The sequence below is a fragment of the Geotrypetes seraphini genome, chromosome 8, assembly GCF_902459505.1.
Source record: "Geotrypetes seraphini chromosome 8, aGeoSer1.1, whole genome shotgun sequence".
NCBI lineage: Eukaryota > Metazoa > Chordata > Amphibia > Gymnophiona > Dermophiidae > Geotrypetes > Geotrypetes seraphini.
This window is the reverse complement of record NC_047091.1, coordinates 131763957-131908135: the sequence shown is the minus strand read 5'-3', so window position 1 is coordinate 131908135 and position 144179 is coordinate 131763957. Positions and strand designations below refer to the sequence as shown.

Genomic DNA, 144179 nt, shown 5'->3' with positions numbered 1-144179 from the left:
AAAATGTACAATTAACGGTTATTATTTGCCATAATTACAGTACAAGTTTAAGATACAAGTTTTATCGCAACATGCTTGTAAACCAAAGTACTCGCATATCAAAGCACATTTCCCCATAGAAAACAATGGAAGCTCGGACGATTCATTCCACATCACAAATAGATCCCCCCCCGAGGCCACTGGCGCGCTTACATCCCACCCCACCACATCCCAAACAGACCCCCCCCAACAGGCCACTGGCATGCTTCCAACCCACCCCCAAGAACCTGCATCGCCACCCCACCCACCTGCCCAAACTCTTACCGCAATCGTGCACCGGCACGCAGCACCAACCCACAGGACGTGCTGGTGCCGAAGGAACTTGCTGCTTGCTGCCTGCCGGTGATCTCTGCTGGGTCTTGAGCATCTGCGCATGCTCAAGGCTTTCTGGCTCTCTCTGAGATTCTAATGAGATTCTCGGAGAAACCCAGAGAAATTCTCAGAGAAATCTCAGAATCTCGGAGAAATCCCAGCAGAGATCACTGGTAGGTAGCAAGTGGCAGACTCCTTTGGTACCGGCATGTCCTGTGGGTTGGTGCTGTGTGCCGGTGCCCGATCGCGGTAAGGGTTTGGGCGGGCGGGTGGGGGGGGCAATGCCGGTTCTCGGGGGTGGGGACTCGCAAATTGAGTCAACACTTGCAAGAGTGTTTTGCTCATCATGCAAAACACTTGCAAACTGCGTTACTCGCAAACTGAGGTTTAACTGTATACAGTTTACAGGTTGCAATTTGCCATAGTTATCCTTATAGTACAAGTTTTTCCAATACATGTTTTATCCTAACTTGACACACACTAGGAATCTAATACCAATATACGTGGAGGGGCATAATAAAAAAAAAAACGTCTAAGTCCCCTTTTGGCCTAAGTCCTTAAACGTTCAAAGAAGAAGCAGGGAAAGTGTCTATAACCAAAACAAACGTCCTTGTTTTGATTATGGCCTCTACTAAATGCCCAGATCACCACTACGTCTAAAAGTACACCCCCAGGACGTCTACACTTTTTGGCCATAATGAACCAAAAAAACGCCTAAGCCCCAAACGTCCAACAGAAGGGCTTTTAGGCGAAGGAGGAGCCAGTCCTTCGCCTAAAAGCTGGATTCTGTAACCGGTGTCTGTCAAAAACAACACCGGTTACAGAACCCCCCCACAACGATCCAGGCAGGAGGGTGCCCAAGCCCTCCTGCCATGTCGAACCGCAACCCCCCCACCCCGACAACATCGAGGCAAGAGGGAGCTCAAGCCCTCTTGTCCCATCCAACCGCGACCCCTCCCCCGACAACATCGGGGCAAGAGGGAGCTCAAGCACTCTTGCCCCGCCGACTCCCCAACGATATCGGGGCAAGAGGGAGCCCAAGCTGACTCCCCAACTTCTGACGATATCGGGGCAAGAGGGAGCCCAAGCCTTCTTGCCTCGGCGATCGTGCTCCCCCCTGATTCGATCTGGCCAGGAGGGAGCCCAAGCCCTCCTGGCCCCGGCGACCCCCCCCCCCTCTGATTGAACAGGCCAGGAGAGAGCCCAAGTTCTCCTGGCCCCGGCGACCCCCCTACTGGATCGGGCCAGGAGGGAGCCCAAGCCCCCCTGGCCCCGGTGACCCCCCACCCCCCACTACATACGGGCAGGAGGGATCCCAGGCCCTCCTGCCCTCGACACCACCCCCCTCCCCCCAATGACTGCCCCCCCAGAACCCCCGATCGGACGCGCCTGCTGACCCACGACCCCCCAGCTGACTCCACGACCCCCCCCACCCCTTCCCCGTACCTGAACGTTGGCCAAACGGACGGGTGCCAAGCCCGCCCGTCTGGCAGGCCAGCCGGGTCCTGAATGGGGCCGGATTGGCCCATGCGGAAGAAACCCCGCCCACAGGTGGGGCCTGAGGCGCCTGGGCCAATCAGAATAGGCCCGGGAGCCTTAGGTCTTAGCTTCTTCAATACCTCAACTTTCTGTACTATTGACAGAGGTAAATGTTTCCTTTTCTGTCCCTTACTGACACCCTGAGTAGAATCTGCATCTTTCTTTGCCATTTTCTAGCCCTCCAACCTTTTCTGCTTCTTACTTTCACCCTGAGTGGTATCTGCAGCACTTCTTTGCCACGTTCCAGCTCTCCAGAGCTCTCTTTGCCATGTTCCAGATCTCTGACCATTGGTTTCAGCCCATATCACATCACAAAAGTCAGGACACCCCTGCGGAAGGGGACCATCTGGGTCTTTGGTTCCCCCCTCCTGGATCTGCAGCTTGGACATGCAGCTCTGACTTCATTTGGACTTCTAAGTCCAGCGCCCTCTGATAGCCATGGGCAGCATCACGCCTGCCAGAACCGGCCAAGAGGCAGATTTTCAACCCAGCTTCCTGAAACTGTGGCTCAGATGCAGGCAGCGGACCCAACCCCATAGGAACTCCAAAGCCCATCAGAAGAAACATCTCTCTGCCTCATCTACGAAGAAAGCGGGGACCACCCAGGTCTTCAGTTCAGCCTCCTGGAACTGCAGCTTGGATGCAGGGAGCACCTATAATATTCAGACTTCCATGGCCAGCATCATGCCTGACAGCTCCACATGAAACGTTAAGAGCCATCTGAGACACTGGGCAAGGGCACTCCCCAGTCAGGTCTGATGTGCCAAATTGATTGGTGGTGGGTAGGCAGGAAGGAAGGAGCCTAGTTTTCTCCCCTCTGGAGGGGATGCAGTATGGGGCACAGAATCAAGCTCTGAGTCAGAGGAGACAAGTAGGCAGGCAGGCCCTTCACCCTCCCTCCCTCACAACCCAGGCATCCCCTGTGCGGGAGATTGCTGGCCCCTCACTTTCTCTCTCTCCCCACCAAGGCATCCTGATCCTGCCCGCCTTATGCGAGAAGGGCTGAGCTCCTCCAGCCTGTCTAATAAGCTACCAAGGAAGGGCCCACACCTTTCTGACTATTGCCCCCACATGAGGGAAGAGAGAGTGCCCACACTGCTGCTCCAACTGTTAAGCCCCCATTTGATTACCCTGCCAGTCCGGCCCTGCCTCATCTCCAGTCATCTGGTCCCCTCCCTGTTGACGATGAGGTGGGACTTTGTCTCCATAGCACCCAGCGATTCCTCCCCTCAGGCTGGAAGGGAATGAGACCTGTGGCAGTGGTGGGAGCCACTTCTTCAGTGGAGGGCTCGCCATTCTGCTGGGCCTTCTCCCCTCTTTACTTTAGCAGCGAAGGAGAGAGTGCGAGATAAAAGCTTGGCTCAAGGAATGACTTTCAATAGATGGCAGTGAGGTAGCTGCTCTGCTACATATGAAACCCTGACCCAGAATCAGATAATCTACGAATGATTTAACACTGGGTTCCCCACGAATGTGCGCTATGCTACGGGAGAGAGACAGCCTCCTTCTGTCCATATAATAATAATAATTTTATTTTTATATACCGCCAAAGCCATAGTAGTTCAAGGCGGTTTACAATGAGAAGAGCTGGACAGTCAGTGAAAATTTACAATGAAGTCTTCAAATACATGAATGTTTGGCTCCATGATAAGTGTATAGACCATTCAGTCAATGATCCCAAATCGTGCAGCTCTGCCGGCTGCTATCCCTGGCCAACTGAGGATCCTCAGCGCTGCGGTATCATTCCGTTTAGAGGGAAATTCTGACTTAGAGGTATTCAGTCATAATCTCAACCTCAGCCAAGCACATACACCAAATGTCTGAACAGTATAAAGCTGGACCTGTTCTTGGGTCTATTCTTTTTAACATTTTTATAAGCGATATTGCTGAAGGGCTGTCAGGTAAGATTTGCCTCTTTGCGGATGATACCAAAATCTGCAATAGAGTAGACACCCTGGATGGTGTGAATAACATGAAGAAAGACCTGGCAAAGCTTGAAGAATGGTCTGAAATTTGGCAACTAAAAAATACAAGGTCATGCATTTGAGCTGCAAAAACCCAAAGGAATGGTATAGTTTAGGGGATGAAGAACTTAAGTGCACGAAAGAAGAGCAGGACTTGGGTGTAATTGTATGTGATGATGGTAAAGTGGCCAAAGGGGTTGTAGGATACTAGGGTGCAAACGAAGAGGTATGGCCAGTAGGAAAAAGGAGATATTGATGCCCCTATATAAGATTTTGGTGAGACCTCATTTAGAATCCGCTATAATACCCTTAGCGCCCATGCGCACTTCAATCCCCATGTTCCTGTGCCTCCATGGTGCTGTGTCCCCGCATGCACAGTAGGAGTCCGCATGTTTCCCTCCCCCCCTCCCCCGTTCATGCTCTGAGAGGAAAGGTGGCTGCGGAAACAAAGCCTCAGCAGCCAGCCGGCCTCTCCCCCTCCGGCTTAATCTTTGCTGCCATACGGACCTGTTTCCTCGCTGGGGAGCCTGACCTTGGTAAATGAAGGCCCCTGCTGCTGAGACAGCCGTGGAATATAGAGAGCATAGTGTTGGATCTTTAGTACTTCTTGCCCTCCTCCTCCGTCGCTGACGTCTGGCCCCACTCTGTCACTCCCATGGAGCTGTGCGGCCGCGGGACATTTGCTAGGCCGGCCCACTTCAATAATGTGAGGCGGGCCATCATAGCAAAAGTCCCGAGGCAGCCCGGCTTAGTGGATACTGGACAGGGAGCAGGTAAAAGGAAGGGAGAAGGGCTACTACTGCACAGGGGGAGCAGGGAAGGGGTACTACTGGACAGGGGGGAGCAGGGAAGGGGTGCTGATGGACATGGGAAAGCAGGGAAGGTGTACTGCTGGACAGGGGGCAGTTAAAAGGAAAGGAGAAGGCCTACTGCTGTATAGGGGGAGCAGGGAAGGGGTGCTGCTGGATAGGGAGGAGTGAAAAGGAAAGGAGAAGGGCTACTGCTGGACAGGGGGAGCAGGGAAGGAGTGCTGCTGGACAGGGGGGAGGCAAAAGGAAGGGAGAAGGGCTACTGCTGGACAGAGGGAGCAGGGAAGGGGTGCTGCTGGACAGGGGGAAGTTAAAAGTAAGGGAGAAGGGAAGACAGACAGGGGGAGAGAGACAGAAAGAAAAAAAAATACAGCCTAACAGGGGGCAGAGAGAGAGACAAAAAGAAAGAAAGAAAGGGGGCAGGGAGAGATTAAGAAAGACACATACAGAAAGAAAGAAATGCCTAAGTCTACACACGGGCTATAAAACTAGTATTGTATACAATTCTGGAGACTGACCTTCAAAAATATATAAAAAGGATGGATTCAGTGCAGAGGAAGGCTACTAAAATGGTGCATGATTTTCATCATAAGGCGTATGGGGACAGATTTAAAGATCTCAATATGTATACTTTGGAGGAAAGGTGGGAGAGGGGAGATATGATAGAGATATTTAAATACCTACATGGCATAAATGCACATGAGTCGGGTCTCTTTCATTTGAAAGGAAGCTCTAGAATGAGAGGGCATAGAATGAAGTTAAGAGGTGATAGGCTCAGGAGTAATCTACGGAAATACTTTTTTACAGAAAGGGTGGTAGATACGTGGAACAGTCTCTTGGAAGAGGTGATGGCGATAGAGACTGTGTCTGAATTCAAGAAAAGCTGGGATAGGCATGTGGGATCTCTTAGAGAGAGGAAGAGAGAATGGTTACTGTGGATGGGCAGAGTGGATGAGCCATTTGGCCTTAATCTGTAATCATGTTTCTGTGTTTCTATCTGGACACCAAGGGCTCCTTTTACTAAGCCTCGCTAGCGGGGTTAACGTGCATGACTTTTCATCACACGCTAACCCCTGCGTTGGCCAAAAACTACCGCCTGCTCAAGAGGAGGCAGTAGCGGCTAGCGTGTCCGGCAGTTTAGCGTGCACTATTACGCGCGGCTTAGTAAAAGGAGCCCCAAATGATTTGACAAATTAAAAAAAAAGTCTTGAATGTTGTTTTCAAGATAGGCCATGCACATTCTGAGCATAGAGAAAGTGGAAGTAAATTCTATAAAGCCCTGTGGCAAGAGGACTCTACTCTCACTCAAGAGGAAGAAGGAATAGTAAGGCAACAGTCATTAATATTGCCAGATGAACAACAGGGAGTATGTAATGTACAATGAAACAAGGTAAGACAGGGAAGTTAGAAAGATAATTTTGAAATCCACTCCTAAAAGTTTAAACTTTACTCTAAAATAGACTGATAGTTGTCATTGCTATCAGTTTTTTTTAGCGCACAGTTTAACATTTTAGGAGTGGCTTTCGAAATTATAGTCAGTGCTGTTGAATTAAAATGGGAATTATATGATCTGAATGCTTAGCAGAGGAAAGAGGATGAATTGTAGTATTTTGTATAGTTTGAAAACACTGAAGAGCAGACTGAATAATAATTGCATAAACAATATTGCAGTAATCTAATTTTGAAAGCAGAAGGACATGAAAGAGATATCCAAATAATATTTGATGGATGTGAATTGACACAAAGTAAAAAAACCAAACAAACCATAATCATAATAAAAAAGAAAATTGTTTCTCAAATATACGCTAATAGTCTAGTATAATCCCAAGATATTTAAAACTTTCTACAGAAGTTTGGTTTGGTTTATTTATTTATATCCTGCCCTTATCCAGGGCGGGTTACAAACTACATACAAAAATATAAAATTACATCTAAAAATACATAACAGACAAAATACCAAACAATAAAACATCGGTGACCAGCACCTTCCTATCAGCAATCTCTATTCTTCCTTATTCATTGAATCTCATACCCTATATTTCATCAGGCAAAAGAGGTGCCGTTTAAGCAATCTCTTAAAATTTTATATATTTTGTTGTTGACGAATATACCCAGGGAGGTTATTCCATTCTCTGGGCCCAATACAGTGGAAATTACTATCCCTAGATGATGTAAGCCTCAGTTCTCTTACTGGGTAACTATATATAATTGGTGTCAATGAAGGGTAAGATGGATGACCCATTAGCCAACATGCTTTTATTTTTGAAGCATTTAGAATCAACCGATTAGAATCAAGTCAAGCTGATATAGCAGATAGACATCTGTCTAGTTGAGACAGATTAGGATCTTCAGAACATGTATAATGAATTAAAAGAATATCATCTGCATAGTAGTGTGTACTTATACAAAAGGTTTGAACCAGAAAAGCAACAGGGCTTAAAAAATATTAAACAAAAGAGCTGCAAGTATTGACTTGCAGAACACCTTAGGGCAGTGGTTCCCAACCCTGTCCTGAAGGACCACCAGGCCAGTGGCGTACCTAGCATATGTGACACCCGGGGCCCATCATTTTTTTGGCACCCCCCCATCTGTACGAAAAACATGATTTTTAGTAACAAGCCACACGTCACACATGAGTACCTAGGAAAAGGCAGCATCTTACATACTGCAGTGAGCAGTACATCAATACACCCATTGTAAAACTATACAAGCCAGACTAGTACAGATCAATCCTACACCGTCAATCCTAACAGAAAACCATGTCTTTTGAACACATAGACCACAGAAAAAACCTTTGCCTAGTATGGAATATGTCATCACAAACTAACCCCTCCCCCTTTTACAAAACTGTAGTGTGGATTTTAGCCACGGTGGTAACTGCTCTGACACTCATAGAATTCTGGGCATCAGAGCTGCTACCACCACGGCTGGCTCTAAAAAATGCTCCACAGTTTTGTAAAAGGGGGGATATAATAGAAATACATAGACAAAGGTTAAATTGAACCAGCAAGAAGCTGGACTCTGCATACAATGCAACACCATAGAAACAGTGACACATGTCTCCTAAAGCAATAAATAAATAGAAAATTTTTGTTCTACCATTGTCTTCTCTGGTTTCTGCTTTCCTCATCTGCTTATTACTCTCTTCCTTCCATCCACTGTCTGTCATCTCTCTGCCCCTTCCAGAAACTGTATGTCTCCCCTTTCCATCTCTCCTTTCACTCCATTGGTCTGGCATCTCTCTCCTCTCCTTCCCTCTCTCACACCTCTCTTCTGCAATCCTTTTCTTCCCTCATTTTTCTTTTCAATTTATTTTCTGCATCCATCTAGATTACGTTCTTACTACCCTCTCATCAATTTCCTTTTTTACTGTCTACCTACAGCTCGCCACCTCTTTCCCTCACCCCCTCCAGTATTTCCCTAACTCAATCCTTTTCCCCATTATGTGCCTTCCTTTTATTTATCCTCTCCTTCCATCATGTGCCCTCTTTCTCTACCCCTTCCATCTAGTACCTTCTCCTCTCTCTGTCCACTTCCATCGTCTGCTCCCCTCTTTCTCTCCTCCCATTTCCTTCCTGCATTTCTTACCTTATCTCTCCCATCTGCACTTCCATCCAGCATAGGCTCCCCCTCTACCCGCCACATTACCATCCAATGTCTGCCCTTTCTCTCTCCATCCACCTCTCTTCAAACAGCATCTGCCCCCTTTCTTTCCCTCCAATCTAATTCCATCCAGTATCCTTCCCCCTTATGTCTCTGTTCCCTTTCCCTGTACATCAATTCCATCAGCACCACCCTTCCATACCACCCTGCCCCCTTTCTCTCCCTGTACCACTCTTTCATTCCAGCAGTCCTGCTTCTTTCTCGCGATGACTGTAGCTGCTGGCTGCCGATCTACTCTGACATACTAGCTCTGGAGCAGAGTCAGCAGCTGCGTGCTGGAAGGTCCCGCGTTAACTCCAGGCTTTGCTCCGGAAGAAGTAAGTTACGTCGGAGGGAGTTGACCCGGCAGACACAGGGAATTGCGGCAAGGACCCGCGATGACTGCATCTGCCGGGTCTACCCCTTCCGACATAAGTTACTTCTTCCGGAACAAAGCCGGCAGACGAGTCATCGGGGGACCTTCCTACACCTCAGTGCAGCTGCCGACTCTGCTCTAGAGCAGTGTTTTTCAATTTTTTTACACCCATGGACCCGCAGAAATAAAAGAATTATTTTGTGGACCGGCAAACTACTAAGACTGAAATTTTAAAAAACACATTTCCGCCCCGTCTCCGCAAGCTCAGTCTCCGCAAACCATCTGATCCCATCCGCACAAGTCTCAGTTATGATTTTATATAGAACATATTTTATTAAAGTTTAAAAAGAAACAATATTCTGTACAATTGTCATTTTATAAATATAAATATACAGAGCAAGGACCAACAAAACTCCTGTCTCCCCTCCCTTTCACATATATCCCCTCTACTATCAAGAAAACTGAACAAGCCAAATTATTATAGAATGCTACACAGAAATATCATGCTAACAGAATACTACAGTCACACATGACAGGAATAGTGTTAGGGGAGTGCCCCCTGGTTCGAGAGAGCCCTAAGCCAGCTGGAAACTAAAGAAGCACTGCCTGGGCTTTGCAGTCCCCAGTTATGTCTCTAGCAGGATACATATTTCAAATCTGATATATTCCAATGACAAAATAAAAAATAAAATGATTTTTTTCTACCTTTTGTTGTCTCTGGTTTCTGCTTTTATCTTCTTTTCACTCTTTTCCTTCCAGCGTCTGCCCTGTCTCTTCAATCTAGCATCTGCCTGATCCATCCACTGTCTTCCCCTTCCAGAAACTGTCTGTCTCTCCCTGCCATCTCTCCTCTAGACACCTCCTTTGGTCTGGCATCTATCATCTTCCCTCTGTTCCCTCATACCATCGACTGGCAAACTTTTAGCAAATACTACAACAAATATACTAACTCCTACTGCAGACTGGACTCCTGCTCCCCAAACATCATGAAAACTGCACCGATAAACTTCAAAGCCAATATGTTAGCATGGGTAAGCCACCTAATATCCACAGGAAATTTCCCGACAGAACAAGGCCATATTATGATAACTCCTATAATAAAAACACGAAAGAACCATCCAATGCCCCTTCTAATTACAGACCTATCGCGAGCATCCCACTAATCACCAAAATAGCAGAAGAGGTGGTAAATGCCGAACTCACTACATACCTGGAAAAATTCAATATCTTAAATGACAATCAATCGGGCTTCCGTTCGGACCACAGCACCGAAACCATTATAGCCTCCCTACTCGATCACCTACACTTACTCTTTAGCCAAGGCTCTAGCACCCTGATCTTGCAACTTGACCTGAGCAGTGCATTCGACCTAGTCGACCACTCTATTCTCCTAGACTGCCTCGCATACATCGGCATCTCTGGCCAGGTCCTCAACTGGTTCCACGGGTTCCTGAGAAATAGATCATATAGGGTGCTCAAAAACGACTCTTTCTCTTACAGCTGGGACAACTCCTGTGAGGTTCCACAGGCTCCCCCCTGTCCCCCACACTGTTTAACGTCTATCTCGCCTCCCTGGGAAACCTCCTGCAAAGCCTCAAGCTCAAATTCTTCATCTACGCAGATGACATTACAATTGTCATCCCGCTAACCAGTTTCACTCCAGAGCTGCTCAACTCCCTGTCAAGCTTGCTTAATCAGATAGAACTCTGGATGTTATCCTATAGATTTAAACTAAACCCTGACAAAACTAAATTCTTCCTAGCTACCCCCAACGATAAAATCAAAGATACCACAATACAAGTGAAGGGATCGATTTTCCCCCTCGAGCAAACCTTAAAAGTACTGTCAGAAAAAGCATCTCGGTGCTCTGGAAACTCCGCACCATAAAAAAATACTTTGATGACACCTCTTTCCGCCTGGTTGTACAATCCTCCATCCTCAGCATCCTGGACTACTGCAACATCATTTACCTGGGCTCCAACGAAAAAAACCACCTGGAGACTAAAACTGATTCAGAACACCGCCATCCGGCTTAAATTTGGCCTGAACAAATGGGAACACATCACCCCCTTCTACCACAAACTACATTGGTTACCATTTGAATCCAGAGTCCTATTCAAATTCGCTTGCTTCTGCTACAAAACAGTTTTTGGTATATCTCCAAACTACCTCAACCCTCACTTCTATTTAAATTGCAACAATAAGAACTCCCACAGAATTCATCTGTTCGCCTTCCCCTCCCTAAAACTATGTGACACATCTCAAAAGGTTCTTCGACAAAACCTTCGCCTTCCAGGCAGCCAAACTGAACCCATGGCTAGCCCCAATTGCACTCGATGCCCCCACCTACCTCCACTTCAGAAAACAGCTCAAAACCCACCTATTCCCCGAACAGAACCCTTAATACCCCTCACCCCATCCACCATTGATCTGAACTCCATCCTCTCCTTCTTATTGTACATTCCTAACCTATTAACTTAAATGACCTGTACATTCCTTTCCTGATAATTTCAACGACTTCATTGTTTGTAACTTTGATTAATTGATGTGAACCGCCTAGAACTCCCTGGGTATGGCGGTATACAAAATAAAGTTATTATTATTATTATTATAGTCTGGCATCTTTCTCCTTTCATCTCTCTTTCCCTCCCCCCTGTGGTTTTAGCATCTCTCTCTTCTCATTTCTTCTGCTCAGGTCTGATATCTGTCTCCTTCCCCATTCTCTGGCATCTCTCTCTTCCCTTTCCTTCTCTGGTCTTCCTTCTTTATTTTCTGCCTCCATCTAAATTAAATTTATTCTTACTATGCAGTCCTCAAATTCCCTCTTTTCACTATGTCTACCCACAGCATGCCACTGCTTTCCTTCACCCCTCCACTATCTCACTAACTCTATCTTCTTCCCCATCCAGCATGTCCATTCAGCATTTGCTCTCCCTTCTCCCCACTTCCATCATCTGCCCCTTCTCCCCACTTCCATCATCTGTCCTCTTCTCTCCACTTCCATCATATGCCTCTTCTCTCTCTTTCCCCCCACTTCTATCATCTTCCCCTTCTCTCAATCTCTCCATCCACCATAGACCCATCGTTCTTGCTTCCTCAACTTTCCAATTTTGACAACAAGATCAGCAAGGCCCCCCCCCTCCGCGATGACACTTAAGATCGGCAACGGGCCTCCTTCTACCCCCAGCATCAACAGAACTTCAGATCGACAACAGATGCTCAGTCAAAAGCTTCCCTCTGACTGAACTACCTGGGCGGAAACAGGAAGCTGAGTCAGAGGGAAGCTTTTTACTAAGCACCTGTTGCTGTTCTGAAGTTCTGTTGATGCCGGGAGGAGGCCGAACTTAAGTGCCATTGCGGGGGGGGGGGGGGGCGCCAATGCTGCTGAGTGCCATCGCGGAGGGGGCGCCGATGCCACTGAGTGCCATCATGGAGGGAGGGCACTGATGCCGCTGAGTACCGTCGCGGGGGAGGGAGGGCGCCGATGCCACTGAGTGCTGTTGCACCCCAGGAATTTTCCGGACCTGGCCAGCTGTGCACCCCCCCTAAGGCTGCATCCAGGGTGGACCACCCCCCTTGCCCCTCCCCTTGGTACGCCACTGCACCAGGCCAGTCGGGGTTTCAGGATAGTCCTAATGAATATGCATAGAGCAGATTTGCATGCCTGGCACCTCCATTATATGCAGTTCTCTCTCATGCATATTCATTAGGGCTAGCCTGAAAACCCGACTGGCCTGGTGGTCCTCCAGGACAGGGTTGGGGACCACTGCCTTAGGGTACAGGAAGAAAAGTAGAAGTGGTACCTTGAAGCGAAACTGCAAATCGCCGATTATCATGAAAAGAAATGAACCAGTGTCCCTCAAGCCAATATCTTTGAGTCTAGAAAGTAACAAAGAATGATCAATTAGATCAAAAGCTGTTGTGAAGTTTAAGGAAACAGCTAAAGCAATTATTTGGTGGGATGTACAGTGCAAGGTCAAGATGGCATTATGGGTAGAGAAGCAAGAGGGCATCCCTCCTGCCTCCCAAATTTTAAAAGTATGTGGGGAGATCCAGGAGAGGAGGCCCCCTTGAGCCTCCAGGGATGTTTGGGTGGGGGGTCAGAGGAATTCTCTGTTTCAATGCTGCATCTTTACACCAAGAGTCTTTGGGGTGAAGGAACAGCCTCTGGACTGCATGCCATAAGAGGTTCAGCCCCTTTAAGAGAAGCTCCCCAGAAACAGAATGATGCAGCTTACAAGGTTGATTATAAATTGCATTTTACTTCAGGAATCATTAACTGCAGTACTGTCATAACACTGTTTAATGACTCTAGCAACAAACTTAGCTGAAGTGAAATACCATATTTTAGTAACTTCCTCCCTTAGTATGTTGGTATAGAGCGAGGTGAGGTGTTGCTACCACCTTAGCAGTATACTGGAAAAAATTATATTAGAAGCATTTTTATGCATACTATGACTCAAGCAGGTAGGACTTGGCACAATACAGAGAACAGACAGGTGTCACCTGCAGAATGATGTACCAGTGGGACCCTAATGAATATACTGATAGATATTCACTATTTTGAAATGCTGACGGTCACCAGCTAAATTAGCCCCATATTTTCAATGTTGGAGATCAGAATGCAAACGATGAGGGCGGGAGTGTTCTCCTGCGTTGGTTCTGAGGCATGGAACAAGCTTCTGCAGTATATACAACAACCAGGGGATCTAACAAAATTTTTAAAATTGTTAAAACGTCATCTTTTCTGCAGCGCTGGACCCAGGAGCAGGCAGGGAGGCTTGCCGGCGTGGGAGCGCACTCTGCCCCTCCTCCCCACCCGACGGGACTACGCTGAACCAATAAAAGATTCAGCGCCTAACAGCACGCTGTCTAAGACGCTCATAGCACCTTTGTGAAGCGACCAAGAAGTGATCCACCCCCACAACACTACCAAACGTAAAACAAACCGAGAAACATCAGCCAAACCACCAAAGACCCTTCTACCACCTTTCACCAACCACCAAACAAAAACAAACAAACCACATAACAAACCCAAAATGAAGCTAACCTCACGAGCCCAGCACTTCATACTGTTAATCCTTCTTTTAACCAGCGGGAAGACAGCAGCAAATAACCTCCTCCCTACACCCGCTACAGATATAAATAAATCTCTCTTCCAAAATAGGAGAACATCAAGTGACAGAAACTCAAACCTACAATCTAATACTCTACACTCCATTACCACAGCATGGGGAAGAAGACCAACACACACTAAGACTAAACCACACTGGCACACCAAATCACTTATATATCCAAACACAACCCACAACTATCACACAGAGATATCCACACTCAAATGCGCCTACTTAAATATCAGAGCGCTAGGTCCAAAAACAGAGCTTATATAACACAAGAAAACCTGGACTGTCTTTTCCTCACAGAAACCTGGCTAACCTCCGACTCAGACCCCAGTATAACTGAAGTCTGCCCACAAGGATACATAATTACAGTGGTCTGCAGAGAAAAAAAAAGAGGCGGAGGCCTAGCAATATTAATCAAACAAGATCTAACCCTTAATATAATTGAGAAAACATCTAACCCGTACATAGACCTTTTAGCTTGCCAACTCTCAAGCACCACACTAAAAGACACACTAAACTGCATGCTCTGCTACATAGTGCCGGGAAACTGGTCTTTAGCAAGAACCGAAGTAGAAGACTTCATAAACCAAAACTCACTAATAGCAACCTACAACCTACTCCTAGGAGACCTAAATCTACACCTAGATGATCAAACATGTTGAAGTTTATTAGGTGTGTAAATCTGTGCTTCGTTTTGTAAAAGGCAAAAAATAAATAAACAATACAGTCCAGTGCTTGGTTAACTTCCTGCATAAAGTTAGAACAACCTTTTTTGTTATCCTGACTTCATGCAATTGTTCAGCCAGTTAGTAGAATGAAAATCAACACTGACCATGCTTCTACTCTGCTCTAACTGCATCCCGAGACTGCCCACACACTATGTGGCTTCAGCAGCCCTGTCTGGCTAAGTACCACTGAACATCCCTACATAGCTCTGGAGTCTGCACAAGTGATTTAAATGGCCTGAAGCTTCTGGCCATTTAAATCGCTTTGAATATCTACTCCATAGTTTACATTCTTTCCCCTGCTTTTGTGAAATATTTTGGTAGCCAACAAAACAATATTTTGAAATATTTTGGTAGGCCAAAGACACCAAATTGCCTTTTTCTTCATTGAATTTTATTTGGATCTGTGATATTTTTTTGAAAGGCTTCCATGAGGAGCAGATGTAGGTACAAGCACAAAGGGCTCTGTGCTGCAGCTGGTAGTGAATGTAGAACCATGATGAGGCCTGACCAAGGTTTGGAATGAGGAGAATTGGGACAGCATTAGTACGAACTGCCCTGCAAGGTGTGTTTGGCTGAGCTGTTTTCCCGAGGAGGGGCAGCTATAAGGCACAGGTGGCAAGGTTAAGTGACTAATTGGGCCATTGTCCTTATGCATGCCCAGCACTTCTTCTTGCAAAGTAGGGGGGCATTCTCAGAGCACACGTCAAATGAAGATATACAGACCATTGGCATCAGGTGGGGCTAATCTTAATCTAATTCGTTTTTATTGACCACCTATTCCAGTAAGGTCCTAAGACATATACAAGTAAAAAAACAATATTAAAACATTGTAATCTAATTTACTCCCCTTTTACAAAACCGTAGCGCTGGCTGTGGCAGTAACAGCTTCAATGCTCATAGGAAATCTATGAGCATCGGAGCTGTTACTGCCATGGCTAGTGCTAAAAACCGTGTTATGGTTTTGTAAAAAGTGTGTGTGTGTGTGTGTGTGTGTGAGGGGGGGGGGTGTTAATGTCTAAAAGAAAACATATAATTTATCTATAAACAGCCAAAACGTTAATAAGGAGAAATCTTTCTTATCAAAAACTTGTTAAAAATAGCTTCAATTTTCTTCTAAACAAATAGGAAGGTTCATTCTTAACATCATGGAGATTGTTTCAAATAGTAGTTGATTGAAAAGAAGTGGAACTATGACAGTGAATCAAAAAGTAAAGGCAAAATACATTTAATGGCTTTAATAGAAGTGATTGAGTAACTGAACATATCACTTTTCCACATACTCTCCATGAAAGATGATGCATTTGTTGTATCATTCAACTAGTTTCTGCATTCCTGCAGAGAAGTTTTTTTGGCCGCTCCTGAAGCCATTTGAGCACTGCTTCCTTTACTGCATCATGATTTGTCTTTGGCTCTCCAAGTCACATGATGCACCGATGTCTTGTGGCCAGTGACAATTCTCTCCAGGATACTTGGATCTTCTTCATACTGTCTCAGGAACTGGGTCGTAACCTCCACACTTTATTGCTTGTGCAGATCAGTAAGCTGTTTGGGAACCCATCATGCGCATACTTTCCTGTATCCCAAGTCATCATGCATTATGGCAAATGCAGATCCATAACCGATATCTAGATTTGCAGCCATTTAAGAACATAAGAAGTTGCCACCACTGGGTCAGACCAGAAGTCCATCGCGCCCAGCGGTCCGCTCCTGCGGCGGCCCATCAGGTCTGTGACCTGTGAAGTGGTTCCTAACCATTTCTGTAACCTACCTCTACATCTATCTGAAACCCTCAATCCCCTCATCCTTTAGGAACCTATCTAAACCTTCCTTGAAACCCTGTAGTGTGTTCTGGCCTATCACAACCTCCAGAAGCTGTTATCTGTTGGTCTTCTCTAATCAAGGCATCCGCTCTGTCAATGTGGTCTTCTGTGTGTGAAGTTGATAGGTGATCAGAACGACCTTCATTGGTTACACCTGTTCTTCCTGCTTTAAACCTTTTTACCCACTCATAAACCTTTCATTGATTCATGGTGCTATGTCCATACTGAGTCAATATCTGACAGTGAATTTCCACAGGTTTCATTCCTTCTGCCCAAAGAAATTGCACTACTGCACGTTGTTCTTCGATGGTGTAATCTTGCAACAGAGCATCCATGTTTCTGACCTTGTGGCTGCCACACAACTAAAGGTTGAGCACTGTACTGTGCGTGGACAAACGTTTCCTGGTTGTCCCACCACCACTTAAACCTGAATATGGCCAAGACTGAGCTACTTATTCTTCTGCCTAAACCCACTTTTCCTTTCTTCTCCTCCCACTCTCTATTTCAGTGGATGACACTCTCATCTTCCCTGTCTCGTCAGCTCGCAACCTTGGGGGTCAGCTTTGACTCCTCTCTTTCCTTCTTTGCACAAATCCTACAGACTGCCATAACCTGTCACTTCTTTCTCTAAATCACCAAAATATGAACCTTCCTCTCGGAGCACACCACTTAGTAATGTGTTGCCAGATCCTGTGCTGGGGAAGGGAGGGGGGTGTCTAGAAGTTTTCTGATGGTGGGATGCTGTGAGATTTTTTAGGGTGTTATATAGGACCACTGTATTAGGGGCCTTTTCCATCCTAGTTGAATAGTATGCTTTTTGGGGGTCTTTATTAGTGCTTGCTTGTATGAATTAGAGGTTACTCTATAAGCAATTAAGGATGAGCATTAGAGGATACACAGCCGCTTACATTGGGTCTGGTGTACCTGCCATTTCAAGGGAAGGAGTTCTTTTGTGTACCATGGATTTCTTAAACAGGTGATGCGTGATTGTTTTACAGGAAGGGAGCTAGCTGGTCGAGCACCTTTTTTAGCTTGGTGAACTGGCAGTAATACAAAAATGTCATTAGCATATGAAGCAAGGTATGATCTAGGTGATAAAGAAAGTAAACCTATATAGCTCATAAACAAATTGAACAGTGGTAGAAAAACTGGAGAACCCCCAAGGGACCCAGTAGGATATATCCAAACAAAAGATTCAACAACATTCTTCAAAACACAATAATTGTGACTAACCAAAAAAAAAACCAAAAACCCAAACAAACTTTGAACCAATTAAACATAGTACTAGTTATTCCAAATTTGTGTAGTTTATGATCAACAGTATCAAATGCCTTAGAAATATCAAACTGAAGGAGAACCATTTGTTTACCTTGGCTTAATGTTTCCCTTATTTTAGTAAGTAGAAATAAGGAGTAAAGATTCTGTACTATGTTGACTATGAAAGCAAAAACTGAGATACATGCAGGCAAGAGAAACTGTCAATATAGTGACACAATCTAATGCCTACTAATGTTTCAACCAACTTTGAGAACAGTGAGATACTAGTAATTGGTCTAAAATGTGAAGGTTAGGAAAGATCTAAGCCTTTGGCTTTAGAAATAGGAGTCAACACTATTACACCCATATTTGATGGAAAAAGACCTGCTTGAAGTATACTGTTTGTCAAGGAGGTAATTCAGAGTAGTATAGAAATAGGTGGACATTTATAAAAGAAAAGGACAACTATCCACAACACAATAGGATTGAGATAGAGTAGATAATAAAGATTGTACTTCAGTATAAAGTATTAGCATCAAAAGAAGACCAAATCCAATCTGCTGGTATATTGTTATCCAAAGGTGAGGAAATACAAGCACTTGGAGTCAAGCTCACTTCTGGCTGAAGTAACTCATTCCTGATACTCCAAAAACCTTAGGGAAAAAAAAAAAAGCCAAGTCTCAGCCATCAGGTTGATTTGCAAGATTCTGAACATCCATTGAGGAGGTTGAGTTAATTTTTTATTGTTTGGAACAGTGGTTCCCAAACCTGTCCTGGGGGACCTCCAGCCAATCAGGTTTTCAAGATATCCCTAATGAATATGCATGAGAGAGATTTACATACCTGTCACTTCCATTATATGCAAATCTCTCTCATGCATATTCATTAGGGAAATCTTGAAAACCTGACTGTCTGGGGGTCCCCCAGGACAGGTTTGGGAACCACTGGTTTGGAATAACATTTTAGAATCTGAAGGAGAATCATTTATAAATTATGCACATAATTATTATTATTATTATTTTTTTTTTTTTTTTGCAAGATCAGCTTTATACAATTGATGTTGGTGTTTCCAAGATAATTTTATAGTAATAGCATTTGATTTTCAGCAAATTCTCTCAAGTCAGCAACAATCTTGCTTGGATTTCTACAAAACTGCATCTACCAAGGTGTAGACTTCCTAGTTATAGAGGGTTTTCTCACAACAGGGCTATTGTATTTAGAAAAGCAAACAGTGAAGTATCCCCATGACAAACTGCTATTAACATGCGACCAAAATACCTTCATCTATCTTACCTCTTGAAGAGAAGACCTTAGTTTTTGTACGTGATTGAGGTCTAGATAGAAAAATGTTTAAATTAAAAATGAACTTAAAATGATCAGACCATAGAATGAGTTATTAGTTCTCTATTGAGACAGGATTAGAAGGATAAAAAGAAATATCTAAAGCATGACTCTTTTCATGGGTAGATAAAACAGCAGGAATAAAAAAATTGTGGCATAAACAACTAAAGGCAAAGAGGAATCCACATGGCAGGGATGTCTTCCTTTGTACAATGATGCCACTTGGAGCAACTCCAATTATCAGTAGAGGAAGATATGGAGTGCTGCCTCTAGTCCTTTCAGATAATCAGTCTATGGCATTGACCAGTGTACCTCAGATACAGAGGCTTGGTGGTGGCCAATGCAATGGTGACTAAGAACATCTTCACAGACAACAGTGCACACCCCCTAGGCAGCACAGAGGTCCTGGAACTAAAGGAGCAGCACCCAAGTGAAAGCCAGAGCACAATAGTCAACCATTACCATTATTGAGCCTTTAGAGATGTTCTGTACTAAGATTTGTAGTGATGTGCCGATTGCCTGTTTCTTGCTGAAGCTGATGGTGCTAAAGGATCAGCAGCAACAGTGCTGTAGGAGTCTTGCATGTGCTACTGGCACAGGGATGGAGGTAGTCTTTTGACTACAATCCTTATTACACTGTGCTGCTGAGATTAAGGTCATTTGGATGATTGCCACCAGCATAGGAGCCAACTTTTCAAAATGATTGAGGGTGCTAGACCCAGTAGAAATTATCACTGCCTAGACACAGTTGAGTTTGCTCAATATTGGGAGTGTTCAAATATGCACAGGCCTGCCATGAGCAGACTGTGCCTATGTTCTACTGCAGAGAGTCCATAATGCAGGAATCTCAGTCCTGCACCAGCAGCTCTGTAACAAAGTCAGGGCTGAATTCCCCTCTGACCATGCAATTTCTGGTATAGGGCTGCACGAAGCATGTTGATGCCCAGCTATACATGTGAAACAAGGTGTATATGTTGTCAGTAGCCAGGTCCCAACATACTGAAAAAATGCATGTTGTCAGGTTAGGTACAAATTGGAGGGAGCAGTGCTTCTGGACAGTGTCTGTGCACAACTCAGAGGGGCAAAAGAGTCTTGATGAATCATGGGGTTTCCTTTGATTTCAAAGCAAGGTTGCAACCATGAGAGGAAGAAACAAAATAACTTTAACCAGGAGATAACCAAAATAGAAGAGGAAAAGGGAGATAGAGAATGAGAGAAAGATCCATCTGGTTTGGGTTGTCTAGAAGGAATGGGATGGGCACAGTGGTGTAGAGTAATCACACAAGCTCAGAAAGATTTCATTCATAACACCATCAGATGAGTCATCAATGTGTGGTAAGCCAGAAGGGATCTGGGTCCTCAATCACAAGCCCCTATTTCCATTCAAAAGGAGATGGAGGTCCTGCTAGTGGGTGAACTAAATCTGCATATCAGGGTGATAAAGCCAGCCAGAGCCACTAGGAGCATGAGAAACAGATGTTTGGCTGCATTCAAGTGGACCCCGATAATCAAAGACCAGGATAGAAACATGTAGAAAGGCTCCTGCTGTGGTCAGGGCCGCATTAATTCCCTCCGAGCTGAATTCCTTCCTGTGAATGAAAAATAGAGAATACTTTGTCTTTGTATTGCTCCATGGTGTGGCCACACCTCACTGCATTTCAAAGAAGGTATAGCGGAATTAGAAAAGGTAAAGAGAAAGGCAGCCAAACTGATAAAGGTTACAGGATGACTCCCCTATGAGGAAAGGCTAGTGCAGCTAGATCTTCAGTTTGGAGAAGACTGCTCAAGGGAGCTATGAGAGTGGTTTATAAAATATTACTTTACTCCTCTCTCAAAAAAGAAAAAAAATATTGAGTGGATTGGAATGGAATCGCTCGTTTATTCTTTGTAAAGGAGTTAAAATCTTCAGTCAATCTCTAGCTTTTAAACTTTCTCAACTATGGAATGAACTCCCCGTAATTCTGAGGAGCCCCAGTTCTTTCCAATCTTTCTGCAAACTTCTAAGAACTTTTCTTTTTGCCAAAAATTTTGAAAACTAATCTCTTTGAAACTTTTGCTATTACTTTCTTTAGTTTTTATCTAATTGTTGTAAACCGAGTCGGGTTTCCTTAGGTTGACGACCCGGTATACAAAAGTTAAGCTTTAATTTAGTTTAGTATCAATAGTATTGTACTTCATTGTTAAAACCACAAAATTTATCAAAAATATGCTACTGAACTGTATATCTGTAAAATTACTCATTATTAGCCAAGTATTATATGAAATTAGCATTGCTACAATAATTCCAAAAAGCAATTACTTTTTATTGTAAAAACCTTCAATATCTTTTTATAGTTGTCTTATAGTGTGATACAAATATGCAAATTCCAGGATATAAAATAAATATTCTTCTTTAAAGGAATGCTTTCCAATCAATAAAATTATTTAATCCATCATGTTCCATTGTATTCAGCTTTTATAGTAAATCCAGAGCATTTAATTCTAAAAGTGGCTCACTCCATTTGAGCATTATGCTATAGTTAAATTTGTTGATGTAACAGAGGGTTTGAGTCGCAAATTAAACTTTATGGAATTTAAATATATATTTTTCCATTTCAATTTAACACCAATAAGTAATTTTACAGATGTACAGTTCAGTAATGTATCTTTGATAAATTTTGAGGTTTTAACAACGAAGTATGATACCATTGATACAATGTGCATATGCTGGCGTTCACAATATTAAGTGCCATTTTGACACTGGTGTAGGAGACTAAATAGGGTACCATTTGGCATAAGGTAAACAATTTCACCTTAATAGCTTTTTTATACTGTGTTGATTTTACAAATTCTTGAATGAGGTTACTTTGTTTTGTAGATTTTTTGTACTTGATAAATTGGAACCCCTGATGAAGCCTCTTGTGGTGAAATGGACCGTTGGGCTTTAGAAAAATATTAAAGATAAGTGTAAGTTTATTAATGATTAATATTAAATGTTTATCAATGTGAATTGCATTCAATAGGAGTTTTTTTAGACCAATGAATGAGAATTTGACTCCTATGTATGGACAAGGTGAAATGGTTGAATTACTTGCCCTGGAGTTTCCAAGTCATTTTTCCTCCTCTATACTGTACAAGTGTTTAAGCCCGTTACATTAACAGGTGCTTGAGTAGATGTGTCTGTCTATCTTTCTTTCTCTCTCTCTCCTTTTCCACTGTCTCTTTCTTTCTTTTTGTCTCTCTCTCTCCTTGGCCGCTTTCTACACTCAGGCCCAACAATTGCCCCTTTCTATTTCCTCTCTCCTTCCTAGGTCCTTAGTGCCCCCAGTGCCTACTTCCTTTGTCCTTAGTGCCACTTCCCATGTCCTTAGTGCCCCCAGTGCTCCTTCCTTTGTCCTTAGTGCCCCTTCCCATGTCCTCAGTGCCCGTGCCTCCTTCCTATGTCCTTAGTGCCCCAGTGCCTCCTTTCCATGTCCTTAGTGCCCCAGTGCCTCCTTCCCATGTCATTCATGCCCCCAGTGCCTCCTGCCTATGTCCTTAGTGCCCCTTCCCATGTCCTTAGTGCCCCCAGTGTCTCCTTCCTAGGTCCTTAGTGCCCTTCCCATGTCCTTAGTGCCTCCTTCCCATGTCCTTAGTGACTCTTCCTATGTCCTTAGTGTTCCCAATGCTCCTTCCTAGGTCCCCTCTCACTGCCTTCCAGCCTTTGTCCCTCCCCCCTCCCTCGGAAGCTAGTCAGCCTATCTCCCTCCCTATCTGCCACGCTAAAGCCAGCCAGCCTGCCTGCCTCCCTCCAGCGTTGAAGCCTTCCTCCCATACCGGCCCCCGCTGCTGCTATCTACCATCTGGCCTACCACCGCTTCAAACACCCCCCCCCCCCCAGTCCACTGCCGCTACCGCCCGCCGCAACTAAAGCAAAGGGAAACAGGTCCGTGGCACTCAAACCACTGCAGGCTCAAGCTGAATGTGTCAAACACTGCCATGGAGCTACAGATCATGGAGACAGGGATCACGAAGTTGTAAGTGTGCATGTGCGCTTAGGGTTTTATTATGATAGATAAAGCACTATTAATTGAATTGAAGTTCCAGACTTCAGTAGATTTCAGAGTTTGTATTGCATTCTTTGTGTCTGTCCTATGCATTTTTTGCCTCTACCACCTTTCCAGGGAGGACATTCTGTGTTTCTTTTCTTGCGTTCTTTTTGCATTTCTTGAATGTCTCTTTTGCCTTTATTTTTTCAGCCACTTGTTTTGAGAACCCTAAGTTTTCTTTTCCTCTTGCTTTTATTAATTTTCCTTACATAGGAGTTCAGTTGTCATTTTTATAGCTTTCACCTTAGACCAGTCTTTTCAGTCTCCCAACCCATCATTTGTTTCTTTAGTAACACACTAATTTCACTGAAATCAGCTTGCTTGAAATCTAGGACTGAGTGTTATGTGTCCATGGTCCATTTTAGCTCTTATATCAAACCATACCATATGATCACTGTTTCCAAGGTGGGTATCCATTTGGACATTAGACACACTTTCTTCATTTGTGAGCACCAGATCCAGTGTTGCCCCTTCCCTCATGGGTTCCATCACCACTTGCTTAGCTTCTTTCCAATACTACATCTTCCAGGGCATACTCTTGTTGCACCACATCCAAGATATATTGGTTGAAGTGGTGAGGACTCACTCATGGTAAAATAGGCAGTCTGCCATCCACCTGTAGCGATGAAGGGCTATGCTGATCCTCACTGTAGACCTTTGCCATCTATGAATGAGAACAGAGCTTTGGCATTCCTTCCCCTTCAATTCCTTTGAAAAAGTAACCCTCTCTGCCCTATACCAGATGAAGAGACACCCAAGGACCCTTTACCCAGTCCCCAGAACAAGATCTGTCACCCAGAGCTCAGAATGACCATTGGCAGTCCTTTGGGAGCATCTGAAGTCTGGTTCTCCCAGGTCCTTCATGTGCTTTTTACAAATACGTACTGACAGGAACTGGCCCTAAATGGCAGCTTACTTAAGCACACCTTAGAGGCTTCATTAGCTGCCCAATGCCACCACCAAATCCACTGAATCTAGGCAAATACAGAGGAGATCATGGAGCAATCTGCTAGAAAGGTTGCTCCTGACACCAAGTGCACCACCTCTGTGGGTTCTGGCAACTGCTGAGCCCATTGCAAGAGGGTGCAAACCGAAGAGCCCCCACACCTGGAGGTCTGCACTCCCATTGTTGAGGAAGCTATCACCTGTTTGAGAAGCTGCTCCACCTTTCTGTTTTGGCCTTCACTCAGGGTAGAGCCCCCTTGGTGTGCATAATCATCTTTTTGGTTACCCCTGTGACCAGAGCATTCACCTTTAGAAGACAAAACAATCTGTCCTACTCTTTGCTCAGCAAGGAATAGAGCCTGCCCAAGAAAATCATACCTAAAATTCCCTCTGACATCACTTGACTAAGACTATCTCCAACAGAGCCCTATGCAATAGGAAGGCCTTGCATGGCTTCCAAAGGTCTTTCAGAATGGAGTCTGCATTCAAGGTCTTTGGGCTGTGTTTGGGTTGTTGACATGCTAAGGCCAAGGTCTCCAAAACAATAAACTGATGGAATTCCTCCATCCTGAACAAGTGAACCACTGGGCAGTTCTCCTCCTTATCCAAAGAGAGGACCCTATCCCCAGGGAGGCAGTCTCTCATCATGAGTCCTCAAGCTCCTACATTTCCTTTTGAAGGGACATAGATGGGATTAAGGTTTGTTACAGGTCTGATCCAACGTTCTGGTGCCTTAGGGACTTGACATATTCCATGATGACCTGAGTGAAATAGGCCCCCAGGAGCAGCCCACCAATTCAACCTCCATTGGGTAGGAAAGGGCACTATGCTCCTTGGGCTAAGCTGAACTTGGTGTGCCAGCTGCAAACTGGCTGCTGTTCCCACCAAAGCTGAAAGTACCTCAGTTGGTGCTGTTTGGCTGGGAGATAGCTCAATACTACATCAATCCCCCTCTGAGAGCTCCCCAAGCCCAAATGGGGATGAATGTGACCGCTGCCCATCACATACAGGGCAGAAGAAATCAGTGGCACTGTTTACCTGCAGGCTCCTGCATCTCCTCAATTTGATATATTAACTTAATATGCCACTTAATACAAATGAGGCTTTTAAATCTTTAAATAATTAACAAAAGAAATGTCACCCACCAGCAATGGACTCAATTTCTTAGATCTAACATTCAGACAAAATAGGTGGAGAAAAAGCCTCAAGTATTATAGCACGTAGCAATCATTGATGATTTTAAAGCTCACGTTGTTTTTGTCATTGGCAAAAAACTCACACACCGTGTTTTGAATATTGCTGAAAAGGAGTGTTACAGCTGAGAGTTCCGGCGCCAGAGCTAAGTTTTTTCTATCTTTCATCTGATTTTGGATGCCTTTAATTTTGGGCTTTTTTTTAAATAATTATGTGATTAAAAGTTATAAAATTGAAAAAATAGGTTTTTCTACTGTGCACCGTAGTGGGTTCTATATTTTTCTGAGATCCTAACATTCTTTTGTGGTGTGAGAATTTTGCCAATGACAAAAACAATGTGAGATTTAAAATCATCAATGATTGCTATGTGCTATAATACTTAAGGCTTTTTCTCCACCTGTTTTGTCTGAATGTTAGATCTAAGAAATTGAGTCCACTGCTGGTGGGTGACATTTCTTTTATTAATTATTTATTCTACTGTCACTATGATTTATTGATTGCTTTTAAATCTTTACAATATTAAAGTGAACAGTTACTAATTCAGGAGAAAACTATTACATATACAATTTAAGATCTTACTAAGAAAAATTATGAAGTCTGAGAAAGCTATGAACCAAATTTACATTAAACAGTCAAGTTTTCAAGGTTGTCTGTAACAGTAAGTAGTTAGAAATATTACTTACCAACTCAGGTGTTTATGGGTTCTGTAATGATGGTCCAGCATAACAGAATGCTCTGTTTCTGGTATTTACTAATTTAACAAACTCAAAGAAGCTAGCTAAATTAAACTACAGAACTAAATACCTCAAATGTATATCTGACAGATAAGCAGGAATTTCCATATAAAAGCCTTGTAAACCAGACATAATTTAAATGAAATTTGTGCAGCAAATACAGGTAATACATGATCTGACTTTTTGCAGGAACTAGGTAAAGCACAGTTACTTACCGTAACAGGTGTTATCCAGGGACAGCAGGCAGATATTCTTGACTGATGGGTGACGGCACCGACGGAGCCCCGGTACGGACAATTTTAGAGTGATTGCACTCTAAGAACTTTGAAAGTTCTAGTAGGCCGTACCGCGCACGCGCGAGTGCCTTCCCGCCCGACAGAGGCGCGCGGTCTCCAGTTAGGATAAGCCAGCTAAGAAGCCAACCCGGGGAGGTGGGAGGGACGCAAGAATATCTGCCTGCTGTCCCTGGATAACACCTGTTACGGTAAGTAACTGTGCTTTATCCCAGGACATGCAGGCAGCATATTCTTGACTGATGGGTGACCTCCAAGCTAACAAAAAGAGGGATGGAGGGAAGGTTGGCCATTAGGAAAATAAATTTTGTAAAACAGATTGGCCGAAGTGTCCATCCCGTCTGGAGAATGCATCCAGACAATAATGTGATGTAAAAGTGTGAACTGAAGACCAAGTAGCAGCCTTGCAGATTTCCTCAATGGAAGTAGATTGGAGGAAAGCTACAGACGCTGCCATAGCTCTAACTTTGTGGCCCGTGACAGAACCTTCCAGTGTCAGGCCCGACTGAGCATAACAGAAAGAAACGCAAGCAGCAAGCCAATTGGAGAGAGTGCGTTTAGATACAGGATGACCCAACTTATTAGGATCAAAGGACAAAAATAGTTGAGGAGATGATCTGTGGGGCTTAGTACGTTCAAGATAGTAAGCCAGAGCACGTTTACAATCCAAGGTATGCAAAGCCTGTTCACCTGGATGAGAATGAGGCTTTGGAAAAAATACAGGTAGGACTATGGACTGGTTAAGATGAAAGTCAGACACAACCTTAGGAAGAAATTTGGGGTGTGTACGGAGAACCACCTTATCATGGTGAAAAACAGTGAAAGGTGGATCGGCCACTAGTGCATGCAGTTCACTGACCCTCCTGGCAGAAGTGAGAGCTATAAGGAAGACCACTTTCCAGGTAAGAAATTTGAAATGCGCTGTGGCCAAAGGTTCAAAAGGAGGCTTCATTAAAGCGGAAAGAACCACATTGAGATCCCAGATCACAGGAGGAGGCTTGAGAGGTGTTTTCACATTGAAAAGGCCCCTCATGAACCGAGAAACCAAAGGATGAGCCGAGAGGGGTTTTCCATGAATTGGCTCATGAAAGGCAGCAATTGCACTAAGGTGAACTCTGATAGAAGTAGATTTAAGACCAGAGTCAGACAAGGAAAGAAGATAGTCCAACACTAGTCCCACTGCTAGAGACATGGGATCATGGTGATGTAAGAGGCACCAGGAAGAAAACCGAAACCACTTCTGTTGATAACACTGGAGCGTGGCCGGTTTCCTGGAAGCATCAATGATAGAGCGGACAGGCTGAGAAAGGAGTGAGTGAGCCGAAGTCAGCCCGAGAGATACCAAGCTGTCAGGTGCAGAGACTGTAGGTTGGGATGCAGTAGGGTCTGTTGATGCTGAGAAAGCAGAGAAGGAAACAGTGGAAGAGGTATGGGTTCCCTGGAACTGAGTTGAAGTAGAAGGGAGAACCAATGTTGCCTGGGCCACCGTGGAGCGATGAGAATCATGGTGGCTTGTTCTCTCTTGAGCTTGAACAGTGTTCGCAGCATGAGCGGTAGAGGGGGAAAAGCATATAGGAAGAGACTGGTCCAATCCAGGAGAAATGCATCGGGCGCCAGATGGTGAGGAGAGTAGAGTCTGGAGCAAAACAGGGGCAGCTGATGGTTGTGGGGAGCTGCAAAAAGGTCCACTTGAGGAGTGCCCCATTGAGCGAAAATGGTCTGAAGAGTCGAGGGATCGAGAGTCCATTCGTGAGGTTGGAGAATTCTGCTGAGATTGTCCGCTAAGGAATTCTGTTCCCCTTGAATGTAGATAGCCTTCAGGAATAAGTGACGAGCTGTCGCCCAAGACCAAATCCGTTAGGCTTCCTGACACAACAGGCGAGAGCCCGTTCCTCCCTGTTTGTTGATGTAGTACATTGCAACTTGATTGTCTGTGCAAATGAGTAGTACTTGAGGAAAGAGAAGATGTTGAAACGCCTTGAGGGCATAGAACATCGCTCGGAGTTCCAGGAAATTGATGTGGTGTTTCTTTTCCTGGGCAGTCCAAAATCCCTGAGTTTGGAATTCATTCAAGTGAGCTCCCCAGGCGTAGGGGGAGGAATCTGTGGTGATGACTAGTTGATGAGGAGGTAGATGGAACAGCAGACCTCTGGATAGATTTGAAGATGTCAACCACCAAAGAAGCGACTGTCGAAGAGACGAGGTCACAGATATGTGTTGTGAACAAGGATCCGTCGCTTGGGACCATTGGTTCGCTAAGGTCCATTGAGGAGTACGCAGGTGGAGACGTGCGAAGGGTGTGACATGTACTGTCGAAGCCATGTGCCCCAATAGCACCATCATGTGATTCGCAGAAATGGTAATCTGTTGAAACACCTGCTGACAGAGATGGAGGATGGCGTGAAGGCGGTTGGATGGAAGAAACGCCCTCATCAGAACAGTGTCCAGAATGGCTCCAATAAATTGAAGTCGCTGGGTCGGAATGAGGTGAGACTTGGGTAGATTGATTTCGAACCCTAATAGTCGAAGGAAGTGAATGGTCTGATTGGTGGCAAGCAGAACCGCCTGAGGGGAATGAGCTTTGATCAACCAGTCGTCCAGATAAAGGAAGACTTGAAAGTTGTGAGAGCGGAGATAGGCCGCTACCACAATCAGACATTTGGTGAATACCCTGGGAGAGGAGGCCAGGCCGAAGGGTAGCACTTTGTACTGATAATGATGTTGATTGATGAGAAAGCGCAGATATTGCCTGGACGTCAGATGGATAGGAATATGTGTGTAAGCCTCTTTGAGATCGAGGGAGCATAGCCAGTCGCCCTGAGCGAGAAGAGGGTAGAGGGTGGCAAGAGAGAGCATTTTGAACTTCTCTTTGACCAAACATTTGTTAAGATCTCTGAGATCTAAGATGGGTCTGAGGTCTCCGGTCTTTTTGGGAACTAGAAAGTACCGGGAGTAAAAACCCTGACCTCACTGATCTTGAGGAACTTCTTCGATGGCATTGAGAAGAAGGAGGGATTGAACCTCTTGAGCGAGGAGGGACTGAGACTTGTTGGAAGCAGACTCTTTTGGCAGGCCTAACGGCGGAGGAGTCTGAAAATTGAGGGAGTAGCCATGGGCTATGATCGAGAGCACCCACTGGTCGGTGGTGATTACCTCCCATCGAGAGTGAAAAATGGTTAATCGACCTCCTATGGGCTGTGGAAGAGGACAGGAGGGAGGGAGACTGGCAATGCCCAGGAGAAGGGAGTCAAAAGGGCTGAGTCGGCTTAGTCTGAGTGACAGGCTTTATGGTAGGCAGCTGTTGCTGACGTGCTTGTTGGTGCTGTTGCCGCTGCCTCCGAGGTTGTGGAGGTTGAGGCTGAACTGGCCGAGCAGAAAACCGCCTCTGATATGATGGCTGCTGTCTAAATGGACGAGGAGGAGGAGGCTTCTTTTTATTTTTCAGCAAAGTATCCCACCTTGTCTCATGGGCAGAGAGCTTTTGAGTGGTGGTACCCATAGATTCTCCAAAGAGCTCATCACCCAGGCAGGGAGCATTGGCAAGGCGGTCCTGGTGGTTCACATCAAGGTCGGAGACTCGGAGCCATGCCAATCGTCTCATCGCTACAGACATAGCCGTGGCTCGGGATGTGAGTTCAAAAGTATCATAGATGGACCGGACCATGAACTTCCTGAGTTGTAGGAGACTGGAAGTGCATTGTTGGAATGCAGGAAGCTTACGGTCAGGAAGATACTTTTGAAAAGAAGAGACTTGCTGAATCAAATGTTTCAGGTAAAAAGAGAAGTGAAATGCATAGTTACCTGAACGGTTGGCCAGCATTGCATTTTGGTAAAGTCTTTTACCAAATTTATCCATGGCCTTGCCCTCTCTGCCACGAGGGACAGAGGCATATACACTAGAGCCTGCCGATTTTTTGAGGGTGGACTCCACCAGCAGAGATTCATGGGGCAGCTGGGGTTTGTCAAACCCTGGAATAGGAATCACCTTGTAAAGCGATTCCAGCTTCCTAGGGGCTCCTGGAACGGTGAGAGGAGTTTCTAAATTTTTGTAAAAAGTTTCCCTCAAGATGTCATGGGGGGTAACTTTAAAAATTATTTCGGAGGCTGGTCAAAATCCAAAGCATCAAGAAATGCTTTGGATTTTTTAGAGTCAGACTCTAGAGGGATGGAAAGGGTGTCCGACATCTCCTTAAGAAACTTGGTGAAGGACGAGTGCTCTGGCTTACCAGCAGGATCCTGCACCGATGTAACATCCTCCTCCGAGGAATAATCTGCCTCGGTACCGAGGGGGTCATCAGAATCATCTCACAAATCAGGGTCCCGTACCGATGACAGACGGCCCTGAGAAAGTGGGGTAGAAGGTTCGGTATGCTTGGTTTTGCGTACCGATTTACCAGACCTCATGGACACCGTACCGGGTGACTGTAGCCGGCTTACCTACAGGGTGCGACACCGAGGATGGATCTTGCGGTGTCAAAGTCACCGGTGCCGATTTGGAGGAAGATGACGGTGTCGATGCCGGGGGAACTTCCATGGTGGCACCGAAAAGAATTCGCTGTTGAATTTGGCGATTCTTTAGAGTTCTCTTTTGGAGAGAACTGCAGCGGGTGCACGTTTCTGCCCTATGGTCCGGACCCAGACACTGAAGGCACCACTTGTGCGGGTCGGAAAGAGAAATAGGACGTGCACACCGCTGACACTTCTTAAAACCCGGTGAAGGGGGCATGAAGGGAAAAACGGCCGTAGCAAAATCGAAGCCGATGGTGCCAACAGGCCCCGCCGGGGCTGACCGGAAAAAAGTCGAAAAAAAAAATGGACTTTTTTTTTTAAAAATAAAAGAAAGAAACGATAAGGTGAATAAATCACGACAAGAAAATAACGCGCGAGCGGGAAGGCAAGAAAAATTTGAAAAAATTTTCCAACAGCAGTTGGAACACGCGTCTTCTTAGCTCCGCGGAAACTAAGAAACTGGAGACCGCGCGCCTCTGTCGGGCGGGAAGGCACTCGCATGTGCGCGGTGCGGCCTACTAGAACTTTCAAAGTTCTTAGAGTGCAATCATTCTAAAATTGTCCGTACCGGGGCTCCGTCGGTGCCGTCACCCATCAGTCAAGAATATGCTGCCTGCTTGTCCTGGGATAATGAGCCATATTTTGGATTAACTATAACCTTTTCAGACTTCCTCCTAACATCCACACACTGCCACCACAGAGAAGATTGCTATCTACCCCCTTTGAGCCCAAACTCCTCTATTCATCCTGCTGGGGAAGGAGTTCTGGGCCTGCCCAATCCTAGCCTTGCCTGAACCAGCAAAAACCCTGGCCAATCCTCCTTACTTTTTAAAAAATTAACATTATTCCTCCAGCCATAGGAAATCAAGGTTGCTTACCTGTAACAGGTGTTCTCCGTGGACAGCAGGGAAATGCAGCCACACTTGATTGGTGAAGTCTCTGACTGAGCCAATGACATTGGCACTCTCTCCCATAGCTATAGTAAGTTTATGAGCTTACTGAGCATGTGCAGGATTGCCTACTCCTCGAGCCCCCTCCCCTCCTTCTGTAAGTTTATTCTCTAGCAAAAGAGATGAGGTGATGGCGGGCGGGAGGGCAAGTGTGGCTGCAATCCCTTGCTGTCCACAGAGAACACTTGTTATAGGTAAGGAACCTTGCTTTCTCCGGAGACAGGCATGGGATATGCAGCCCCACTTAATTGGTGAGTCCCAAGCTGAAGAAGCATATGGGAGGTGGAAACAGTTTATAATGCAAAGAGGTTACGTAAAATTGATTGTCCAAAAGCGAACATCTTGAGCCAAACCTTGGTCTAAGCCAGGGGTAGGGAACTCCGGTCCTCGAGAGCCGTATTCCAATCGGGTTTTTAGGATTTCCCCAATGAATATGCATGAGATCTATTTTCATGCACTGCTTTCAATGCATATTCATTGGGGAAATCCTGAAAACCCTACTGGAATATGGCTCTCGAGGACCGGAGTTCCTTAACCCTGGTCTAAGCAGTAGTGTTTGGTAAAAGTATGTACAGACAACCAGGTAGCTGCTTTGCAAATGTCCTGGATTGGTATGGACCTCAAGTTTGCAATTGAAGCCACTGCAGCTCGTAATCTATTGGCCCCAATTGAACCAGAGGGCTGCAGATGAGCTCTTGTGTAGCAAAAACGGATGCAATGGGAGATCCAAGCTTAGTTGCAGTTGGCCACAGGTAGGTGGATTGTAGGACACGAATAACTGAGAGGATTTCCTGAGATCAGAATTTGCTTTGAGGTAAAAAAGCAGTGCTCTTCTGCAATCCAAGGAATGAAGTGTTTCCTCTGCCTCAGAGGCGTGTGGAGATGGAAAAAAAGCAAGGCAAAGTGATGATTTGGTTGAGATGGAAATCCGAAACCACTTTAGGTAAGAACTTTGGATGAGTTTGTAGGTGTACCTTGTTAGGAAAAAATTGTAAGTACAGATAGTATGTAACTAAAGCTTGAAGATCACTTACTCTTCTGGCTGACATGAGCGTTATCAGGAAGACTGTCTTCCAAGAAAGGAAAATGAGAGAGGCAGAACCCAGTGGTTCAAAGGGCTCTGACATTAATTAATCTAGCACTACATTGAGGTCCCAAGATGGAGTAGGGTTTTTCAATGGAGGTCTAAGATTGTTGAGACCCCTCAGGAACCGTGCCATGAAAGGTGTTGTGAGATTGGTTTACTGTTGACCAACGAATGGTATGCTGAAATTGTTGATAAATGAAGTCTGACAGAATTCATTTTGAGTCTTGAATCAGATAAATGCAGGATATATGTGAAGAAATGGTCCAGCGGGCAATGGAACAGTTGTAAGCCATGATCCTGAGCCCATATTGAAAAATGTTTCCAGTTTGCTGCATATGATTTCTGCGTAGAAGGTTGTCGTGCTGCAAGAAGGACTGTATTCACAGATTGGGAAAGTGGAAGATCAGTTAGGAGTGAGCTCTCAATTTCCATACCATGAGAATCAGACTGCAGAGATTAGGATGTAGCAGCTGGCCATCGTGTTGAGATAGAAGAGATGGATGGTTGCCCAAGGGTACCGGGGGTGCATCTAGTAGATCCAGAAGCAGTGGAAACTAGACTTGTCTGGGCCACCTGAGTGCAATGAGAATGAGATGTGCATTGTCTGCTGAAACTATGAGCAGGCTTGAGTGTCTGGAGTTGAGAGATGGCCTGCTGATTACCGCCCTGAGGACGCTATCTAGGTGCATACTGAGATGTCTGCGCACGTTGCAAAGGAGCTCTGGCATAAGGTGAAAACTTCTCCTTGCTGAAAGAACTGTTGTGGTTGATATGTTCTTCTGTAGGGATAATTAGAAGAAGGGCGACAAAATTGGTTAGACTGATCTGAGGGAGTAGCCGAAAGTTCTTGGCTGGCTGAGGAATCCTCCTTCAGTTGAGAAATGGTGTCTTTCACCTTTGCGCAAAAACGGCTGTCTCCAAAACAAGGAGCATCCGCCAGCCTATCATGAAGATCTTCCCTAAGATTTGATGCCATCAGCCATGTAGTGCATCTGGCAGCTATGGCCACAGCTGTTGCCTGGTGATCATGTCATAGGCGTCGTAGTTTATTTTAATTAAATGGCAAGTGGATTCCTGAAGAGCCACCTGTAAATTGGGAATGGACTCAGGTGAAGCTGATTCCAGCTGTTGTAAGATTGAGTGCTGAAAAAGTAAAATCTGGAGCTGATGGGCCATAATTCTGGCAGAGAGCATAGCACCCTGGTAGACCTTGCCTTCTGTAGATTCTAAGAGATGACAATCCTTACCCGGAGGAGCATTAGTTATGGATCTGGAAACCTTACCCTTTTTAATGGCCGACTCTGAAACCATAGAATGGTGAGGCAGTTGAAGGGAATCATGCCCAGGGGTTTTTGCACCTTGTATTTGATCTCCAGGCGCTTGGAAGCCATGGATATTGACCATGGTTTTTGCCAATTACTAAATTGTAGATCTGGTGCACTGGTAAGGCTATGAGCTCCTTTACTGGGGACTTACAGGATTGAAGAATAGTTTGAAAATCATTGCCACCTGAAGGAGTTGCATCTGGATGGAGACTTAGAAGAGAAGATACCTTTTGTAAAAACTTAGGGTAGGAGTGCTCTTCTGTGACTGCCTGGCAGGTCAGGTTCATCAGAGTCTATAATGACAGGTTCCTGTTGGTCAATCCAGTCCCTGGGAGACGAAGGACTTTGAGATGGAGAGGAACATAGAGGAGTTTGAGGACCCCAATCCGCTACTAGGACCATGTCAACTACAGCTGATGAGGGAGGAAGCTTTACACAGCCCTGACATTGCTGAGGCTTTAACATTGGAATAGGAGGCAAAGGGGCTGAAGCTTGAAAAAGCCCTGCACTATACTGCATAAATTGCTGAAAGAGATTGAAAAGAGACTGAAAAGCAGGAGAGCCTGAGACTGAAGGAGACAAAGCAAGTTGTTTAGGAAGTACCTGTGGTATTTCTTCTTGCAGCTGAGAAGCAACTCTCTTACTTTTAGATGAACTCTTTCTCTGCTAAGATCCCAGGGTCAATTGCAGATCACTGAGAGCAGGGGAGAAGAATGTGGGGCCATCCCTTGGCCCCACACTCTGCAATGAAACCGGCAGTGAAGGCCTGGCCCCTGCTAACTGTTTTGAGGGATACGCCCGTGAAGCCACCGGCAGTGGAGAGGGAGTGTTTAACCTCTGTACCGCCGGGGCTTTCTTCTGTTCTGATTTCTTTTTTGGTACCACCTATGCTGAGTCTTTCAGATTTATCAGCGTAGGCAGGTTAATGCTGCCCTCCCCCGCCGGAACCAAAGCAGGGCCCCGAGGGGAGGGAGCCATAGAGTGCAGCTTTCATAGTTTTCCGTGCTGGCTTTCACAGCCAGGGGCGCAGACATGGTAAGCAATGGTTCCTGGTCCTAGTACCAATCTGTGACAGATGTGGCTGATAAGTCTGTGAGGAGAAACAGACCCATGCTAATAAGAAAACGGCTGCTGGCAGTTCTTGGATTTTTCTATTTTTTTTTTTTCTTTTGAATTAAAGTGAAAAACTGACTTGTGCTAGCTGGCACCATAAAAAAGTGGCTGTTTGAAGAGGCAGTGCTCCTGTCATGGAATGCCCGTTATGATAGGTGGAGAATTCACTCTGTTTAATTAATTTTTTTTTTTTTTACGATTGATTGTAAAGTCAAAATACTTGCAGTTAACTGTCATAGGTAAATTTTGATGGTTTGAAGAATCAGTTTTCCTGTCAGTGAAGAGTTGTTAATACAGGTCAGGAATTTACTCTATTGATACTTTGTTTGTTGGTTTTTTTTAAACTGCCCTAAGGGCAAGAAAGCTAACAATTTCTAACTAAAAAGTCTTTAATTTTTGATATGTTTTTCTCTGAAGAGGGAGGGAGAGAGTGAGAGCCGCGACTGTTAAGGAGCGGGTCAGAAAAAAACTGACAGAAGGAGGGGAGGGGGCTCGAGGAGTAGGCGACCCTGCACATGCTCAGTAAGCTCAAAAGCTTACTATAGCTATGGGAGAGAGTACTGACATCATTGGCTCAGTCAGAGACTTAACCAATCAAATGGGGCTGCATATCCCTTGCCTGTCTCCGGAGAATAAAGCAATTTGAAATACTGCAGAGGTGCACTGGAAGGAGGAGAGACCTACCCTCATTTCTCCCTATTGGCAAGGGCTCCATGGAGATCCTTGTCTGCAAGTCTTGCCGAGAACCTATGGGCTACGGTTAGAGCTGTAGGTCAGACTCTTGTGGACTCAAATGGGGTAAGGACTGTTGTCCCAATCCCAGGAGCTGCATTGGTCATAAAGACTCAACCACAAGGGACACAGGTTATGAGTGTCAGGCCTACCTGTAAAAATCCTGCTGCACCAGTCCAAACTGAATTATCTGTTTGAGGGATTCCAGACTGCACCAGCATATATACTGATATGTTACTAGAAGAGTTCAGTATCTCTATCATCTACTGATAGGGGGACACAAACCACTGGTTTGGAGTGGTCTAGCGTGATGAAAAGGAAATACATTTAAGCTAATGTAATAAGAGACATCATCTGAAGTTCTGTGTAACCTTAACCCATTACTGCTGGAAACACAGTCTGACAGAAGATGGACCAAGTCACCCTTCTATACATGGCCTTCTTCTCATATAATTCCTCTGAGCACCTGCTGTTTGCCACCACTGAAAAGAGACTGTTGGGGAAAATGGAGCTTTGAATAATTTAATTTGATAATGGAGATTCCCCCTTCCCCAACCTTCCTTACCAGGTCTCAGCAAGCAATCTCCCTTGCCCCCTTACTGGATCTTGGTGGCAGTAGGTCTCTCCCTCTCCCTTCCCTCTTTACTAGGCCTCTTGTAGTGGCAGCAGTCTCACCCCTCCCATCACAGGGTCTCCGTGGCAGCAGTTCTCCCTTCCCCTGCAAGTCTTGCTGGCATGGTCTTCCTATTCCACTTCTGCTTTTACCGGGTTTTGCCAGCAGCAGAGCTCTTGCCCCTTTTACTGGGTCTCGGCTGCAGGGTTCTTCCCCACCCGTTACTGGCTCAGGGTGCTCCAGGCCCTAGCTGAGAAAGAAATAATGGCAAGAGAATCTGGACTCACTCATCGTTGCTATGGGAACTGGAACGTACCATGGTACAGCGGAAATCACACTTACATCACAGAACTCGCACACAGCTGAAAGGTCCTCTCCATCATGGTACTGTCCTTCAAAAAGTGGCATCTCTGCTGAGGTTTTGTCACCTAAATCCTGTATATTGCAGACTTGGTACAACAGCTCCGAGCGCTGCTACTCCATTTCAAAATCATAGAGTTAAACACATAGGAAAATAACTGCTTCCCCATCCCCAGAAATCTATCTTACAAAACCAGTCAGATTGGTAATTATTCCTTTAGATACTTTTGTACATTAGCAGCACAAAGTCAAGCAAGAGTCATTCAATTTATATATATAACCAGATATTAAAAAGAGGAGACAGGATGTTCTGAGCTTTACAAAAGGCCTGAAGAGCAAGAACCCCCTCCCCCACCCCAAAACCCAAACATTGACTTCACATCAGCCAGTCCTAAAAAAAATCTGAATCTATGTAAGAAAAATCTCATCAGTGTTGTTCTCATAACATATTTAAGAATCGGTATCCTCCATTATTATGTATGATGTACAAAATTAAATCTCCATTTTTACATAAAGGATTAATTAATGAATTCTTTAAAGGAACAGCTGGAACCTTTTCATCTTAAAATAATACAAAACTATTTCCTTTGCCCATGAATGTACAGTGCATTTTATAAAAAGTGATCAGTGTTGATGGGGCCTCCATTTCTCAGTGAACAGAGTCATTATTACAGAATAAGAAAGGTAGCCAAAGAGAATGCAGAACGTGCAGCTCACAGGTCCAACAGAGAACAAGGACATAACGAAGAAGATGAGAAACAAAGACAGCAGTGTCCGATAGCTGGCCAGAAATCGAAGGTGGATCCTGGGTTTCTGAATTACTGTCAAATTCTGGCACACCACTGGACTCTGCCTGCTCTTTTCTGTCAAGAAGGGGCTGACCAAATGATACCGACAAAAGCTGCCAAGAAAGTCTTGCCTGGAGCAGAGAGCTTGCATCTTACCTGCAAACTATAAAAAGAAAAGCCCAATATTAGAGAACACACAATTGGAAGCGCAAACATGCTTTCAAGCCAGTATGTTACTAGCTCTAGAGTTTCTCTCACTGAATTCCAAGGAGCCTTAAAATTATCTCACACAAAAGGAATGATTAAAGTGCTGAAACACTGAAAGAGCAAAAATAACTAATTTGCTAGAGCTTTTTGAAAAAAAAAAAACTAGAACAAAGCTTTGAGAGATGAGACCACATTTATCACTGAATCATGTGTTAGGATCTCAAGATTTCAGAATTGAAAAGCCCTTTTTATTGAAAAGAGTTAAATATTTTTTTAAATTTCAAAGAGATACTTTATTAGAACTATAAAAACAAGACACCATACAAATAATGGTAAACTGCTCCTAATCAAAAATACATAGGGGCTCATAATTAAAAAAAAAAAAAAGTCTAAAAAGTGGCCTAAATGGCTACTTGGATGATCAAAAAGCCTGATCATCCAAGTACCCATAATCAAAGCTGGTTTTCGACGTATCTAAAACCAGCTTAGGCCTTTCCCCTGCCTCTAAACGCACAGAGAGAAAAGAGGCGTTTTTAGAGGAGGGGAAAGGGCGGGAGGTGGGCCGACCTAGACCTAGGCGTGCAGCAGGTACAACCAAAACTTTAGGCAGGTTGCCTAGTCGGCACTTATACGTTTTGACTTAGACAAGTCAAAACAGGTATAAGTGCCGAAAAGGGGCCGCTGAGCTGATCGTGGCTGCTGCGATCAGCTCAGCGGCCCCAGCAACCTGCCTACCCCCCTACAGCAATGATCGCGGTAGGAGAGATGGCTCATCTCCCCTGCCGTGATCCACCCTTCCCCCCTCAATGATCAGGGCAGGAGGGAGCCCAAGCCCTCCTGGCCTGGCGATCTCCCCCCTCCTCCCAACCACAAGATCCGGCCAGGAGGGAACCCAAGCCCTCCTGGCCCGTGAACCCCTCTAACCCCCACCACCCACTAAAATATGGGCAGGAGGGATCCCAGGCCCTCCTGCCCTCGATGCAACCCCCCCAACGACCGCCCCCCCGAACCCCTGATCCGCCTCCCCCGCTGACCTGTGACCCCCCCACCAACCCCCCCAACCCTGTATCTCAAAAAATGTTGGCTGGACGGATGGGTGCCAAGCCCGCCTGTCCGGCAGGCCAGCCAGCACAGGAATAGGGCCAGATTGGGGCCTGAGGCGCCTGGGCCAACCAGAATAGAATTGACCTGGATTGGCCACTATGGGAAACAGGATACTGAGCTAGATAGACTATTGATCTGACCCAGAATGGCATGTTCTCATCACCTTTCACCATATCTAATATAATAAAATGCTAGGCCGCGCATGTGCACTCAAAAGTCGTGTTCCCTGATCCGTTGCAGAAACACGAGTGCGCATGCGCGGCCCCCTCTGCGGCTTTCAAATAAAAAAAAAAAGTTACACAACTGTGGCGGCCTTCCTCACCCCCGCCTCTCACTCTGCATGGTACCAGCTCCTCTCTCGAACTGCACCAGACTCTGCTGTTCTCCTTGCCTTACTATATTTTTAAGTTGAAAGACGAGGCAGTGGCTCCTCTCAGGATCCCCACCTGCGTCGGAAGTCCAATGCAGTCTGGGATCTTGAGAGGAGCCGCCGCCACCGTGTCTTTCAACTTAAAAATATACTAAGGCAAGGAGCAGGGCAGAACGATCTTCAAAATGGCGGCAACTCGATCTCCGTTCCTCCGGGGGGGGGGGGGGTTCTGGAAGGAGAGGGATCGCGGCCACTCAGCGCCCCCACTGAGGAACCCAGCAACTTTTCGCTGCCCGAGACATTTGCCGCCCCCCCTCTTCCCTTACTGCGGGCCCAACTGGCAATTTAAGCAGCGTGTGCAGCAGTCTTCACACGCTGCTTCGGGCCCTTCTACTGCCCTGATTTGCTCTGGACGTGCCAGAGTAAATCAGGGCAGTAGAAGGAACCGGAGCAGCGTGTGAAGACTGCTGCACACGCTGCTTGAATCGCCATGTGTAGTTGGGCCCGCGGGAAGGGAAGGGGGGGGGCGGCAAAGGACTCGGCCCGCATTTGTAGTTGCAACTGTGGGAAGGGAAAGGGGGTAGAGGAAACGCTAATGCTGCTCCACAGGGAACTGGTGTGGGGGAGGGAAATGGAAGGGGGAGGGAATGCTGCTTTGTACAGACAGACAGAGGGAGGAAGGGAGACAGAAAGACAAGAAGAAAGACACAGGGGCAGGTGCACAGGGAACTGGTGTGGGGGGAGGGAAATGGAGGGAAACGCTAATGCTGCTCCACAGGGAACTGGTGTGGGGGGAGGGAAATGGAGGGGGAGGGAATGCTGCTTCGGACAGACAGACAGAGGGAGGAAGGGAGACAGAAAGAAAAGAATAAAGACACAGGGGCAGGGAGATATACAGAAAGACAAACAGACAAAGGGGGACAGAGACAGACAGAAAGAAAGACAGCGGGAGTCGCATCAGGAGGGGTGCGGGATGCCGCAGAGGGAACTTTTCCAATGGGTGTAACTGGGCGGCTGTCGGGAGCCTCTGATCAGGGGCAGAGCAAGGTAAGTGTATCATAGGGATAAGAAGGAGGAGGGGGGGGGGGAGAAAAAGGAAGGGACGCTTACTGCTGGACAGGGGGAGAAGGAAAGAGGTGCTGATGGACAGGGGGGGTGAAGAAAAAGGAACAGAGGCCTAATGTTGGACAGGGGGAGAAGGAAGGTGCTGCTAGACAGGGGGGAGGTAAAACAAAGGGAGAAGGGCTGCTGCTGCATAAGGAGAACTGTGAAGGGGTGGTGGTGGACACAGGGGAGGTAAAAGAAAGGGAGAATGGACAGGGGGAGCAGGCAAGGGGTGGTGATGGACAGCCAAGGAAAAAGAAAGAAAGAAAGCGGCTAAGGAGAGAGAGAGAGAGAAAGAAATAAAGAGAGACACATACACATATATTCTAGCACCCGTTAATGTAACGGGCTATAAGACTAGTTTCATTATAGTGTACTTATTTATTGAAGTATAAATCTGTGTGTGTTTTTTTAGAGCAATGGTATTCCTATCATCGACTATCCTGAAAGTATTGCTCCTCTGCTCCCCTCCCACCCAACCCAGGTTCAGAACAATTTAACTGAACCTGCACTGACTTGTGTGAGGGCTCACAGCCTCTGAAGGCATGAGTCCTCTCCACAGTGAAGACATAGTAGAGGTGCAGTTAGTATAGTGCCTTGCCTCCTGAACTCACCCATTACCAGAACAGAGAAATATTACGCCTTCAACAATTCACTCCCACCTGCTTTTATCTTTGTTCACTTCCACACTTTCCACTTCATTGCTCCAAAAACCCTGAACAGTCTTCCTGAGTCAGTGTGTCATGCTGCCCTCTGGCCATATTCAAATGCTGCCTAAAAACCCCCTTTGACATTGTTTTTACATTTTAAACCTTGTTCTCTATTATTTTAGCCTGCTTGAATTTAATTGTTTGCCCTGTAATGCATTGAAGGGTGGTATATTAAGACTCAGGACTATATTTCCTGAAATTAATTTTGTATCTGCATCTTGACTAGACAGTAGGATCTTCAGAAAAGGGATGGGATCTTACCCTTTCATTGATTGCTGATGAGAAACGGAAGAGCCAGCGCACCAGCATGGCATTCTCATAGCTTCGGATTGGCTGAAGCTCAGGGTCACCTTGATATTCAATCTCAAACCTGCGCAAGCCATTGATGATCTGCATTCAGAAGAGAATTGTGTGTTAATGGTTTGAAGAGTGAACTGACTCTGATCCTGATGAATACGTTTGATAGGAACATCAGATGTGCATACTAGAATAGGAAGCAATGCAGTCTTGTGGATTGAGATAAAGAAAACAGAGTGAAGTTAAATAGACAGATTTTGCATTGGAGAAAGTGAATAATGGAGAGCCACATAAATCTATAGCATGACTGGTGCTTTTTTAACATTTATGATGATGGGTATTTATAGCCTGCTCTATCCCTAAATTTAAGTTCAGAGCAGGTTAACAGCATAAGAAAAGAACTCAAACAAAAAAATTACTCTTAATTTTGAGAACATATATGACTTCAACAATTTAAGAATATGAATATAAGAACATCACCTAACTTCTACTGGGAGTATAGTTCAAAGCTTTGCTATTTGAAATATAACAGGTTTCTCATAAAAACTTTATGAAAGATCTAGACATGGAAACAATTGAAATGGTCAGATCTGCAGATGACAAAATTATTCAACATTGTTAAATCAAATGCAGATCATCAGAAATCTACCAAACTTTTCTGATTCACTAGTGTCGTGAAAACTCTTCCAATAATTAAACAGTCAGAAAATTATTTTGCTATATGGGAGTTCAGATTCCACTATTTGAAACGAAAATGGTAGCAGTGGTACTCTTCATTATTCCCTTCACAGTTAAGAACATAAGAACATAAGAAGTTGCCTCCACTGGGTCAGACCAGAGGTCCATCCTGCCCAGCGGTCCGCTCCCGCGGCGGCCCATCAGGTCCGCGACCTGTGAAGTGGTTTCTGACCATTTCTTTAACCTACCTCAAGTTCTATCTGTACCCCTCTATCCCCTTTTCCTTCAGGAACCTATCCAAACCCTCCTTGAACCTCTGTACAGATTTCTGGCCTATCACATCCTCCGGAAGCGCGTTCCATGTGTCCACCACCCTCTGGGTAAAAAAGAACTTCCTAGCATTTGTTCTAAACCTATCCCCCTTCAATTTCTCCGAGTGGCCCCTAGTGTTTGTGGCTCCCCTCAGTTTGAAGAATCTGTCCCTATTCACTTTCTCTATGCCCTTTAGGATTTTGAAGGTTTCTATCATGTCCCCTCTAAGTCTCCTTTTCTCCAGGGAGAACAGCCCCAGCATTTTTAACCTGTCAGCGTATGAAAAATTTTCCATACCTTTTATCAGTTTAGTCGCTCTCCTCTGCACTCCCTCTAGTACCGCCATGTCCTTCTTTAGGTACGGCGACCAGTATTGAACACAGTACTCCAGGTGCGGGCGCACCATTGCGCGATACAGCGGCATGATGACTTCCTTCGTCCTGGTTGTGATACCTTTTTTGATGATGCCCAGCATTCTGTTTGCCTTCTTTGAAGCTGTCGCACACTGCACCGATGGTTTCAGTGATGTGTCGACCATCACCCCCAGGTCCCTCTCAAGGTTACTCACCCCTAGAAGTGTTCCCCCCATTTTGTAGCTGAACATCGGGTTCTTTTTCCCTACATGCATGACCTTGCATTTCTCCACGTTAAAACTCATTTGCCACTTTTTTGCCCAGTCTTCCAATCTCGTTAGGTCCCTTTGCAGGTCTTCACAGTCTTCCGTGTTTCTAACCCTGCTGCAGAGTTTGGTGTCATCAGCAAATTTGATAACCTCACATTTTGTCCCCGTCTCCAGATCGTTAATAAATATATTGAATAGTAGAGGTCCCAGCACCGACCCCTGTGGAACTCCGCTCGTGACCCATTGCCAGTCTGAGTATTGGCCCTTTACTCCAACCCTCTGTTTCCTGCCTGCCAACCAGTGTTTGATCCATCGGTGGATATCCCCTTGCACCCCGTGGTTCCACAGCTTTTTAAGTAGCCGTTCGTGAGGTACCTTGTCGAAGGCTTTTTGGAAGTCAAGGTAAATGATGTCTATGGATTCCCCCTTATCCATCTGGCTGTTTATTCCCTCAAAGAAGTACAGCAAGTTCGTGAGGCATGACCTTCCCTGGCAGAAGCCATGCTGGCTCGACTTCAGTTGTCCATTGTTTTCTATGTGTTCGCAGATTGTGTCCTTTACCATTGCTTCCATCATCTTTCCCGGAACCGAGGTCAAGCTCACAGGCCTGTAGTTTCCCGGGTCACCCCTTGATCCCTTTTTAAAGATGGGCGTGACATTTGCTATTTTCCAGTCCTCTGGAATCTCCCCAGTTTTTAGGGAGAGGTTACATATTTGGCGAAGTGTCTCTGCTATTTCGTTTCTCAGTTCTTTTAGTACCCTTGGGTGGATGCCGTCCGGGCCCGGTGATTTGTCACTCTTTAGTTCTTATAACTTGTAACTTTATTTTATAACTTGTTTATTTTATTTCATTTAGTTCATTTATTTAATCTTGTTAAATCTTTTAAAACATAATAACTTATCTTTTAATCCTTATAGGTTCCCCTTCCCGATGCGTTTCGTCTGTCTTTATCAAGGTCGGGGGAACAAAGGATAAGCATAAACCTTTCCCATTTCCTACTGCCGCCGGCCCTAATCTGTTTTGCCTCTCTTTATACAGGAGGTGCTCTATCCATCCCCTTTATCAATATCATTGTCCTTCTTTGAATTTTTCTAGTTTTTCTACATCCTTCCTGATATGAGCTAACAAGAACTACACGTGGTATTCAAATTGTGTTCAAACCTGTAACCAATACATTGCAAAATAATATTCTCCATTCCTTTCCAAATACTTCCAACATAATGAATACAGAGATGAAAAGAAAGAGAATACAGATAGATACAAAAAGACAGAAGTTTAGTCTAAGAAGTTTACAATAAAATAAGGGGAGGGGAGGTGAAGTGGTTATATAAAATAACTAATGTTTAAGCCTGTTACATTAACGGGTGCTAGAATAGATTTGTCTGATCCAGTATAGCTATTCTTCTTATGTCTTATGTCAGGCTCCCATTTCCCCTTTTACCTTCCCTATTTCCACCAACTTAAAAATCTGTCCCCTTTCTCTGTCCTTCACCTCCATAGAACTCCCTCTCCATTCCCCCCTTTCCCCATCAACCTTTGCTTCTGCATCTTCACTTATTCTTCCAGCTCCTATCTTCAGCCCTTTTCTCTCACATGCCCCCTTTTTAGCCCCCAGCTTTAGTCCCAGTCCTTTTATCTCACATGACCCCTTTTGTAGCCCCCTTCTCCACCTCCCTTCTCTCACATATTCCCTTTTTATAGCCCCCAACCCTAACCCCTTAACGATCTGGACATTAGTATGACGAGTGAGGTGATTAAATTTGCAGACGATACGACGTTATTCAGAGTAGTGAAGACACAGGGGGATTGCGAAGATCCGCAATGTGACATAATCAAGCTCGAGAAATGGGCATCGACATGGCAAATGAGGTTCAACGTAGATAAGTGTAAAGTGATGTATGTCGGGAACAAAAATCTCATGCACGAATTAAGGATGATCGGGGCGGTACTTGGAGAGACCTCCCAGGAAAGAGACTTTGGAGTTCTGATCGACAAGTTGATGAAGCTGTCCGCGCAATGTGCGGTGGCGGAGAAAAGGGCAAATAGAATGCCTTCTCCGATCTAGATCGGAGAAGGTTATCATGCTGCTGTACTGGGCCATGGTACGCCCTCACCTGGAGTACTGCGTCCAGCACTGGTCACCATACATGAAGAAGGACACGTACTACTCGAAAGGGTCCAGAGAAGAGCGACTAAAATGGTTAAGGGGCTGGAGGAGTTGCCGTACAGTGAGAGATTGGAGAAACTGGATCTCTTCTCCCTTGAAAAGAGAAAACTGAGAGGGGACATGATAGAAACATTCAAAATACTGAAGGGGATAGACTTAGCAGATAAAGACAGATTGTTCACCCTCTCTAAGGTAGGGAGAACGAGAGGGCACTCTCAGTTGAAAGGGGATAGATTCCGTACAAACGTAAGGAAGTTCTTCTTCACCAAGAGAGTGGTAGAAAACTGGAATGCTCTTCCAGAGTCTCTTATAGGGGAAAACACCCTCCAGGGATTCAAGACAAGTTCCTGCTAAACTGAACGTATGCAGGTGAGGCTGAACTCATTTAGAGCGCTGGTCTTTGACCTGGGAGGCCACCGCATGAGCGGACTATTTGGCACGATGGACCACTGGTCTGACCCAGCAGCGGCAATTCTTATGTTCCTTCTCACCTGCTCTTCCAGCCCTCAGTTCTAGCCTCAGTCTCCTTATCATACCTGTCTTCCTTTTCAGCCCCCAAATCCAGACCCAGGCCCCTTCTCTCACAACTCACATTTTGCAGTCCCAAGCTCCAGCCCTTTTCTCCGAACTGTCTTCTTTTAACAGCCTCCTATATCAGGTCTCTTTTCCCAAGAACCCCCCTTTAAAGCTTCCTTCCCTCACATGTCCCCTTTTTTCAGCCCCAGCTCCAAACCCTTTAGCCCCTCCAGCCCCCTTCTCCCATCTTTTCTCTTTCAGCCTCCAGCCCCAGTCCCTTTTCTCACATGTCCCTTTTGCAGCCTCCTTCTCACACACATCCCCATTGTGGGAGAAAGGGGCTAGAGCTGGGGTCGGTATTGTAAAAAGGGAACATGTTAGAGAAACATGTTCTCTAACATGTTCCCTTTTTACAATACCGACCCCAGCTCTAGCCCCTTTCTCCCACCTATCCTTTTTTTCAGTCTCTAGAATACCGACACCATATCGTGCGCTGAGATGCTTCCCTGCTCAGCAGTTCTATTGTACTACGTAAGTGTTTTAATGTGGCATGGAGTTTCAATCGTAGTGCGCATGCGCTACTTAAGGTATTATTATTATTATTATAGATAGATAAAAGCAAGTACAAAACAAAAGACACAGCATGACCAACAAAATGCAAAAGGGGTGAAAGATCTGGAATCTACTATAATAAAATGCTAAGCATGCATGCGCAATCCTACCTGTGTGTTCCGTATGTCCATGGCAGGTAGGAGTGCGCATGTGCACCTAGGGTTCTGTTTTCCTGTAACGTAATTCATCGTCATCGCCAGCCCCACCCCCCCAGAACTCCCGTTGACCCTCCAACCTAACCGTCCCACCGCAAGATGACCACAAACCTCCCACCTCCAGCAGCATCCGTAGCACTACAAACATGCTGCCTCACGGCCCTCCACCGCCCCGATTTCCTCTGCCGTGTCCCTGATGACATCATCAGAGATGCGGCAGAGGAAATCAGGGCAGCAGAATGCCGAAAAGCAGCGCGCCCAGAGCGCTGCAGACACTGCCGGAGGCAGGAGGCCCGTCGGTCGACTCGCATTGGGAGGGTTGGCTGCACGGTGGCGGTAGTGGCGGGGGGGGGGGGGGGGGGGGGGGAGATGGAAACATGCTTCTCAAGGATTATACTGCAAAGGGGGATGGGAGAGAGGCAGGCAGGCTGGCTTCGGAGGGTGGGATGAGACAAAGTCTGGAAGGCAGTGAGGGGGACATAGGAAGGAGGCACTAGGGGGCACTAAGGACATAGGAAGGGGCACTAAGGACATAGGAGGCACTGAGGGCACTAAGGACACAGGACAGAGGCACTGGGGCACTAAGGACACGGGAAGGAGACACTGGGGGGCACTAAGGACACGGGATGGAGGCACTGGGGGCACTAAGGACACAGGACGGAGACAATGAGGCACTAAGGACACAGGATGGAGGCACTAGGGGCAATAAGGACATGGGAAAGAGGCACTGGGGGCACTATGGACACAGGACGGAGACACTGAGAGGCACTAAGGACATGGGAAGGAGGCACTGGGGCTACTAAGGATATAGGAAGGTGTACTAAGGACATGGGAAGGGGCACTAAGTATATAGGAAGGGGGCAATAAGGACATAGAAGGTACTGAGGGCACTAAGGACATAGGAAGGGGCATAAAGAGAAAGGAAGGAGGCACTGAGGGCACTAAGGACATAGGAAGGGGGCACTAAGGACATAGGAAGGAGGCACTAAGGACATAGGAAGGATGAACTGAGGGCCGGACATAGGAAGGAGGCGCTGAGGGCACTAAGGACATAGGATGGGACACTATGGACATAGGAAGGGGGCCACGGAGAGACAGGCAGGCAGGGGCCAGGGAGACAGAGACAGAAAGACAGACAGAAAGGGGGGCCAGAGAGAGACAGACAGAAAGAATGATAGACAGACAGCGTCCAAGAAGAGAGAGAGACAAAGAAAAAAAACAAACCAGACAGACATCTACTCTAGCACCCGTTAATGTAATGGGCTTAAACACTAGTGATTACAATACAAGTATTTATCAAAGGAAAAAAAGGGAAGGAAAAACACAACTATCAAGGCCTTTTCCCTATTTCTAAATTTTCCTTTTCCTGCTATCTTCCATTGCAGAACTGCACTTTGCTCAGAACACACCACAGCTTTCCTCTTACCTGATACCTGCCCAGTGGAGTGAGAACCATGCCACTCTCACTCATCATGCAGTCTGGAAGTTGCTTCTTGCCATTCTTATCCTGAGCTGCAGAGACACTTGCCATCAGCTGAGTTAGCTGCGTTGCGTTTAACTGCCATAGACCAACAAGGAAAAGAAATCCATTCGACATTTGTTAGAAGTTTGGCAAACTCTTTAGGTGTAATTTGATTTTTATCAAGCTAAGCAGAACATCTTAGTAACCCAAGGAGTTGCAAAATATCACAGGCATATATTGTGGGAGGAAATATGGTACAGAATGAGGCTGGATGACTGAAGTATCTAATACTATGTTACCCTAGTAACTTCCAATTCAAAACCAATGTGTTTTCCCTTGGAAAATTCTGAAGCAAGAATTTCAGTTCCAGTAGAAATAATGAGGCTATAATCTCTGTACTACAGCTTTATCACATTTTGTACGTGGCATTCTCTGAGGAGAGAAAGGTAATTACTGGAGTCTGTCAAGTGGAATTAATCCTGATCAATATATTTGTGAGCAATATTGCAGAGGGGCTTTTCTGCACAGGACAAAGACCTGAAGAACTGGACAACTTCAAGGGTGCAAAGAGAAGAAGAAATGATGTACCACAGTTTCAGGAGGGGTTGAGTATTTGGTGTTTAGGATTTAGTCTCATGTATTTGGAATGCATTATACACTGGCAGGTAAGGAACTGATATATATTAAGCAGGACAGATCTTGGGGTAATGATATCTGATGATCTTGAAGCAGTGAAACAGTTTATTAAGGTGGCAGCTGGAATGTTCATAGAAGAGACATTTCAATATTAATAATGAATGACAAGAAAGCACAGTTACTTACTGTAACAGGTGTTATCCAGGGACAGCAGGCATATATTCTCACAGATGGGTGACGTCACTACAGAGCCCTCGGTACGGACCACTTTAAGAACTTAAAAAGTTCTTGAATCCCTACCGCACATGCACGAGTGCCTTCCCGCCCGCTGGAGGTCCGACAGTTAAGGTAAGCCAGCCAAGAAGCCAACCCGGGGAGGAGGGAGGGATGTGAGAATATATGCCTGCTGTCCCTGGATAACACCTGTTACGGTAAGTAACTGTGGTTTATCCCAGGACAAGCAGGCCTATATTCTCACAGATGGGTGACCTCCAAGCTAACAAAATAGGACGGTGGGGAGGTTGGCCATTAAGAAAATAAATTTTGCAAAACAGATTGGCCAAAGTGCCCATCCTGTCTGGAAAAAACATCCAGACAATAGTGAGAAGTGAAGGTATGAACTGAGGACCAAGTGGCAGCCTTGCAGATTTCCTCAATTGAAGTAGATCTGAGGAAAGCAACAGACACCGCCATAGCTCGAATCTTATGGGCTGTGACCCGACTCTCCAGTGCCAGTCCGGTCTGAGCATAGCAGAATGAAATACAGGCAGCAAGCCAATTAGAAATCATCCTCTTGGAATCAGGACGACTCAACTTATTCGGATCAAAAGAAAGAAAAAGTTGAGGAGATACTCTGCGAGGCTTTGTGCGCTCCAGATAGTAAGCCAAAGCCCGCTTACAGTCTAAAGTATGCAAAGCTCGTTCCCCAGGTAGAGAATGAGGTTTTGGAAGAAACACTGGAGGAACAATAGACTGGTTAAGATGAAAGTCAGAGACAACTTTAGGAAGAAACTTAGGATGAGTAAGGAGAACCACCTTATCATGATGAAAAACAGTAAAAGATGGATCCGCTACCAGTGCATGTAGCTCACTGACCCTCCTGGCAGAGGTGAGAGCAATAAGAAAAACTACTTTCCAGGTAAGAAATTTAAGATGAGCCGTGTCCATTGGTTCAAATGGAGGCTTCATCAAACTGGACAAAACTACATTAAGATCCCAGCCCACAGGTGGAGGCTTGAGAGGTGGTTTCACATTAAAAAGCCCCTTCATAAATCTGGATACCAGAGGATGAGCAGTAAGAGGTTTACCCTGTACTGGAGCATGATAAGCAGTAATAGCACTGAGATGAACTCTAATGGATGTGGATTTAAGACCAGAATCCGACAGAAAAAGAAGATAATCCAACACTGATTCCACTGCCAATGAAGTAGGATCATGTTGATGATGAAGTAAACACCAGGAAGAAAACCGAGTCCACTTTTGTTGATAACATTGTAGAGTGGTCGGTTTCCTAGACGCATCAATAATATCACGAAAGGTTGAAACAGAGGTAATTCAGAAGATCTCAAGCTGAGAGAAACCAAGCTGTCAGGTGCAGAGATTGCAGATTGGGATGTAGAAGGGACTGCTGATTCTGCGTGAGTAGAGAAGGAAACACTGAAAGTGGTATGGGTTCCCTGGAACTGAGTTGTAGAAGGGAAAACCAATTTTGTCTGGGCCAGCGTAGAGCAATGAGAATCATGGTGGCTGATTCTTGCTTGAGTTTGAACAGTGTTCTCAGCATGAGAGGAAAAGGGGGAAGGCATACAGAAACCGACCTGTCCAATCCAGAAGAAATGCATCTGCCACCAGACGGAGAGGAGAGTAAAGTCTGGAGCAAAACTGGGGCAGCTGATGATTGTGAGGGGCTGCAAACAAGTCCACCTGTGGAGTGCCCCACTGAGTGAAAATTGACTGAAGAGCGACAGCTTCGAGAATCCATTCGTGAGGCTGAAGGATTCTGCTGAGATTGTCTGCTAGAGAATTCTTCTCCCCCTGAATATAAACCGCTTTGAGGAACAGATTGCGAGCTGTCGCCCAAGTCCAAATCCTTTGAGCTTCTTGACACAACAAGAGAGACCCCGTGCCTCCCTGTTTGTTGATGTAATACATCGCTACTTGATTGTCTGTGCAAAGGAGTAATACCTGAGGGAAAAGAAGATGCTGAAAAGATTTGAGAGCATAAAACATCGCTCTGAGTTCCAGAAAATTGATGTGAAATTTTCTCTCGTAAGCAGTCCAGAAACCTTGAGTTTGAAGATTGTCCATATGTGCCCACCAGGCATAAGGGGAGGCATCTGTGGTGATGATTTTCTGATGAGGTGAATGAAAAAGAAGACCTCTGGAAAGATTGGAGGATTTCATCCACCAATGAAGAGATTGCAGAAGAGACGATGGAACTAATATGCGCTTCAAAAGACAATCCCTTGCTTGAGACCATTGAGACACTAGAGTCCATTGAGGAGTACGCAGATGAAGCCTGGCCAGAGGTGTGACCTGGACCGTAGAAGCCATATGCCCCAGAAGAACCATCATGTGCCTGGCTGAGATGTTCTGTAGAAGAAACAACTGTTGACATAGACGGATGAGGGTCTGAAGTCGATCTGGCGGAAGAAAAGCTCTCATCAACATAGTGTCCAGAATTGCTCCAATGAATTGAAGACACTGTGTTGGGATTAGATGAGATTTGAGAAAATTGTCCTCGAATTCCAGAAGCTGAAGAAAAGAGACGGTTTGAGCTGTCGCCTTGGCCGCTCTTGGAGCTGAAGTCTCCTTGATCAACCAATCGTCTAGATAAGGAAAAACCTGGAGATCGTGCAACTGGAGACAAGCTGCTACCACAATCAGGTATTTTGTGAAGACTCGGGGAGAGGAAGCCAACCCGAATGAAAGAACCTTGTACTGGTAATGCTGTTGACAAATCTGAAACCGCAAGTACCTTCAGGAGGCTGGATGCATAGGAATATGTGTGTAGGCCTCCTTGAGGTCTAGGGAGCATAGCCAATCGTTGAGATTGAGATGAGGGTACAGGAGAGCTAACGACAACATCCAGAATTTTTCTTTGACCAGAAAATTGTTGAGAGCTCTGAGATCCAGTATGGGTCTGAGTCCTCCCGTCTTCTTGGGAACCAAGAAGTAACGGGAATAAAATCCCTTCCCCTGTTGGTCGAAAGGAACTTCTTCGATGGCATTTAATTGAAGAAGAGATTGAACTTCCTGAAGAAGAACGAAGGACTGTACAGGGTCCAAAACAGACTTTTTTGGAGGGCAGTCTGGAGGAAGAGACTTGAAATGAAGGTTGTAACCCTGACGAATGATGGTGAGAACCCAATGATCTGTAGTGATGAGTTCCCAACGATTGATGAACCACTGAAGACGACCCCCTATGGGCTGAGGCAACGGATGAGAAATGGGAAGATTGGCTATGCTCCTCAAAAACAGGTCAAAATGGCTGTTGAGATTTAGGTGGAGCAGCTGGTTGTTTTTGCTGCTGCTGACGAGGTTGTTGCTGCTGAGACTGTCTAGGCCTCCTAGGTTGAGATTGAGCCTGTTGAAGAGGTCTTGCAGCAAATCTACGTTGATAGGTATTCTGAGGTCTATAAGGACATGAAGGTCAAGGCTTTTTCTTGTTCTTAAGCAATGTGTCTCACCTGGTCTCTTGTGCTGAAAGCTTCTGAGTTGTTGAATCCAAGGACTCCCCAAAAAGCTCATCTCCCCGGTAGTGTGCTTAGGTTCCATCTACTGGAGTCTCCATCACTCCAGCCTGCCTTAACCATCCCAGCCATCGAAACCCTCCCCAGTCCGTCCTCAACTGAATGTCCATTTAAGGGACAGAGACCATTCAAGCCTGCCCAGTACTGGTCTTAGTTCTTCAATATATGCCATTATTGAAGAAGCCAAGCCAACCTTCTCATAGCAACAGACATGGCAGTAGCTCTGGAAGTAAGTTCAAATGTGTCATAAACAGAGCGGACCAAGAATTTTCTTAATTGCAATAAAGAAGCAATATGTTGTTGAAAAATGGCAAGTTTTCTGTCACGTAAATACTTTTGGAAAGCAGATACCTGCTGAATTAAATGCTTTAGATAAAAGGAAAAATGAAAAGCATAGTTGCCAGATCTATTAGCAAGCATAGAATTTTGGAATAAACGCTTGCCAAAGCGATCCATAGTCTTGCCCTCTCTGCCAGGAGGGACAGAAGCATACACACTGGCCCCTGAAGATTTTTTAAGGGTAGATTCCACCAATAAGGACTCATGAGGCAATTGTGGTTTATCAAAGCCAGGAACAGCAACTACTCTATAAAGTGCTCCTGGGACAGTTAAAGGAGTTTCCAAATTTTTATAATAAGTTTCCCTAAGAATGTCATGTAGGGGAAGCTTGAGAAACTCCTTTGCAGGCTGATCAAAATCCAAAGCGTCTAAAAACGCTTTAGATTTCTTAGAGTCAGATTCAAGAGGAATAGTAAGTGCCTCTGACAGCTCTCTCAAAAATTTAGTAAAAGAGGTCTGCTCAGGTTTTGAAGCAGGACCCTTAGAGGAATCATCCTCAACCGAGGAACCCTCTTCTCCAGACAAAATAGGTTCCTCAGAATCCTCCCACAAATCAGAATCCTTCAACAGATGAAACTGGTGTCGAGGGTTCAACATGTTTAGTCTTTCTAACAGACTTGCCTGACTTAAGCGACATCGACACTGACTCTGGTGACACCGCTGATCGATGTCGAGCCGAATCCGACACCGCACCAGAAGAAAGTCTACTCGGTACCGAGGAATCCTTCTTCATCAGCGTCGGAGTATGAAACCCTGCTCGCATCGATGCCGATCGAGACGATGACAAAGTCGATGCCGTTACCATGGGCTTAGACCGGACCGGCACCAGAGGAGCCAGTGTCGACATAACAGGAAGCAGCAATTGTAACTGCTCCCTTAACTGCTCTCTTAATTGCTCTTTAACCACTGAAGCAATTGTGTCTTCAAAAGACTGCACCGGTACCGCTTGTTTCTTCACTGGTACCTTTGGTGCCGCTCGACGCTCCGGAGATGAGGAAGCCGATGACGAGGCACTCACCTCTATTGGAGAGGAGCGTTTCTTGGGACGTCTCGAGGTCAGCAGGACTTGACTCACTGCACTAGTGACCTGAGACCCTGAAAAGGAAGGGGAAGGCTTCTTAGCCAGCCTACTCACTGACACCAACGGAGAATCCTGCGATGTCGAGTGCTGGGATGAAGACTTTGGCGTAGCCTCTGCTACCCGGGTCGATGCCGAATCACCCTCCATGCCGGTACCAAATAATAATTGTTGTTGAAGCCGACGATTTTTTAATGTCCTTTTCTGTAAAGTGAACAGCATGTGTAAGTCTCCACCCGATGATCCAGCCCGAGGCACTGAAGACACCAACAATGAGGGTCCATAATAGAAATTGGATGAGTGCAGCGTTCACACTTTTTAAAACCTGTCGATGGACGTGACATCGAGGAAAAAACAGCCTCAGCCAAATTAAAAGCCGAAGGCTGAGTCTGATAAAAGCCCCACTGGGCCGAGTTCGCGAAAGCGAAAACGTAAAAAAAATTTTTGTTTTTACTAACAACAACTAAATAAAATAAAATATAACAAAAAACAACAAAGTACGATCAAAAAAGATTTAAAAAAATGAAACCGCGCGAGCAAGAAGGCAGTTGAAAACGCACAAGCAAAAAGAACCAACTGACAAATGTCAGGAAGTTCTGTTTCACACAGTGAGTGGTGGGTGCTTGGAATACTCTCCCAGAGGAGGTTGTGGCAGAGACTACTGTTCTGGGTTTCAAGCACAAGTTGGATGCACACCTTCATGCAAATCATATCGGGGGATACGGGAAATCCGGGTCTCCAATAAGGAGCACCTAACTGGGCCTCCGCGTGTGCGGATCGCCGGACTAGATGGACCTAGGTCTGATCCGGCGAAGGCGTTTCTTATGTTCTTATGACTAGCTCCGCGGAAACTAAATAACTGTCGGACCGTGCGTCTCCGGCAGGCGGGAAGGCACTCGCGCATGCATGGTAGGGATTCAAGAACTTTTTAAGTTCTTAAAGTGGTCCGTACCGAGGGCTCCGTGGTGACGTCACCCATCTGTGAGAATATAGGCCTGCTTGTCCTGGGATAAAATGCTTTTCAGTGGAAAGGAAGAAGCAGAACTAGAGGCCATCATATGAAGCTCCAAAAGGTTAGATGGTGGATGCTTGAAATGCAATCTATAAAAGGTTACAGAGCAACTTTAAAAGGATTGTGAAAGCATGAAGTTGTAGTGCCTTGGAGGCAGCCTCTGGGCACATTGTTCAAAGTGGTAGTTACAACACTAACAGCCTATCCTTACCAGAATGCCCTGGGTAACCAGCAGAGAGCAGTGTGGACTCTCTGTAGTACGACTGCATCAGGCTTCCAAGGCTTCAAGGAATGACTGTGACTAATTCAAAATACAAAGATTCAAAATATCACTCCAAAACAAAAGCACCACACAAGCCAAGAAAGCTAGCTTATTACTTAAGCGAAAGAAAAGCCTCAGACAAACGGAGAGGTGTACCCACACTCTTCCAACCAAGCATCATAGGCAAAAAACTTTCGCACAAATTTAAAGTTAGCAGGTGGGAGCAAAAAATAGACAAGAATGATTAATGGTAAAAATCACTGAACACAAACAGGCCAGGCCGACGATTGTTTCATGGCTGGTAACCATTGCTTCAAGGCCTTAGCGCCAAATCCAGGCTATCAGTACGCAGAAAGCAGCAGTTAGGATCTGCGTACTGATAGCCTGGATTTGGCGCTAAGGCCCTGAAGCAGTGGTTACCGGCCACGAAATGATCGTCAGCCTGGCTTGTTAGTGTTCAGTGGTTTTTACCATTAATCATTCTCGGCTATTTTTTGCTCCCACCTGCTAACTTTAAACTTGTGCGAAAGTTTTTTTGCCTATGATGCTTGGGTGGAAGAGTGTGGGTACTCCTCTCCGTTTGTCTGAGGCTTTTCTTTCACTTAAGTAATAAGCTAGCTTTCTTGGCTTGTGTGGTGCTTTTGTTTTGGAGTGATATTTTGAATCTTTGTACTATATTTCCTTCCATTCCTCCCTGTTTTTTGAATTCAAAATACAGTCACAAAGGGAATAACAGATATTTTAGACAATTGATTTGCTAATTTTGGTGGCTATATAGATTAGAAAACTTGGTAATAAGACATGGATGGGCATCTGGATTTAGAGTTTGCACTGGCCTATCAGTGGAGGTGGTGGTGTCCATTACTTCGGAGGACTCTGAGCATGCTTTAGAAGTTGATAAATGGTAAAAGGGCTGAGAGGACAAGTAAAAAAAAAACCCAAGACTTGGTAATAGAGGTGGGGGGAAAGGCATTGGCATTGTTTGATTCCATAATGGGAATCTGTATGTTTATCTATCCCAAGTGGAAGAATCTCAACTGGGCAGATTGGGTGTGTCATTTGGATTTTTGCTGCTCTCATTTAGTATGTGAATTCAGAAAACAATTCAAACTTTTGATTGAAGTTTGAGATAGATTTTCTGAAATAAAATTGCTGCCGAAGAACCTATGAAACATTGGCTATGAATCAGCCTCTGGATTTGGACCAATAGGCTTTGAGTCGGTCTCTTGTCTGCTCTATGTAAATTTTTGTGGGTTGGTTTTTTTTTGCTTTCTTTCTTTATATCCTGTCCTATCTGATCATTGACATTCTTTTTCTTTTTTGATTCAGTATGTATACTGCCTGTATGTCCCTTTGTTAGGAGGTATATCAAGCGACTACTAAACCATAAACATTAAAATAGCCTGCACTATACCCTGCTATAGGAATCTAGGTGGAAAACAATAAATTACAGGTGCAAATTACATACTATAATCAATACAGATCAGCAACCTTGGAAAATCACGGTCAGGTCAACTAGTTTAGAAACTGAGCTCACAAAAAACGCCACCATCTAACAATAATCCTTCACTGTCTACACCAGTGTCTCTCAAACTGTGTGCCATGGCACAATGGGGTGCCATGAAAGATTCCAGAATTTAACCTTTTTAAAAAAAAATTCTCTTCATAATAGATGACATGTACATCACATATGCAAGAGTCTGTCAATGTTATGAGCGTCTGCATGTGTAAGGATACAACCACCCAGACAAGCCGTGATTGGTCCTTGAAAACTAACAGCAAGTAATTTTGGTTTTATTTAGTTATCCTAACTTGAGCAACAAAGCAATCAAGGCTTTGTTACTGTTTGGGTTTGGATCTTCTTATCTTTGCAAACCTGGATTTTCAGCTCTGACAGAAATTAAATTTTTAAAAAAAGAGAATGCCTGCAGATGGTGGATGATGAAATGCGTGTTTGCTTGTCGACTATCAAGCCATTTTGAGTTCATTTGCACTCAGAAACAAACTCATCCATCGCATTTGATTAGCAATTCTATTCTATCTACTTTAGTTTCACCATTGTTACGATTACCCATACATAGCTTAAAGAAATTTAAATAAACTCTCAAATGTAATTTTTTTGTTGGTTTTGCAATTTTATAAATTTCAATTATAATGTGCTGCGATAAACATTTGCTCCATTTAGTGTGCCAGAGTTAAAAACGTTTGAGAGACATTGGTCTACACTCACCATTGAGCAACCACCACAACAAAAAAAAAGCTAGCATAGACATCAGGTTATTTACAATATCCAGTAACAATTAGTTCATAAAAAACTTTTACCTCTGTACAGTTTTAATTTTAGACATAGACTCATGGAAAATAAAGATAGTAAGGAACTGGTTTTGTACCCTAAAGATCTGACATAAGTACTCCAGGGCCTTCTCCAAGTATTCATCCGTCTTGCGAATGGTGTCATGCCCCACCTCATCCAGGTCATTGCCTGTGTAGGAGCTGTTCAGGTCAGGAGAGCCAAACCCAAGCCAGGAGAAGAAGGACTGGTTAGCAACAGGCTCAAAGGAGTGGTCCGATATAGTTTTCGCCATCTGCTTAGCCTGGGCTATTAACTGTGCTAATCTTAAGACCTGAGAATAAAAGTGGAAGCGGCTGAGCAATGTGTACAGGATGCAATGGAAAGATACAGCTAGAAATGTACTGGTTTGTCATAGATTAAGCCATCTGTAGGAATCACATCAAGTCTTTATTGGTCACCAAACCTGACAAAGAGACAAGACGGACTTCTGCACTTCACCCTACAGTTTCCCAATCCTCTGATGCACCACTAACATAGAAACATAGAAACAGACGGCAGATAAGGGCCATGGCCCATCTAGTCTGCCCACCCTAATGACCCTCCCCTACCTTTGCCTTGTGAATAGATCCCATGTGCTGATCCCATTTGGGCATTTCAATGGGGAAAATAGCAAATTCTTGGGGCAACTCCCAGAGCGTCACCCTCAGGGCATCTGACTAGAATGTGAGCATCATGTGACCCAATCACCCCATTCTCTGTTAACACCTGGTAAATGAATCTATAACCACCTGCAGCCCATGTGTTAAAGCGATTTCCCATACTACCAGACATACGCAGAGCTGTACATTAAACATGTAAGAGATTCAACTTAAATCACCCCAAATCACCAAATTCAGTGAAACTCTACAACAGCATCGAGAGAGACTGCCAAGGCTTCACCAGATGAACCAAAATATCATCTGCAAATGTGGCTATCTTTTAAATTTGTGGTCACTCAGGTGAATCTCAGGTTATTCAAAACCTCCCGAATCAATGGATCCATAACCAGAATAAACAAAAACGGTGACAGGGGGCACCCTTCTTAGAGTTTAGGCAGCATACAAAATTTTTTAATAAATAAAATAATATAAGCGACGAGGTTCTGATATAAAGTTCTAATCGCATCATGAAACAAACCCGTGATCCCATAACTATCAAGTACCCCAAACAAAAAATTCCTATCCACCTGGCCAAACACCCTCTCTACATCAAAACTGAGAAGCAAAGGCTGCGCAGACCAGGTCCTGGCCATTTCCATAGACAAAAGCAGATGCCTTAAAAAGGTATACCATAACCAGCACCTACAGATTGATACTGGGTAATTCTATATCAACTTACCAAAGCACGGACCTCAGGGCCAAACATCTGCTTATACTGGCAGTCTTGCCCCTCCAGGCTGTAAACATGGCTCTTTACTTTAAAGGAGACATCTGTGATAGCTGGTGGCCAAGTGGATAAAAAGGAGCCTCCAAGACAGGGGCTCAGGAAAACACGGTGCTGCCTATGAGGGATTATGTGCTCGGGTTCCAGGAACAACTGCTCACCTGAGGAGGGAGGAGACATTTTTAATGTGTTTGGATTTTACACTCTGTCCTTGCAACCTCAGTCACTGCTTCATACTTCTTCTTTTTTTTAAACTCTTTAGTCTTCCAGCTCAAAACTAAGGCCTGATTCTGGTTTCAAACGCTTTCATTTGCAATTACCTGAGGATTTTTTTCTCCTATTTTATCTGCCCTCCCAACTACCTTGGTTTAATCATCACAACAGTAGTCTTTGGTCAGGGACCAGGCATGAGGGCGCTGTCCAAAGTTTTACAATCACAACACTAAATCCAGCAACAAGGTGACACCAGTAGACAATGGAAATTGCTCTTCCTCTCAGGACTGTGACTACTACTGTTTGGTACCCCCAGCCTAGCTGACAAAGGGAATCAAAGCCTGGTCTTGCCACATGATAGTATAGAGTACTAGCACTAAGTTGCCCTCCCCCCCCCTTTACTCTTAATTCCATTTTCATGAATAGAAATGCACTGTCACAATTCCCCCACTAAAGGGAATCTAGGCAGAGTGTTTTACCTTTCTGGATTATTTCGGCCAAGTTGGGCTGTGCAAACACCTTGGCTACGCGGAAAACCATCAAGGCATTCTTAGCGCTAACCAAATCTGTGCGAAGGGCTCGGTTTAAGTAGCCTTGGAAAAGTTTTGTGTACATCAGTAGATTCTCCTGCACAAAGGGAACCCTGTAGAGAGATCAAGTGTCTCAGATCACAAGCTCACAGAGTTGGTAATCAACAGCACAAAGAAAGAACAGATACTCTCTAACTCATCATTTCCACTTTAATCAGTATCAGATGGAAAGTCTTCCCATCCATGGTCTTCAAACTAAGAAAAATGAGAGCCAGGTGCCATCCTCTTTTCAATTTACATATGTAGGAGAAAATCCATCAGAAGAGGGATTCTCAACCTTACACCCAGCCAGCCTGATTATCAGCGTTTTGACATGGAATATGCAGAAGATGGATTTAATTGCACTCTCTCCATTGTGTGCAAATCCATTTCATGCATATTCTTTCGTTCATGATATCCTGAAAAACTAAGGGTGTCTTGAGGACTGGGCTGAGCAGCACTGCTTTAGAGGCAGACCAAAATATAACAAGAGATCACAAGTAGAGCATGACATGGGGACAAAGTTTGTCCCTATCCCATCCCATGAGCTGTCCCTGTTCCCGCAGACTCTGTCCTCATTTTCACAAGCCTTGAAAACTTACGATTTTATATTTAAATCTTTTGATTAAAGTATAAAAAGGGACAATATTCTATACAACCTTTTATAAATCAAATAGAGCCTTCCATTTCTATTTGATTTTGGTACAACCTTCCCAAAGATTATGTTGCCTATGATTTTACATCATCTGGGAAAGTAACTGGATTTTCTTTCAGACATGGGTGTAAAAGAGAACCAAACTGTGCAGTAGATGAACAGGAAAATAAGTGTCTATTAAATGTTAACAATTAGAAATCAAATGGTATAAATTAAAGAACTAAGGCCAGTAATGGACAGACTTGTACGGTTTGTGTCCATATATGGTGATTCATTATTTATTTATTTATATTTCTATCCTGTTCTCCCAGGTTACAATTAACATTCACAATAAAATTATAAGACTAAGTTTATAGGCAGTTGTAGAAAGACAGGAGGGAGATTTAGGGGAGGAGGGGGAGCGGGAGTTAGGAGCAAGGAGAAGGCGGCTGTTCAATTGAAGAGGTGAGTCTTCAGTGTTTTTCGGAAGGTCATCAGCGAGTCTTGTGATCTTATCTGGGTGGGTAATTGGTTCCAAAGATGGGAGACGAAGTGGCTGTATGAGTGTCTGCGCGCTGTTTCCTTTTGAAGGGATCTTCCTGCAGGGATGCATAGTTGTTTCTCGGTCTCAGAGTGGAGTAGGCAGGCAGGAGTGTATTGAGGTAGTTTTGATGTGGTGGAATCTCTTGTAGGCTATCACGAGGACTTTGAAAACATAGCGTTTGTTAACTGGTAGCCAGTGTTCTGCATGGAAAGCTGGGGAGATGAAGTCCTGGTAATCCAGGTCATGTAGGAGGCAGATCGCAGAGTTCTGGAAATGCTGGAGGCATTTGAGTTCTTTGGCGGTGATTCCACTGAAGATGGAGTTACAATAGTCCATTCTGGAGGGAACATAGGCTGGGGGCTGGGTAGGGCATCAATGGGAACTCCACTAACTTGAAACATGAGGACGTTACTGGCCAGACTTTACAGTAGATATCCTGCAAACAATGGGATGGATGGATAGACTAGAGTGAGCTTAGATGGCAATTCCAACAGTTGGAACCTAGGACAATACCAGGTGGACTTTAGTCTATGGACTAAAAATATCAAGGAAGAGACAAGTTAATTCAACATGCATTCTTAATGAGAATAACTAATGAGCAGACTGGATGGACCGTTCAGGTCTTTATCTGCCGTTATTTACTATGTTATGAAGTAAAAGGCTGCTAACTTTTCTTCATTGGGAGTGTCCGATGTGATGGAGAGAAAAAAACCAAATATAAAAATAAAAAACAAAAATATTACATTGTATATTCCAATTAGTATTTTAGCAGCATTTGTCAAATCAGAAATAAATCAGTTTGGACATTTACAATGGAGAGAAAATACCTCATATCAACAGTGCCGGCATCTTTCTGTAAGCATGGCGCAGTTTTTCTAAAGAGACTGCCAGAGCACGGGGATTTTATACAAAAAGTATCTCTTTTCTCAGATTCTTCCCCTGGCTGGGAATATGTATCACCCTATTGGATAAACCAAATGCCTATCTAATGCCCTCTCCTAGTCCACACTTCCCCGGGGGTCCCTGGAGAGGCATAGCATCTAGAACTTTCTTCTTCTTGAAGTTTCCATTCTTCACACGGGTACAGCATCACGTTATCAGTTCTTAGGTTCCCGGATGGAGTGTTTTTGCTGACTTGCATTTTCCTTTCAGCACTGTTCATTGTCTTTTCCAGCACTGGTTAGTGTCCTTGAGAAACTCTTCACAGCAAGAAATCTACACACTCACATGCCACAAATTAGCATCTGAACTGAAACCAGTTTGCACAAGCCCGTGACTAACAACTTCAGAAAAATATAGGAATAGGTCTCACAACCTGTAAAAGTCTTCCATAGGCTCCTGTCATCCATCTCCTGTCATCCATCTCAGTTACTATGATGCCAACAATGATAAATGAATTTGTTGCAATAACAGTTAGACGCTTGAGCAGCTGAGCACATGATGGAAGGATGTTGCAAATGGCAGACAAGACACAAATGATGTCATTTAATGGTAGTTCATTGAAATCCAAAAGCAGCTTCTGCAGTTTTTTTTAAATCATTGAATTAAGTTACCAATTGTCTAAGATGTGTTAAAAGTTTTTACATATTGATAATAGTCTCAAGATTTTGGAGAATGATACGGGAACAAAGTTTGTCCCTGTCCCCACAGGTTGTCCCCATTTCTGTCCCCGCGCCATTCTCTAATCGCAAGCTGATCTGGTCTGGCCTGCTGGCTCATGTGAAGTATTGTGCACTGCACATGGAAGCTCCCTACTTTGATTCCCAGAGGGGGTTTTGCACACCCAATGTGAGTTGGAGCAGGGATACTGTAGATGCAAATTCATAAGAGTGAATCATAGTCACTGTTAATGGTGAAACTTGGTGGTCAGATTTAGAATCAATGATTCAGGAGTTTTAGCCTAAGAATCATGATTGCAATAATCAAATTAGAACAGTGGGAAGTTGTGAGTAACCATGACACCAGGATCCCCATTATGATACCAAATAAGCTGAGAGAAAAAAAAAGAAAGGTGGATCAACTGGATCTAAAAAAAAAATTCCACACAACTATTTCCAGAGTACTGTTCAAGTTCGCATGCCTCAGCTTCAAATCGGTATTTGGTCTATCCCAAGCTACCTCACCCCCCACTTTAAATTAAATCACAACAATAAGAACTCTCGCAGAATTCATTTGTTCGCCTTCCCCTCCCTAAAACTATGTCCTCTCAAACGATTCGTTGACAAAAACTTCTCCTTCCAGGCGGCCAAACTAAACTCATGGCTTGCCCAAATTATACTTGACGTCCCCACTTACCTGGACTTCAGAAAAAAACTCAAAACTCACTTATTCCACGGACAGAATCACTAACTCTCCCTCTCGCGGCTTCTTCTCCCTTCAATCACTCTTGAACCTCCACCTTCCCCCCCCCCCAAGGTACCCTCCAAACCAATTAACTTCCCTGACCGGTATGTTTTTTTCCCTATAACAAACAAACAAAAAAAACAAAAAAACAACTATTGTACAATCTTGTATATTCCATGTACTATATTCCTTGTATATTACTCGCATATTCCTTGTATTATATTCCTTATATATTCCTTGTATACTCCTGTATATTCCTTGTATCTCCCTGTGAACTTCAACGACATGTACATTCCAAAAAATTGTTAATTCCAATGTTATCTCGTGTGTAATCTTATTAACTGCTGTGAACCGCCTAGAACTCTCTGGGTATGGCGGTATACAAAATAAAGTTATTATTATTATTTTTTCAGGTATTTTTTTTCTTTATAACATGGCACACAATATGAAATTTGGTCTTACCTGTTAATTTTATTTCCTTGAGTCCTGCCAGACTAGTTCAAATGAGTGGGTTATGTTCTCTTGCCAGCAGATGAAACCAGAGAAAAATAGCATATTCATCATTAGTTTTATGAATTTGTCAGACTGAGCAACCTTGATCACCAAGGCTTCGGTGGGTAAGTTCTGAACTGGTCTGGCAGGACTCAAGGGAAGGAAATTAACAGACGTCCTAATTTTGCTTTCCTTATCATGCATGTCAAACTAGTGCAGAAGAATGGGATGGTCCCAAGCTCTACTTAGTTTGGACCAAAGGAAGCCACAATATCAATCAGAACTCCTACAAATAAGGTGTTGAACCTTCAGACCTGCATACTCGTACTCATGCAGGGACACTTAGAAAATGAGTGCAATAAGGGCAGGAGCACTGCCCTACCAGTATTCTCCAGAAGATAGTATTTCTACCTATGAGAACATCTGCACTCTGAGTGGCTCATCAACTAATACTACAGCAGTTTAGCCTTATTTTGATTTCGCCACTAAGAATTTGTGGCCCGGGGATGTTTCATTATTACCCTTATGGGTTTGTTAGAGCGACAACTCTTCTCGGAGGGCGGTTTATTCTGGGTATTCCCCCGGTTATGAATTGTGAAGACCGAGGACCCTCCCTTTACTAATTATTTAATTCCAGTATTGTTTGATACGATAGGCTTTCCAGCTGCTGATCTATTTAGGACAAGAAAAAAAAAAAGAAAAAGATTGTTTTTCTGATTAAATACTACTGTGCCATATTAGGACATGTCAATAGACCAAAGACCTACTCAAAATTTATAAGGAACTGGGCACCTAAAAACTTCTCAAAGGCAACTGACTTGAGAATGGATACTCTATGTCATCTGATTTCTTTACTATCAGAATAGAGAAAGCCTAACTCTACTACAAGTGAAATGCTACACTGCAAATCCATCCCATGCGTATTCATTGTGGATATCTTGAAAACCCAATGGGACTAAGTGTGACCTGAGGACTGGGTTGGGAATGGTTGGATTTGTGTAATCAGCACCTACAATTCATTCCTATGGAATATTAAAACTATAGATCTTCTCCTAGAGGCAACTCGAACCCCAGCAGTCCTCCCCCTAAACCTCCAAATCCTTTTCTGACTGGTCCCAGTCCCCTAAAGACTCCCCAGTTTCACCATCTGCCAGCTCCTTAAGCCAATCTAAATACTATCCTCTCTGAGCCACTCCTGTTACAGTGACTATTTACCCTGACTGCCTCATGCAAAAAGCCTGTAACATGGAAAAGAAACTCCAGGAAAAGAAAACTGCCCTGGGAGGACCACCGGCCCTAGAACAGTTTCTCACCACCACCAGTGGCTCTAATATTTCAAGACATGGAGGACCCATCCTGCTAGCAGAATCCAAACTTGAAGCTGTCATCATTTCAGCACTTGGGCTTCTTGCCCCCTCTCAGGCCTCTGGATTCACCCAACTCTCTTCAATGGATTTTGCCCTAGACACCATGGCTCTGCCTTCTCTTTGCAAACACCATGTATCCACTCATGGCAGCCATAGTTTCTTTGCCTTGTCCCAACTTGCATGAAATAACTTCTCCCCTTGCTCTACCATCAGCCTCAGCAGCACCAAAGAACAGGCAGACTCGGAAGAAAGCTGAAGTTCCTAGATTCAGCCCAGAAGCAAAAAAATCTAGCTTTACTTTGAATTATTCTTTTTTTTTTTTCTTCATTTTTTGACTTGGTCTGTCACAAACATCCCAATCCCAATCAAGCACTCAAGGATTACCACAAACTAACTGTGTCTCTGGAAATTAAGACCCAGATTACTTCTACTAGATCTGGGTTGTATAGGATTATACACATCCACCATCTGCTGGAATTTGAGAAATGCTGGCTGCAATAAGGCTGCCCAGGATACTTATAGGTTCAAAAAGAAGCCAACAGTTCTGTCTCCATCTGCTGATAGGAATGTGTAAACCCATGCTATTTAGACTTATTGTTATTCGCTGACTGTGCAGCCTTCTTTCAATGTGAACTGCCTAGAAGTCGCTTGACTATGGCGGTATAGAAAAATAAAGTTATTATTATTATTATGCATCTAGACTTGTCTAGAGCGGTGGCTCTCAACCTAGTCCTTGAGATACACTCAGCTAGAACAACATTACTATGAACTCCTCTCTATCCATCATTCAAGTTCACCATTCATCAAGTTCAGACTCCTCATGATACCTTCAATGAATATGCATGAGACATATTTACATACAATAAAGCACAGTTACTTACCGTAACAGGTGTTATCCAGGGACAGCAGGCAGATATTCTTTACGCATGGGTGACGTCACCGACGGAGCCCACGGTACGGACCTTTTTACTAGAAAGTTCTAGTTGGCCGCACCGCGCGTGCGCGAGTGCCTTCCCGCCCGACGGAGGAGTGCGTGGTCCCCAGTTAGTATAAGCCAGCTAAGAAGCCAACCCGGGGAGGAGGGTGGGACGTAAGAATATCTGCCTGCTGTCCCTGGATAACACCTGTTACGGTAAGTAACTGTGCTTTATCCCAGGACAAGCAGGCAGCATATTCTTTACGCATGGGTGACCTCCAAGCTAACAAAGAGGGAGGGGGGATGGTTGGCCATTAGGAAAATAAATTCTGAAGTACAGATTGGCCGAAGTGCCCATCCCGTCTGGAGAAAGCATCCAGACAGTAGTGAGTAGTGAATGTGTGAACTGAGGACCAGGTGGCCGCCTTGCAGATTTCCTCAATGGGTGTGGAACGGAGGAAAGCAACAGAAGCGGCCATAGCTCTTACCCTGTGGGCCGTGACAGCACCGTCTAGTGACAGACCGGCCCGAGCGTAACAGAACGCGATGCAAGCAGCAAGCCAGTTGGATAGCGTCCGTTTAGAGACCGGTCGACCCAAACGATTCGGGTCGAAGGTCAGGAAGAGCTGAGGGGACAAGCGGTGAGCCCTTGTACGATCGAGATAGTAAGCCAGGGCACGCTTGCAGTCAAGACTGTGCAATGCCTGTTCTCCGGGGTGTGAATGAGGCTTCGGGAAGAACACAGGCAAAACAATGGACTGGTTGAGGTGAAAGGCTGAGACCACCTTTGGAAGGAACTTTGGATGGGTGCGCAGAACCACCTTGTCATGGTGAAAAATAGTGAACGGTGGATCGGCAACCAGTGCATGAAGCTCACTAACCCTCCTGGCAGAGGTGATGGCAATGAGGAAAAGAACCTTCCATGTCAGAAATTTGAGCGAAGTTGTGGCAAGTGGCTCAAAGGGAGGTTTCATGAGAGCAGACAAAACCACATTCAGGTCCCAGACGACCGGAGGAGGCTTCAGGGGTGGTTTGATGTTGAAGAGGCCCCTCATGAATCGGGAAACCAGAGGGTGAGCCGTGAGAGGTTTTCCTAGGACAGGCTCATGGAATGCCGTGATGGCACTGAGATGGACTCTGATTGAGGTAGACTTGAGGCCTGCGTTGGACAGGGAGAGTAAGTAGTCTAGAACAGTTTCCACCGCTAAGGAGGTGGGATTGTGATGATGACGGAGGCACCAAGAGGAGAACCTGGTCCACTTCTGATGGTAACATTGGAGGGTGGCCGGCTTCCTGGAGGCGTCCAAAATGAGACGGACAGGCTGAGACAGATTTCCTGAAGAGGTTAGCCCGAGAGAAACCAAGCTGTCAGGTGGAGGGAAGACAGATTGGGATGTAGTAGAGACTGATGTTGCTGTGTAAGTAGAGTAGGAAACACAGGTAGAGGAATGGGCTCCCTGGAGCTGAGTTGAAGTAGAAGGGAGAACCAGTGTTGACGAGGCCACCGGGGAGCTATGAGGATCATGGTGGCTCCGTCCCTGCGGAGTTTGGATAAAGTCCGCAACATCAGAGGTAGAGGAGGAAAGGCATAGAGGAACCGATCCGTCCAGTCGAGCAGGAATGCATCCGGGGCCAGACGGTGAGGAGAGAAGAGTCTGGAGCAGAACTGGGGCAGCTGATGGTTGTGAGGAGCTGCGAATAGGTCCACCTGCGGAGTGCCCCAGCGAGCAAAGATGGAGTGGAGCGTGGGAGGATCCAAAGTCCACTCGTGAGGTTGAAGGATGCGGCTGAGATTGTCGGCCAGGGAGTTCTGTTCGCCCTGGATGTAGACAGCCTTGAGGAAGAGACTGCGGGCCGTGGCCCAGGTCCAAATGCGAAGAGCCTCCTGACAAAGGAGGCGAGATCCGGTGCCGCCCTGTTTGTTTATGTAGTACATGGCAACTTGGTTGTCCGTGCACAGAAGCAGAACCTGAGGGCAGAGAAGGTGATGGAAGGCCTTGAGAGCATAGAACATGGCTCGTAGTTCCAGGAAATTGATGTGATGGAGACGCTCCTGCGGGGTCCAAAGACCTTGGGTGCGTAGGTCTCCCAGGTGAGCTCCCCATGCATAAGGGGAGGCATCCGTGGTGATGATCATGGAATGCGGGGGCAGATGAAAAAGAAGGCCCCTGGAAAGATTTGAGGAGTCCAACCACCATTGTAGAGATCGCTGAAGAGACGATGTCACAGAGATGGGATGAGAAAGAAGATTCGAGGTCTGTGACCACTGGTTGGCCAGAGTCCATTGAGGTGTTCTGAGGTGGAGTCGTGCCAGGGGAAGCACATGAACCGTCGAGGCCATGTGGCCCAGGAGGACCATCATTTGTCTGGCAGAAATGGAGTGAAGGAGCACCTGACGACACAGGCGTAGCAGAGTTCGCTGACGATCGGAGGGGAGAAACGCCCTCATTAGTGTGGTGTCGAGAACCGCTCCGATGAACTGAAGTCGCTGTGTGGGAAGCAGATGCGACTTGGGGTAGTTGATCTCGAATCCCAGAAGATGGAGGAGAGAGATGGTATGATGAGTGGCTTGTAGCACAAGTGGAGACGTAGGTGCTTTCACTAACCAATCGTCCAAGTAGGGAAACACCTGGAGGTTGTGAGACCTGAGGAAGGCCGCCGCCACAATGAGGCATTTGGTGAACACTCTGGGAGATGATGCCAGGCCAAAAGGTAGCACCTTGTACTGATAATGGCGATGGTGCACCTGGAATCGTAGGTAGCGACGTGAGGATGGATTGATTGGGATGTGAGTGTAGGCCTCCTTGAGGTCCAGGGAACATAGCCAGTCGTTCCGAGAGAGATGAGGGTACAGCGTGGCAAGGGAGAGCATTCTGAACTTCTCCTTGACGAGACACTTGTTGAGGTCCCGGAGGTCGAGAATGGGACGTAGGTCTCCTGTCTTTTTTGGAACTAGAAAGTAACGGGAGTAGAATCCCCGGCCCCTTTGTTCCAGAGGTACTTCTTCGATGGCATTGAGTAGAAGGAGGGATTGGACCTCCCTCAGGAGGAGGGGGGTTTGAGTTGAAAGAGAAGCAGACTCTACGGGAGGATTGTCTGGTGGAAGAGTCTGGAAGTTTAGAGAGTAGCCGTGGCGGATGATGTTTAGGACCCACTGGTCCGATGTGATGACCTCCCAACGGCTGATGAAGATGTGAAGCCTGCCTCCGATCGGCTGAGGAAGAGGCAATGAGGGTGGAAGACTGGCTAAGCCCTGGAGAGAGGAGTCAAAAGGGCTGAGATGGTTTGGCAGGAGGAAGAGCCTTGGCCGGTTGATTAGACTGGGCACGAGCCTGGGTGTGCTGGTGTTGGCGGGCCCGCCTAGGTTGCTGTGGAGGTGGATTGAGCGGCCTAGCGGAGAACCTGCGCTGATATGAGGTCTGTGGTCTGTAAGGACGAGCAGGAGGAGCCTTTTTCTTTGGTTTAATGAGAGTATCCCATCTGGTCTCATGGGCGGAGAGTTTCTGTGTGGTGGTATCCAGGGACTCTCCGAATAATTCGTCTCCCAGACATGGGGCGTTGGCTAGTTGGTCCTGATGGTTGACGTCCAGATCAGAGACCCTGAGCCAGGCCAGACGGCGCATAGCCACAGCGATGGCAGATGCACGGGAGGTGAGCTCAAAAGAGTCATAGATAGAGCGCACCATGAATTTTCTCAGTTGAAGCAGGCTGGAGATGTGCTGCTGGAAAAGTGGAACCTTATGCTCTGGCATGTACTTTTGCATGGCGGAGAGTTGCATGACCAGATGTTTGAGGTAGAATGAAAAATGGAACGAGTAGTTGTTTGCCCTGTTGGCAAGCATGGCATTCTGATAGAGCCGCTTGCCAAACTTGTCCATAGTTTTGCCCTCTCTGCCAGGAGGGGTGGAGGCATAGACACTGGAGCCCTGAGTCTTTTTTAAAGTGGACTCCACCAGGAGAGACTCATGAGGGAGTTGGGGTTTATCAAATCCTGGGATTGGTATAACCCTATAGAGGCTGTCCAATTTACGGGGGGCCCCAGGAACAGTCAGCGGGTTCTCCCAATTTTTATAAAAAGTTTCCCGTAAGATATCATGCACGGGCAACTTTAGGAACTCTTTGGGAGGTTGATCGAAATCTAATGCCTCCAGGAAAGCTTGTGACTTCTTAGAGTCAGATTCCAGAGGCAAAGACAAAGCACCCGACAACTCCCTGAGGAATTTAGAGAAGGAAGATTGTTCAGGTTTAGATGCGGTATCGGGTGCCGAAGGCTCTTCATCCGACGACGATGCATCCTCCTCGGTACCGGTAGGGGATTGTTCCCATAGGTCCGGGTCTCTGACATCGGTATGTGCGTGTCGAGAGACTGGAGTGGAAGGCTCGGCATGGTGAGTTTTAGACAAAGATTTGCCTGAGCGTACCGAGACGTTACCAGGCGATGTAGACCTGTGTCTGTCTCGGTCCCGAGAAGTACGGTGCCGGTCAGAGTCGTGGGGAGACCGGTGCCCTGCCCGGTCCCGAGGAGGATCGGTCGTCGTCAAGGCCATAGCCTCGGCATGGGAATGGAGATGCGGTGCCGAGAGAATGGGCATGGAGGAGTCCATAGGTACCGAGGGAGTGGATACCGGTTGGACGGTATGGGTCTCGGGCCGGTCTGGTACCGAGAGCAGCGGTGCCAAGATAGAGGGTAAGAGCTGCTTAAGTTGCTTGTGGAGTTGTTCCTGCAACTTGTCCTGGAGGATGGTCGCAATGCGGTCATCCAGGGGAGGCACCGGAACCACTTTTTTCTTCTTTGGTTCCATGGGTGCCGCTCTACACTCCGGCGATGAGGGGGCCGATGACGAGGCACTCACCGAAATCGGAGTGGAGCGTTTTTTGGCTCGGCGTGGAGCCGAAAGGACTGGTGTCGTCCCCGAAGTGGGAGGGCGCTCAAGGGTGGAAGGCTTCTTAGCCGGCTTACCTGGCGCCGGGGGCGCCGATGTCGACTCAGGCGGTGTCGAAGTGGTCGGTGTCGATTTCGACGGTGCCGCAGATGAAGAGGTCGAATCCATAGTCGGGCCGGTGCCGAAAAGTAGATTTTGTTGGATTTGACGATTCTTCAAAGTGCGTTTTTTAAGAGTGGCACAGCGGGTGCAGGAATCCGCCCGATAATCCGGTCCCAAGCACTGTAAGCACCAGTTGTGTGGGTCAGTGAGGGAGATCGGGCGTGCACACCGCTGGCACTTCTTAAAACCGGGCTGCGGGGGCATGAATGGGAACACGGCCTCCGCAAAATCAAACCCCGAGGCCTGGATCGTGCTAACAGGCCCCGCCGGGGCAGGAACGAAAAAATAAAGCAAAAGAAAGAAATTTTTTTTTTTTTTTTTTTTTTAATAGAAAGAAAAAAGCACCCGAAGGTGAAAAAATCGAAAAAAGAACGCGAGCGGGAAGGCAAAAGGAGTATTTCAACGACGTTGAAAAACACACGTCTTCTTCGCTCCGCGGAAACGAAGAAACTGGGGACCACGCACTCCTCCGTCGGGCGGGAAGGCACTCGCGCACGCGCGGTGCGGCCAACTAGAACTTTCTAGTAAAAAGGTCCGTCGGTGACGTCACCCATGCGTAAAGAATATGCTGCCTGCTTGTCCTGGGATAAAGGCAATGCATACAAACTTCTGTCATGCATATTCATTATGGATATCTTGAAAAGCAGGTTGGCTTGGTGTGCTAGAGGACTGGGTTGAGAACCCCTGGTCTAGATGAATGCTACAGGAAAAAAAAGGGAATGGCTGCTTTGACAATTAAATTTTTTTCTTTCCTTACCATTTTTCATAAAAAAAATGTGGTTGCCATGCAAGTCTGCTTGAATGACAAAGAAGAAAAATGAATAGGGCAATGTTAATCCAATAGAAAGTAATGTAGTTCTTACCATTTTTCAGTCACAACGCGATTTGGAGATTCTATACTGGGAAGAGGTTTCTCTGGAGCATACCGCCAGGGTTGCAAGTAACTCAACCACATCTCCAACACCTATAAAAACCAGCAGTAAAACCATAAAGTGACAGAGAAACAAAGGGGGAGAAGAAAGAGAGTTGCTGTTTCCCATAATTTTGAGGTTACACCCATCCCTGATTTCCTTGGTAGGGGCATTTCCTTGGTAGGGGACAAGCACAGCAGTGAAAATAAAGGCTTTGTTTACAAAGATAGCACATTACCCCTGGACTCCCAAATTCCCTTCTAATAATTTACCAACAACAGTGGCTAATATTGAAATAGGTGAAGAATGGGAGACTAATGGACATGTAAGCTAGTACATACGGCTCTGAAGGAGGCATCCAGGGGCCAATGACCAAAGCAGTGCTGAAGGAACACGTAGAGCTTCTGCTGCACAAATCGAGGAATCACAATCCTGCAATTATAGATTGTCATGAAACATTCTATGGATATGTCTTCCCAAATTCTCTCAAAGAATTTTAAAATACATCTGTATAGCCATTCTGTTCCAAAAGCCTACTTCTAGTAAAAGGTGCTTCACAAACATATCACACGACATGAAATACTGGTTTCTCCAAGCAGGAATGAGTGTAATTCTGAGTCCGTCATAACACATGACTTGCTGGGAAATGGATGTAAAAAACCTTATGTTGAAAGCCATTTTTGACAGGATATCTAAGTCCGAATTTGGATGTTTCCCGCAAAACGTCCAAAGTCGAAAGTGGAGAAATGTCCATTTTCAAATGGGATGTCCAAATAATTTTTTCAAAAATCACTTATTTGGAAGTCTTGGCTGCCAAAACGTCTAGACTACGAAGATGTCTTAACTTTATTTGCCATTTTTGACCATAACGTCCAAGTTAGAAACATCCAAATCAACACCATTTCAACATGGGAGGGGCCACCATTCTAATGGACTGGACACACAGACATGTCAACAGTGCAATGGGGCACCTTAGGGGACACTGTTGTGAACTTCACATAAAGGTGCCAGATATATATCTCACCATATACCCCCTTATAATTTTATGGTGAGCCCTCCAAAACTTACCCACCTTTCTATCACCCCAATAGCCTTTATGGATGTAGGTAGCACCTATATGGCAGTATAATAAAGTTTTGGTGGATTTTTATGGGCTCATACTTAACACCATAGATGTTGTGGTTAGAGTGCTTTATGTCTGGCTCCTCCTCTCTATGGTTCACTAGCCCACCCACCTGGCTATTTAAGACACCCATGTGATGCTCTCCTAGGATTTCCCATACCAGATGCTGCTGTTCCAAAGACAGGTATGCAATGTTTCATTCAGATCTTTGTGGGGTGCGAGGAGGTCAGTGACCACAGAGGGAATATATGTGGGGGGGTCATTACTTAATCTTTCCAGTGTGGGGGATCATTACTTAATCCTTTTTGGCACTTAGACACTTCTAAAAGAGGTCTAGCCCAAAACATCTAAGTTCCTTTCAGGATGTCTTGGGAAAGGTTTGATTATCTCCATAAGATATCCAAGTCTAACACTCCCAAGCACTTCCAAAGCACATCTATAACATGTGTTTTAACACCCCCCCCCACCTTTAACCCAGGACTCATAATGGATGAAATGTCTCACTGTCCAGGAAAACGGTTTCGAAAATCAGCACTTGGATGTCCTGGCAATTATGCCCTCAATAGTGTATGGTCACACTCTTTTACCACTTGAGAATTCTCTACTTATTTTCCAGCTTTTGCTGCATTTCCCTACCTCTTGAATTCCTCCAGGGGACTGGTAGCATGTGAGTGTGCTGAGGGAGAGGCCTGCTCTGGCTTCAGGCTGTTGACAAAACCATGAAGGTGTTTTACGAGAAGTCTTACCACTAACACATGCTCTTCTGTAGGCTGAAAAGATTCCTATATCAAACAGCAAAGACTATGGTTAAACGCATTCATTCAATAATCTGCATTTCTCAGCAAAAAGAGCACACAACCCCATAAACCCCTATGATGTTATCAGAAAGGAAATCAGACCAACATGCAGGAGAAGGAACTGCATCAATAATGAAGGAGATTTTGGACTACTGCAATATTTTTCACTTAGTTTCAGCATTCTAAATCAATCAGGTGTTAAAAATATGCAGATCAAACTCAGGCACAACTGTTTAATATCAAAGCAAAGTACCCACAGCAATCCCAGCGGCAAGCAGAGAACCCCTCTCCCCAGTAGCATAAATGAAACAGATTTATGGAGTACTTTTCTCATTCTCCATTAGAGAACTTCCATAACACTAAACCAAACCAAAAAAATCCAGTGGTAATACAGTACTTTCTCTATACCAAAAGCCAGTCTGCTTCATGGAAGGAAACCCTAGTTTTCACTGTAGGGTTTAATGCCCAGTATTTATAAAATAAGAACTTTTCCAAAGAGTACCACACTGTCAGCTTATACTTCCCCTGCGCAGCACATTTCAGTTTGACAGCAGCCTCCTAGGAATTCTCAGAGAACACACATCAAGCCTGATACACTTATTTCCAGACAAACAATTACATTTTTATTTGTCAATACTGTTCAGAAACCTTTCAGAGATGTTTCTTTCCTGTCACTAGGTGAGCTCCGGCCAATATTTCAGAAGAGCAGATACAGTGTCCCCACACCAGATAGCAAAGGTCATGCTTCTGAGGGGCTCAATGGACTAGCAGGATTACGAGACAGAACAAGCGAAAAACAAATCAAGAAAAAAAAAAAAATCAAAAGATGGTAATACTTGGTTTGCTTGGAGGGCCTGGTAGCTGGGCAGGGCAGGACTACCATGATGTGTACTGGAGACATTGAGTCGATAGTGGAGAACCTCCAACTGAGAGACAAACAGAAATGGGGAGGGGAGGAATAAAAGAAAAATTGTGAAAAAAAAAACCAGAAAGAAAAACCAAAATGAGGCTAGAAAATAAAATAAAAAAATAAACAAAAAACATGTTAAAACACATACCAGAAGGATGAGTGATTGGTACTGGCGAAGTCCAGAACATGCATTAGACAGCCCTTAGAGCTCTAGACCAATGCGGACTGGAAATAATTTTCTCTTGATTCATTTTCCCACCACAATAACAATTCTAATGAATTCTTTGATCAGAACATTAGAAACCTATCCTGATGACCCTTCAGTCAAGGGGCTTTTCAGGGTATTGAAAGTTGCTTACTTGTAATGTGAGTTCTCTGTAGACAGCAGGGGAATGCAACCACACTTGTTGATGAAGTCCTCAGACTAAGCCTGTGTGTCGGTGCTCTCCCCTAGCTACAGTAAGCTTTTTTACTTACTGAGCACGTGTAGGGACTGTTGCCTCTGTAGCTCCTTCCTCTGTCTTGTCAGTTTGTCATCTTTGAGGGGATGGAGGAAATATATCTTTGAGGGAATGGAGGGAAGGCAAGTGTGGCTGTATTCTCTTGTTGTCTATGCAGAACCTATGTTACAGGTAAGCAACTTTCACTTTCTCTGGAGACAAGCAGGGGAAATGCAGGTACATTTGTTGGTGGGTCCCTAGCTATGAATGTTATATGGACGGTGGAAAATAGTTTTAAGGAGCAAATAGGTTTCGTAGTACTGATTATCCAAAACAAATGTCTTGTGCTGAGCTCTGGTCTAAGCAATAATGCTTAGTAAAAGTATGTATGTACTGAAGACCAGGTTGCTTCCCTGCAGATGTCCTGAATTGATACAAATTGAGGAAGTACTGTTGGAAGCAAAATCATTCTGAATTTTTCTCGTTTGAGCAAGTGTTTAAGTAAGCGGAGGTCCAGTATCGGTCAAAGGCCTTGAGTCTTTTTGGGGCTTAGGAAAAATGTGGAATAAAATCTTGTGTTTTGCTGTTGAAAAGGAACTTTTTCTATTGCATTGTTGTGAAGGAGAAGTGCTATTTCCACTACAAGAAGCAAAATATGGTAGTAAGGAATAGTGGAAGGGTGAAAGAAAGTTGAGATGATAGCCTTGAGAGATTATATTCAGGATCCATTTGTCTGCCGTGATGTCTTGCCAGGCAGAAAGAAAATGGCTGAGCCGGCCCCCTACTGGTAATTTGTCAAAAATTAGGGTTAGATTTGAGAGTATGCAATTGGTTACTTGAAGCCTGTTTCCTGTCTCTTGGACACTGTTTTTGTGAGTAAATAGAGGATTAAGAACTTTAATAAGTGGGTCTACTATAAGGAGTAAAACTTCTTCTAGGGTAGTGCTGCTGGAAGAACTGTTGGTGATAAGGTCTGCAGTGGGCAGCAGAGGAAGTATTCTTGCAATACTGCTGAGACTGTTCTACTGGATGGACAGAAAGCTCTCGGAGAGCTGTGAAATCCTCCTTCAGCTGTAAGACTGTGTCCTTTACTTTTTCCCCCAAATAAACTGTCTCGCAGGCAAGGCGCATCCTCTCTGAGGTCAGAGGCTTTAAGCCATGCTGTGCAACGGGTTGCAATGGCAACAGCTACAGTTCTCATAATCATATCCTATAAGCATCATAGTTTGTTTTAATAAGATGATAAATGGACTCTTGTAAAGCCACATGGAGATTTGTTGCAGTATCTGATGAGGCACCTTCAAATTATTGAATAATTGAATGCTGAAAATGCAGGATTTGTAGTTGGGCTATAATTTTTGCCACTGTCATAGAACCCTGGCATACTTTCTTGCCTACTGAGTACAGGTGGCGGAATTCTTTCCCTGGCGGCATGTTGACTTGGGCTCTGGATGTTTTGGATTTTTTAATGGCTGATTTAGAAACCATAGAATAGTGTGGTAGCTGTTGCACATCATGTCCAGGGGCTTTTTGTATTTTATATTTGCACTCCAAACGCTTGGAAGCAGTGGAGACTAACTGGTGTTTTTGCCAATTAGAAAGTTGAATGTCTTGGAGGATTTGATGTACAGGAAGGTCAATGAATTCCTTAGGAGAAGTCTGACAAGACTGGAGAATAGCTTAGAAGTCTTTTTTGTCTGCTGTAGTATTTTGAGTAGAAACCTTCTGCAGAAATTTAGAGGAAAGCCCTGAATCCTCTGGTTGAAAGGCTGCTGATCAGAAGGTACTGGATTTTGGGTCAAACCATGGTTCTGGAGACGGAGCGGAGAGGTACAAAGAGAATTGGCTGGACCCCAATCTGGATCTTAGAGAGGTTCCAGAGGGGAAGGGGGTTAGATCCTGAGAGAATGGGACAGGGTGGTTGAGCTGTCTAAAAAGGCTCCGTTTGTGCTGCAAGTGCTGGCAAGTGGCATTGTGGAACCTGTTTGAAGTAATGCTGTGCTATCTTGAATGAAACGCTGCAGGAGGGATTAAAAAAAAGGAGGCTAACTGGGTAACTTGAGGTTTGGTTGTGGCGGTATAGAAGATTAAAGTTATGTTATGTTTACTGTCTCCTGAGTGAGGAGAGGCATATGATTTATTAAAGAGGGCTGTTTTAAAGGACGTAGGTCTTCTGACTGAGAATCTGAGGAAGCCTTGCGTTTAGTTTTTGCCTTAGCAGGAACAGTTGAGGTAGGAGAGAGGCCAGGTGTAGAAATAAATAAACAAATTAGTACCCGGATCCTTTTGTGGTCGGTAAGTAGAGGTGGGGAAAGATCGCAAGGCCGAACCTTGGCCCATGGGAACCTTCCCCGACTACTGAGGCTGCTTTTTCTTTTGAGCGGGCCTCAAGTCTGCCGCATGCTAAGGGGCCATTGAGGATGGAGGTGAAGGGGTGGCAATCCTGGCTGTCTCTGATGACTTTTTATTCTGCTCGCTGATCTCTGCTGATTTCCTATGGTCTGTCGACACTGGGGATCAGTGGGTCACCTCCCCCAGCGGTGCTGATATAGGGCTCTGGGGGGAGGGAATGCTCAAAAAGGTTGGTAGTTGCGATGCAGACAATCTTGTCAGGTTGAAAAGCCACAAAGAGAATTTTCACTGTTCCTTTGCCGGATTTCAAAGTCTCAAGGATCCCATGGTGGTCCTAAAAATTAAATAATTCACTGATTTCTTATTTAATTCTCCACTCCTTTCTTATGTGTGTGGGGTTTTTTTTAGAAGGAAGAAAAATTAAATTAATGTGCTAAAAGTAAAACCTAACCTCTTCTTTTTTTGTGTGTTGTAAAAATGGTGTTTGTGAAGAAAACAGGGGAGAGTTCACAAGAACACAAGAATTGTCACTACTGAATCAGACCAGTGGTCCATTATGCCCAGCAGTCCGCTCACATGGCGGCCCTCTGGTCTAAGACCAGCACCCTAACTGAGACTAGCCCTACCAGCGCACGTTCTTGTTCAGCAGAAACTTGTCTAATTTTTCTTGAATCCTTGGAGGGTATTTTCCCCTATAACAGCCTCTGGAAGAGCGTTCCAGCTTTCTACCACTCTCTGGGTGAAGAAGAACTTCCTTATGTTTGTACAGAATCTATCCCCTTTCAACTTTAGAGAGTGCCCTCTTGTTCTCCCTACCTTGGAAAGGGTGAACAACCAGTCCTTATCTACTAAGTCTATCCCCTTCAGTACCTTGAATGTTTCGATCATGTCCCCTCTCAATCTTCTCTGTTCGAGGGAGAAGAGGCCCAGTTTCTCTAATCTTTCGCTGTACGGCAGCTCCTCCAGCCCCTTAACCATCTTAGTCGCTCTTCTCTGGACCCTTTCGAGTAGTACCGAATCCTTAGGGCGGTTGAAGAAAAAACTGAAAGGACAAGGGGAGGAGCTGCAGAGGCAACAGTCCCTACACATGCTCAGTAGGCGAAAAGCTTAATGTAGCTAGGGGAAAACACCGGCACACAAGCTCAGTCTGAGGACTTCACCAGCAAGTGTGTCTGTATTTCCCCTGCTTGTTTCCAGAGAATATGAAATCTGTACAAAATAAATTTGTATATACCAGACCCCCATACTTAGATATCCTGGAAAGCTGACTGCCTGTGGGTTCACCAGAATAGGTTTGGGTAGCCCTGGTCTGTACAATGGCGAGTTCTTATGACACAAATACAAATTTTCAGTCCATCCTTAACCATTAATTGGCATCAGTCTGAGGAGGCAGACTGAGATCTTCAGTGCTCACATATTACTGCCTATTTTGTTGCATCTTTAAGTACCAGGCCTACAGAGTATCCAGAATCCCTTCTTTTGTAATTTCATTCAAGTGCCTGATGACCTAAAGAAATAGGCAGGTCACTTTCAGAAATTTCCTAAGAGATAAAGTGTACATCTTTTGAGACCTATAGGCTTGTTTGGGATGACAGACTGGTTTATGGGTGAACAATTAGGGATAGTAAAGAACTCTGGGCTCTTATTGGTAGTCTTGGGACTAACCAAAATAAATTACACATTTTGAAGAGAGAAACCACCACTGTGTGCATTTCCACAGTGAAAAAAAAAATCACCAATCTGTATTCTCTTAAATTTATTTGAATTTAAGCTTTTACAGAAAATACAAAAACTATGGAATAAAATAGTTTCCAAACTGTTCTGAAGCACTACTTTTTTTTTTTTTTTTTACAAACTGGAAATACTGAATGGACAAAGGTAGAAGACCCTGACAGAGTGTGTGCTATCATGCTAATGCAGCCTGGATTAGGAAGGTGCATGCCAGTTCTCTGTATCTTGCAGGCCATTGACCTCCAACAATACTTGCAGCAGTAGCCATGGAAAGGTAAAACACATTTAACAGAGAAAAAAAGACCTATGCTCCCTACACTCCAACCCTCCCCTCTATCATGCTGTCAACTCTAGACATAGACTCTTAGTGTCAACAAACCATACAGGGCCTGCTTTCTCATGCTACCACCTATCTTTAGGATGTCACTACTCTCTTCTAGTGCTTAACCTCAGCAGCTTAGAAAATTCATTAGTCAAGCTCTTGGTTTATGGTTTAGTAGAGAAAAAAAACCACAGATATATATAGTTAGTTCTAGAGGGATAAGCAAGGTATTTCTGGCCACAGACTTAAATGAAGAAAGCAGTAGTAATTTCAGTCAAAAATGAACAGGAGATGAGAATCAGATTTACTTTAGTGGTGCTGCAGTATTTCAAGCTCTTATTTCATAAATTAATCCATCAAAATCAATTCATGGCAGCTTTTATTTATGAAAGCATTGCCCAGCTGCCACTACCCTCCCCCTGAAACAGATTTTCTGCACGCTTCACGTTCCATCTGAAGCAGCAAGCACACAAGAATTCCAGACCATACAGTAAACACTACCTCAAAAACAAGAACAGGTAGAAAGTGGAGCCGAGAGTATGCTCTTTATGAAATAAAATATCTAAAGCCATGAGATTCATAGAGCAAGCAATCACAGCCCCCATGAGCCTTGAAGGCCCCAAGAAATTAACTTCTTAATTCAATGATTAAGTTTCAGGGTTACCACAGCAAGGATGGGAAGGCTGGAGATAGGATACACTGCTGTTAATGCTCTTATAGTTTCAGGACTACTACATCCAGGATGGGAAGGGTGGAGATAGGATACACAGCTAATAGCTCTCAGTACTTCAAGTTACCAATGTGTAAGTGCTCCCGACTGCTACAATCCCTACTCCCCTTTTTCAGTTATAGGATGTACATCAGGTAACTGTATCCCCACCACCACTTCCCATTCAGGCCATCCATAACCTGACTGGGTAGAAAACCAAGGGGCTAAGCAGCACAGTTGTGGTACTATACCTTTTCAGACTATATCCAGCTGGCAAAATATTTTCAGTCTCACTAGTGTATGGCTTCAGGTACTCTATTTAATTTAACAAAGTGACTTACAATCTGTCACTTTCAGTGAAAAAAAAAAATTGTACAGAGCGGATTACACATCCAATCAACCCAACTACAAACTTCCTTTAAAATTCCCAGCTATAGAAAAAGAGGAAGAAGAAAATATAAGCTGCTCTCATTTTACATACATGAGAGAATATAACCAGTCCTTCCTGATATTTAAACTCAATGGTCAGCATTTAAAGATATACCCAGATTTTCAGAACAAGCTGCTATCCAAAAAGTGGTGCTGAAAACCAGAGATGCTCAACATTATTATTCAGATATCAGTACCCAGATAACTGTTCTGTTAATAGGATTTCCTTTTTGCTGTCCTAAATTAACAGGATAGTTATTTGGGCAGTTGCTCTGAATATTTCTGTTAACACCTGGATACAATTCGGCTTTACCCCCAAACTTCCAAGCACTACTCAGGTAGTGCCAAGATGGTCTGTCTGGATTTTCAGCAGTATTATCTGCATAATGCAGTGAAAAGTCTGAGCACGGCAATAGCGACTGGAACTTCCTCAGGTAGAAGCATATCCTACCTGGATTAAGTCCTGCTGAATATAAATTCGAGTGTGTAGACCATTCCAACATTGTACACTACTCTCTTTGCCAGTGCACCTCTTTGCTGCCCCACAGCACTCCATTTCCCAAACTGGGATGCAGCTATTTTCATACACTCCACAGCATCATAAGGTGAGTACAAATGTATCCCCTCTTAACTTTACCGACTTACGCTTTAGAACAGTCAAACTGTGTGCCTCCTGAGATTTCAGGTGTGCCACAACACACTGGCAAGTAGGAGAGTCATCTATGCCGGCTGACAGCCTACAGGATGTGCCTCTCGCGACAAGAGGCACATCCTGTAGGAAGTCAGCCGGCGCAGATGACTCTTCTCCTGGTCCGCACCTCCCGGACCCCTCCACCGAAGCGAGTTGCAGCCAGATGGGCCTCCGTGCACGCGCGGACATCAATGCGATAGCGTCATGCATGACATCATCACATCGACATTCGTGCACTTCTGAGTGCCTTCCGGCAGGGCACCGGATTTAGTGTTCCACTGGCCGGAAAGTTTGCGAGACACTGCTTTAGAAAGAACTTGAAACAGGATTATATAAAATTGCACTAACTAGACTTTCAGTGACAGAACTTTCATACTACCAAACTGAGTCAAATTACCTTGGTGTGAGGGGACTGCATCTTCTGATACACCTCCAAAGAATAATGATGAAGCCACATTTCCACAAAGACCTGCAAGAGACCAGAACAAAGAGTCCAATTCTGTCCCTAAGGAGGGATATATGAAGAATATTTCTTTTTCTTTTTTTTAATTCTTTATTCATTTTATAACTTACATCAAGTGTACAGTAAATATCAAACAATTATAATACAACATCACTTGAAAAATCTTCAATATCATACACCAATAAGATTTAACCCCCACCCCTCCCAAATTCATATATATAACTAATATATACCACCTGAAAATAATATCTTATGACATTCATATATATGAAGAATATTTCAAAAGCTACCTTTCCCAGCTTATCACACATGAAGAGACTCACCTGAAGCAGAGTTTCTGATCTCCAGATCTCCTGAGCAGCAGGGTCTGCATTCACTAGGGGCTGATGGGCCACATGACGTTTTAATAGGCTGCTGTGGTGAACGCCGTAGGATGCGAACGACACAGCAGAAGATCTTCAGAAAAAGTACATGGGGGAGGAGGGTTATTTTAACCAGCTAAAAATCAGGCATTAGTTTCCTAAACCACTGTTTATGAAAACGTTCCCCTTCAAAGGACTAAATTAAATACCACAGATGCAAAAGGCACACAAATTTAATGGCTCAAAAATGGACTATGAGTAGGTCAGAGGAAAGAAGTCAGTGTATATCTTCAACACAAAATAGTTAACACTCCTAAAAGGCGAACAGAAGTCTTAAATCTAACCTTGAGATCAATTAGATTTAAGATAATTTTCAGCTATGGATCTAGCTGATTAGTTCAATTTAACGGAAAGATTTAGCAGAACCCCTCCCAAAGAAAACTAGTTATAATTTGCTGATTATCTTTGTTGCTCTGCAGCAATTTGAAAACCAACCCCAAAAGTCTCAGCTCTGCCATCTTTTCTTCAAGCTTCACTCTTCCACTTGGAAGGGTTCTGTACTTAGTGCACAGAGTGAGGCCTTTGTGATTTTTTGGATCCAACCTCGCGAAAACTGCAGGATATAAAAAGTTTAATAACAAATAAAGACCCAATTCTGCTATTGACCACCCGAGTCATACATTCCTGTACTTATACTTTTCCCCAAATGTACGAGAAAGCACAGTTACTTACCGTAACAGGTGTTATCCAGGGACAGCAGGCAGATATTCTTAACGCATGGGTGACGTCACCGACGGAGCCCCGGTACGGACATTTTTCACTAGAAAGTTCTAGTTGGCCGCACCGCGCATGCGCGAGTGCCTTCCCGCCCGACGGAGGAGTGCATGGTCCCCAGTTAAGATAAGCCAGCTAAGAAGCCAACCCGGGGAGGTGGGTGGGTCGTAAGAATATCTGCCTGCTGTCCCTGGATAACACCTGTTACGGTAAGTAACTGTGCTTTATCCCAGGACAAGCAGGCAGCATATTCTTAATGCATGGGTGACCTCCAAGCTAACAGAGAGGGAGGAGGGATGGTTGGCCATTAGGAAAATAAATTTTGTAACACAGATTGGCCGAAGTGTCCATCCCGTCTGGAGAAGGCATCCAGACAGTAGTGGGTAGTGAATGTGTGAACTGAGGACCAAGTGGCAGCCTTGCAGATTTCCTCGATGGGCATGGAACGGAAGAAAGCCACAGAAGCAGCCATAGCTCTGACCTTGTGGGCCGTGACAGCACCTTCCAGTGAGAGACCGGCCCGAGCATAACAGAAAGCAATGCAGGCAGCAAGCCAGTTGGAAAGCGTCCGTTTGGAGACAGGACGACCTAGACGGTTAGGGTTGAAGGACAAAAGGAGCTGAGGAGATGAGCGGTGAGCCCTGGTACTGTCAAGGTAGTAAGCAAGGGCACGCTTACAGTCCAGCGTGTGCAACGCCTGTTCCCCAGGATGAGAATAGGGCTTAGGGAAAAAGACAGGCAACACAATGGACTGGTTGAGGTGAAATTCCGAGACCACCTTGGGAAGGAATTTAGGATGGGTACGCAGAACCACCTTGTCATGGTGAAAAACAGTGAAAGGTGGGTCGGCCACCAGTGCATGCAGCTCACTAACCCTCCTGGCAGAGGTGATGGCAATGAGGAAAAGCACCTTCCATGTAAGAAATTAGAGCAAATTGTGGCAAGAGGCTCAAACGGAGGTTTCATGAGCGCTGATAAAACCACATTCAGGTCCCAGACGACTGGAGGAGGCTTCAGAGGTGGGTTGACATTGAAGAGGCCTCTCATGAAACGGGAAACCAGGGGATGAGCCGTAAGCGGTTTTCCGAGGATAGGCTCATGAAACGCAGTGATGGCACTGAGGTGGACTCTGATTGAGGTGGACTTGAGGCCAGCATCGGATAGAGAGAGCAAATAGTCCAGTACAGTTTCCACCGCTAATGAGGTGGGATCGTGGTGATGCAGCAGACACCAAGAGGAGAACCTGGTCCACTTCTGATGGTAACATTGCAGGGTGGCCGGTTTCCTGGAGGCATCCAAAATGCGACGGACAGGCTGAGACAGATTCTCTGGAGAGGTCAGCCCGAGAGAAACCAAGCTGTCAGGTGGAGCGAGGACAGATTGGGATGTAGTAGAGACTGATGCTGCTGAGTAAGTAGAGTAGGAAACACAGGAAGAGGAATGGGCTCCCTGGAGCTGAGCTGGAGTAGGAGGGAGAACCAGTGTTGACGAGGCCACCGAGGGGCGATGAGAATCATGGTGGCTCTGTCTCTGCGGAGTTTGAATAACGTCCGCAACATCAGAGGCAGTGGAGGAAAGGCATAGAGGAACCGATCCGTCCAGTCGAGCAGGAATGCATCCGGGGCCAGACGATGAGGAGAGAAGAGTCTGGAACAGAACTGGGGCAGCTGATGGTTGTGAGGAGCTGCAAAGAGGTCCACCTGAGGAGTGCCCCACCGAGCAAAGATGGAGCGGAGTGTGGGAGGATCCAGAGTCCACTTGTGAGGTTGAAGGATGCGGCTGAGATTGTCGGCCAGGGAGTTCTGTTCGCCCTGGATATAGACAGCCTGGAGGAAGAGACTGTGGGCCGTGGCCCAGGTCCAGATGCGGATGGCCTCCTGACAGAGGAGGGGAGATCCGGTGCCGCCTTGCTTGTTTATGTAGTACATGGCGACTTGATTGTCTGTGCACAGGAGAAGAACCTGAGAGTAGAGAAGGTGCTGGAAGGCCTTGAGAGCATAGAACATGGCCCTGAGTTCCAGGAAATTGATGTGATGTTGACGCTCCTGAGGGGTCCAGAGTCCCTGAGTGCGGAGTTCTGCCAGGTGAGCTCCCCATGCATAGGGGGAGGCGTCTGTGGTTATGATCATGGAGTGAGGGGGAAGATGAAAGAGTAGACCCCTGGAAAGATTGGATGAGTTCAACCACCATTGAAGAGATTGCTGAAGAGACGATGTCACAGAGATGGGATGAGAAAGAGGATCCGTGGTCTGTGACCATTGGTTGGCTAGAGTCCATTGAGGTGTTCTGAGGTGGAGTCGCGCCAGAGGAAGCACATGGACCGTCGAGGCCATGTGGCCCAGGAGGACCATCATCTGCCGAGCTGGAATGGAATGATGAAGGAGCACTTGACGGCAGAGGTGGAGAAGGGTCCGTTGGCGGTTGGAGGGGAGAAACGCCCTCATGAGAGTGGTGTCGAGAACGGCTCCAATGAACTGAAGTCGCTGTGTGGGAAGTAGATGCGACTTGAGGTAGTTGATCTCGAACCCCAGGAGATGGAGGAAAGAGATGGTGTGATGAGTGGCTTGCAGCACAAGTGGAGACGTAGGTGCCTTTACCAACCAATCGTCCAAGTAGGGGAACACCTGGAGGTTGTGAGACCTGAGAAAGGCCGCCACTACAATAAGGCACTTGGTGAACACCCTGGGCGATGATGCTAGGCCAAAGGGTAGCACTTTGTACTGATAGTGGTGGTGCTGAATCTGAAATCGGAGGTAGCGACGGGAATTCAGATGGATTGGAATGTGAGTGTAGGCCTCTTTGAGGTCCAGGGAACATAGCCAGTCGTGTTGAGAGAGAAGAGGATAAAGCATGGCCAGGGAGAGCATTCTGAACTTTTCCTTGACCAGACACTTGTTGAGGTCCCGGAGATCGAGGATGGGACGAAGGTCTCCTGTCTTCTTGGGAACCAGGAAGTAGCGGGAGTAGAATCCCTGACCCCTTTGGTCTGTGGGAACTTCTTCGATGGCATTGAGAAGAAGGAGGGATTGGACCTCCCTTAGGAGGAGAAGGGACTGGGAGGAGTGAGACGCAGACTCTATTGGAGGGTTGTCTGGTGGAAGAGTCTGGAAGTTGAGAGAGTAACCGTGACGGATGATGTTGAGGACCCACTGGTCTGATGTGATGACCTCCCAACGGTTGAGGAAGAGTTGGAGACGTCCTCCGATTGGCTGAGGAAGAGGTAAAGATGGTGGAAGACTGGCTATGCCCTGGAGAAAAGAGTCAAAAGGGCTGAGATGGTTTTGACGGAGGAAGAGGTTTGGCAGGTTGGTGAGATTGAGAGCGAGCCTGAGTGTGTTGTTGTTGTTGACGAGGTCTGCGAGGCTGTTGTTGGGGCGGGTTGAGAGGCCTGGCCGAGAACCTGCGCTGGTAAGAGGATTGTGGTCTATAAGGACGAGCAGGTGGAGCCTTCTTTTTAGGTTTTACCAGAGTGTCCCATCTGGTCTCATGTGCTGAGAGCTTCTGGGTGGTCGAATCCAGGGACTCTCCAAAAAGTTCGTCCCCAAGACAGGGTGCGTTAGCTAGGCGGTCTTGGTGGTTGATGTCAAGATCAGATACCCTCAACCAGGCCAGACGCCGCATGGCAACAGCTATGGCAGACGCTCGGGAGGTCAGCTCAAATGAATCATAAATAGAGCGCACCATAAATTTCTGCAGTTGAAGGAGGCTGGAAATTTGTTGTTGAAAGAGTGAAACTTTGCGTTCAGGGATGTATTTTTGTAGGGCGGATAGTTGTTGCACAAGATGTTTCATATAAAATGAGAAGTGAAATGTGTAATTATTCGCCCTGTTGGCTAGCATTGCATTTTGATAAAGGCGTTTGCCAAACTTATCCATCGTTTTGCCTTCTCTGCCAGGAGGGGTGGAGGCATAAACACTGGAGCCTTGAGTTTTCTTTAAAGTAGACTCAACGAGGAGAGACTCATGGGGCAATTGAGGTTTGTCAAAACCCGGAATTGGGATGACCCTGTATAGGCTGTCAAGTTTACGAGGAGCTCCGGGGACAGTGAGTGGATTTTCCCAATTTTTATAAAAAGTTTCCCGCAGTATGTCATGGACGGGTAACTTGAGGAACTCTTTGGGAGGTTGTTCAAAGTCTAAGGCGTCCAGAAAGGCCTGGGACTTTTTGGAGTCGGACTCTAAAGGAATAGAAAGAGCCGCCGACATTTCCCTGAGGAATTTTGTGAAAGAGGATTGCTCAGGCTTAAAAGCGACATCGGTCACTGAGGGCTCCTCGTCTGTGGACGATGCGTCCTCCTCGGTACCGGGAGGGGATTCTTCCCATAAGTCCGGGTCCCTGATGTCAGTGTGCGCACGCCGAGATGTTGGGATGGAAGGCTCGGTGTGGCGGGTCTAAGAAAGAGACTTGCCAGAGCGCAATGAGACGGTACCGGGAGAGGAAGACCGGTGCTGATCCCGGTCCCGGGAAGAGCGGTGTCGTTCTCGGTCCCGGGGAGACTGGTGCCGTTCCTGGTCCCGAGGAGGATCGGCGTCAGAGCGGGTCTGTACCTCAGGACGAGAACGGAGTGGTTCAGCCGAGAGGATTGGCATGGAAGTGTTGAGTGGCACCGAGGGGGTGGACACTGGTGGGGTGGTGCGATGCTCGGGCCGGTCTGGTACCGAAAGAAGTGGTGCCAGTAGGGTCGGCAGCAGGTGCTGGAGTTGTTGTTGCAGCTGTTCCTGCAATTTGTCTTGGAGTATGGCCGCGATGCGGTCATCCAGGGGTGGCACCGGTACCGCTTTTTTCTTTTTCGGTTCCATAGGTGCTGCTCCACACCCTGGCGATGAGGAGGCCGATGACGAGGCACTCACCGAGATCGGGGCGGAGCGTTTGCGGGGTCGGCGTGAGGCCGGGAGGACTGGCGTCGCCACTGTGGCAGGTGGGCACTCAAGGGAGGTGGAAGGCTTCTTAGCCGGCTTACCTGGTGTCAGCGACCCCGAGGAAGGATCGGGCGTCGTCGAAGTGGTCGGTGCCGTCTTTTGCTGTACCGTCGACGTCGCGGCAGTTTCCATAGCAGATCCGGTACCGAAAAGGATGTTCTGCTGGATCTGCCAATTTTTTAAGGTGCGTTTCTTAAGAGTGGCACAGCGGGTGCAGGTGTCAGCCCGATGCTCTGGACCCAAACACTGTAGGCACCAATTGTGTGGGTCAGTGAGAGAGATCGGGCGTGCACACCGCTGGCACTTCTTAAAGCCCGGTTGAGGGGGCATGAAGGGAAACACGGCCTCCGCAAAATCAAAGCCGGAGACTTGTATGATGGCAACAGGCCCCGCCGGGGCCGGCCTGAAAATAAAGAAAAAACAAAGTTATTTTTTTTTTTTTTACTATTTAGAACGGAAAAAGAAACCCGAAGGGAAAAAGAGAAAAAAACAAGAAAATAACGTGAGCGGGAAGGCAAAAAGGAAGTTTTCAACGGCCGTTGAAACCACATGCGTCTTCTTCGCTCCGCGGAAACGAAGAAACTGGGGACCACGCACTCCTCCGTCGGGCGGGAAGGCACTCGCGCATGCGCGGTGCGGCCAACTAGAACTTTCTAGTGAAAAATGTCCGTACCGGGGCTCCGTCGGTGACGTCACCCATGCGTTAAGAATATGCTGCCTGCTTGTCCTGGGATAAACTCTTCAACCTGCAGCAGACAAGCTGTACCAGCTTCTGCCTTCTATATGTGAATCAGGGTTGGCAACCCACTTGGCATTAAGAACTCTGCAATCTGAACAGCTATGTCTCAACTCACTATACCCCAATATTATACTGTATTTCATAGTCTTTCCTAAATACCTGTTTTAGAGGCTGACTGAATGTTGGTTTTGGTGCTGAAACCAGCCAAAAATCCTTTTTCTGCCTAGCTTCGGTTTCAGCTGAAAATGACCATGTGGTTTTGGTGGAGCTGAAAATGTGTTCCTTGTCCCATTTGTCTTCTCCCCTCCTCCCTCAAATATGAGTTGTCCCTCCCCCCACCAAAGGCCCCCTCTAGCTTTAAGGTCCCCTGTGCTTATCTTACAATCCCTAGTGGTTTAGGAGTTTAGCCGGGGCAGGAGCAAAGGCAAGTTATTCCTGCTCATTCTGGATCTGCTCTCAAAATATCTGCAATGACTGTGGCATTGTGCCTGCCCTGACTACACTACTAGACCATCAGGGAATGGGGAGGAGGGCTACTCTTTCTATTCTTTTTTTTTTTTTTTACTGTGATTGCAATAAATGCAGTTTGATCTTACACAATAGTTTATATGATAGAGTGCTCCAAATAAATGCTTTGAATAAAAAATTGTAGCAGAAATTTAAGCCTGTAAATTCACTTCTCTGTGGAGTTATGTCAGCTGAGTAACACAAAGTTAGCCACAGTGAAAACAATGTGATATTTGGATTGCAGCTAAAGAAAACTGAAATTATGTGTATGGAGGTTAATTTTGCTTGGAAGCAAACTATGGTCTTCCATTTATTTAAATCATATTCTAATTTGTTTGCTGCTGCAGTTGCAGTGTACATTAGGGTTTACTTTATTAAGTGTATTATTTTCAATAGGTAATGGGGTCTTATTCATTTATCAATTTCTTTGATTTCATGTTTTACACTATGGAATGACTTCAGTTTATATAGTCATATGTTGAGTTTTATTCCACAAATCTGTAGCACAGAGATATTACTTCCCACATGCTTGACATACTACAGTTTGAATAATGGGAGTTTTTCTAGAACAGCTGAGTATTGAGGATTGTTGCTATGTTTTATAACTGCATAATTTACTTGTCTTATTTTGCTTATTTATTGTATACCAGTTTGTACACCAGTTCTGTGGCTATCAATAAAAACTGTTTGACCATAAATTAAACTCTAACTTGGATACTGTAAGTTTAGCAGAGGGACAAAGACTGCAAGATCTGACAATCCTTAGTGGTCCTCACTAGTTTATATTCACACAACCAAATCTGAATTTTAAGTTTGTTTTCAGCTGAAATCAGGTGATGAGTTTTAGCTACGGTTTGGGTTTTGGCTGAAATGGAAAAAAAGCAGTTTTGGTTGGCCTCTAATCTGTTTCCGCAATGAATTGACACTTGTTTACTGTTAATAATTTTTTGTAAACCGTGCTGAACTTACGGCTATGCGGTACAGGTACAAGTACAATGTAATGTAATATAACGTAACTTGTAAAGTTTTGGCTTCATTCTCACCCTACAGATGGCCATGCTGGATAAAGCACTTTAGGAGAGCATGCATGAAAAAGCATGGATCACACATATTATGGGTTTTGTTTTATGCAGACAGGAAGTGCCAGAGAGCTAGCATTAGTAAAGATATTTTATTAAACACACAATAAAACTTCAAGATGCTATATAACTTACTACCCCTGCATATAGTGACGAGTATGAGCATTACCTAGGAGCAGATGATGGAACTGCTCCCCCAAGATTAGAGGAAGGAGGTGGGGGAACATTCCCTTCTATGGGCAAGAAACACTTCAGGTATCTGTCTACCAGGATGAAGTAGGCACTGTCCGAGGTGCTGAAGTGATGACCCAATGGATAGTTCTGAAATATACCAGCACAGCAAAGAACAAATAAAGAACGATTTTCAACATTCAGATCTTAGGAACTGAAACAGAGAGTGCTACCAGCCCTTTTCTATAATGTCTGACCCCCACTTTTTAATACGGATTTATTTTTGAATCCCCTCTACAAGAGGCACTCCCACTAAGATGTAAAAGAAACACAGCTGTACAAACCATACACAGGGATGTATGGAGAATTACAGCAGTGCAAGCAATTATTCACTAAGAATAAAAGAAAGTACTTTCTTATGAAATATGTGTTGTTAACAGAATGAACCAAAACAAGAAAAAACTGCAGACGAGCGTGCAATGATGCAGGCAAAGTTTATTATAACAATAGGTAAAACGCGGTTAAAAACATCACATAAAAACAAATGGGCCCGACATGGTCCGTGTTTCGAAAAACACCTTTATCAGGGGTCCTAATAAGTCAAATAAAACATAAAATTGTATGTACGAATACATCAGCATATATAAAACCAATGAAACCAGAAAGAGTAACAACAAAAAGTAAACCTAATAAAGAGAATAGGTTTACTTTTTGTTGTTACTCTTTCTGGTTTCATTGCTTTTATCTATTGGTGGTATTTCTTCATACACATCATTCTGCACCCATTTTCTTTTTAGCAGTTTTTCTCTTTAGTAGTTTTTCTGGTTTGTTCCCGCACCATCATTTGCTTCTTCTCTCCCGGTGTTGTCACACATACTTGCATATTACATTGTTTATTACTTTTTCTTCTTTGCTCCGGATGCTCTTCTCTATTATTATCATCACTTTTACCTATTACATTTGATTTTTCACCTGTAAGTTTGTGTCCTTCATGGCTTTAAGGTTTACACTTTATAATTCTAATTTTGATTTGTGTATTTCTTTATATTTATATATGCTGATGTATTCATACATACAATTTTATCTTGTATGTTTTATTTGACTTATTAGGACCCCTGATGAAGGTGTTTTTCGAAAAATGGACCATGTCTGGTCCATTTGTTTTTATGTGATGTTTTTTAACCACGTTTTACCTATTCTTATAATAAACTTTGCCTGCATCATTGCATGCTCGTCTGCAGTTTTTTCTTGTTTTGGTTCATCTTCATTTTCCTGACTGCAGACCTTGTTGGTTCTTCCTTTTTGTTTTCTGCTCTGCATTGTTAACAGGATGGACAGTCTAAACAGAAGGCAAAATAAAAAGCTGCATAGCATGCTATGCCAAATGATGCACAGACTCTTGAGATACAGTAGGAACCAGTTTCCACAATACACACTGGAAATTATACAGAGCCCTCTGACTTCAGAGAAAGTCAGTCATATACCCACCTGGGGTGTGATGAGACTCAGAGCAAAATAAAAGATATAATATTCAAATGGATCTAGAGAGGAAGTGTCAAGGACATTTCGAAAACTTAATAAAGGTAAAAAGAAGTCACAAACAATCCTAAGACAAAAAGCATTATTTGGAATATTCTCTTGGATTATTAAGATGGACTTGGGAAAATCCACTTTCTATTTCTAGTATAAAAGCAGCATAAAATCTGTTTTACTCTTTTGGGATTTTGCCAGGTACTTGTGACCTGGATTGGTCACTGTTAGAAATAGGATACTGGGCTTGATGGGCCTTTAGTTTGTTTCAGCAAGGGAATGTTTATGTAAAAAACAAAACAAAAAAAAAACCCCAAACAATTTTACATAAATAAATACATTAAGAAAATTAATTACACTAAGACGTTTTAAATATGACTTTTTTTTTTTCCTTTGGTGACTGTGTACACAATTCAGAATTGTTATAGATTTAACAAGAGGCATATCAATTATAAAATTTACATTTGACTATTTATATTATAGAAACTTCACATGAAAACATTTTTATATTACTGAAACCTTCAGTTTTATGTATGTTGGTTGGCACATCATAGAAGCAAAAGAAATAGGAGGTCTGTGCTTAAGGTTTTCACTGTGCAGTTGGATCTTTAAATTAATAATAATAATAAAGCTTTATTTCAGTTCTAGACGGTATACAATAGTGGAAAGTACAAAGTAGATAATGGACCTTTTCAGTTCAAGACAGTGTACAGAAGTTTATAGTTACAAAGAGAGACGGTTGTCAATATAAGTTGGGGGATAGGGGAGGAGGGAGAAGAGAAAGTAGAGGGGGAGGGGAGTGAAGCAGGAAGAGAGGAGCCGAGGGCTTTTGGAAAAGGATCAGACAAACTTGTCGAATAAGTGGGTTGTCAGTGCTCCTCTGAGAGCTTGGTAAGTGGGGGAGTTCAAGAGGATGTTGCTAAGGATGTTGTTCCAGATGTCAGCTTGGAAGGAGAGTGTTCTGTCAAGGAATCTTTTGTAGTGGCATCTCTTGGAGTTGGGAAAGCACAGTTACTTACCATAACAGTTGTTATCCAGGGACAGCAGGCAGATATTCTCAACATGTGGGTGACGTCACCAAAGGAGCCCCGCAGCGGACAGCCTCGCAAGCAGACTTGCTTGAAGATCTTTTAAGAGCTTACAAGTGCTGCACTGCGCATGCGCGAGTGATTTCCCGCCCGAGTTAGGGTGCGCGTTTCCTGTGAGGTACCTCAGTTCAGATAACTAGCTAAGAAGCCAACCAGGGAAGGTGGGTGGGTTGTGAGAAATCTGCCTGCTGTCCCTGGATAACAACTGTTATGGTAAGTAACTGTGCTTTATCCCAGGACAAGCAGGCAGCATATTCTCAACATGTGGGTGACCTCCAAGCTAAGCATAATGGGATGGAGGGAGAGTTGGCAAATTAAGAAAACAAATTTTGTAAAACGGACTGGCCAAAATGGCCATCCCTTCTGGAGAAAGTATCCAGACAATAATGAGAGGTGAAAGTATGAACCAAGGACCAAGTGGCAGCCTTGCAGATTTCTTCAATAAATTTCCTCAATAGGAGTTGATCTGGGAAAGCTACAGATGCCGCCATTGCTCTACTTTGTGGCCCGTGACCAGCCTGAGCATAGCAGAAGGAGATGCAAGCAGCCATCCAGTTGGATATGGTTCACTTTGAGACAGGATGCCCCAACTTATTTGGATCAAAGGAGTGCATCCTAGATCCTTTCCCATCCTACCTCTACGAAAACATCCCAGCGCAGGCCATCTCTTCCCTTACAAACCTTATAAACAAAGCTTTACTATCGGGCCTGTTCTCCTCAGAAATGGGCCACATTGCCTTGTCCCCTCTTCTGAAAAAAGCCGATCTTGACCCTTCCTTACCATCGAACTACCGCCCCATAGCCAACATCCCTCTTTTAACAAAACTTCTGGAGACCATAGTCGCTACCCAGTTCTCCTCTTACCTAGAGAGATTCTCCATCCTCCAACACTACCAATTCGGATTTAGGCCCAACTTCAGCACCGAGTCCCTCCTAGTTTCCCTAATCTCAAAGGTGCAACAACTACACGCCCGAAACAAATTTGCTGTTCTCCTACAGTTCGATCTCTCCGCAGCTTTCGACGTCGTGCACCACGACATACTAATCTACCAACTTTCCGAGATAGGAATAGACTCCTTTGTCCTAAAGTGGTTCTCAAACTTCCTTCGCGCACGCTCCTACACTGTCAACGCAAACGGCTCCAAATCCACCTCGTGGACACCATCCTGCGGGGTCCCACAGGGCTCTCCCCTATCCCCTTCAACATGTATATGACCTCCCTGAAGCTTCTCAAACTATCCCCCCTTGAAACAATTTACACATATGCAGACGATATCCTTATCCTCCTCGAAACAGACCAGAACCTTACAAACCTCCAAGAGAACATCACCTCATGCATAATGAGACTTCATGCCTGGTCCCTCTCTGTTCAGATGAAATTAAATGAATCAAAGACAAAACTACTCTGGCTCGGCCCAAAGTTAGCACACCTGCCCACCCTCTTCACTCTACCCACAGGTCCCGCTCTTCGCCTTGAATTCTCAAGCAAGGTCCTCGGCATCATTATCGATTCCTCCCTCTCCCTAAACGATCACCTGAACTCCTTGGCAGAATCATGTTTTTTCAGCCTCCACATGCTTAGGAAAGTTAGATCCTATTTCCACCAAAAACACTTTACCGTCCTGGTACAATCCATCATCTTATCCAAACTCGATTACTGTAATGCCATTTACCTGTGCCTAACAAAAAAAAGTCTTCACAGACTCCAGCTCATCCAGAATACTGCGGCCAAATTGATTTTTGCTAAACGCAAATTTGATCATGTCTCCCCCTTACTTACCAAGCTTCACTGGCTCCCTGTACTTTCCAGAATTCACTTCAAATGCTCCTGTCTAGCTTTCAAGATAATTCATGGCATCCTTCCGCCACTAATCCCTCTATCCTTCCTCGCCCAAACGCCTGCTACCACCAGATCCGCCCACAGACATAAACTATCCTTCCCCTCTCTACGTGGCATCCCCCACGCAGGCAAACTGGGAAGATCCCTCCTCTCCAAAATCACGGGCCTTTGGAACGATCTCACTATCCCGCTGCGAAACCTGGGCTCCCTCCAGCTGTTCCGGAAACAACTGAAAACCTGGCTTTTCTCTAATATATAACATCTCCTTCCTACTTCCCCCTTTTCATATGCCCTTGTAAACTCTCTCTCCCCTCTTCTTGTATTTTTAAGCTTTGTAAACCGTGTCGAGCTCCGCTTGCGTGGAGATGATGCGGTATATAAACTTAAGGCTTAGTTTAGTTTAGTTTAGGAGATGAAGTTGTGGGGCTGTTCTGTGAGGTTGAGTGCGTTGCAAGTAGAAAGCCAAGGCATGTTTACAGTCCAAAGTATGAAGCCAGAGTGAGAATGAGGCTTTAGAAAATATACTGGAAGAACAATAGATTGATTAATATGAAATTCGGAGACAACTTTAGGCAAGAATTTGGGATGAGTGCGGAGGACCATCCTTGTCATGGTGGAACACTGTGAAAGAAGGATCTGCAACCAAGGCTTGTAACTCACTGACTCTTCGAGCAGACGTGAGGGCAATGAGAAAGACGACTTTTCAAGTGAGATACTTGAGATGACCCTTATCAATTTGTTCAAATGGAGGCTTCATCAATTGAGCCAGGATGACATTGAGATCTCAGACCACTGGAGGTGGTTTGAGTGGTGGGTTAACATTGAAAAGTCCTTTCATGAAGTGGGAAACCACAGGATGTGTAGACAGAGGTTTTCCCTCAAGAGGCTGATGGAAAGCAGTAATCGCACTAAGATGGACTCGGATAGATGTAGACTTGAGACCCGAGTGTGATAACTGAAGTAAATAATCCAAAACTGAAGACAAGGAGGTAGATATTGGCTCCATGTTGCGAGCAGTACACCAAGCAGAAAATCTAGTCCATTTCTGATTGTAACACTGCCTAGTGGATGGCTTTCTGGAAGCCTCTAAAATGACCTGTACAGACAGAGAAAACTGTAGAGAAGCAGTTAGGTTGAAAGGTATCAAGCTGTTAAGTGTAGAGACTGCAGGTTGGGATGCAGTAAGGACCCTTGACTCTGAGTAAGCAGAGAGGGAAAAACTGGTAGAAGCAGAGGCTCCCTGGTGCCGAGTTGAAGTAGAAGGGAGTACCACGGTTGTCTGGGCCACCGAGGAGCTATCAGAATCATGGTGGCATGTTCAGTCTTGAGTTTGACAAGAGTCTTGAGAATCAGAGGAAATGGAGGGAAGGCATAGAGAAACTGATCTGTCCATTCCAGGAAGAAAGCATCTGCCTCGAGGCAGTGAGGCGAGTATATCCGGGAGCAGAACTGAGGCAGCTTGTTATTAAGGGGAGATGCAAAGAGGTCTATCTTAGGAGTCCTCCATTGAGCAAACATCCAACATAGAGGCGAGGAATTGAGTGTCCATTCGTGAGGTTGCAGAAGACGACTCAATTTGTCCGCCAGACAGTTGTGCTGACCTTGAATGTATACAGCTCTGAGAAAGATGTTGTGATGAACTGCCCAATCCCACAGCTTCAGAGCTTCTTGACAAAGGGAGTGAGATCCCTTGCCTCCCTGTTTGTTGACATAGTACATGGCGACTTGGTTGTCCGTCCGGACAAGGACTACTTTGTCGTGAAGATGATGTTGAAAAGCTTTGAGAGCACTGAAAATTGCTCCGAGTTCCAACAGATTGATGTGACAGACGGTCTGCAGGGGACCAATGACCTTGAGTACAGAGAACGGCGAGATGGGCTCCCTATGCGTAGGTTGACGAGTCTGTTGTGAGAACCTTCTGATGAGGAAGAAAGTGGAAAAGCAAACCTCTGGAAAGATTGGAAGAGAGCACCCACCAGTGGAGAGATTGTCTCAACAAAGGAGTTACTGTAATGTGATGAGAGAGTGGGTCGGTAGCTTGCTGCCACTGAGATGCCAGGGTCCACTGAGGTATGCGAAGGTGAAGTCTGACAAAAGGAGTCATGTGAATTGTAGAGGCCATGTGACCGAGTAGAGTCATCATTTGTCTCACTGAAATTGATGCGAGAGGAGACATTTGATGGCAAAGGCAAATGAGAGCATCTTGGCGTGGTTGAGGGAGGAACGCTCTGAGCCGGACAGTGTCCAGAATGGCCCCAATGAACTGAAGAGTTTGAGAGGGGTGCAACTGGGATTTTGGAAAATTGAGTTCAAACCCCAGACACTGGAGGAACATAATAGGCTGTCGGGTCGCTGCAATAACCCCTTGTTGAGAGGGGGCTTTGATAAGCCAGTCGTCCAGGTATGGAAAAACTTGAAGACCCTGGGTACGGAGGGCTTCAGCCACCACCACTAGGCATTTCGTGAAAACTCTGGGGGATGAGGCGAGTCCGAAAGGAAGAACTCTGTATTGTAGATGAAGATTCCCCACTTGAAATCTTAAGTATCTGCGAGAGGCTGGATGGACTGGGATATGAGTGTAAGCCTCTTTGAGATCCAGAGAGCATAACCAATCGCCGTGATCCATCAGGTGATACAAAGTTGGTAAAGAAAGCATCCGAAACTTCTTTTTGACTAGAAATTTGTTGAGGGCTCTAAGGTCCAGAATGGGTCGCAAATCCCCCGTCTTCTTTAGGACTAGAAAATAACGGGAATAAAACCCCATGTCCCGTAGTTTCAAGGGAACTTCCTCGACCGCTCGAAGGCGAAGAAGAGCCTGAGCTTCCTGAAGGAGAAGGGGAAGTTGTGACGAACTGGAAGGAAACTCTCTTGGAGGGAGATCTGGAGGTACTTGAAGAAAGTGAAGTGAGTATTCCTCGCGAAGGATGTTGAGAACCCATAGATCTGAGGTGATCAGCTCCCGCTGGTGATAAAAATGGTGAAGTCAACCTCCAATGGGCAGCAGAGAAGTCTGATGGAGGGAGGTTGGTATGCTCAGACTGAGAATGTCAAAAAGACTGAGCTGGTTTAGCCGCAGCAGGAGTCTGAGGTTTCTGCTGTCTTTGCTGCTGTGGTGGACGTCTAGGCGGGGGCCTGGACAAAGCTGGCGTCGTTTTTTTGAGGATAACAACATGGTGGAGGCTTGTAAGGCTGAGCAGAAGGAGTCTTAGGCTTCTGCCGAATCAAGGAGGCAAAAGAGTGCTCATGTTCAGAGAGACGCTTTGTAGCAGCCTCAATAGAATCATCAAAAAGTTCAGTCCCTTGGCAAGGCAAGTTCGCTAGACGATCCTGTAAATTAGGGTCCATGTCTACAATGCGGAGCCAAGCGAGGCGACGCATAGCCACCGCAAAGGCAGAAACTCTGGATGAGAGCTCAAAGGCATCATACGTGGCTTGTAGCATGAAGAGTCAAAGTTGTGACAGAGTACGAATAATCTGTTTGAACTCAGGAAGACACTGCTCCTCAAGAGCCAGGAAAAACTTAGGCATTATTTTGAGGAAGTGATTAAAATAAGCAGTGAAAATGCTTATTTGAGAATTCTATTGACCATCATGGAATTCTCATATAGCCTGCGGCCAAACTTGTCCATGGTACAGCCCTCCCTACCTGGAGGGACCGCGGCGTAGATCTTAGATGGTTGAGCTTTCTTTAATGAAGAATCCACAACTAAGGACTGGTGAGATAACTGGGATTTCTCAAACCCCTTACAAGGGACGGTGCAATACCTGGATTCCAGTTTAGAGTAAGGAGAAGGCCGTAATAGAGTAAGGAGTTTCTATATTCCTAAGGAAAGTTTGTTTTAAGACAGGAGTCATGGGAAGCCTCAAGATCTCCTTGGGTGGATGAGGCAACTCCATGTCGGCCAAGTACTCAGGAGTGTACTTAAGAGTCAGAGTGGAGATCCAGCTGAAGAGCTTTCCACATGTCAAAGACAAATCTCGCAAATGAGGCAGACTTGGAGGTAGACGGTTCCTCAGGAGGAGAGCGAGACCTAGGAGCCGCAGAATAGGATGGAGAAGCCTCTCTGAAATATTGAGAAGGAGGCTCAGAATCCAGTACCATGGTCACCGAGGAAGCTCCACTACCTTTGATAGGAGGAGTCAGAGAGTGTTTGCATTTGAGAAGCCCCTGGGGTCTGAGGAAAAGAGTGGGTCGAGGCAGGAGGAGAAAGCTCCCTCGGAGGCGGTCTCGATGGAGGAGTCTTCGACCTGGATGGGCTTCGAGGCAAAGCAGCAGGTATGGAAGCTTTGCGAGACCGAGACTTATGTTTTGTTTTTGAAGGAGCCTCGACGGCCCTCGATAAACGACGCATATAAGATTCAATACTGGGAGGAGGAGAGCCCTTTTGCTTGAGAGAAGACTCCTGACTCCACTTGGAAGCAAGATGCCTCGAATGCCTCGAGTGATGCCTCGATCAAGGTTCAGGAGATTCTGCCCCAGGAGGAGGCGAAGAGTCACTGGATGATAAGCGACGAGACTTTCGAGGCTTGCCTTGAGGTGCTTCGACAGGAGACTCAAGCTGACTCATAGGAAGCAAGGTTGAGGCTGGGATAAGTTGAACCATGACTAAGGAAATCTGAGTGGTCAAAATGGCTTTCAACATGTCCTCGAACATAGGCACAGGATCAGGTCTCGAAGGTGCAGCAGTGCGCTCCAAAGAGGGCGACCTCGAGGAGAGTATTTCCTATGTTTGGAGGCATGCTTAGCTGGAGGTCTTGTAGAGGCTGGCAGAACAGTAGGCACGGCCTGGGATGCCTGAGACTCTGGAGGCTTCTTAGGAAGGGTACCTGAAGGAGAAACAGGAGACTTACCTGCAGATGAAGACTTAGAAGGGACTGCAGTCAAGGCCTTCGAGGCCGAAGTTGTAGAGGCTGAGGTCGAGGCCTTGGTCGAGGCAACCATGGGGGTCGAGGTCGAGGTGTTGGAAGTCGAGGCGGTCCCTGAAGCCGAGGTCGAGACCCTCTCAGCAGACTGCTCCATAGTGCCAAATAGTTGAAGAATTTTAGCAAGGCGTCTGTGAAGGGCTCGAACAAGTGTTGGGACAGTGTTTGGGACCCAGGCAAACAATACACCAATGATGAGGGCCAGTGATTGAAATAACCCGGCCGCACTGGCTACACTTTTTTAACCCGGGACATAGAAAAAAGAGAGTCCCGCGAAGGAACGAGATTTGGCGGCCTGGCCTAGGCCCAAGGGCCGCCGACTGAAAAGACACAAAATAAAAACTTTTTTTTTTTTATAAGGAGAAAAGATAGAAAGTGCGCGGGCACAGCGACTGAAAGAAAATATCAAAACCGTGGTGCGAGAAGGCTACGAAGAGCTGCAGAGCTGAAGTGAAGAAGACTTCTTGGCTCCGCAGAAAACGTTGAACTGAGGTACCTCACAGGAGATGCACGCCCTAATTCGGGCGGGAAGGCACTCACGCATGCGCAGTGCAGCACTCATAAGCTCTTAAAAGATCTTCAAGCAAGTCTGCTTGTGAGGCTGTCCGCTGCAGGGCTCCGTTGGTGACGTCACCCACATGTTGAGAATATGCTGCCTGCTTGTCCTGGGATGAGAATATCAACATTTTGCGGGAGGGGAGTGGTTTGTCCGTTAGGACGAAGTGGTTCAGGCGGTAGGTGGGCGAGGTGCCGAATAGCATCTTGTAGCAAAGGCAACCGAATTTAAAGATGATTCTGGCCTCAATCGGCAACCAATGTAGTTTTCTGTATTACAGGGATATGTGATTGGTTTTTTCAGGCACCATCATTCTTAGTCTTTTTATGTTTTTTTATGAGATCCCAGGTATACAATATCGCAATAGTCCAGTGAACTTAATCAAACAGCTGTCCATCTTTTCTGATAAAAATTCCTAAAAAGAAGATACAAAGTACATAGATTGTATAGCAAGCTCATGTAGCATTTTCTGAACTCCTATGTGCAGTTTTCTACACAGATAAGCACATCATGGTGTTTGTTCGTTTTTTTTAATGCATCCATTTTCTGGGCTCTTTGCTGCCCTTCTTTAAAAAAAGGATACTAAGTGCCAGGTTCAGACCAAGTCCCCCAGATGGAGGAAACTGGATCTTATTGTGGTACAGTGGGCACTCTGGAAGTACCCGCTCCTGTATAGAAACCTTCACAGGACCCTAGAAAGATCAAAAACCTGTTAGATATTTAAGATTAATTAGTGCCAAATATATTGCCTACACTGGAAAAACAACCAGAGTCTATTCATTCCCAAGGCAGATTTTACAGGCAGTCCCCGGGTTAAGTTGAATTTGTATGTAACTCAGATACTGTACATTAAAGAAACAGTCCTCAAAACAAAGTACTGTAGTTTAAATAGAAAAGGTAGGAGGCTTACACTTACTTTTGTTCTTCATCCATCCCTCTGTTCCCTCTCCACCACATCTAACATTGCTCCCTCATCTCTCCCTTCCCCATGCATCTGTACCTTATGCTTCTCTTACCACCATGTCCAATATTTCTTTCTTCCTCTCTATGTCCAACAATTCACCTGCTTTCTTCATTTCCCCATGTGCACCATCTCTCCTTTCCTCTCAGACACCCATGCCCAACAATTTTCCCTTTCTATTCTCTCCCCACCTCAGCATCTCTTTCCCTCATTTCCTCTATTCTTCCATCCTGACCCAAGTTCATGTTCCCTTCCTCACTCCATTATGTGCTCCATGTTCATGCTCCCTCCCTCTTTTCTTCCATCCTTTGTCCAAAGTTTGTGCCCCCTCCTTTCCTTCTGTGTCCCAATATGACCCTCTTCCTCCCTTCCTGTCCCAACATGACCCTCCTCCTCCTCCCTTACGTGTCCCAATGTACTCCTCCTCGTCCCCCTCCATTCCGCGTTCCAAATTTGTGCCTCCTGTGCTTACTTTGTCTTGCCGGCTTCCTCCTCCAAGCCACACTTCTGGTGCCTAAGCCGCAAGCGGCAGCTCCAGCACATGGTCCCCTGGTCTTGCAAAGCTCGTGCATGCAGCCCGCAGACATCAGAGGGAAAGCTTCCGGGTCAGCGGGCCACATGCACAAGCTTTGCAAGACCAGGGGACCACATGCTGGAGCCGCCACTTGAGGCTTTGACAACAGAAGTGCGGCTGGGAGGAGGGAGCCGGCAAGAGGAGGTAAACGTGGGAGGCACGAATTTGGGACACGGAACGGAGGGGGATGACAAGGGGCACGTTGGAACACAGAAGGGAAGAGGTGAGTTGTATTTGGACAGGAAGGGAGGAAGAAGGGGCGTGTTGGCACAAGAAGGGAGAGGCAGTACCCTGGTTCATAAGTATGAGTTTGACGTAAGTTGAGCATTCTTAAATGGGGACTGCCTGTATAACAAAAAAAAACATTTCTTCTCTCACCAAAAAGAATACACTTCCCCATCCTGATTCGCAGTTTTAGGACTCACAATTTCGATTATTCATGATTTTCTAAAACCGGAATCACCCCCACCTCCCCGGACCTTATCTGGTGGTCCAGCGGTCTTTTGGGGCAGGAGCGATCTTCCTATGCTCCTGCCCCGTGCAGATCACTCATACAAAACAGCTGCTTTGAGTTCCCGTTGTAGTCTTGAGAGACTATGGGAACTTACAGCAGCTATTTTGTACGAGTGATCTGCACAGGGCAGGAGCGTAGGAAGAGTGCTCCTGCCCCAAAAGACCGCTAGACCATCAGGTAAGATCTGGGATGCCAGAGGGAAGCGGGGGTAGGTCAGAACCGGCCCAAAAGTTATTTGCAAATTTTCAATAGTCGCAGGCTGGTGAATATTGAGGGAGGAGTGTATTACCATGACAAGAATATTACCAAGTTTTCCATACTCTTCCCAACAAGAGACTTCAAACTTTGTAGCTTACTTACTGGAAGATATAAAACAGGGAAATCGTATCTATACTCTTCAGTTTGCAATTTATACACCAGCTTCATCATAGAGCCGCTGCTAAGAAATCATTGAAAGAAAAGCAGTCAGTTCCCAAGTTTCAGTAAAAGATGAGACATTTGGCTTCCAAAATCCATCTTGGCATGCTTACCTGGGATCCAGAAAGTCTAGAACAGTGTGGTACTCAGCAGGGTTTACTCTCCCTTGCAAACAGCGCAGGTTCCATCCTACAATGCTACCATCTAAGCTGCCAAATATTGTCTCTACCAGCCATGGAAACACAGCATGGAGTTCCTAAATGATGCAAGGAGAAAGGATGTCAAGAACAGAAAGCCATGTTTGAGAGTAAATCAAGATTCCTCACCAATCTCTGTGACATGCAGCTCCTACACACACAGACAAGTGGAAGAAAAAGAAATTCAAAGAAAATATGAGACTAGTATCAAGTCAGAGGAAGGGATGGCACATCATACCAGAAGCCCATTAAGCAAATAATGAAGAATCTGCTTTATGAGGAAAACTGGGAAAGTTAAAAGATAAGTGAAAACAAGCCCAAGAACTAGGATATGAACAGGAGGAAAGGATACGATGAAAGAGTGAGTGCTCTAGTACAGGTTTAATAAATCTCTGTGTGTCAAGAGTGCTGTCATTAGAAACTGTTTCATACCATTGCTAGAAATGGATCATGGGAGGGCAGTTGAATTTTGAGGAAATTAATGCCACACAGTACTGCATGAATAGAGCTGTGTGCGGAACACTGGGTAAAAATATAACTTGATATTGCAAATTTTCTAATAAAAAAATTTGCAGTTTAGAAATTCTCATAGAATCACAAATAGAGAGAACCCTAAATGTACTTATTCAAATCAACCTAGTGTTTTGTACCTTGGCGGGACAATCTTGAATAATCTGAACCAACTCCTGGCATCTCTGAACAAAGGGTTTGTTCACACAATCTGCCTTTAGATTAGCCTACAACAAAACAGAAAATGAGCGTGCCTGCGCCATCCACAGAGCTAAAAATGCCTTTGCCTGAGCAATAACAAATTTTTCAAAGCCAAGAAAATGCAGCGGTGCATTCTGTACAGGTTTCATCTTCTGCACTTTGACCTCAGTCAGCACCATACTACCACTTTTAAATAAAGCCTCCATATATATATATATATATATATATATATATATATATATATATACATACACATATACACAGTGGAACCTTGGTTTACAAGCATAATTCGTTCCAGAAGCATGCTCGTAAACCAAAGTACTCGTATATCAAAGCAAGTTTCTCCATAGGAAGTAAGGGAAACTCGCTTGATACGTTCCGACTCACCTCCACTCCCCGAGGGCAGCAGCGCTGCTCCACCTTAACCCCCCACCCCCGAGGCCACCGGCGCTGCTCCAAATCTCCCCCCCCCACTATCTGGTATCCCCCCGCTCACGTCGCCCCCCCTCCCCACCGCGATTTGGCATCCCCCACGCACCCACCCAATTACATTGGTTTACCCCCATATGGCACCGGCACCAACGCACAGGACATGCTGGTGCCCGAAGATCTGCCGTCTTCCTTTTGCTGGGCCTTGAGCATCTGCGCATGCTCAAGGCCTTCTAGTCTCATTCTCTCCGAGATTCTAGGAGATCTCCGAGAATCTCGGAGTGAGACTAGAAGGCCTTGAGCATGCACAGATGCTCAAGGCCCAGCAAAAGGAAGACAGCAGATCTTCGGGCACCGGCATGTCTGTGCGTTGGTGCTGGTGCCATATGGGGGTAAGCCAATGTGTTTGGGTGGGTGGGTGAATGGGGGATGCAAAATCGCAGCCGGGTGGGGGGGGCGACATGAGCTGGGGAGGATGATGGATCGCGGGGGGGCGCGCTTAAATCCAGTCAAGCTCAGTTTCCAAGGTGCCGATTTTGCAAATGTTTTGCTCGTCTTGCAAAACACTCCCAAACTGGTGCGCTCGTAAACCGAGGTTTGACTGTATATCCATATCATACACACACTGATTTCCCAGTATTCAAGCAATCAGCACTCTCACCCAATCCAATACCCCCCCCAAAAAACAATCATTCCACTACTACTTATCACTTATATAGCTTTGAAAGGTTTACACAGTGCTGTACATTTTGACATTTATAGACGGTCCCTGCTTGGAAGAGCTTGCAATCTAACTTTGACAGACAGACATGACATATAGGGTTGGGGATGCAGAAACCAAGGTGAGAGGAATTAGAAGTCAAAAGCACTCTCAAAGAGGTGGGCTCTTAACTGGGCCTTGACCACTGCCTGAGACAGAGTATGCTATAGGGATTCGGGCAACTTGTTCTAAGCATATGGCGCAGCAAGGCAGAAGGGACGGAGTCTGGAGTTAGCAGTTGAAGAGAAGGGCACAGATAGGAGGGACTTACAAGCTGAGCAGAGCTCAAGGGGGGAAGGGTATCATAGGGGGAGATAAGTGAAGAGATAGTGAAGGGCATACCTCCAGGCCCTGAAGTGGCAGTGGTCCTGACCTGCCAAACTCCCACCTTCCTCCCTCAGAAAACCGAAGCAGCAGCAACGGCGGTCCTGACCTGTGGTCCTCCCCCCCTAAAGCCCTGAAGCAGCAGTGGTCCTGACCTGCCAACCCAACTCTCTCACTTACCTGAAGCAGCAGCAATCCTGACCCACCAACTCCCTTCCCTCCCTCACTTACCCGAAGCAGCAATGGTAGCCAGTTAGCAGAGGCAACACTGTAAACAAGTTGTTCGCGCCAGCCCCGGCAGGGCCTTTCCTCTGCCATGTCACTTCTGATATGTCAGAGGAAAGGCCCTGCCAGGGCTGGCTGCAAGCAGCCTGTTTACAGCACTGCCTCTGCTGACGAGCTGTTGCTTTGGATAAGTGAGGGAGGAAGGAGGGGTTTGGCGGGTCAGGAGGACTACTTTGGGTAAGTGAGGGGATCCAGGAGGCCAAACCTGGGGAGGGGAGAGGTAGACCAGAAGTGTGTGTGGGGAGAGGGTCCAGCAAAGTGAAGGGCAGGGGAGGGGAGATAGATGGATCCTGGACCCATAAATGTATGGGGGGGGGAAGAAAGAAAATGACCCAGACCAGAAAGTAGGGTGGGGAGGAACAAATGCTAGACCTACAAGGGTGGATGCTAGAGAGAGGAAGAGAGTGAGGTGGATAGGAAGACAAATCTATTTTTAGAGTAACTCTCAAGCAACCAGAAACTACAGTTATCCGGCATCTACCAATCCCCTTGGATGCCTGATAACTGAGAGTTTATGGCACACATTAGTCTTACTTTTCTGAAGTAGGCTGGGAAAACTGAAAAAAGCTTGTAGTTATTCTGCATGCTGTTTTATATTCTTTAATTTGTAGTTTTTCAATTTGTATTTCTTATCTTTTCATTACTTTTTATTCTTTAATCCTCCCTCCCCCTTTTACAAAGCCATGTGGCAAAAGCCCTGAAGCCCTTTAAATCCCTATGAGTTTCAGGGCAGCTACTGCAGTGACAGCCGCTAGCACAGCTTTGTAAAAGAGGGGGGTAATTTTTTTTTTAGGGTTGCATGTCAATTAAACTTTGCAATTGCAATTTAACATTTGATTAAAAAGTATGTTATTTTATCCCACTGCAGCTCCTTCTGACTCTGGGCAATCTAAGGTTATGTAACTTGTCCAGAGCCACAAGGAGCTGCAGTGGATGGGGGAATAATATTTTAAATTGCGATAAAAATTTTAATTGAAATGCAGCCATATATGTCATAAGAACATAAGAAGTTGCCTCCGCTGAGGCAGACCAGAGGTCCATCTCGCCCAGCGGTCCGCTCCTGCGGCGGCCCATCAGGCCCATTGCCTGAGCAATGGTCCCAGACTATCCCTATAACCTACCGCTACTCTTATCTGTACCCCTCAATTCCTTTATCCTCTAGGAATCTATCCAAACCTTCTTTGAAGCCTTGTAACGTGCTCCGGCCTATCACAGCCTCCGGAAGCGCGTTCCATGTGTCCACCACCCCGCCTGTATATATTTTAACAATGAAAATTTTATATCATATGAGTTTATACATGTCTGTTTTATTCCATTTTAAACACTCTTGCAATGGATTTTTGAAAATTCTCAGCCTAGAGAAGAAAAAAAAAAAAAAAAGAAATTTGTACATTTTCTATATGAACACAAAGCTCTCATTTACCAACAAAAAGCTTGGCTGTTGTAAGGTGGGAAGAGCCATGAGAGAATTCTCCCCACTGGACTATTTTCTCAACAGAATTACCTGCAAGTAAAAAAATAATAATCTTCAGTTCCTACCCATGCTTATGATACACAGCTGAACTTTTTTTGGGCTATGGAGTAGTTTACACAGAGACCTGTCTTTGGTTACCGACTTCTACTTGCACAGGCTAAGTTTTTGCTTGCGGTTTTATTTTATACCTTATCAACCTGGGACCCCTGATGAAAGCGTGTTAACCGAAACACAGACCGTGTCGGGTCCTTTGGTTTGTTTTAAGGTAGTAATATTAACTGCATTCATAGTTTTGTCATAATAAATTTAGCCTGCATCCTTGTAAGTTTGTCTGCAGTTTTTCTTTGTTTTACCTTGTGTTTTTGCTCACTGCAGACTTTGTTGTTTTTTCCTTTGTCATTTGGTTTACACAGCTGAACTTTGAAATGAAAACTGTACAACATATTTGCATGTTAAGGCAATGAGGTCAATTTTCTTTGAGGAAAAGAATGGAAGTCACTCTTCAGAATCAATACAACACTCAAATAAAAAAAATTTTTGGTCATAGCCATACTAATACAAGAGTTAAAATCCGCTTTCTTCTCACAACCAATTGGGAATCTCAATACAGAAATATGAGGGTAAGTACGACCAGTTGAATTCACCCCACTTACTACCAGGAGAAGAAAACATCATCAAAAAATATTTACCTTTATAAAAAGAGTTATCTGAAAATTACCCATCATTAACCTAGCTTTTACAAAGTTGCAGTAGAGGTTCCTATTGCAGGCAGGCGAGGTAAATGCTCCAACCACTGTACCTGAGAGAGAGTCCTCCAACTACATTGCTCCTGGAAAAGGGGGGGGGGGTGTTTCAACCTTTCTCTTGAACCTACCAGACTCGGTACACTCTCAAACTCTCATTACTTACTCTCTAACATCTCAACCTTTCTCTTTACAGAAATAAATCTCCCATACTCAGAAATGGCAGGGAAGACACGGAGCGCCAAAACTACTATCAAGATCAACAATCCAACACCCGGAGGGGCTCATGGGATGGCCAAGGTCTGTACACAGAAGGAAGAAGGTGACACGGATCAGAGGGTAGATATCTCAGTGCAGACCGAATACATCCCCCCCCTCCCAAGGTACACTTCAGTCTCTACACAGACAGAGGAGCTGGGACGAGGAATCTTAGACGAGGACACCTTGCAGGAGCTGCGGAGCCTCAGGGAGGAGGTGAAGCGCCTGAGAAGCATCAGAGATGACGAGGTCTTCATCGACGATGCCATCCTGGAGCTGTCACACATCACAGAGAGAACCCACGACAGGTCCATTCTCGACACGCCTAAACCAGCAGCCCTAAATACAATGACTGGAGTACAGGAGATGGTTGGAGATGCCGGCCCCTGGCAACTGGTAACCTCCTCTACAGGCAAGCGAAGAAAACCCACCTCATTCTCATGTTCTTCTTCTTTTTCTCTCCAACAGGATAGTTCTACATCAACACCACAACTCACTCTCAGGAACAGATTTCAGATCTTACAAGAAGCAACCACCGAGGAAATAGCAGAGGGGGTTCAGGAGGAGGCCCAGATCTCAGCTTCGAATCCAGAGCTCACAGTCCGGCCCCCCCGGAGGGAACGTAGAGTGGTGGTCATTGGGGACTCCATGCTGAGGGGCACCGAGGGACCAATCTGCAGGCCTAATCCACAGTCAAGAGAGGTCTGCTGTCTCCCTGGAGCAAAGATCCAGGATGTTACCGCCAGCATTGACAGACTTCTTAAACCTAATGATCATTTTCCCATGTTTCTCATCCATGTAGGCACAAACGACACTGCTAGGAGTAACGCGGAGAGTATTCCCAGAGACTTTGGAGCAATGGGAAAGAAATTGAGGCAGATGGGAGCGCAGGTGGTATTTTCATCAATTCTTCCAGTGAGGAACAAGGGCAGAGCTAGAGAAGAGCGCATACAATGGACTAATGAATGGCTACGCGAATGGTGTGCAGAAATGAACTTTGGATTCCTAGACCACGGCGAGACGCTCCAGGGACTACAAGGACCAGACGGACTCCACCTGACCAGAAGAGGTAAGAGCATATTCGGACATCGACTGGCCCGCCTACTCCACAGGGCTTTAAACTAGGTAAGTTGGGGGAGGGTACATACTTATATCCCAGAGCAGTAAGAAACAACCCTGAGGAGGCAAGTCGCACGTATGACCCTAAGGTAGGTGCCAATGATATCCACGGTAATTCAGGGAGAGTTATGAATAATATTTTAGAAGCCACACTAACTCATAAGGGAATTTCCCCACAGATATGGAGGGCTATGTATGTTAATGCACACAGCTTGGGCAATAAAATCTTAGAATTGGAGACTGAAATAACAAATGCCGATCTTGATGTGATAGCCATATCCGAAACCTGGTTCACGGGCTCACATAGGTGGGATATGGTCATACCAGGCTATAACCTACTTCGTTGCGACAGGGAAGGTAAATTGGGAGGGGGTGTAGCGCTGTACACTAAGGAAAGCATCAAAACTACCAGAATTACAGATGTAAGATACACCGGGGAATCCCTTTGGGTTAACCTTGCCAGAGGGAATGAAAAATGCCTATACCTTGGTGTGATATACAGACCACCCAGACAACAGGAAAACAAAGATATGGAATTAATTGAGGACATAGAGAACATCACACTACGCGGTGACACAGTAATGCTAGGAGACTTCAACATGCCAGACGCAGATTGGAACACACTCTCAGCGACTACAGGTAGCAGTAAAAGAATATTAACCTCCATAAAAGGCGCACGTCTCAAACAAATGGTACTGGAACCCACCAGGGACAAGGCGATTCTAGACCTGGTACTCACCAACGGAGATAGCGTCTCGGACGTCTCAGTAGGCGATACACTGGCCTCCAGCGACCATAATATGGTATGGCTCAACCTTAAGAAAGGCTTCTCTAAGTCAAGCACAGCAACAAGGGTTCTCAACTTTAAAGGCACAGACTTCAACCGCATGAGAGATTTTGTCCATCAGGAGCTATATAAACAAACAAAATCTGAAAATTTAGAGGATATGTGGTTGTCTCTGAAGTCCATCCTACATGAAGCAACAAACCGATACATAAGAACAGTAAGTAAATGCAGGAGAACCAAAAGACCCCAATGGTTCACTAAAGAAATTTCAGACCTAGTTAAAAAGAAAAAAGAGGCATTCATCACCTACAAACATTTAGGAAACCAGGGGGCGAAAGAAGACTATCTAGATGGAGCTAAAACCGTTAAAAAGAAAGTCAGAGAGGCCAAACTCCGAATGGAGGAAAAACTAGCACGGAATATCAAGAAAGGGGATAAATCTTTCTTTAGCTATATTAGTGACAGGAAAAGAAACAAAGATGGTATAGAACGGCTGAAGCAATCAGATGGTAATTTTGCAGAATCAGATTCTGCCAAGGCAGAACTACTGAACGAATACTTCTGTTCAGTCTTCACCTGCGAATCACCGGGAGCTGGTCCGCAGCTTCAGACGGGAGATACCCAGAAAGACCCGTTTCAAGACTTCGAGTTTACACCCAGTAACGTCTACAACGAACTATCAAAACTCAAAGTAAACAAAGCCATGGGACCGGACAACCTGCACCCCAGGGTGCTCAGGGAGCTATGTGGAGTCCTGGCCGAACCATTATCTGAGCTTTTCAATCTCTCCCTACGCACAGGAAGAGTCCCCTTGGACTGGAAAACCGCCAACGTAATCCCACTCCACAAAAAGGGCTGCAGGACAGATACGGCAAACTACAGACCGGTGAGTCTCACATCTATAGTGTGTAAACTCATGGAAACACTGATCAAACGGAACCTTGACATAATCCTGGACGAAGAAAACTTACGAGACCCCCACCAACACGGGTTCACCCAGGGTAGATCCTGCCAATCTAATCTGATTAGCTTTTTCGACTGGGTTACTAGACAACTGGATGCAGGAGAGTCACTGGACGTGGTATATTTGGACTTCAGTAAAGCATTTGATAGCGTCCCACACAGAAGGCTATTGAACAAATTGAAAGCGATAGGATTAGGAAGCACTCTAACTGCATGGGTTGGAGATTGGCTAAGCGGTAGCCTTCAGAGGGTGGTGGTGAACGGTACCCCATCCAAGGCGTCAAGAGTGGCCAGTGGGGTGCCGCAGGGCTCGGTTCTGGGCCCAATACTATTCAATTTATTCATAAGAGATATGACACAAGGACTTAAAGGAAGGGTAGCACTATTCGCTGACGACGCCAAACTTTGCAACATAATAGGCAAAAGCTTATTACCTGATAATATGACACACGATCTACGACTGCTGGAAAGATGGTCAACTACTTGGCAGCTAAGCTTCAATGCTAAAAAATGCAAGGTGATGCACCTGGGAAAGAAAAATCCGCACAAAAATTATGTACTGAATGGTGAAACCTTAGTTGAGACCAAGACAGAACGCGATCTAGGGGTGATTATTAGTGAGGACATGAAGGCTGCCAATCAAGTGGAGAAGGCTTTCTCCAGGGCAAGACAGATGATAGGTTGTATCCGTAGAGGATTTGTCAGCAGGAGACCTGAAGTCATGATGCCGTTGTACAGATCCATGGTGAGGCCTCACTTGGAGTACTGTGTTCAGTTCTGGAGACCACACTACCGTAAAGACATACTGAGGATCGAGTCAGTTCAGCGAATGGCGACCAGGATGGTCCTGGGGCTCAAGGATCTCACGTACGAAGAAAGACTAAAAAAATTGCGGCTGTACTCACTTGAAGAAAGAAGAGAACGGGGAGACATGATTGAAACGTACAAATACATCACGGGACGTATCGAGTCAGAAGATAATATCTTCTGTCTCATGGGACCCTCAACAACCAGAGGGCATCCGCTGAAAATCAGAGGAGGGAAATTTCATGGCGACTCCAGGAAGTACTTTTTCACCGAGAGAGTGGTGGAGCGTTGGAATGGACTCCCACTGCAGGTGATTGAGGCCAGCAGCGTGACTGATTTTAAGAAGAAATGGGATACTCATGTGGGATCTCTAAGGGAATGAACTCTGGGGGGAGGCAAATTGCAATGGGCAGACTTGGTGGGCTATAGCCCTTTTCTGCCGTCATTTTCTATGTTTCTAATCACTAGGGACAGGTAGTCCTGTAGAACTTGCCTGTTCCTGTAGAACTTGCCTATTCCTCTCTATTGACAATATGATAGTGAAGCAGCACCCCTTACTGGCAGGATGGTAGGTGGAGGTTTCCTACTCAGCTTAGAGGGAACAGTGGCTCTGATGCTCATAAGAGCATTTACCTCACTGGCTTTGTAAAAGGAGCCCTAAATTAATATGCACAACACATACCCCCCCCCCCCCTTTAAGTGCATTCTCTGGGAGTGTGTAGAACAGGGAGGAAAATAATTTGAGTTCTCCAATCCACACTGCTATTTTATCTGTAGAAAAGGGAGATACAAATTCTGCAGATGCTTTATTTTTAGAGCAATAACAATATTTCATTTTGAAAATGTATGTAAAATACTTGGATAAAGCGTACCCACAGACGTTACAGCATTGTGGACAGTTTGAACATAGTCTTGTAAGTAAAGAGCACTAGAGAGGGCAGGGTCTTAATTGACAGTAACTAAGAACCTACACGTAAGCTCCAATAAAGGGAAGTTATCAGGACTCTGCTGCCTTGGACCTGCAACTCACCAGCCCAGCCCCCACCACAGGACCACCGCCAAGTTTCTCACCCCACCCCATCCCATCCCATCTCTCCGTCCACCCGTGCTCAAGTCTCTTCTCCACAGTCCCTTTCCAGTTCACCTTTGCTCGCTATCTTACCCCAGTCATCCCCTGGCCCTAGCTTCCTCCCCAGATCATTCCCTACTAGCTCTTCGATTCCTCCGCTGTATCGCCCCACTCACATTCACTTCCCCATCCCCTTCGACCTCACTCTGCAAGTCGCTATCCGGACACCGTTTCAATCCGCCGCGCCACCCCCATCATCCTGCGACACAGAACGCGCGTCGGACTCCGGCGCCTTAGAGTGACGTCAGAGGCGGACAGGCAGCAAATTGTGGGAACTTGGAAGAGGGGCTCCCCCTATCGGTTAGTCGTCTCCCACGCCGGATGAGCGGCTTCTAACAAAGTAAGAAACGTGCGTGATAAGATCAAGAAAAATCCACCTTTTGATGTTTGTTTAAAAAGAACACCTGGTCGAGGGTAAAGGAAAATAATAGGTGAAAGCAATACTATGTAAGTAGGGACGTCTTAGTTTCGTTTAATGCTTTCAATAAGCTGTCGTCCTTCATAAATAATTAGGTTGCAGTGTGCAAAGAAATACTGTAGAATGACACGGGGACGAATTTGTCCCCGTCCTATGAGTTTTGTTGCTGTGTCCTTGCCCCCTTCCTGTAAGCTCTGCCTTAACTACACAAGCCTCGAGCACTAATGATTTTAAAGTGTTTGAGGCTTGTGCAAATGAGGACAGGGTTTGCAGGAATGGGGCAGGGACAGGAAAAGAACTCGCGGGGACGGGGAAAATTTTGTCCCATGTCATTCTCTACTTTAGACTACTTCCTCGCCGCCCCCACCCCCCTTCAAAAAATAAATAAAGGACCCATAAATACTACTCTTTCTCGGCTATCTCAAGTAACTAATTAAAAAAAAAAAGTGACACCTTAAATATAGGGAGGTGGATAGAATACTACAATGTACAAGTAGAAAGCAGAGATTTTAGAATGGGAAAAGACCAGAATATTTTACCATTTAAAATCATTACTTATAAAAGCAACCAGGATATATACACACATGTATGTTTATACCTGCTCTAGAGCAAACAGAAATTCAAAGGTGTCTTCTTCCTTGTGACTGTACAGCGCTGCGTATGTCTGGTAGTGCTCTAGAAATAGTAATTAATATTAGTAGTACGTCTGCCGGGCTACTCGTGTTTAGGAGATAATTCTATCAAGAACTGTCGATCAGTCCCAGGGCAAATACTAGGGACAGGTCCAAAAGCATGCGTATAGACTGTCCTCCTTTCAACTTTAGGCAGGTTTAAAGCCCCCTGTGACATGGGGGCCCAGGGTAATTGCCCTGGTTGCCACTGGACTAGATATAGAAGGAAATAAGGTATTGGAAAAACTTTGTATGTTTTATTGTAGATGAGGAAACATGATGGCAGATAAAGGCCAAATGGCCCATCCAGTCTGCCCATCCGCAGTAACCCTTATCTCTTGAATTAGACACAGTCTCTGTCCCCACCACTTCTTCCGGGAGACAGTTCCATGCATCTACCACCCTTTCTGTAAAAAAGATTACTCCGGAGCCTATCACCTCTTAACTTCATCCTTTGCCCTCTCATTGCAGAGTTTCCTTTCAAATGAGAGACTCGATTCATGCGTAGTGTGACCATATGGCTCCAGAAAAAAGGGGGCGGATTGAGACATCCGGGTTTTACTTCCATTGAAAGCAATGGAAGTAAGGAGAACAGATTGAGACATCTTGGTTGCTTTCAATGGAAGTAAAACCCGGATGTCTCAATCCGTCCCCTTTTTTCTGGAGCCATATGGTAACCTTATTCATGCGCATTTACATTACATAGGTATTTTAAACATCTCTATCATATCTCCCCTTTCTCATCTTTCCTCCAAAGTAGACATATTGAGATTAATGAAGACCAGAGGTGTCTGATTGAATTTTGTGAGAAAACTTGGAAAGAGCTTGGTAATGAAACTCTTGGAAATGTTATAGCAAGCATGTGATGGTGGAAGCACTTCAAAGAAGGTAACATGCGAGTAACTGATGAAGCGCATTCTGGGAGGCCATCCACTGCAAAATAGTCTACTGCACGTCTTTGAATTGGTTTTGAAATGCTGCAAAAATGTATTGAATGTGAAGGATGCTCTTTTGAAAAAGAAAAATGTTCAGATCCTGTAGAGTCATTTGATTCTGAATTTTTAAAAAACCCAGTCTTGGTACTTTTCAGTTAGCCCATGTATAAATATATACCTACTTTTCTTTATATAATAGACTCCAAATAGGTGCATCCTTGGACTTAAAAATAAAATTAACCTTGTATACCGTATTTTTCGCTCCATAAGATGCACTTTTTCCACTCCCAAAAAGGGTGTGCGTCTTATGGAGTGAATGTAACCCACCCACCCCTTTCGAACTGGAGAGAACGAGTCTATGGGGGTCCGTTGTGATGTTAAAAGGCGCAGGAAACAGGCAGCTACGAACCATCTGGGAGAAGTGTGCGGCTGGGGAGTGAAGGCAGGGCGTGCGTGCAGTAGCAGAATGCTGACCTCCCTCGTGGGCCGAGGCTTCGTTATGTTAAATGGCGCGTGGAGGAGCACGCTGTGGGCCAGACTGAGGATGGGCCAAAGAGGAGTAGAGAGCACGGCCCAGTGTCCGAAGCAACAGTAACGGCAGTAGCCAATGTGGAGCAGGGCCCCAGCGGGGTTCTCATTTTATCTTGACATGTCATCGCCACTATCGCCAGCCCTCCCGCAGCTAGTACTACTGCCAGGTGCGGTTAACAGGAACCAGACAGTATCGGGCTAAGGGGAAAGGGGAAGAGGCCAGTTTTGACAGCTCCATGTCTGTCTCTCTCCCCTTGACCCCCGCCCCGCCTCCGTCATGGTGTTCCATCAGGCCCCACTGAAATTAGAAATGACTCCGCTCCTCTTCGCTCCTCTGTGAACTAGCTCCACTGCCTTAGGCAGGAAAATTCCTGGTCTCTCTCAGGAGGACTCGCACTACCTGCTTTCAGCTCTGTCCATGAAGTAGTGTAAAAAGACAAGCATAAAAAAAGCAGGGGAAAAATCAGTAGGGTTGAAATAGTCGTGAATCTGTCAGGATAAAAAAAAATCTATTTAAGTTTGGGTTTGTTCCTTTGTGAGAGCAGGGTAAAAATGGATTTAAAAAATTGGGCTACTGTTACCTTTTATTGAACATATATTAATTGCATTTAACTCCTCCTTCATGGTTCCTTCACCTGTTATCTAGCATTCTAGCATTTCTCTCAGCCCTCCCCCCCCCAAGAGTTCAGCACCTCTGTCTCAGATCCCCCACTTCTTTGAGTTCAGTACCCCTTAATCTCCCTTAGGTCCACCCTGCCCCTGTCCTTCAGACTTCTCTATTTTTCCAGCTGCAGTAAGTCACTGCTAGGGCTGACCCCGATTCAACTATGCTGCATCCTATCTGGCTGACACAATTTGATTCAGAATGTTTTTTTTCTTGTTTTCCTCCTCTAAATCTAGGGTGTGTCTTATGGTCGGGTGCGTCTTATGGAGCAAAAAATACAGTACTTCATATTTTGCAAATTATATATCTAACCTCTGCCTCCAGGAACACCTGCGGAGGATGGCAGCAAATTTTGTATAGCTAGTTTTCTATGGGGCTCATTTCCAAAAAAAATAGACATCCAAAAGACAGCAGAAATTGGCACTTGGATGTCTTACTAGACAAAATGTCCAAATAGCCATTTTTTGAAACAAATGTTCTAGATATCTTTCTAGTCATTTTGTCTCCAGTGAACCTAAATCTTAAGGGAGTGTGTTAGAGGTATGTTTTGGGCGGGCTTAGGACTTGGATATTCTGCAGGATAATCAAACCTAACAAAATGTTCAGGGCACCATTTAGACATTTGGGGCTAGAACTGTTTTAAAAACAAGGGTCAAAAATGTACCTAAACTGATCAGATGATCACTGAAGGGATTAAGGCATGACCCCTCCCCCTTACTCCTCCAGTGGTCACTGATCCCCTCCCATCATCCAAAGATGTGAAAGAAACAGTACATTCCAGCCTGTATTACAGCTTCAAATGGCCACACAGACAGCTGAGTAGAGCAGAGGAGCACTCACTGTAAGGGATACTTCAGTGAATGTCATATAAAAAGTCCCAGGTGCACATGTACATAAGAACATAAGAATTGGCATGTACTGGGACAGACCGAAGGTTCATCAAGCCCAGCATCCTGTTTCCAACAGTGGCCAACCCAGGTCCCAAGTATCTAGCTAGATCCCAAATAGTAAAACAGATTTTAAGCAGCTTATCCTAGAAATAAGCAGTGGATTTCCCCAAGCCATCTCAACAATGGCCTATGGACTTCTCATGTAGAATATGATCCAAACCTTTTTTAAACCCTGCCAAGCTAACTGATTTCACCACATTTTCCGGCAACAAATTCCAGAGTTTAATTGCATTTTCTGTGAAGAAATATTTTTTCTGTCTGTTTTAAATCTACTACTTAGTAGCTTCATCACATGCCCTCTAGTCCTAGTATTTTCAGAAAGAATAAGGAAACGATTCACATCTACCCTTTCCACTCCACTTAGTACTTTATAGACTTCTTTTCATATCACCCCTGAGCTGTCTCTTCTCCAAGTTGAAGAGTCCTAGCCATTTTAGCCTTTCCTCGTAGAGAAGTCCCATCCCTTTTAACATTTTCTTCACCCTTCTCTTTACCTTTTCTAATTCTGCTATATCTTATTTTGAGATATGACAACCAGAATTGCACACAGTAGTCAAGGTACAGTCATACCATACAGCGATACAATAACTTGCTTATGTTGTTTGGTGAGCCCTCCCAAACCCACTCCAAACCTATTGTACTTATATAAAAATGACACCTGCAGTCATTAGGGTTACTGTACAGGTGGGTATAGTAAGTTTTGGGTGGAGTTTGGAGGGCTTTTCATACAATATAAGCAGTTTATAGTGATGTGTACCTGGAACTTTTTAATGTGATGTTCACTGCAGTACCCCCTAGAGTTCTCATCTTTCTCTGCTGTGCTCAGCTGTCTGTGGCCAATTTTGCTAAGAATGCTGGCTACTTGGATGTTCCAATAGCTTTTTGTGTGTGTGTGTTTTGTAGGGATGCAGTTCTAATAGTTCTGATACAAGGCAAACTCAGCACACTGACCTTTCGAATACTGAATCATTCCTTCTCCCCTCTTGCCACAAGACCCCTGTCACACATTTACCCTTATCTTATTCCTTATCTTGTTTAAGTATTCCTTATATGGGCAACAAACAGACTTTACCTACTGCAAAAGCAGGCCTCTTTCACACGCAGAGTTTAAGGCTAATCACGAGGTGCTTAAGGAGCATGCGTTATAACCTTTAGACAGTCACATGCTATAGTAAGCTTTTAGACATATTAGATGTGTACACAAGGGAATCACTTTATTGTAACCGTTATAATGTATTCAGATGTCACGTGAGATAGTAGCTTTGAGAATCACATTAGATATGTAAACAAGGGAGTTACCTTGGTATAATCCGCACTGTAAATGCATGATGAAACTGTAACCTTGCAAAGCATTAGCTAATTAATTAAGGGAGTTAAGATACTCAATAAAAGGGTTACAAGGCTCCCATTTAGGGTCACCTCATCCTTATCTGAGTCCTCGCGGGAGTCTGCTGAATGCCCAGGCTGGATAAGAGGAAGCAGTTTGGGTCCCATGTTAGTAAGGAACTGAATAAATGATTCTCTAACATGGTCTGGAAAGAAGCCGGCAAGGATGGATCCGCGTCTGAAACCGGACCACCTGCTTTGGCTGGAGGTTCCTTCGAGGTAGTGTGAGTGTGCTTCGACTTTGGAGTCTTAGACACTTTAATCACCATCAGCAGAACCGACTGCTGAGCTATCTGACTTGAGGAAACAGCAGATGACGTCGAAACAAGAGCTGCTGCAAACGACGAAGGTCTGATGAGGCTCGAGGTGGAAGCAGTAGGCGCAGAAGTAGCCTCGGTGGGAATCGAGGCCGAAGACACCTTCGAAGTTGAGGGATCAATAGAAGACTCCATCTCGAAGAGCTTGTCCACCAAAATACAACGACGCTTGAAAGCACGAGGTTGAAGTGTTTGGCAAGGCAGGCACGACCAAGGATGATGTTTCGGCCCAAGGCATTTGAGGCAGCATCTGTGAGGGTCCGTAAGAGAGATCGCGCGCTGACACTTGCTACACCTCTTGAAGCCCGTGGCAGGCCAGGACACAGAAGGAAAAATAGCCGCCACAAAATCAAAGCCCTCGGGCTGCAGCCGAGCGGCCTGTCCCGGAAAACAAACGGAAGAAGAAAAATTTTTATTTTTATTTTTTACTAAAAATAAAAGAAATAAACTAAAAACAGCGATTCGTGAGGAAAAAAAACACAAACCGCAGTTGAGAGAAGGCGCAAAGGAACGAAGTTAAACGCAGAGAGTCAAAAATGGACTTCTCGGCTCTGCAGAAAACTGAGAACTGAGGAGACGCGCCCTGTGCTGGGCGGGAAGGCACTCGCGCTTGCGCGGTGTGGGCGACTCGAAACTTCGAGTTTCTTCAAGCAAGTCTGCTTGTGAGGCGTCCGGGCTCCGTCGATGATGTCACCCATATGTGAGAATACCTGCCTGCTTGTCCTGGGATAAACTCTGGAATGAGAGAACCTAGGATTAAGTTAAGAGGGGATAGAGTAATAAAAGGAAATACTTTTTTACAGAAAGGTTAATAGAAGTATGGAATAGTCTCCCAGTAGAGGTAGTAGAGACAAAGACTGTGTCTGAATGCAAGAAAGCATGGGACAGGTATACAGGATCACTTAGGGACAGGAGGAGATAGGGAATACAGTGGATGGGCAGACTGGATGGGCTGTTTGGCCTTTATCTGCCATCGAGCTTCTATGAGAAATACTGTGGGGGTAAATAAGCTTTTTTAGCTAGTAGCTGAGCTACCGGTATATCCCAAACAGCGTAAACAGGAATATCTGCCAGACAGGTTGAGTCAACTGGGCTTTTTCTGTCATCATATACAATGCTACCAAGAGAATGATCAGTTTGTAAATGTCTTGCAGTGGGTAACTGGCTAATGTGATATAAAAATGCCTTATTAAATTAAGGGGGGGATGTTATCAATGTGGGCTGCTGTTAAGACTTGTTATTTTACTGCTGAACCCAGTTATTAGCAACTAGGTCTCACTGCATAAAATAGTACAAGTTAATGGTAAAACAACATGTCTTAACAGTAGCCCACGTTGATAATTATGCCCTCAAATTTATTTATTTTAAAAATTTATATACCGTTTAAAACTAAACGGTTTACATACACAATATTTAAAATGGACTCATAGGGCTCCTTTTACAAAGGCGCGCTAGTGGTTTTAGTGCGCGCGCTAACCGCTACCGTCTCCTCTTGAGCAGGCGGTAGTTTTTTCAGCTAGCGCATCCTAATCCGGTGCGTGCGCTAAAAACGCACCTTTGTAAAAGGAGCCCATAGTAAAACAAATGAATAGTTAAAAACATAAAATAAAGTAAAGATAAAAACAATCTTCAAGAAATACCATAATGTGGGTAAAAAGATCATGGTTAGTTCATCAACTTTGTCAGAAATACCTAAAAAAAGGAATCAACATATAGCTGCGTCTTTAGTAATTTTCTAAAGCTACCCTTTTCACAGCAATTTCAGTGGAGCTCCATAGCTTAACTCCTGCGCAGCAGAAGGTCATTTTGCTAGTCTCAACAAGTCTTGGGTTCAGTGACGTCTTCAGTAGTGCTAAATTCTCAGAACGCATAGATCTTTTTGGTATATGGCTGAGTATATTACTTTTGAGCAATTCTGGAATGTTACCATACATAGGTTAATGGCAAATCAATACAACTTTATACTGGACTCTGAAGGCGACTGGAAGCCAATGCAATTTTTTTTCAAATATGGTGAGATCTGGTCATATTTGGACAAAGTTCAGAAAAAGTGGAGCCCAGAAAAAGGTGGAGTGATGTAAGTTAGTAACGTCTGCCGGGCATTTGTGTGCTACTGATGGTATTGAACCCAGGTGAACTCGCTTTAAAAGCTATTTCTAGCGAGTTCCCACCTACTGTTTGACACCCTCTACAGTTGGGCTTTATGTGTTACTTTGAGCTAGATAGGCCCATAACCCATGTGGCATTTGAGGAATAAGAGAGCAGGTCTTTATCTGTAGCTTGCATATTTGGACAAACCCATTATAAGATGTGCCACTGCGTTTTGTAAAACCTGCTGTCTTTGGCATTCAGCATATGAGGATCCCTAGCAGATACAAACCCTGCCCCACACTGCAGCACATAGAACTCTTTTCTAGGATTGCACTGCTTTGGTGTTTGAAATCACTGCTCTTGGCTGGGAACATTTTGACCTTGAAACTCCACCAGACCCTGCAGAAAATATCAGATGCTCTGGACTGTGAAATTGTAGATAACACACACATCAAGTAACTGTATGAAACACATAAGCCTGGCACATGAGCAATTCAGTGCTAGACACAAGAGACAGGGACATGGTGAATCCAGTTTTACATGTGGAGGGACATTTTCAATAGGACGTCTGAGTTTGGACATTTTGGGAAAGAGGTCCAGAAATCCAGTAGAGAAAATGTCCGTTTTTGATACAGCAAGACATCTATCTGTTGTTTAGGGGGGGGGTTAATGTCCTATCTAGATGTCTTGGCCTTTAGTGTGGTTTTTTTGGCCATTTTCAAAAACAAAGATGTCCAAATGAAAAACACTGTAGGAATGAGGCACCTAGGCATGGCCCAGAGGTCAAACCCCGCCCACAGGAGGGGCCTTAGGTGCCTGGGACAACCGGAATTTGCCCGGTTGCCTTAGGCCCCTCCTGTGGGCGGGGCCTTAGGCACATGGGCTGGGTTGGCATGGTTAAAGGCAGATTCTGGATATAGTTTGACTTAGGTGCACTGATTTAGGCCAAGAAAACCCTGGTGTAAATGGAGTGTGCCTAAGGTTTCAACACATACTAGTGCCTAAGACTGCTTAGGTGCCACTAGGCACAGTTCTATAAAAGCATGATTAACAATTGTGCTCATTGGTGCTTAGAAGTTAGGCACCATTTATAGAATCAGGGCCTAAGTGCCATGTGGCCCATTGGTTACTCTTGGTGGAATTCTGCGCAAAAAGTTTGAAAATTCTGCGCACAATATTTCAAAATTCTGCAGTTTATTTGTAGCGTTTTGTATAGAATTCTATCCTGAGGCCTTAAATTCCTTCATGCCTTTTTCTTTCTCGGGTTCCAACCTCCTCAGTTCCCTCTCTCACTACAACTGCAGTTTGGTCTCCTTCCAAATCCCACCCCTCTCTCACTTGCACTCTGAATCCCCTCCTTGGCCCCCATAGTCTGGCATGGGATCCCGACAGTTGGTAGGAAGACAATTCATAGGATATGACAGCTGGTAGGATGACAATCGGTATGAGGACAATTCGTAGGATATGACATTTGGTATGACGACAGTTGGTAGGATCTGCCATACCCAATTGTCCTACTGCTACCAACAGCATTGGAACAGGAGGGTGGGGGGCCCTTCTTACGTATATAGGCCAACTCCACACCTTCATAACCCCTTTCCTAACACCCCTCTGACATCCCTACACCTCCCCTGTACCTTTCCCTTTAATGGACGGTCCACATAGGCTGACTCTGACACCCCCAATCCTACTAATAGTCCCATTCTATGAATAGGCCCCCTTCCAATAACATAAAACTCCCATCTATATTGCAAATACCGCTAAGTTCTATGCGGTTCACAAAAGATTATGAATACAAAAAATGAGAAGAAAGGCAAAGTATGCCTAATTTTCAAAGTATTCAGTGAAAAGATACGATTTTAAAACACGTTGAAATTGTAGATAAGAATCAGTCGACATAATTAAGAAAATCAAATCCTTATTCCATAATGCCGCATTAAAGGACAGCGGTTCATAGACAATGGCGCGAAATACAAAAGTGCGTGCCGACAATTGAGCGCAGTGTGGAGGTGCGCGCTGCACAAAATTACAGTTTTTAGGGGCTCTGACGGGGGGTTTTGTTGGGGAACCCCCCCCCAATTTACTTAATAGACATCACGCCGGCGTTATGGGGGGTTTGGGGGTTGTAACCCTCCACATTTTACTGTAAACTGAACTTTTTCCCTAAAAACAGGGAAAAAGTTAAGTTTTCAGTAAAATGTGGGGGGTTACAACCCCCCACAACGCGGCGCGATGTCTATTAAGTAAAGTGGGGGGTTCCCCCCCACACACCCCTGTCGGAGCCCTAAAAACAGTAATTTAGAGCGGCGCGCGCCTCCACGCTGCGCTCAATTGTTTGGGCGCGCCTTTGTCCCGGCGCGCTTTTGACCTGACACCAAGGACATCAAACGTTGTTGAAATCTTTTAAATTTACAGCCCTTGGCAGATGGAAAAGAAAATAGTGCATGTGATTTCCTGGAATGTTTGGAGTTATTGAATGTAAATGATTCTAAGAGATATTCTGGAATTAAGCCTGCCAATACCTTAAAACAGAAACAACCAAACTTGAACTTAATCTGCACTTCAATCGTTAGCCAATGTAATTGACGGATAGTAAGGTGTAATATGATCATACTTCTTCAGATTATAAATCAAGCAAACCGATGCATTCTGATTAATGCACAGTCTCTACAGATTTTTTTGGGCTCCAGCAAGATGCATGATGTTACAGCAGTCAAGTTAACTCAAAACCAGAGCTTGCACTAACAGTTGAAATGAATTCATGTCAAAATAAACTCTTATGGCTCTCAGTTTCCATAGTGTGTGGAAACCATACTCCACATACCCCTGTGACATCTGCACCCTCCCCTCACCGATCCCCTCAGCCCCCTTGACACCCTTCTGACATCCCCACACCCACCCATTCCCATATTTTTCACTGAAATGTCGGCAGGAGAAATGCCCACTCCCTTCTACCGATAGGGCTGCCTCTTCAAAATGGCGGTCCTTCCCCCCTCCAAGTTCATCTTGGCATGCACTGGGAGGGGCCTAAGACCCTGATTGGCATAGCCTGCCCTCTGACATCACAGGGTCTCTCTGACATCAGATGGAAGGCTAAGCCAATCAGGGCCTGCGGGAGAAGGAGGGGACAGGGGCAGAATGGAAGGTTTGTGCAGAATTTTGCACAGCATGTATTTCTGCTCAGATGGGGAATTCTGTGCAAATTCTACGCTGCCCAGTTGCACAGAATTCCGCCAGGAGTAATAGATATGATAGGATGCACAGCCTTTAGTGCTTGCTAATTCCAATAACACATGCTAGTAAAAGGGCCTCTTTAAGAGTTATGCTCCTAAATTGGCCTCTGAAAATTTACTAGGTCTGAGTTCTTAAATTTATACTCAAAATTTCACTAAACTCCTAAATTTAGGAGCATTAAAAAGTGGGTTACAACAGGAGTGGATATAGGATGGTGAATAAAAATTAGGAGTTTAACACAGAATTTCAGCACTAGGCTTAAAAATTAGGTTCATAATTCTAGGTAAATGGCATGAATAGCAGACCTAAATTTATAAGCCTAAGTCTGAGGTTGGACGTTTTGTGCAAGATGTCCACAAACCCAGCAGGAAAAATGCCAAACCATCTATCTTTTATTTTTGAAAATGAGCTAGGTATAAGTTTTGGTCCTTAGGACGTCTACCTTTTTTGCCCAATTTCAAAACTAAAAATGTCCATGTGAAAAACTTACAAAAGCAAGTTTTGTAGACATACCCACCAACTAACTTGTCTGATCATGGCAGTAGGAATCCCCATCAGCTAAGCTGGTTTCAGGGATTCCTGGAGGCTCAGCTGATGAAGATTCCCCCTGCCAGGATCAACTGAGCCCTACACCCCTCCTCCTGACATCCCCCACATCCTTCCAACATTCCTGGGCCCCCCTCCCATATCACCAGAAAACTCTCCCTTACCTTCGGAAGATCAGGATGGACGTTCACTCCCTTTTGCCTAAAGGGCCCGTGTGCTGCAAATGATGGTGCTTCCTCCTCCCAATGCATCTTGAGATGCAGTGAAAGGGGCCAAAGGCCCTGATGGCTGCAAGAAAACCCTGAAACCGGCTCAGCTAATGGGGATTCCTTCTGCCACGATCAGCTAATGGGAAGCCTACAGTGTTTAAATTTTTTTTGTTGGTCTTTGGGTGGTGGGAGAGGGTTGTGACCACTGGGGGGAGTAAGGGGAGGTCATGCCTTAAATCTTCTAGTGGTTATTGTGTGGAAAAAGTGCATTATCAATCATTGGCTTCAGGATTCCCCACTTACCATTTGGTATTTGCATAATAAATTACATTTTTTAATGGTGTGGGAATCCACGTCAGCTCGGTTTTCCAGACATTGGAGTAAGTCTGGGCATCTTATTTAGATACTTTATGCCCTCTGATCTAAAGTCAGGTTGTTAACAGGTTATGGAACCCAGTGGTACCATTACTTGCCAGCTGGTTGAGGGTGGGTTGGGGGGGTTGGAGGGGAGGAAGTGGGGGGGGGTTTCAGTAGGGTGCGGATTAGCCGAGTCCGGGTTATAAGACCCTAAATCTGGACTCTGATTGTCTTATCCTATTCCATTGGTTAGCTATTCTTTGTTTGTTGGATATTGGAAAATGCTGTACACTTCTCCCTCAGTATTCACGGGGGATAGGGGCAGAGCCGGACCGCGAATTGAGAAAAACCGTGAATATCTTCTCATCTGGCTCTGACCCACTCCCACATCCCTCCCGCCTTCCCCCTGGCATCCCGGCCTTATCTGGTGGTCTAGCAGGCTTTCGAGCAGGAGCAATCTTCCTACGCTCCTGCCCCGTGCAGATCGCCAATAGGAAATGACTGCCATGAGTTCCCTTAGTCTCTCCTGCCCTGAAAGCCTGCTAGACCATCAGGTAAGGCCGGGATGCCGGGAGGAAGGCTGGAGAGAGGCGGGAACGTGATAAAATATGGGTTCCTTCCCCCCCCCCAAAAAAAAATCGTGAATTTGTGAAACTGCGAGTATGGAAACCGCAAATGGGGAGGGGGAAGTGTATGTTGCCTTTTCTAAGAAATAGTTTTGAAAAAAAAAAATCCTCTAGTGGTCTTCTTGTCAGTTTGGGCACCTTTGTGAACTTAGACACAACTCAAGCAGGTGTAACTGCCGGTGTCTAAGTTCTTTCTAGGAAAGCTTTGATTATATGGCTGGGGTACATCCAGGTTGAAGCCCGCACGATTCCCGCCCATAACACACCTTCCAACATGCCCCTTTGCTCTCTGGACACACAGCAGCTTAGAAGTGCTGCTGCACGTCTTGAAAGTTGGTTTTGATTATCAGCACTTGGACATCCCTGCTATTAGGCTAGTTTTTGGATGTTTTAAAGTTCTGATTATGAGCCACATATCCTTTAAACCAGGGGTGTCCAACCTTTTGGCTTCCCTGGGCCGCATTGGCCGAAAAAAATGTTTCTGGGACCGCACATATACGCAAACGCTGCAGCAAGACAGAGGAGGGAGCCAGCAAGACAGTAAACACCCGGGGGTAGCAGAGGAAAACACTGAATCGCCCTCGACCGGGGCCGCACATAATACTTCACGGGGCCACAGGTTGGACACCCCTGCTTTAAACTGACTAAACTAAGATGACTTTTCAGATGAAAACTTAGGATACTAAATTTGACTGAAAAAGGGGCACAGATTTAGGAGCTTAATTTAGGGGAATAAATTTAGAAGTTCAACTTTCTTTCAATGTCAGTCCTGAAGTGCTTAATATACAGTACGTAGACACTGTCAACTAATATGAGAAATAGGAATGGAGTGTAAGCTGCTAGCTTCACATGTTATTACAAAGACAAGAAGCTGAGAAGCACAAGAAATTACTGCCAGGCTTCATGGCTTTTGCCATCTCTTCACTGCAGTCATCTGATGCAAAATACAGTAGTGGACACCAAACTCCCAGCAAAGTAATCTGTTATGTTCATGCAATTATGCATCACCATCATTACAGGAGTCAAAGACACCTTTTAACCCTTTGACTTAGACAAATTCAGACGGTATACGGTCTGAATCAGGAGATGAAAATGGTCTGTTCTTGGACTTTTGGTTATAGGGGAGTTACTACCTTGCTGTCCCACTCGACTAAGGCCTTATAATTGTTTGGACTCAACATCCCACTAAAAGAGAGAAGAGGAAACATTCAGCAAGTTCATTAGGTAATGAACCCTGGTTTAGGAAAGGAACCTGTAGGTGGTGCTGTAAAACCAGTTTTCATTGTTGAATGTACTCTCAAGTTCTTGGTAAATATTATTGGGTAAATGTACATAAGGATGTATAAATTTAGCAATTATTGCAAAATATTTAAGTCCCTTATCTCTGAATTTCAGTGATGCTGAAAATCTCCCAACTGCTGTGGTCCTATACAAATAATCTTTGCTTTTGGCTATTCAACAGGTAAAGGAGTTACAGGGTATTCCTTATGCAGGTCGGGAATATAAAGTCTATGCGTATGCAGATGATATTTTGCTTCATTTGAGGAATCCTGAAACTACCATTCCACATTTACTAGATTTGATTGATAGATTCGGAAAATTTTCTGGATATAAAATAAATTGGAGTAAATCAGAGGTTCTTCCGCTAAACGTACACTGTCCAAAAGGATTATTTGACACATTCTCTTTTCTTTGGAAGGAAGAGGGTATAAAATATTTAGGCATTTGGATACAGAAAACGTTGGAGGAAACGATGAAAGTAAATGAAAGATCCTTATTACTAAAGGTCTCAGAAATGTGTGAGCAATGGAACCATTACATCTGTCTTGGTGGGGGAAGAGTTCAGACGGTTAAAATGATAATTTTGCCTGTGGTTTGTTACCAAATGGGTATGTTGCCAGTTTATTTTCAGGGGTCCTTTTATAAGAAATTAAATAGTATTCTTACTAAATGTATTTGGCTGGGTAAAACTGCTCGAATTGCTTAGTATCTTTACAAAAACCAATTGCGGCAGGTGGGGTAAATTTTCCCAATTTTTATAGGTATTTTCAGGCCTATATACTGCGTCAGGGTATGTATTGGATCCTCCCCGAGCTCATGGAATATCTCCCGGATTGGTTATATTTAGAGTGGCAATTGATGTCCTCATTACAACTGTTTCATGTGTTGCGTATCAGATTACCAGCTATGTTAAGGACAATAGTATTATATTTGACGCCTGGAAAACTTTAAAATTTATTAATAAATTAACAGATATTCCGGTAGAGAAATCCACTTATCAATCCTTGTGGTTAAACTCCAAGATTCAAATAGGCGGATCTGGGATCACCTGGAAGCACTGGATGCAGGCAGGCATACGTACACTAGATGATGTTCTATCAAATGGGAAAATGCTTGATTTTTCACGACTGCAACAAACATTTGGTATTGCAAAGTCTCAAAATTATAAGTGGTTGCAGTTGAAGCAAGCCATTCAGAAGAGGTTCCCTGATTGGCAAAATCTAAAAAATTATTACAACTTGCAAGTCCTATGCTTTCAGATGGATTCATTAGGGCATCAGGCTGCCCGGTGGTATAAATTAATATCTGATTTCTTGAATAAAAAAACAAAAAAATGGTCTTAGAGACATTTGGAGCTTTGTGATTAAGCAGTATATTTCTACATCTCGATAGCCACAAATTTGGACTTGGAGGATGAGATGTACAGTGTCAGCATCTATGAGATATACATGTTTTTTTCTGTTACATAGATCTTTTTGGACCCCTGTTAGATTGCACTAGTGCTGCCCGATTCACGATTTGAATCGATTCACCAATTCACTTCGGGTGAATCGATTCGAATCGATTCAAAACAAAAAAAAATCGGCCTCCCCATTCGCTTACTGACCCTACCCCCCTCGCCCCCTAAAGCAGGAGCGGCAGCGCTGCCTCTTGCTGGCCGGCCACTGCTTTAGAGGGTGAGGGGGGAGGGTCAGTCAGGAAGTGCTGGTTTCCGGCTTCTCCCCTAGCCTCCCGCGCATCCAGGCCTGGATTAAAGGGTGGGCCCGATGCGCTGCTACAATGAGTGCAAGCAGCAGTGGTGTTTCTGTTTTGCTGCTGTTGGTGCTTGCCTGCTTGTGACCCGCCCACCGGCTCCATTTAATTCCGCTTGCTGCCGCAACTTCAAAAGGGCCAGGTGCGTGCAGCGATTGCACGCCGCCGGCCCATAAGCCTTCTCTCCATCAGAATTGATGTCAGGGGAAGGCTTATGGACCGGCAGGTACAATCGCTGCACGCGCCTGGCCCTTTTGGAGTTGCGGCAGCAGCAGGGGTGTGTGTGCTAAATGGATTCAGCTAACAGTGGCTGTGGGCAGCAGGTGAATGGCGAGAGGTGGAATCGGTGGCAAGTCGGCTTGGGGGAAGGCAGGCAGGCTTCAGGGGGAGCAAGGAAGGCCATGCCTGGACCCACAGCAGCACAGCATTTCTTCTGCTGCCATCAAACTGCTGCACGATTTAAAAAAAAAAAAAAAAGAGAGAGAGAGCGATCAAGTGTAGGCAGCCTAAGAGGAGAATTGAGGGAAGGAGGCAAGGAGTGAAAAAGTACTGAATGAAGGATGGGAATGAGAAAGGAGACAGGGAGAGAAATATAAGGTTGGAAAGAGGATAAAGAGTATTTGGAGAGAGGGATGGAGTGAGCAGAGAAAAAGGTCTGGTGGGAGAAAGGGAAAGAAAGAGAACAGTGAAGAGGAGAAGTAGAGAAGAAGGGGAAAATAAGTAAATAAGAAAATGGGAACATGGTGGGATAGTCTGGGCAGGGGGGTGCAGGCCTATAAGGGGGGGCAGACCTTCAGGGATGGTGGCACAGGCCTTCGGGGGGGGGACAGGCAAGCCTTCAGGGAGGGCCCTAGTGTAGAATTACACAGAGGGAGGGAGGGGGGTTCAAAGAGATGTGCATATGCCAGACTTGGGGGGGGGGAAGAAATAATGGGTCTAAAAACAGAGGAGAGAGATGGTGGACAATGGGATTTAGGGAGGGTAGGAACAGAAAGGGAGAGAAGTTGGACACAAGGGATGGTGTGGAGGGGGGGATAGAAATACTGGATCGGAGGGTAGTTGGGAAAAGAAAGGGAGAGATGGTGGACCCTGGGGTGGTGGGGAAGGAAGAAGAGATGCTGGATGAAAGAGTAGTTGAGAAAAGGTGGATCTGTGGATGGAGACGAAAAAAAGGAAAGATGCCAGACCTCCGGGGGAGGGAAAGGAAACGGAAGGGGAGGACAGAGATGGCAGTTGGATGGTTAGCATGGAGAAAAAAGAAAGAAGGAGACCCTGGCAAGCAAGTTATCAGAAGACAACCAGAGCCTGGGACCGACAAGATTTGAATAATGACCAAAAACTAATTTTATTTTCTGTTTTATAACATAGTAACATAGTAGATGACGGCAGATAAAGACCCAAATGGTCCATCCAATCTGCCCAACCTGATTCAATTGAAATTTTTAATTTTTTCTTCTTAGCTATTTCTGGGCAAGAATTCAAAGCTTTACCCTGCACTGTGCTTGGGTTCCAACTGCCGAAATCTCTGTTAAGACTTACTCCAGCCCATCTACACCCTCCCAGCCATTGAAGCCCTCCCCTGCCCATCCTCCACCAAACGGCCATATGACCGTGACCATGGCCACAGACACAGACCATGCAAGTCTGCCCAGTACTGGCCTTAGTTCAATATTTAATATTATTTTCTGATTCTAAATCCTATGTGTTCATCCCACGCTTCTTTGAACTCAGTCACATTTTTACTCTCCACCACCTCTCTCGGGAGCGCATTCCAGGCATCCGCTACTCTCTCTGTAAAGTAGAATTTCCTAACATTGCCTTTGAATCTACCACCCCTCAACCTCAAATTATGTCCTCTGGTTTTACCATTTTCTTTTCTCTGAAAAAGATTTTGTTCTACGTTAATACCCTTCAAGTATTTGAACGTCTGAATCATATCTCCCCTGTCTCTCCTTTCCTCTAGGGTATACATATTCAGGGCTTCCAGTCTCTCCTCATACGTCTTCTGGCGCAAGCTCAATGCTGGCGCAGCTCAATGCTGGCGTTAGCGTCTTAGCACGTGCGGCAATTCTGCGCGAGCTAAGCACGCGGTAAAACTGCTATCGCAGCTTAGTAAAAGGAGCCCTAAATGTGTACTATTTGTATTAGTTAATTATTATTAGTTATTTTCCAATGCTCGATATGACTGCCTTTCTTAAGATTTGACACTTATTCCATAATATTTTTATTAAATTTAAGAAGTATCCAATTTCTAGAAGTGAATAATTAGATATTTGCCCTCTTTCAAATGGTATAGAGCAGCGTCTCTCAAACTTTTTTAACTCCAGCACATTAAACGGAGCAAATGTTTTTTGTGGCACACTAAATGCAGCAAATGTTTTTCATGGCTGGAAAAAATTTCTGGGGAGAACACTGTTGCCGTTAGTTTTCAGGGTCCAATCACGTCAAAGAATGATGCTTATCTGGGCAGTTGTATAATAAAAAGAATGGATAAGATAACATGAGAAGTGAAATTGTCATGAATCAGAGGGATACATACCCTGTAGGTCCTAAAAGCAGACTTGTGGATTAGATATAAACTATGAAGGCAGTGGCATACCTAGCTTATGTGACACCCGAGGCCCATCGTATTTTGACACCCCCCCATCTGTATGAAAAACATGATTTTTAGTAACAATCCACTCGTCACATAAGTGTACCTATGAAAAGGCAGCATCTTACATATTGCAGTGAGCAGTACATCAATACACCCATTGTAAAACTAAACAAGCCAGACTAGTACAGATCAATCCTATACAGTCAATCCTAACTGAAAACCATGTCTTTCGAACACACAGAACACAGAAAACACCTTCGCCTAGTATGAAATATGTAATCACAAACTAACCCCTCTCCCTTTTACAAAACCGTAATGTGGTTTTTAGCCATGGTGGTAACAGTTCAGACTCTCATAGAATTCTAAGCAATTACCACCATGGCTGGTGCTAAAAGGGGGGATAAAATAGAAAAACGTAGACATAGGTTAAATTGAACCACCAAGAAGCTGGACTCTGCATACAATGCAGCACCACAGAAACAGCGATGCATCTCCCCTAAAGCAAAAAAATTAATAAATATAATTTTTTTCTACATTGTCTTCTCTGGTTTCTGCTTTCCTCATAGTCTTGTCACTCTCTTCCTTTCATCCACTGTCTACCCTCTCTCTGCCCCTTCTATACGGCATCTTCTCTCCTTGTATTCCCTTCCATCTCTCCCTTCACCCCTATTATTCTGGCATTCATCTTCTTCCCTTCCCTCCTCCAATGGTCTGGCATCTCTCTCCTCTTATTCCCTTCCCTCTCCCACACCCCCATGGTCTGGCATTTCACTCTCTCCTCTCCCTTTCCTCCACTTCCATCAGCATCTGCCCCCTTTCTTTCCCTCTAACCCAATTCCATCCAGTATCCTTCCCCCCTTATGTCTCCCTCTCCTTTCCCTGCACACCAATTCCATCAGCATCTGCCCTCTTTCTCTCCCTCCACCACCCTTCCATACCACCCTGACCCCCTTTTTCTCCCTCCACCATCCTTCTATGCTCCTCTCTCCCTCCAATCCAGAAAGGTCCCATGATGACTGCTTCTGTTGCCTCTGGAAGATTTAAGTGATGTTGGAGGGGGTGGGACGGCAGACGCAGGGAGTTGCGGCAAGGTTCCGCAATGACTGCAGCTGCTGGTCCACCCCTTCCGACGTCACTTACGTCTTCCGGAGGCAGAGGCGGCAAATGCAGTCATCGCGGGACCTTCCTGCACTTCAGTGCGGCTGCCGACTCTGCTTCGGAATAAGTACAGCAGCTGTGCTGAGGTGCAGGTGCCATTTAGAGCAGCTTGGAAGGTTCTGGATCCAGCCGGCTGTGTACCCCCCTAGGGCTGGCACCCGGGGCAGTCTGCCACTGTATGAGGGGACAAAAAATAATAAAAGAATGGATAACTTGACCGATTTAGACATGTCATACAATTATAACCACAAAAATATTTCAAACTGGAGAAATAAAAACAGATATATACTTCTTTTTGTACTGAACACAAAGGGGTCCTGGGCCCAAGTCCCCTCAAAATTAGCCACCTCTCTTGCTGTGGCTGGTGGGGATTCCAAAACCCTGCCAGTTGAAGACCACCTCTAGTCTGGCAGCCAGAAATCTTTAAGCTCTGCAGCTAGAGGCAGTGTCTCTGAGCTTCCACCAGCTGCAGAACTTGGAGAGTTCTGGCTGCTGGACTGGAGGAAGAGTTCTTTAGCTGGCAGGGCTTTGAGATTCCCACCATGGTAGGTATTTATATTTTGAATTTGGGCAGGGGACATGGGGGAGAGTGAGGAGAAAATTTGTTAACCATCTACTTTTGGCTCTGGGTCACTGAACCCCTCCCCCCCATCTGGTAATCCAATGAACACAACAAAAAGATTTGTGATGCACATATCCAAAAGCTAGTATATTCACAGGGCCTTTATATTGGAAAATGCAGTTACATAAATATTTTGGTAGGACTTAGAACCCCAATATGTCTTTTTTTTTTTTTTTTAAATAATTCTTTATTCATTTTCATATTTTACATCAAGTGCAAAAAATATTGAATTATAACAAATTAATACACAATATCACTTTTATATCTACTACATAAAATTCTGAAAATATTTTTGTCCCCTCCCCCATCCCCCACCCTTCAAGTACTTTCCAATCACCTTATACACATCATATACCATATTATAACATATTATGTAAAATTGTTTTCATTACCCACCCCTCCATATGTGCCATAAAGAAGACAACGAAAAAAGAAAAGAAGAAGAGAAAACCTACTATTCATTCACTACAATATTTTGTCAATGGCCCCCATATTTTTATAAATTTAGTATATGTCCCTCTTTGTATTGCTATTGCTCTTTCCATTTTGAATATATGACAAATTGTATTCCACCAAAATGTATAATTAAGGTTACTATGATTCTTCCAGTTGTTGATTATATGCTTGTTGGTTATATGCTGAATGGCAACCCCTGTCATGACTAATAAAAGCTTGTTATTTTCTGGTGAAATTTGACTTTTTTTTCTCATCATCATTCCAAATAACACGGTATCATATGATAGTGCTACATGGTTTTCCATCAATGTATTAATTTGTGGCCAAATAGCATTCCAAAATCTTTTAATGTGGGGACAATGATAAAGTAAATGATCTAATGTCCCAGGTTCCAGATTACAGTGCCAGCATTTATTGGACTTAGAACTATCTAATTTTTGCAAACGTACAGGGGTCCAAAACACTCTATGTAACAAAAATAACCAAGTTTGTCTCATAGATGCTGACACTGTACATCTCATTCTCCAAGACCAAATTAGTGGCCATTGAGATGCAGTAATTTGGTGCTTAATCTCAATGCTCCAAATGTCTCTTAGACCATTTTTTGGTTTTTTATTTAAATATCCAGATAATAATTTATACCACAATGCGGCTTGATGCCCTAGGAAGTCTGCTTGGAAGCATAAGAACTCTAAACTATATTGATTATTCAATGTTTTCCATTCAGGGAACCCAACCTGAATGGCCTGCTTCAATTGCAACAATTTAAAACTTTGTGTTTTACTAAGACCAAATCTATGTTGCAATTGTGAAAATTCCAGCAGTTTACCTTCCGAAATAACATCATTCAGAGATCGAATGCCTGCAATAATCCAGTTCTTCCAAAGGATTTGAGCTCCGCCAATTTTAATCTTGGAGTTTATCCATAAAGACTGATTAGTTGACTTGTTTATTGGGATAGGTGTTAATTTACTAATAAACCTCAACGCTTTCCAAGTATCCATTAATATCTTATTTTCCCTGTATCTTCTAGGCATGTTGATACTTGGAAGATGAACTAAATTTAGGGGAAACATAAGGCGCCATTCCAAATATAACCAATCCGGTGCATTATCTATAAGTTCTGGGAGGATCCAATACATACCCTGACGTAAAATATAGGCTTGATGGTACCTATAAAAATTTTGAAAATTTACCCCTCCCTCCTTAATTGATTTTTGCAAAGATACTAAAGCTATTCTAGGCATTTTACCAAGCCAAAGAAATTTCGTTAAAATGCTATTAAGCTTTTTATAAAAGGACCCCTGAAAATAAATAGGTATCATACTCATTTGGTAGCAAACTACAGGCAATATCATCATTTTAATAGTTTGAACTCTCCCCCAGCAAGAAAGATGTAAAGGATTCCATCGCTCACACAACTCCGTAACTCTTTTTAATACAAATTTTTCATTTTCTTTTACTATATCTTCAATTGTATTTTTAACTTGAATGCCAAGATATTTAAATCCTTCTTCCTTCCATATGAACGGAAAAGCGTCAAATAGTCCTTTTACACAATGAACATTTAAAGGTATAAGTTCAGACTTACTCCAGTTAATTTTATATCCTGAAAATTTACCTAACATATCAATTAATTCCAATAGACAATATAAGGTAGACTCTGGATTCCTCAAATAAAGTAAAATATCATCCGCATATGCCGAAATTTTATATTCCATATCAGAATATGGAATACCCTGTATCCCCCTTGCTTGCTGTATTGCTAACAATAAGGGTTCTAATACAACATCAAATAACAAAGGAGATATAGGACAACCTTGTCTAACTCCCCTCTGCAACTGAAAACCTTCAGATAACATATTGTTAATATTTAATCTTGCAATCGGGAAGCTATACAATGTTTTTACCATTTGTATAAATCCAGAACCTATACCAAACCATTCTAAAGCCTGATACATAAAATTCCATTCTACCCTATCAAACGCTTTTTCTGCATCCAATGAAACGGTAAAAGCCGGTTCATCCATTTTTTTTGATAAATTTAACATATGAAATAATAATCTAGAGTTATTAGAGGAATGCCTTTTAGCAACAAAACCAGTCTGATGCGTGTTTATAATATGTGGGAGAGCTTTGGCTAATCTCAAAGCCAAAATTTTCGCCAAAAGTTTATTATCCACATTTATTAAAGATATAGGCCTGTAGTTCGAAACCAAAGTAGGATCTTTATTTGGCTTAGGCAAAACAATTACTACTGATTCAGCCATAGTACCTTTAATATCATCTTTTATAAGTTGTGTCTGATATAAATTTAGTAAATATGGGGAAAGGACATTTTGAAATGTTTTATAAAATTCTACTGTATAACCATCACCACCTGGAGCGGACCCAACTCTAAGAGATCTCAATGCTGTTTCTAATTCTTTTAATGATATAGGTTCATTTAAACTCCGTTTTATATGATCAGGAACCTTAGGTCCATTAATTAAATCTAAAAGTTTTTTACCATCTTTTTGCCTCTCCAAATAAGGCTCGGAAGAATACAGGTCCTTATAAAATTTTAGAAATTGTTTTAAAATTATATCCGTTTGATTGGTTATTATACCATTATCATCTTTTATCCCATTAATGCTAGTTCTTCTTTTTTTTGCTTTAAGGTAATTCGCCAATAATCTTCCCGCCTTATTAGAATTTCCATAATACATTGTCTGTTTGGAAAACAAATCTCTTCTTATCATTTTTGAAGCTAATTCATTATATTTACCTTTTGCTTTCAAAAGAGCTTGCAATACATCATGTTCCCATTTACTTACCAATTTAGTTTCTAGTACTTTAATTTCTTTTTCTAAATCTATATACTGCATTTTAATCTGTTTCCTAACAAAAGCCGAATAGGATATAATATGACCTCTCATAGTCGCTTTAAAGGCGTCCCATACATTTTCAATAGATGTATCTTCCACTAAATTAATTTGAAAGAAATCACTAATTTGTGTTTTAAAATTTTCCAAAAATTTTTCATCCACAAGCAATGCATTATCAAATCTCCAAAGAGGTCTTCTATTCTCTAATTGATCTAATTGTAAATCTATCCATACTCCCGCATGATCCAAAATAATAATGGGATCAATGGAAGCCTTAATCACTTGTTGCACCTTATGTGATGAAATAAAAATATAATCTATTCTTGAAAATGATTTATGAACCTGTGAGCAAAATGAAAATTCCTGATCATTAAAATGAAGAATACGCCATATATCCTTCAAATCACGATTGAACCAAATTATCTAAACCTAAAGATTTTATACTTTTACCTGGTTTTTTATCCATTAATGGATCCATTACAGCATTAAAATCTCCAGCCACCACTAAATTAGAAGCAGCCAGTGGTAACAACATACTCTGCAACTTTTTAAAGAATTCTGATTGATTCGAATTAGGGGCATATATATTGAACAATGTCAGGGTATTATTTCCCATACTCATATCAACATGTAACCATCTTCCATGTGGATCCGAATTTACTACCTTAAAATTGGCCATACACTTTTTATTTATAAGAACTGCTACCCCTGCTTTTTTACCTGCTGCTGGAGCAAAAAAACATTCTTTCACCCACTCACCCACTAGTTTCTGTGATTCCTTTATATTAAGATGAGTCTCCTGCAGACAATAAACATCCGCATTTTGCTTTTTTAAAAATGATAATACCTTTTTCCTTTTGATTACATGATTCAGGCCATTGACATTAATAGAAAATATCTTAAAAGACATAATATATTTTAAACTCCTCATCATAATCTTCCTCTTCCCTTCTTCCATAACTAAGATCTAAAGAACTTCTCCCAATGGCACACATTTTTACCCCTAAATTACCCAATCCCTTATTAATCTTTTCCTTAATCATCCTAGTAATATCCTTAATGCCCACCTTCTTCCCACCCCTCTCCCCCCAATATAATGACTGCTTAAGGACACACATTGGACCAGTAATCCCAACTTTCCCCCTCCCCCCAGGCAACCAATATTTATTAATAACCCCTTTATCATTTATTAAGACAAACTCACTAACCCTCCACAATGTATCTAATTATATCTCTCTTTTAATCATAAAACCTTTTTTTTTACCATTTTAAAGTAATTAATTTCTCTATCTGTTATTTAACCTTTGGTCACATAACCGTATTTAATTCCTAACATTCCATTAATGCATCTTTATCTTCTCATCAATCTCTAATTCATTCCCCCAATATTTTATTTCATTCAACAAAATTCTATCATAAACATATATTTAATAAATTAGTATCATTTTTCCTATATTTCATACTATCCAATCCATCAACCCCTATCATCCTTTTAATACCCAAAAGCAAATATCCATATCTTCATATATTTCTTTAAAAATTGTTTTCAATTTTATAAGTTTTTATCTTCTATTTATATATAAACATTTTTATTTCATTCTCAAAAATAAAATTTTCACTTTATATTTTTTTTTAAAATATTTCCTATTTTCCAAATTAAATCCAATCCTTTTAAAACTATAATATCACAAAATCAAACTTTACATTTGATCCTTTAGTCATCTCCTTCAGCTACCAATAAATTCTTATTATGTATCTTTCTTTTATATTATTCATTTTCCTTTCCTTTACTTGCATCTAAATGTCATATAACTTGTCCTGTCTATAATTAGTCCATTCTGCATTCTTCTTCTTGTTGTCCTTTCATTCTTTACTTTCTCATTTACTGACTTATTAAATTAACTGAACTTTCATATTTATTTCTTAGCTACATCCATCCTCTCTTAAGACTCTTGACTGCCAATTGTCATTTTATTTAATATCCTTTTAGTCTATCAATCCTGCTTTCTTCTTCTTCACATCTATTTATTTTCTTGTCCATTCTTCACTTTTCCCTTTTGTTAATTTGTCAAGTCCATTATTCCTTCCTGTTCATTCTTTACTCCAGCCATCCATCCTTCAGTCTCCTAAAGTTCAGTCTAATAACTTCACTTAATGACTTTCCAGTCCATCCTTCTTGCTTCTTTCTTCTTTACATTCTTTTATTGTCTTTTTCACTTGTCCATTTTTATTTCTTGTTCTTTGTTGCATATTCCTCTTTCTCCAACAAACAAAAGTCCCATAGTTCTTTATATTAAACTTTTTGTTCAATATCCACCAATCCAGTCTTAATATTTATCCCTTCATTTCAACACCCATTGTGCTAAAATGACATAGGTTCTGATTTTGAAAGAAAGGTCTTTAGCTTTTCCGGGTCAACAAAATACAAAGATTTATCCCCACAAGATACCCTCATTTTTGCTGGGTAATATAACTCATACTTATATCCTTTTTCCTTTAATTGAGGTCTCAGATCAAGGAATTTCTTCCTAATGTTTGCTGTATTTTTAGCATAGTCTGGTAAAAATCATATTTTGGACCCTTTATAGTTTAAATTTTTATCTTTTTTGGCAGCATTTAAAATTTCTATTGCTTGCTGGTATCTTAACATTTTGAATATTAATGGTCTTGGTCTCCCTTGATTTTCCAGACTTTTTATTGGAATCCTGTGCACCCGTTCTATTTCAAAAGGCTGTTTGAAATCCAACTGCAGTAATTTAGGAATTAGATTTTCTAAAAACTGTATGGCATTTTTCCCTTCCAAATTTTCCTGTATTCCAAAAAGTTTTATATTCTTTCTTCTTCCACGGTTTTCGTAATCTTCCAGCTGATTTTTCAATTGAATAATTTCCAAACTGTCATTTTTACATCTTTTTTCTTCACATTCTAAACCTTCCATTTTAGCTTCTAACTCTGTTGTTCTTTTGTTAGCTACTTCCATTTGTCTGTGTAAATTCAGTATTTCTTCTTCATTTCTGCCATATTATTCACATTCTCTTTCAGCATTTGTTTGATTTGCCTCAGTTCCCCCATAACTTCAGCTTTGCTTAACTCCTCCGACTCATCAGCAGGAAGCAGAACCTTACTCGGGGTAATTTGATCCTGCTTCTGCCTTTTCGCCACCCCTCCAGTTTCACTTTTACTCTGTCGGGTGCTCGCCATGCTCCTGCTCTCCTCTCCGATATTTTCAGCCGAAATCAGTTTAAAAGGAAAATCTTTTCTTAATCAACCGTTACCCAGGTAAGAAGAGCACTGCGATCACACGTCCATTTTGTGTGCGCACCAAGCCACGCCCCCACCAATATGTCTATTGGAAAACTGAACAAGCTGAATTAATTCACATCAAATAATACAAACTACACAAAGTACCTAGCCTTGGACACAAACACTGAACACATACAGACCCTTGTCAAGTACAGAAAAGCAACCACAAACTTAACATTTGTAGACAAAAATTCAACTTAAACCTCAAGAAGCTATATGCTGCATGCAGTGCAATTCGAGAGAAAGAGAAACAGCACCCTACACTTGGAAAATATGAAGAAAACAGTGTAAATGTACTGTAAAACTGCATTTTCTGTTACAATTAAAAATAAAATTATTTTTTCTACCTTTGTCGTCTGGCCATTTTATCAATGTTTATCCCAGTTTCTGGTTTCCTCTATCTTTTCTTAATTTTCTTTCCAGGGTCTCCAGTCCATCTGCCACTTGTCTCCCTTCCTGTCTTTTTCACTTCCTCTCCTACATCCATCTCTAACTTTAACCTTTTCTTTTCATTTTTCCTCCATTTATTTTTCTTTATCTCTTATCTGCTTCTACCTACAGCTTTCCATTTCCCTAATCCTATTATTCTCCACTTTTGTATTTTTATTTTTATTTTTTTTTGCTAGCTCTCCCCTCTCTTCCCCTTCCAGTAGCTTAACTTTCTTTACTCTCTACACAGCATCCCATCTTTATTTTCACTCTTCTAAACAGAATCTCCTCTCATATCCCCTCTATCCAGCATTTCCTCTCCCCTCCCCTCTTTCCTCCAGCACCTCAACTCTCCATCCAAAATCTCTCTCCAATACCCAACTCCTCTCTCCTTCTGGTTTGAGGTTCACTCAAATTTGGAGCAGATTTTGGAACTCCTTTTCTCCTGTAGCCCAGAGCCGGCTGCTGAACTTTTGACTGAGTTCTTTTTTTAAAAAAATTTTCTTTGCCTTTATTGATTTTGGTTTCCGTTCTTGTAGATGGGATTGGGTAGAGTGGGATTGGGAGGGTGGGATGGGTGGGTGGATGTTTCCTCTATATGCTGATCATTTGTGTATTCATGTTGGTTGCTTTGCCGCTGTTGATGGCAATTTATTATTTCTACTGAGTTCATTAAAGATGATTTAAACAATCTCATTCCACTCAGCACATATACAATGTGTGTGTATGGGGGAAGGGGGAGAGGTGGGAGGACCACCCTTGGAGCCATCTTGGCAGGGCCAACAGCACCTTCCTCTCTGCTCACCCACCTCTTTAAATCTCCTGCAATGAGTGGGACCAGGGAGTAATATCAGAGAGAAAACTATTTTATTATACAGTATAGAGGAGGAGAGTGTTAAAAAAATGATCGATCGTGTCAAATATAATCTCATTCCAATTGGCACATATACAGTGGTGTAGTGGGGAGTGGGGAGGACTGCACTTGGAGCCATCTTGGCAGGGCCAGCAGGACCTCTCCTCCGCTCACCCACCTCTTTAAAACTTCTCTGGCAGTGAGTTGGACCAGGAAGTGATGTCAGAGGGAGAACTCAGCGCAACAAAACAAAGGAGAAAGTCCAACTTTGCAAAAAAAAAAAAAACAAGCAGGAGAAACAAACATAACTGCAGACTGTGTACAAGATGCAGGCAAAAATTTATTTTACCAAAATTAAAATGCAAATAAGTAAAATAAAACAATAAATTTTTGCCTGCATCTTGTACACAGAGGGAGAACTCAGGCCAGTGTGAGCAGCAGAAAGGAGATGCTCCTTGCTGCTAGAAAAGATTTATAACCCCCCCCCCCCCACACACACACACACACACACTTGTACGAAGCCACATTATGCTTTTTTATCGCTGACTTCGGCGGTATTAGCTCCAATAATCATAGGAATTCTATGTGTCAAGAGTTAATACAGTCTTGGCTGGCGATAAAAAAGCCTAATGCAGCTTCATAAAAGGAGGGGGGGGGGAAATTAAAAAAGTATGCGGGGGAGGGGAATAAGTACAGAAGGAAAGAGTGTGCTGGTAGTGCACAGCGCAGTGATGCCGGGTGACACTGCCCTGGGCACTCCTCTCGCTACGCCACTGCACATGTACATAGATAGTAACAATCAATAAAGCTGTAAAATTTCACATTGAAATTCGAAACAATTGCTGCGAAAACAGTAAAAAAAACAAAAAACACCCCACCCTCTATTTATTTATTTATTCAATTTTCTATACCGTTCTCCCAGGGGAGCTCAGAATGGTTTACATGAATATATTCAGGTACTCAAGTATTTTTCCCTGTCTGTCCCGATGGGCTCACAATCTATCTAGTGTACCTGGGGCAATGGAGTGATTAAGTGACTTACCAAGGGTCACAAGGAACAGTATGGGTTTGAACCCATAACCTCGGGGTGCTGAGGCTGTAGCTTTAACCACTGCGCCACACACCTTTTTTTTTTTTTTTTTTGCCTCACCCTGTATATTAAAAAGAAGCTATAGATCTGCATATCATAAGGTTGGTTGTAAGAACACTGTGAAAAATGAAGGTTTAGCTCCCACCAATACTTGCATCGTCAAGTGGCTACTTGAAAATACCTGAATGTCTTTTTAAAATCATCATTGTGGCCTAAAAATATGCTGTAAATTCAATCAATTCTGTTCCATTTGATCTGAGGCTTTTGGGTTGGATTTGTAACTGATTGGATTTGTAGACGCCTCTAATTAATGCATTCGTTGCCTTAAATGTGAATAATGTGGAACCTGAGTTTTTACTGTGTTAATTTTCACATTAATATAGCAAAACAGACTCTGATACATCTTGCCGAAGATCTGGATTCTTTCCCCTAAGGATCAGAACAGCTCTTCCCTCTTTTGATGCTGGAATCCTTTTGGACCGTTGGTCTCCCTACAGCCTATCTGTGTTCTTTGCTTCTGAGAATGGTGCTAAGGCAGCCAGAAGCCAAAGAGTTTCCTAGAAAAGGAATCTCTCTGGCAGGCAGCTCAGAAATCCCCTGTCAATTTGTCTTCTCCCTTGTCAACTCTGTTCTCCACCCCTTATCAGTTGACAAATATTACTTTGGTTTTTGTAGCCAGTTCTGATTGTTACAAAGTTTGGACATAAGACATGAAGGAGGAGAAACTGTTGGGGTTTGAATTAGTTACAGGGTAGAGAATAGAAGGGGGAAGAAAGTGAAAAGTGACTGGATAAGGGTTGAATTGTACTGGTGCTTAGACTTCCCGAGCTGGCAGCTGGGTTATTTCTTTGCAGTGTTCATGCCTCTTGGGCGCTAGTAGTTAAGATTAAGATGATGCTTGAATGTAAAACACAGATTGCAGAGAAAAGTTTGTGAACCCTGAGTATAAATAATGAGAATTTAAAATTTCTGCCAAGATACTCTAGTTTAATTGATACCAGTTTTTTCTTAGGGATCCTGGTATGTTACCAGAATATTTATAGTTTTGTTGTAATTAAGAGCAAAACTTGATATTTTATTTTTTTATAACCCACAGTAAGGCCTCATGGTGATGGATTAGTTACTGTGGATTGTGATCACACTCCATTCAAGCATGCCTTTTAATGCTCTTTTCATAGTGTGGTTTTCAATGCACTCTATACAGTTCTTCAAACATCTTTATTTACAGTCAAACCTTGGTTTGCGAGCATAATTCGTTCCAGAAGCATGCTTGTAATCCAAAGCACTCGTGTAACAAAGCAAATTTCCCCATAAGAAATTATGGAAACTCAAGACGATTTGTTGCACAAGCCAAAAACCTTAATACAAAATACTATACGTACTTGTATTGCAAGATCTCGCTTGTTTAGAACAGTCACTATACTCCTGCAGCGTCAGAGAGAGAAGAACCATCGGCTCAGTTGTGATGATGTGGCGCGTGTATACTGTATGTACTTGTATTGCAAGACTTTGCTTGTTTAGAACAGTCACTACACTCTTGTGGTGTCAGAGAGAGAAGAACCATCAGCTCAGCTGTGATGTGTGTATGCTGTACGTACTTGTATTGCAAGTCATTGCTAGTATATCAAGTTAAAATTTAATAAAATGTTTTGCTTGTCTTGCAATCCAAGGTTTTACTGTATTTTGTTTTCTGTCCCATCCTCCCCAGAGAGCTCAGAATGGGTTACAAGTTAGGTTAAAAACTTATATCATAAAACTTGTATTACATTTCTCCCTCCATATTCACTGTGAATAGGGGATTAACAGACCCACGAATGCAGAAAAACTGTGAATAACTTTTTCAGATGTTGTTTGCTGTTTTTTTAATTAAAAACCATCGTGTTTATGTTTAAATTCACTGTATTGCACTGTTAATAATTGAAAACTAATAAAGATTTACAAAAAAAAACAACCCCAAAACCATTGTGAATATGGTGAAACCACGGATAACATGGTGAGAGACCTGGCCTGTTCCTGAAGGAGAGGCAAAACATGTTGAAGAAAGTGCTGGGAATCAGCGATTTTATCTGTAAAAGCTTGGAATCAGCGATTTCTCTATGCAAGCTGATGTAATTTTGGGGGAGG

At 44.4% G+C, this 144179-nt stretch overlaps 1 protein-coding gene across 5 annotated transcripts; it reads right to left on the bottom strand.

The window, feature by feature from the left end:
* Positions 1-37126: 37126 nt before the first annotated feature.
* SMPD4 (sphingomyelin phosphodiesterase 4) lies at positions 37127-113241 on the bottom strand. 5 transcript variants are annotated; one of them, XM_033956565.1, is made up of 20 exons: positions 112830-113241; positions 106857-106937; positions 103575-103661; positions 102841-102983; positions 102671-102746; positions 100845-100953; positions 91813-91865; positions 90323-90474; positions 82096-82228; positions 81707-81778; positions 74562-74651; positions 73565-73710; positions 72147-72237; positions 71758-71858; positions 59464-59627; positions 58727-58932; positions 57447-57680; positions 47942-48073; positions 41417-41545; positions 37127-37823 (listed from the first exon to the last, which is right to left on the bottom strand). In XM_033956565.1, exons 2-20 carry the CDS (start codon positions 106893-106895, stop codon positions 37497-37499), a joined length of 2484 nt encoding a protein of 827 aa, XP_033812456.1. In that variant the 5' UTR covers positions 106896-106937; positions 112830-113241; the 3' UTR covers positions 37127-37496. The 5 variants fall into 5 exon arrangements, with proteins under 5 accessions (XP_033812456.1, XP_033812455.1, XP_033812454.1 ...); XM_033956564.1 differs by having other exon boundaries at positions 102671-102749; positions 112859-113236; XM_033956563.1 differs by having other exon boundaries at positions 102671-102749; positions 112830-113234.
* Positions 113242-144179: the final 30938 nt, after the last annotated feature.

Bases quoted from the DNA above. Each gene is read 5' to 3' on its own strand.
- SMPD4 (XM_033956564.1), bottom strand. From the start codon at position 106,895: ATGGCTCTTCCCACCTTACAACAGCCAAGCTTTTTGTTG. The intron at 82,229-90,322 runs GTAATGCTCATA...CTTTTTCTGAAG, and splicing joins GTTCCATCATCTGCTCCTAG to ATCTTCTGCTGTGTCGTTCG. The intron at 73,711-74,561 runs GTATTACCATCT...TGTTTGATATAG, and splicing joins AGGCCCTCCAAGCAAACCAA to GAATCTTTTCAGCCTACAGA.